The 128,853-nt window shown below is 45.0% G+C and overlaps 5 protein-coding genes across 6 annotated transcripts; 4 read left to right on the forward strand and 1 right to left on the reverse strand.

The window, feature by feature from the left end:
- The first annotated feature begins 2,848 nt into the window (after positions 1–2,848).
- On the forward strand, positions 2,849–19,885 carry Kdelr2 (KDEL endoplasmic reticulum protein retention receptor 2). Its single transcript, XM_090324302.1, has 5 exons — positions 2,849–3,054; positions 11,025–11,125; positions 13,774–13,932; positions 15,502–15,754; positions 17,820–19,885. The coding sequence occupies exons 1-5, from the start codon at positions 2,964–2,966 to the stop codon at positions 17,852–17,854; spliced, it is 639 nt and encodes a 212-aa protein (XP_090180428.1). The 5' UTR covers positions 2,849–2,963; the 3' UTR covers positions 17,855–19,885.
- An 8,707-nt stretch (positions 19,886–28,592) lies between these two features.
- On the forward strand, positions 28,593–48,811 carry Daglb (diacylglycerol lipase beta). The gene is made up of 15 exons (XM_090324073.1): positions 28,593–28,772; positions 30,415–30,566; positions 33,769–33,940; positions 35,240–35,498; positions 36,736–36,858; positions 38,840–38,967; positions 39,860–39,986; positions 41,323–41,406; positions 42,637–42,714; positions 44,947–45,027; positions 45,113–45,240; positions 47,263–47,331; positions 47,670–47,742; positions 48,255–48,505; positions 48,616–48,811. The coding sequence occupies exons 1-15, from the start codon at positions 28,678–28,680 to the stop codon at positions 48,809–48,811; spliced, it is 2,016 nt and encodes a 671-aa protein (XP_090180199.1). The 5' UTR covers positions 28,593–28,677.
- Positions 48,812–52,116: 3,305 nt separating this feature from the next.
- Rac1 (Rac family small GTPase 1) lies at positions 52,117–76,860 on the reverse strand. 2 transcript variants are annotated; one of them, XM_090324304.1, is made up of 7 exons: positions 76,561–76,860; positions 64,567–64,638; positions 62,941–63,058; positions 56,086–56,142; positions 54,711–54,773; positions 54,018–54,177; positions 52,117–53,697 (listed from the first exon to the last, which is right to left on the reverse strand). In XM_090324304.1, exons 1-7 carry the CDS (start codon positions 76,593–76,595, stop codon positions 53,567–53,569), a joined length of 636 nt encoding a protein of 211 aa, XP_090180430.1. In that variant the 5' UTR covers positions 76,596–76,860; the 3' UTR covers positions 52,117–53,566. The 2 variants fall into 2 exon arrangements, with proteins under 2 accessions (XP_090180430.1, XP_090180429.1); XM_090324303.1 differs by lacking the exon at positions 56,086–56,142 and having other exon boundaries at positions 76,561–76,858.
- Positions 76,861–85,244: 8,384 nt separating this feature from the next.
- On the forward strand, positions 85,245–97,870 carry Smim10l3 (small integral membrane protein 10 like 3). Its single transcript, XM_090324308.1, has 2 exons — positions 85,245–85,653; positions 97,783–97,870. The coding sequence occupies exons 1-2, from the start codon at positions 85,468–85,470 to the stop codon at positions 97,801–97,803; spliced, it is 207 nt and encodes a 68-aa protein (XP_090180434.1). The 5' UTR covers positions 85,245–85,467; the 3' UTR covers positions 97,804–97,870.
- Fam220a (family with sequence similarity 220 member A) lies at positions 97,786–99,471 on the forward strand. Its single transcript, XM_090324300.1, has one exon. It carries the CDS (start codon positions 97,868–97,870, stop codon positions 98,588–98,590), a length of 723 nt encoding a protein of 240 aa, XP_090180426.1. The 5' UTR covers positions 97,786–97,867; the 3' UTR covers positions 98,591–99,471.
- The last annotated feature ends 29,382 nt before the right edge of the window (positions 99,472–128,853 follow it).

Here is a 128,853-nt window from a genome sequence, read left to right on the forward strand (position 1 = left end):
TGTGAGGCCCTGAGTTCTCACTGGCCAAAAAAAAAAAAGCATAAAGCTGAAAAGCTAATATTTTACAGAGAAACAATTCTATCAGGTAAGACTTTACCCCCCCCCTTGCATACACATCTATAAGCCTCTACAAGTCTGTCTTTAACCCCACCCCCTACCCAGAGCTATTTTTCCACGTGCCAAGCACCTGCCTCTTCAGTGACTGGTCACTATCCATTGGCTCTTTCCACCTCTCCTCTCTGTCCTTGAAATACCTTTGGGGCTGTTAGCCTCTCCTTCTGCTTCACAGCCAATGCTTTCAGGCCTATTATTGGCATCTAGTACCTCTATGGTGGGCCACTAACCAATGAACACACTGTAGTCTGCTTTCTCTGCCTCGAACTGACAAAAGCCCCAGGATTGGAAGCTAGAAGGAAAGATGATTCTCCTTATATTCTTTGATCTTTTGAGTTGGGACACTATTTACCTTCCCTTAGCAAATTCTCACACACCCAGGGTTCAGCCACTCTCTGTGTATCTGCTGATAACTCCACCTTCTCATTGGTTCTGCTGCTTCCAGCCACTACATGCAAGGGAGCTGTATAACTGACCACTAGATCAAACAAAAAATTGCATCAAGATAGAGTGCTACCAAGTTACTCAAGAATCTGAGCTTTTCCAGGCCAGGTGTGGCAGTACATGCTTGTAATCTAGGCTAGGTTAGAGGTGGAAGTGGTAGAATTGTGGTTTGAGACTGGTTTAGTCCTGTAAAATAAAGCTGGGCCAGGACTTTGGCTTAGTGGTAGAGTGTTTGCCTAGCATGCACAAAGACCCAGGTTTGAGTCCTCTGTACCACATACATTCAAAAGTCAGAAGTAGTGCTGTGGCTCAAGTGGTAGAGCACTAGCCCTGAGGAAAGTGCAAGAACAGTGCTCAGGCCCCGAATTCAAGCCCTAGGACTGGCAAAAACAAAAATAACTAAAATTAAAGAGTGAGAGATGTGCCTTAAGTGATAGAGCCTGTGCTCATGCTTGTATAGCTAATCAGGAGGCTGTGATCTGAGGATTGAGATTTAAAGTCAGCCCAGAAAAGTCTACCAGACTCTAGCTTCAATTCACAAGCAAAAAGCTGAGCTGGTGGTTTGGTACCAGCTGTGAGCAAGCAAACTGAGAAAGTAAGATACCTGGCAGTGGCACAAAGAAAGGAACCAAACAACAACAACAACAACAACAACAAAAAAAAAAACAGTAGATGCTTTGAAATCCTGCAGCTCTTGTAATGGAAGAAATATAATTGAAAGTTTCCCAAATAGGACAACAATCATAAAACTTAGCATGACAGGAGCCGGGAGTTTGGCCTAGTGGCAGAGTGCTTGCCTTGCATGCACGAAGACCGCGGTTCGATTCCTCGGTACCCCACATACATATCAAAAAGCCAGAAGTAGTGCTGAGGCTCAAGTGGTAGAGTGCTAGCCTTGAGAAAGTCCAAGGACAGTGCTCAAGCCCAGGACTGGCAAAAAATAAAAATAAAAAAAAACAGCATGACATTACAAATAATATAATTGAGAAGATGAAAGAAATGTTTCCAAATTATCAACAAAATAGTTGTTTTCTATTCTTTCTGTAAAAATTGTGTTTAAAAAACACAAAACCAATATTACCAGGCATGGGGAGCTCACACCTCTAATTCTAACTACTCAAGAGGCTGAGATCTGAGGATCACAGGTCAAAGCCAGCCTGAGCAGAAAACTATGTGAGACTCTTCTTTCCATTGAACCACTCAAAAACAGGAAGTGGCGCTGTGGATCAAGTAATCTATTGGTAGCCTTGAGCACAAAGAGGCTCAGGGACAGTGCTCAGGCCCTGAGTTCAAGTTCCACAACCGACAAAACAAAACGAAACAAAAAAAGAAAGAAAATCACTGTCATACAAAGAAGAATATCTAGTGACAGCAATGTAGGAGAAAGGATTATAGACCTGTACATGGTCATCAATCAAGTTTCATGTTATTTCCTGGCTTTTTTTTTTCTTTTATAGTAAGAAGCTGTAGCAGGACTGGTTCCACTGGCCAGAAGCCAATGCTGTTTGCTGGAGCTTACTAGGGCCCACATTCAAAAATCTAATGTTCTGCAACTACTGTCTTGAATTTGTGTGTATGCCAGTACTGGGCTTGAACTCAGGTCCTGGATGCTGTCCCTTAGCTTTTTTCACTCAAAGCTTGCAACTCCACCACTTGAGCTACAGCTTCTGCTTCTGGCTTTTAAGATAAGAGTCTCATGGACTTTCTTACCTAGGCTGGCTTTGAAAACGAGATCCTCAGATCTCAACTGATTAGCTAGACTTACAGGTGTGAGTCATCAGTGCCTGGCTCTTTCTTGTGATCTCTTTCCTCACCCTGCAGAAATATTCAATTTCCTACCTAATTTTACACTACCATTCCCCAGCTAGGTGTCAAGCACTCTTAACCACTGAGCTACACTTTAGTCCTGCTTTCTCTTACGAGACTGTCCCCAGAATGGTAAAAGTCGGACTCCCGCTGCTACATCGACCTCCGATGTCGACCTTGAGTGCTGCAACGTTTGCCTACAAGAAGAATGCAGAGCTCTTACGGCCGGTGGGAAGGGGGTGGGAAGAGAACTATCACTAGCGAATGTCACCTCAAAAATAAAAGCGAATCGCTGGCATCGAGAAGAAGCCAATACCCTCGGCGGATGGAAGTTGGCGAGGATTCCGAGGGAAGCTGGAGAGAGTCCCCGCTAAAGGGGCGGGGCCCGGAGGGGGCGGAGCCTGGAGGGGGCGGGGCCTGGAAGCGGCCCGCTCTCCCAGAATGCTCCGCGGGCGCGCGCGAGCGCGCGAGCGCGCGACGGCAGTTCGGCCACGTCCCAGGCCACGTCGCGCCGCTCTCGCCATCTTCGCCGCTTCCTCTCAGCAGCCGCCGCCGCCGCCTCCTTACTCTAAGCCCGAGCTCCGTTGGCCGCCGCCGCCATGAACATCTTCCGGTTGACCGGGGACCTATCCCACCTGGCGGCCATCGTCATCTTGCTGCTGAAGATCTGGAAGACGCGCTCGTGCGCCGGTGAGCGGCCAGGCCGGGCCCTGAGAGAGATCGGGACGCGGGGCCGGGTCGTCCCGAGGACCCCGTCGACCTCGTCCATCCCGGGATACCTCCCCTCACCCCCCCAACCCCACTCTGGGATCGTGGTGGCCCGACACCCCCGCTTCTCTTCCGCGGATCCCGGGACCCGAGAGTAGGGGAGGACCCTGCCGCCCCTCGGGGTGGGCCGGGCCCCCCGGCTTGCGAACCGGTGTGCGGGGGGCGGGGGGGCGCGGACGCTGACCGACCTGCTTGGGGAAATGTGGTGGTGTCTGAAAAGTTTGGGAGGGGAGCGGTGGTCCGGTGGGCGTGTCCCTCGCCTGGGACCTGTCCCGGGGACGCTTCTCTGGGCGAGGTCCGTGGTTGAGGGGCGGGGGGCGGGGGGTGTCTTCGAATCGGTGGGCTTGGCGGGAGAAGGAGGGGCCGGATCGTGACATGACGTGGCAGCCGGACCACTCGGAGCGGGGGTGGGGGGGGCGACAAGGGGAAGAGGTCATCTCGATGACCACCACCCTTGTCACTTCCAGGACCGGGCCCTGGGTTAAGTCCCAGGTTGTGGAATGTGGTATCCGGGCCTGTGTTTGGAGTCGTGTGGTCTGCAACCTCCCCCCACCCCCCCCCCACCACCCCAGTCCTAGGGACCCTGGATCGATCGCAGGCGCCGCAAGGAAGGGCTGGGGGAGGTGCGTAAAGTTAAGTTGGTGCTGCTTCGAGAAGCGAAGTGGTTTTTGCCTCTCTCTAATAAGGGGTTCTGCAGCGCTGGGTACTCCCGAGATCCCCTGTGCTTCCATGCAGTCCCTAGCTCCACGTCACCGGTGAGTTGGCCCAGCCCCTCCCCAGAAGTCCGCACACTCTTCCTGCAAGTCTTGCCGGGAGGCCCGGGAAACAAATCTTTCCCAGATAATAACACCGTAAAGCTTAAGAAATGCACATTTAAAAGTCGCTCTTTCTCCCCCTCCCCCCCTAAAATAGTTTATTTTCTTGGTGCCTATACTGGGGGCATGAATTCAGAGTGAATGTTGTCCCATAGCTGTTTCTGCTCAAAACTGGCGCTCTGATTATTTGGACCACAGTTCCACTTCCAGCTTTTTGGTGACTAATTGGAAATAAGTGTTTCGAAGACTTTCCTGCCCTGCTGGCTTCCCAGCTAATATGGTTTATTAAGATGACAGGATTTCTTTAAATCCTCATTTTAATTGTATGCCTCTCGCATGGAAGGGGAGACAGCTTTTGAAGTACTCAAGAACTTAATTTTTTCAGAAATGGAGAAAGGAATGCTGAAGTAGCGTAGGACAGAGATTCTATTCATCTGGTTAATTTATTAAAAATTTCCACATCTGAAGTAACATCATGTCTTTGATTTTGCTGTGTACAGGCCTTGCCTGCCTCCCTAGAACATAGCTTGAGATCCAGGAAGTAAGCAAAACCAAAAAGACCTTTGAGCAGTCAAAATGAATGTTACAAAGTCCATCTACTGAAACTAGTGTATCTGACTTGGAGATGATGTTTCAGTTTTTACAAAGTTCCAAGAGGCTCAGTTGCAGTGACCATATATTAATAAAATTTCAGTAATTATGATAGCTGACATTTAAACACTACTATCTACTAAGTAGTTAGCTAAGTGCTTTCTATAGCTGATCTCAGACAGTCCTTAAAATAACCTTGTAGGGTAGATGCTATTGTCTTTGTTCTGAGAGGATAGGAAGCTTAGAGCCAGAGTTGAAACACAGTAATTTACAGTTAATGATTTTGAATAAATACAGCTGCTTTGACCTAAGCTATTTTGGCATAAATGTTTGATTAACAATAAACCAGTAGTATAAATGCAATGGTTTAAGTTCTTTAGTTTTGGCTTGGTTGTTACTGTTTAAATCTTTTCTGTTGCTTCATAATCTTTGAATCGATTATTTGCTTCTGTTTTTTTATAATTGCCTTTCTGGTTTAAAGATGAGATAATATGCTATCTTCCAAAGTGAGATGTTTGGGAGAATTGAGTGTAGACTCAGAAACAGAATTCTCAAAGAGAGCCCTTAGGTAACAAGGAGAAAGAGAAGGGCTTTTATGTCTCTTGTCCCCCTCTCTCTTCATTTGGGCGATGTAGAGTGCTAAAGAAAATAATTACTTCAGCTAAAATGCTGAGAGCGATAAGTAAATGGGCTCATTTTGTGGGTGTTCCCCAAGTATTCTGTGGGCATTATTAAACTATTTTCATTGTCACACACGGGATGCTTTTCCTGATGGCATGTATGCTTTTCCTGATGGCATGTGAGCTTTAAAAAATCAGTATTAGTGCTGGGAATTTGGCCTAGTGGTAGAGTGCTTGCCTAGCATGCACAGAGACCCGGGTTCTATTCCTCAGTACCACATACAAAGAAAAAAACCCGGAAGTGATGCTAAGGCCCAAGTGGTAGAGCTCTAGCCTTGAGAAAGTCCAGACTCTAAGCTTAAGCCCAGGATTGGTTAAAAAAAAATCACCAAGGCCGTGTCTTCAGAATTATGTGCTGAATGTGACCAGCTGCATTGTTTTTCCATACTAAATTATAAAAGTTTTGGAGACTTTTGAGAGAGTGAGAATTTGATAAGAGTTTCTCAAATAACTGGAATTAAAGACATGTACATGCAGATTGTGTTTCTCCCTTGAAAATACTGGTATGAGGTTCATTGTAGGATTTCCATAGTTCTCTTGAACATGACTGAAGACTCAAAAAAACAGGTTTCTTTCCTAGGAATGAGGGATGAGATAGATTGGTGAGGAAACAAGAGATTGAGTTACCTGTTAATCTAATTCCAAAATCACTACATTAAGGACTCATTTTAAAGTGGGGTAAGGAGTTAATCTTGTTTGAATCTGCATCCGTTTATGGTTACATCTTCATTGTCATGACAGAGGCATGAACCTAGGTTCTTATTTTTGAACTACTAGGGCAGCTTGATTTTCAAGTGGTCACTTTCTTTTTATTCTAGACCCTGACCTGGAAAACCTTAGGACACTAGGCAGTGGTTTTTAGGGGCAGGGGTTCTATTTATGTTTTCCTTAGGCTGTTAAGTTCTAATAATGCTGTATCTGCTGTGCTTAAATGAGTAGGGTAGTCATTCGAATGTAGACAGGTGCCCAGCCTTCCTCCTCTGCTCACTCTAACTTCCCTCCCACCAAACATGAAAGGCAAAACTGTGTCCTTGCATATCACCTAATTGGATCATTCACATTTTTAAGTAAATTCAAAGCATCCCATCTATTGGAGTTGACTCAGGTTTTTATATCACATCCATCCCCAGCTTCCTCTTCTAGATGTTAAGCACAGGTCTCCTTGAGTAATCATTGCTCTGGAACATTTACTAACCACCCATTGTGTACAGAGCACTGAGACACTCAAAGCAGCAGGAGACAACAAAGTGTCTATTCTCAGGAGATGTTTATCCTTTCAGTTTTTATGGCTAGGCATGCATGGAAAGATAAAAATGGACAGAGCACCTGAGGCACACACCTGTAGTCTTAGCTACTCAGGAGGCTGAGATCTCACGATCGAAGTCCCAAACCAGCCCAGGCAGGAAAGCCCCTGAGATTCTTATCTCCAGCTAACCACCAGAAAACTGGAAGTGGTGCTATGGCTCAAAGTGGTAGAACACTAGCCTTGAGGGAGAAAACTCATGAACAGTGTCCAGGCCCTGAGTTCAAGCCCCATGACCTATCCCTCTCCACTCCACACCCCCCCAAAAAAAAAACTGCAGAGGAGAGTGGTAGTCTTGCTGGCAGACAGAGAGTATGACCTAGTGTACATTCATAGCTTGGGATTGGATGGGACACCGCAGGCTGATCAGGAGGCAAGGTGGCATATTCCTCCACGTGAACTTGATAATTCAGAGTATTGTTAAACAATAAATCTGAGAGGTGTCATCTGTAGTACATGTGACAGAAAATAATAGATAATGAAGTATCTATATAAGCAAGAACAGCTTGACAGAAAAATGGCAAGTTGGCAGTTCACAGAAAATAACAAGAACAGGTAAGGCACTAAATAATGCCCAAGTTGTTCTAGGACTTCAGGATTTGGATGTTAAAATGGTAACACAGACAGTTACTTTCCCAACAGGAAGGAAAAAGCAAAAGGTTTACAAACCTCTAGTGTGTATACAAGGAAAAGGCATTCCCACTGGGGGCAGTGGGTCTGTGGATTGGCAGCATCTTTCTAGGAGGGATTCGACAATGTGTACCTAAGTTTAAAATGTCTTTTGGGAGTGGGAACGTGGCTTAGTGATAGAGTGCTTGTCTAACATGCATGTAGACCTGGGTTTGGTTCCTTGGTACCATATGCACAGAAGAAGCCAAAAGTGGTGCTATGGCCCAAGTGGTAGAGCACTAGCCTTAAGGAATGCCCAAGGAAAGTGCTCAGGCCCTGACCTGAGTTCAAGCTCCAGGACTGGCAAAAAAAATTGTGCCTGTAATTCGAAGGGTTATGAACTATGGCAATAGTTGTGGTGTGAACTAAGTGACATAAAATAAAATGTTCATTGTACCTAAGTAAGCATAAAACACTATCTAGATATATAGAGAGATACTCGTGAAAGAAATTTAACAACAAAACTTAAACCTAAATGAAGCCAGGCACCAGTGGCTCATTCCTGTAATCCTAGCTACTCAGGAGGCTGAGATCTGAGGATCACAGTTCAAAGCCAGCCCTAGGCATGGAAGTTCGTGAGACTTATATCTCCAAATAACCACTAGAAAACTGGAAGTGATGCTGTGGCTCAAAGGTTAGGGCAGTAGCCTTGAGCTGAAGAGCTCAGGGACAGCGCCCATGCCCAGAGTTCAAGCCCCACGACTGACCAAAAAAAGAGAAAGAAATAACCTCAGTGGTTCACATATCTACACTGTGGAACACTCACTATACAGCTATCAAAAAGATTTAAGCTAGAGTTAGGGCTAAAGTGATGACTCTGAGATGGAGATTCAAAGGGCAGTTAGTAAAACAGGCCACACGTTAGGAGGTAAACACATGGAACACACACAAACATGCAGAAAAGGGACAAAATGGATTTGGGAGGGGAGCTGAAAAGTCATTTTCATTGTGGGGAGCAGTACTAAGGGAGGCTGAACTCCTCCTTGCACCTTGCACCTTGCACCTTGCACCTGCTAGGCAGGCACTCTACCCCTTGAGCTATGCTCCCAGCCATTTTTGCTTTCAGACAGGACCTCCCACAACCCTACTCCTGCCTTCTGCACAGCTCACGTTACCCGTAAGAATCACCATGCCTGATGAGGGGCTTTTTACAGAAGTCACCATACCCCTGGGCTAAAAGTGCAACTTTTAAACCACAGCAGAACTTAAAGTAACATGCACTTAAGTATACAGCTGTGGGCTTTTATAAATTCTCCTTGGTTATGTGGAATAACAAGACTGATGTTACATTTAATGAGTGACTTCCAGTTGACAAGTTACTGTGGATGTTTAGGCATTTGGTATTGGATGTTACTGTCTGAGGTGTTTATGAATATTCTGTGAGCACTTGTTACCTGACAGCCTTGGTGTGTGTGTGTATTAAAGCAGATTGGTATCGGTTGGAAGTATAGCTCAGTGGTAGAGAACTTGCTTAGCATGTGTGTTATCCTTTCTACGGTGGGTGGGTGGGTGGGTAGGTAGGTATAGGTAGGCAGATTGATCACTGACTTAGTAGCAGATACCCTCTCCCCTCACCTCCTGCTATCTTGGTTGGGACCCTGCCTTCCTTTGAAGACTGACAATTTCACAGGCTCAAAGAGAAAGGCTGCTCCTTTTAGTCAGTCAGGCTCCAGGCCAGGGAGCTGGTGTAGGACTATTCATTATGTCAGGTTCCAGCATACTGATTTTGTACCAAGAAGCATTTGCTGCCTGAGTTCTCCTCCACTCTGTATTTGCTTAGGGGGAGGGAGGCTTGCCACCCTCTAGCTGATAATGAATTTGGGCTTGAGCCCAGAGCACTTTGTCTCTTCAGAGTTACTGAGACAGTTAAATTCTTCCAAGTGTTGTCTCAAAATACCATGCAAGGAAAATTTGTCTCATGACATGAAGCTAAGTGAATTTCATTTTCTTTTGTTCTTGTGTTACTCATTTGTTCAGCAACCGTCTCTTGGTCCTTGCTGTGGGTGTGAGGCTAGTGCGCTGCATAGAGAATACACAGTGGAGTCGGGCATGACCTTGCCTCTGGGCAGGTTCCAGATTATCACAGTGTGTCTGCACAGTGTGTAAGAGAAGCCAGGGCAGAAGCCAGCATGATGCATGAGTCCACGGCACCAGGAGAAGGTGTGCAGATGTGACCTCCCAGAGGTCAAAGGCATTGATCAGAGATATCATAGTCCTTGGTTTTTAGTAAAGCAAAGCAAAAAAATGAGGACAAAACCCAAAACTCCACTAGAATAAACTCTTCAAGTTTTGTTCATCCATATCCTTTCCATTTTTAATAAATATTGGGAGGAACCATTCAGCAAATGAACTGGAAATCTCCTAAGGTGTCAGCAAGCCTGCAGTGTGAGCCTTCTGCTCCCGCATCTCCCCAGTTTGTGTTCTTCAGCTGTCTGCATCCGCTCCTTGGTCTTCCTTTGGAACGTTGATCCCTCGTAGGAAAATGGTCTCTATTGCTTGGAAGACTAATCTGCTCATGTTGAGTCTTTTGTCTAAACTGCTCCATACTCTTCCTTTGGTCCTCAAATTTGGCTTCTGTTGATGACTTTGGAAAGAGAGAATCAACTTTCTTCCTTTCTGTTTACATGTCTTTATGAATAGACTAGAACTGTCATTCTGCAGACTTAGAAAAATGACATTCTGGGCTGGGAGTTTGGCCTAGTGGTAGAGTGCTTGCCTAGCATGTATGAGTACCGGGTTCAATTCCTCAGTAACACATACATAGAAAAAAGCCGGAAATGGTGCTGAGGCTCAAGTGGTAGAGCTCTAACCTTGAGAAAGTCCAAGGACAGTGCTCAGGCCCTGAGCCAAAGCCCAGGACTGGGGGGAAAAAAAAAAGAAAGAAAGAAAAGAAAAATGGCATTCTTTCATTCAGGCTCTTGATTTCAGCAAGTTGCAAAATGATTGTAAAATGTCATTAAAAAACAATGTCACTTTCATATGCCACCGGGTTGTGAATGACCTCAGTGTAGTGACATTCCTCTTCAATGCACACTAAAATGTGTAATGATGCTACTGAGCATGGTGGTTTGCTCCTGCAATCCCAGGACTAGAGAGATGGAGGCAGGAGGATTAAAAGTTCACATTAGGAGGTCATGCCTTTATTCCAGAGGATGAGGTTCTACTGCTCAGACCCTACCTAAGCCTTGGCTGGTTCCTTGTCCCCATATCAAAGTTACTACCCCATCGTCAAAAATTTGGTCACCTTGGAGATACTGGAATTTGTGTTTTGATGGTGCTGGAAACTGAGCCCAGGGCCGCATGCATGCTAGGCAAGCATTCTACTACTGAGCCATATCCCTAGTTTACAAGATACTGTTTGAACATGGAAAGGAAGAACTGAAGGTAAAGGCAAGTTATAACACGAATGAGCACAGTTACTGAAAAATTGCTACTTAAGATGAAACATTTGAGCTCTAGGGCAGTAGCTGAAGACTTCAGCTCAGGGACAGCACCTAGGCCAAATTCAAGTTCAAGCCCCATGACCCACCCCTCCCAAAAATATGAAACATGAGAAGTATACTGCTCATGGTAGAGTACTGTGTTGGTAAGGTAGAGGCACTGTGATGATGTCACTTTCCTAGTGAATAGTTCCTCCCAGAAGGAACAGTTGCAAATAAATGAAAGAAAACCTGAAACAGCTTATGTTGAATAGAGTTGCCTCCACATCTGGGCCTTGAGCCCTCAAGTACCCATTTTCCCATCTGTATGTCTTACATGCTATGATGTTGGGTGTCAGTCATGCAGCTCTCCAGGCTTTTCTAACACTTTTTTTTTTTTTTTCTGTTTCTTTAGGTATTTCTGGGAAAAGCCAGCTTCTGTTTGCACTGGTCTTCACAACTCGTTACCTGGATCTTTTTACTTCATTTATTTCATTATATAATACATCTATGAAGGTATGGTAATGACAAACAGACATACAAACCTACAGAAACTGCTAATGGATGCAGGCTACATGCTCTTAATAATCTCCAATGACTATTTAAATAAGCTAATCTTAAAAACTCAGGCCTGGGACTGGGAGTGTGGCCTACTGGTAGAGTGCTAGCCTTGAAAAAGCTCAAGGACAGTGCCTAGGCCCTGAGTTCAAGCCCCAGTGGTAAAAAAAACAAAAAAACAAACCTTTTAGGCTCCTTTGTATGCACTACTAGGAATAGTTACTCTGTTTCGAAAATACTTTGAGCTTTAGAGACATTAAGCTTGAAGTTCTTTAAGCATGGTAAGTCTCTTAAAGCTCCTGATAACCCAGTAGGAAAGAGGGGTGACTGGAGCAGCGGGAATTACAGACCTCCCTAGGGAGGTCAGTATATTAACAAGAACTAAAAGGCAGACTCCTGGGTGCAGTGTCTCATTTAGGATGTGTGTAGGTTGCTGCTGGTTCCCTGTTTCCACTTAGTTTTTTAAGACTGTTTTTCAGGGCCTCATCCTTGCCAGTCAGGTGCTCTACTTGAGCCACCATTGCAGCCCTTAGATGTCTGCTGTGTGTCTGCTGTCACTATTCTTTAAGCACAACAACTAGTTACATCCTAAGTTTCTTTCTTTTTTTTTTAAATAAATCACATTTATTGAATTTTTTTTTTTGCCAGTCCTGGGCTTGAGCTCAGGGCCTGAGCACTGTCCTTGGACTTTCTCAAGGCTAGAGCTCTACCACTTGAGCCTCAGCACCACTTCCGGCTTTTTTCTATGTATGTAGTACTGAGGAATTGAACCCGGGTCTTCGTGCATGCTAGGCAAGCACTCTACCACTAGGCCAAACTCCCGGCCCCATCCTAAGTTTCTTAACATACTTTTAAACCTTTTGATTTGACCTAAGCATTAAAGACCCATGGACATCTTTTGATCCACATACTCCTGTGTCTCCTGCATAGCTGGGATTACAGGTGTGCAGTGTCACATGCTATGCTCAGCTGCTTGGTTGTCATTTCTAAGCTTCACATCCTGAAAGTCAGTGGAGTGAGAGCCTAGTTGTTTGTGCTTGTTTTTAATTTGCTGAGCACCTGGGTCAGGAAATAGCTATTCTGCCCCAGTGGTTGATTGAGGCCTTAATGGGCTAGACCTCACTGACCACAGCTACCCAGTGAGGCCCTAGCTGCCCTCATCCTTATCTAGCTTCTTCTTTCTTTTTTTCTTCCTTCCTTTCTTTCTTTTTCTTTTTTTGTTATTGTTGTCAGTGGTGGGGCTGGAACTCTGGGCCTGAGCTGTGTTCCTGAGCTCTTCAGCTCAAGGTTAACACTCTACCACTTGAGCCACAGCACCACTTCCAGTTTTCTGGTGGTTCATTGGAGATAAGAGCCTCACAAACTTTCACGCCTGGGCTGGCTTTGAACCAGTGCCTTATCTAGCTTCTTTGTGGAATTTTTTTTTTTTTTAATGTAAGTGCTTGATGACTGTCCTTATTTACCTAGTAAGTCATTTGCTCAAATGTTTTCCTAATTAAGTTTCACAAGTTGTATATCTGAAGGAGAAGTAACACCAGATGCTGGTGCCAGTAACTCAAGCTTATCATCCTAGTTCCTCAGGAGGTTAAGATCTGAGAATCATGGATAGAAGCCAGCCGAAGCATGAAGGTCCTTGAAACTCTTCATTTCCACTTAACCCCCAGAAAACCAGAACTGGTGCTGTGGCTCAAGTGGTAGAGTGCTAGCCTTGAGCTCAGGGACAGCGACCAGGCCCACAGGTCAAGCCCCACAACTGCCAAAAAAATGTCAAAAGAGGGCTGGGAGTTTGGCCTAGTGGTAGAGTGCTTGCCTAGCATGCACGAAGATCCAGGTTCAATTCCTCGGTACCACATACATAGGAAAAGTTGGAAGTGGTACCATGGCTCAAGTGGTAGAGCTCCAGCCTTGAGAAAGTCCATGGACAATTTTCAGGCCCTAAGTTCAAGCCCCAGGAGTAGTAAAAAAAAAAAGTCAAAAGCGGTATAGTTCCAGCCATGGGGGAAAGCTGACCCAGAGCTTAACGTGCTGAGTTCAAGTCCCCATACTGACATAGAGAAACACAACGGTAGAGTTTAGGAAGGAGTTGGTAGAACTGTTCTATGCCATAAATTGGAGGGTGATACTAAAGTCATAAAATACCTCCCAAGGGTAGAGCAATAGCCTTGAGCTGAAGAGCTCAGGGACAGTGCCCAGGCTGAGTACAAGCTCCATGACCCACAAAAAATAATAACAATAAATAAATAAACTAACTCCCAAAAGAATTTGACCATGGGTCTGGGAATATGGCTTAGTGGTAGAGTGCTTGCTTAGCATGCATGAAGCCTTGGGTTCAATTCCTTAGTACAACATAAACAGAAAAGGCCAGAAATGGCCCTGTGACTCAAGTGGTAGACTGCTAACCTTGAGAAAAAGAAGTTTAGGTACAGTATCCAGGCCCTGAGTTCAAACCCCAGGGCTGCAAAAAAAAAAAAAAAAAGAATTTGACCGTGTTTAAATATTAAATTACAATTCCCTAAAATGCTGAATAGATGGGTGTTGGAGAAAGCTGAGAGAATAATGACTCTTGCTGTGTATTGCTAATCTGGACATTGTTCTCTCGTCTTCAGCTTATCTACATTGCCTGTTCCTATGCCACGGTGTACCTGATCTACATGAAATTCAAGGCAACTTACGATGGCAATCATGACACCTTCCGAGTGGAGTTTCTGGTGGTCCCTGTGGGAGGCCTCTCATTCCTTGTCAATCATGATTTCTCTCCTCTTGAGGTTAGTTAAGAGGTTACGTGGTAGGCCGGGAGTTTGGCCTAGTGGTTAAAGTGCTTGCCTAGCATGCATGAAGACCCAGGTTCGATTCCTCGGTACCACATACATAGAAAAAAGCCGAAGTGGTGCTGAGGCTCAAGTGGTAGAGCTCTAGCCTTGAGAAAATTCCAAGGACAGTGCTCAGGCCCTGAGCTCAAGCCCAGGACTGGCAAATAAAAAAAAAGAGGTTACGTGGTGGTCATATCTGATTTCCTATTTGCAGATAATGTGATTTTTTTTTTTCCAACTTGACAATACTTCCCATGCAGTATATACTCTGGGGTATAAATAGAGACAGCATTTAAAGCACCTAAGTTATTTGGGGGGAAAGTGGCTGCTGGCCACTTATTGCCTGCTACCAATCCTTCAGAATGTAAGCTCAGACCTGTATTGAATCTCCTATTTCTTTCCTTCCTTTTTCTCTTTCTTGATGCTGGGGATTACTTAAGGCCTTGAATGTGCTAGGCAAAGCAAATGCTCCACTGAACGACATTGTGAGCCCTATATTTCTGCGGGCAGACACAGAGCCCTGACTGACCTAGTGTCTGGAGAACTCAATCTTCTCCTCATTCTGACCACCCTTTGTCTTTCTGCCGTGTACGTCATATACGTTGGCAGTCTGGTGCCTCCTCACCTTTGGGGGCAGGGATGCAGAGTTGCTGGCCCTGTACAGTGAGCATCCTGCCGAGTACATCTTCCCCTGTAGAGAGCTTCTTCCTTGTTCACTGGGGCTATGTATATCCTCGGTGCTGGTGGGTATGGGCTACTTGAACTTTACCACTCTTTCTGACCCCTTTGAGTTAACCACACCAAAAAAAAAACAAACCCTTAAAAGAATAAGAAAAATATTGATGCTCCTTGACTTATTGATGGGGTCATGGCCTGGTGGTTGGTTCCATTCAGGGTGGTGTGACTCACAAGTCTGCAGCTCCCTGCTGCCCAGTATCATGTAGTGGGAAGAGTATTATAGCGCATGTCTCCAGACCATGAAGACAGTGAAGCTGCAAGTATGGCTCAAATTGAATGTGTAATATGGATAGTATTTCCAACACCATCATCATGTTGTAAAGTTATAAGTTGAATGAAGACCATCTGCAGTGGAGCATTTAGAGTCCCGAAAGGAGATCAAAAAGATCATCAGATCACCACAGATAAGCTGTGGCGAGGTAGAGGGAACTATTACTCTTGCTGTCAGTCCTGTCTAGCAGAACTGAAGCTGGGTACTAGTGGCTCACTGGGTTGAGATCTGAGGATTGAGGTCTGAGGCTAGTCTGGGCAGGCAGACTTCATCCAAGACTCTTATACCCGTTTAACCACCACAAAACAGGGAGAGAGAGAGATGTGGCTGGCAGTGCTTTGCTTGTGGAATGTTGTTAGTCAGTGGGATAATGCAGTGCCAAGCTGCGCAGTACACACCAAAATACCCACACCCTAGATTCCCTGCTCTTGCTCAGCGCCTGCGCAGTCATCTGGAGGATTTTCCCTGAACTGGTGGACACAGGTCCTTCCTGATGCTTGCTGTTTGTCTTCCAGATTCTATGGACCTTTTCCATCTACCTTGAGTCGGTGGCCATTCTTCCACAGCTCTTCATGATCAGCAAGACTGGGGAGGCGGAGACCATCACCACCCACTACCTGTTCTTCCTGGGCCTCTATAGGGCTTTGTATCTGGTCAACTGGATCTGGCGCTTCTACTTTGAGGGCTTCTTTGACCTTATTGCTGTGGTGGCTGGTGTGGTCCAGACCATTCTGTACTGCGACTTCTTCTACTTGTACATTACAAAAGGTACGTGATGTAATGTGCTTTGTACATTACCAAAGCAGTCACGTGGCTGGGAGTTTGGCCTAGTGGTAGAGTGCCTGCCTAGCATGGACAGAGACTTGGGTTCAATTCCTCGGTACCACATACATAGAAAACCAGAAATGGTGATGTGGCTCAAGTGGTAGAGCTGTAGCCTTGAGAAAGCTCAAGGACAGCATTCTGGCCCTGAGTTCAAGCTCCAGGATTGGCAAAAAAAAGAAAGAAAGAAAGAAAGAAAGAAAGAAAGAAAGAAAGGAAGGAAGGAAGGAAGGATGTTGGTGTAAGATACTGGGTTTTAATAACAGCAAACTAGTTAAGCCACTAACTGGCCAGGTAAGTAAATGATAGTACATAAAACACATAATGTAAAACACAGTGCTAATTTGTCTTGTGCCATATTTTGGATTGTTCACTAAACCCTCACGGTGTTCTTTCTTTTATCGTGAACTCTGGGCCTGGGCACTGTCCCTGAGCTCTTCGACTCAAGGCTACTGTTATACCCCTTGAGCCACAGTGCTACTTCCCGTTTTCTGGTGATTCATTGGAGATAAGAGTTTCATAGACTTTTTTAGTTCCCGGACTGGCTTTGAACCATGATCCTCAGATCTCAGCCTCCTGAGTAGCCAGGATTACAAGTGTGAGCCTTGGCGTCCAGCTATATGCTTTTTTGGGGGGAGGAGGGCATCATGGGGCTTGAACTGTGGGCCTGGGTATGGTCTCTGAGCTCTTCAGCTCAAGCCTAGCACTCTACTATTTTGAACCACAGCACCACTTCCAGTTTTCTGGTGGTTAATTGGAGATTACTGAACTGGGGACTCTATGCCCGGACTGGCTTTGAACCAAAATCCTCAGATCTCAACCTCCTGAGTAGCTAGGATTATAGGCTTGAGCCAACAGCACCTGGCTTTTTTTTTTTTTTTTTTCTTAAGACGAGGGCTATTCCACCTGAGCCACAGTGCCACTTTTGGCTTTTTCTGTGTATGTGGTACTGAGGACTGGAACCCAGGGCTTCATGTATGCTAGGCAAGCACTCTACCACTCGGCTACAGTATCCTGCCCCACTTTTTTTTCTGGGGTTTGAACTCAGAGCCTGGGCACTGTCCTGGGGCTTTCTTAAGACTAGTCACAGCACTGCTTCCAGCTTTTTCTGTGTATGAGGTACTGAAGAAACAGATTCTGGGTTTTGTGCATACTAGGCAAGCATTCTACCACTAGTCCTCACTCCCAGCCTCAGATCTTACCCTCTTGAGTAGCTAGGATTACAGGGGTAAGCTACCAGTACCCGGCCATATGCATATTTTTGCATCTGTTTGAATATAGGATTTAGTTTTTAAAAACATCTGATAAGGGGCCGGGAGTTTGGCCTAGTGGTAGAGTGCTTGCCTAGCATGCACAAAGACCCGGAATCGATTCCTCGGTACCACATACATAGAAAAAAAGCCAGAAGTGGTGCTGAGGCTCAGTGATAGAGCTCTAGTCTTGAGGAAGTCCAAGGACAGTGCTCAAGCCCAGGACTGGCAAAAAAAAAGAACATAAACGTCATCTCTTAATGTCCAAAATGTCAAGAGCCTCCTCCATAAAGTCATATTTTATATATTGATTAGGGGAATGTTTATGACGTTCTCCGTATACAGCACAGCTATAGTTAGGCATAGTAGTGCCCACCTGTAATTCCAGCACTTGGGGGGCCAAGGCAGGATTGAGAGTGCTAGGCCAGCCAACGCCAGTGACCTCGAATCAGAAAAGAAGACCAGCTTTGAATTTGATGTGATTTCTAATTTTTAAAATGCAATTGCTTGGGGTGGGGGGAGAGAATGGGGACAGAAACAGGAGGAGGGGGGTACCAATGTTCAAGAAGTAATGCATCTACTACCTTATAAATGCAACTGTAACCCCTTTATACAGTACCTCGACCATAAAATAAATTAAAATAAAATAATAAATAAATAAAATGCAATTGCTTACTTCCTTATGCTTTATAGCATCTTTATGTGTACAAGACACTAGGAACAGGAAGGAAAAGAGTAACCTTTTGTTTCTGTTCTTGCAGTGCTCAAGGGAAAGAAGCTGAGTTTGCCAGCCTAAGTGCCAATGCGCATCAGCAGCCTCTGTCCTTCAGGGTGCTCGGACAGAATTCGTACCATAGCAAAGGCACGAGGCGCTTGATGCGGAAAAGCAGAAACTTCACTCTTTTGTTGCAGAGTCACCAGTGGCCCTGTGAGGACACAGAGGACAACAAGCAGAGGTTTCTGTTTAATGCATCTTGCCTTATCTTTTTTATTACTATGTACAAAGATTTTTTTTTTACACAAAGAAACTCTGTATTAATAAATTCAATGTGTAGCTTAATTGGGAAAGTTCTAAAGGTGATGATTTTGTGAGGGGGGAAAAAAACTATAAGCTTTTTTTATTTTAAAAAAAAGTCATTGAAATTGTTGATTCTGTGTTTGCAATGAAATTGTACCCCTTGACAGCTGGTAGATTATATATCAAACATCTATCAAATTTGCATTCCACTGTATTTTTTTTTTTTTTTTTTACCAAAATGATGAGGTGAGCTATATTTGTTAGAAATCTGAGATCCTATGTTCAGTCGGGTCCATTAGTCCAAAATTCTTCCCACTTCTTTGGAAATCCTCCCATGGAAGTCACACTACATTTTAGGTTGGTGCAGATGGCTTGCAAATTAGTTTTCATTACCAGGATTTTAAGGTTCTGAATAGAGATGGAGTCGAAAGTCACCAAAGAGGTGTCCATTAGCATGGGACTTCCCAGGACCCCCCCCCCCCCTCAGGCGACATAGTCGAATGTAGGGGAGGGGCTGTGATGATGGATTCTCCTGGGTATGGGACTCTACTCCTCTGAGGAATGGAACACAATGCTTAACCTATTGCTTTTGTGAATGAATCAGATGACTACAACCATGTCTATACCCAGATTTAAATGGGTTTTTTATATCACTTGTGAGTGATAAGAGGATTTGCAATATTTTTAATAGGCAGCACCAGCTACCATTCCTTATATTCTTTTTTTTTTTTTTTTTTTTTTTTTGGTCTTAGGGCTTGGGCTCGGCCTGGGTGCTGTCCCTGAGCTCTTCAGCTCAAGGCTACCACCCTACCCCTTGAGCCTCAGTACCACTTCCACTTTTTTAGTGGTTAATTGGAGATAAGAGTCTCTCAATCTTTAGTGCCCTGGGCTGGCTTTGAACGCGATCCTCAGATCTCAGCCTCTTGAATAGCTAGGCTTACAGGCGTGAGGCCACCATGCCTGACTTCTTTTTCTTCTTTTTTTTTTAACTGAGCTCTTGCATGACTTACATTGTGTTACCATGCTAAATAAACATTTTCTTAAACAAAATAAATCGTCAATTTCATGAATTAGACTTTCAGACAGCCTATGTTGGGATGACTTTTTTCGTTTGTCAGTGAAAGCTCTATAGTGCTGCAAATAAAGTTACACGTTTGTAAAGCTTTTCATGGATATACTAGGAGTTTTCATCCTGATTTTTGGCATCATACTGATTTGCTGCTTATTTAATTTCTGCAAAAGTATGATGATGTGATACACCATAAATAGTAAAGTGTTCAGTACAAACAGGGCTTACTATAAGGAGGATTAATATTCTTTATTTTTATTGTGTGCATTGGTAGCGTAACTGCATGGTGTAACCTCTCTCACTACCATGTTTTACTTTTGCCCTTTTGTTTTAAGTGTGTTGCGTGTCAGAACACTTCATTTCCCCCAGCATCTTAGGGTTGGTTTCATTTCTGTGGTCTGTTTTCATCCTTGGATGAACCTGAGAGGGGAGGCGGGGTGGGAAATGGAGTTGCAGAGGAGCTGGGGCAGTGCCCACACCTGTCGTTGTTCTTGAACATCAGCCAGAAGCTGGCATGGCACCCTGCAGAGCACAATGCACAGAAAAAGGATCTGAACCTCAGAAGCCCAAAGCCTTCCAGAGTCATTCTGCCCCAAGTTTAAAAATTGGGCCCAAATGTCATCTTACTAGAGAGGGGCTAGACAGTGCCCACACAGTGGAAGCGGGCCTGGTCTGAAGAAGCACTGTTTCATGGTTATTTCCACTTGCTCAATAAAGATGGTCAGGTATTTCATAGTTTTCATTGAAGTGTTTTACTGTGTGTTAACCTTTGTGGTGGTGGGGTTGGGGGGCTATAGCCCTAACCCAGGGCCTTACACATGCAAGGTACATTCTTTACCACTGAGCTCTATCAGAGCTTAGCCTGAGTAGCTAGGATTGCAGGTGTGAGCCACTACTACCTAGCTTTTTTTGTTTTTTTCAAGGGTTCTGGAATTTGAACTCCTGGCCTCACCCTTGGTAGACTGCTCTACCAGCTAAGCCACACCTCTGCCCCCTCCTTTCTTTTTTTCCCCCTCCTCCAGTCCCAGGGCTTGAACTCAGAGCCTGAGCACTGTCGGTGGAACTTTTCAAGGCTGGTGCTCTACCACTTGAGCTACAGCACCACTTCCAGCCTTTTCTGTGTATGTGGTACCAAGAAATTGAACCCAGGGCTTCATGCATGTTAGCAAGCACTCTACCACTAGCCGTGCCCCCGGCCCTCCTTTAAAACAAATTATTATAAAGGTGATGTTCAGAGTGGGGTACCGATACACAAGTCAGGTAACAAGTACATTTCATTGTGCACCCTGTCAGATCTTCCCTCCCATCCCCACCCACAGGTTCTGTAGTTCATTTTCATCATGGTTCTGTAGAGTTAGCACTGCTCACCCTTTGTCCACCCTTTATCCCTCCATTTCTTTCTTTTTTGTTTTTGCCTGTCCTCAGGCTTGAACTGAGGGTCTGGGCACTTTGCTCAAGGCTAGTACTCTGCACTTATGCCACAGTGCCACTTCCAGCTTTTTCTATGCATGAGGAATCGAACCCAGGGCTTTGTGCATGCTAGGCAAGCATTCTACCACTAGGCTACACTCCTGGTCCCACTGTCCCTCCATTTCTGTGCCCCCCCCCCACACCTTACCTGCCCAAAGACAGATAAACAAGAAAAGAAGGCCAGGTGCTGGTGGCTCATGGTTTCAATCCTAGCTACTCAGGAGGTTGAGATTTGAAGATCATGGTTCAAAGCCAGCCTGGCCAGGAAAGCCCATTGTTATCTCCAGTTAACCACCAGAAAATTGGAAGTGGCACTGTGGCTCAAAGTGGAAGAGCACTAACCTAGAGCAAAAAAAGCTCAGGGAAGCCAGGCAAGGTAGCTCACACCTGTAATCCTAGCTACTCAGGAGGCTGAGATCTGAGCACCTCAGTTCAAAACCAGCCCGGACACTAAAGTCCATGAGACTCCTATCTCCAATTAACCACCAGAAAACCAGAAGTGACACTGTGGCTCAAGCAGTAGGGCCATAGCCTTGAGCTGAAGAGCTCAGGGACAAAGCCCAGACACAGAGTTCAAGTCCCAAGACAGACAGACAGACAGACACAGAGTTCAAGTACCAAGACAGACAGACAGACACACACACACACACACACACACACAGCTCAGGGACAGGGACAGTGCCCAAGTCCCGAGTTCAAGCCCCATGACCAACTAAAAAAAACCAAAACAGCAACAACAAAATCTGTTTCCATTTCCTGGAGTTCCTTTAGATAAATAATACACAATCAGATGCAAAGAGGCATTGCACCTTTGTGTCCCTCTCCTTTGGTTTCACTGTGAATGCTGAGTCCTGTATAATTTAATATGCTCCCCAGTCTTTTTTTTTTTACACTGTTATTTTATTTATTTATTTGCCAGTTCTGGTGCTTGAATTCAGGGCCTGGGCACTGTCCTTGAGCTTCTTTTGCACAAGGATAGAGCTCTACCACTTGAGCCACAGTGCCATTCCTGAGTTTTTCTGTTATGTGGTACCAAGGAATTGAATCCGGGGCTTCATGCATGCTAGGCAAGCACTCTACCACTAGGCCATGCCCGCAGCCCCAACAGTTATTTTTTATACTGTTCCTTTTTGCCCAGGACTAGCCTGGACTGCAGTCCACCTACTTAAATTTCCTGCTTAGCAAAAATGAACAGCATCCCCCAGTCCCCCCCTCACACACCTAGTTGTTTGTTTACTGTTCGAAATCAGGGTTTTGAAAACTTTCCAAGGGCCTGGAACTGTGATCTCCCAATCTCAGCCTCCTGAATAGCTAGCATTACAGGATGGCTACCTTGCCTAACTGAGAACGTTTTTTAATTTGTAATAGAGCAAATACAAATTTGCCCTTGACCAGCCAAGTTGCTGGTTGACTGTGGCTTAGACACAGTCACTGAGTGAGTGAGTCACTTTCCTGTCCCTTCCCGCTGTCAGGGAGCAATAAAGAGGAAGAGAGCAGATTTGATAGAAGTCAGTGTCCTGGGGTTGGATGTATGGCTTTGTTGGTAGAGCACTAGCCAATAAGCCCAGGTGGCAGGTTCCATGTTTGAGTACTGGTCTCAGACAAAAAACAAGAAAAAAAAGTTTTATGGGAACCCTATTAGAAAAGCTCAAGCTCTGAAGTTTAAATGAACCTCAGTCTAAGCTTCTCAGAGCATTTAGAAAACACTGATACCTAGGGACAGCTGCCTCAAAAGCTGCTAGTGCTTGTACTGGCAGAAGCCCTTTGGGCATTCTTTTTTATTATTATTAAAGAATTTATTAACATTGATTTTTACATATTTCAAATGACGTATTTAACAAGTATTCAAGAAAGGAATCTCTATTATACAATCACTGGCACTTAGATTTTAGAACATAATTAAAATTAGGCTGAGGGTTTGTATGTCATAGATACATAGTAATCTATGTAATAAAACATCTATAGAGTCATAGATTTTTACGTATGTGGTTGTGTTTATATTTCCAGTACCATGTCCATAGCATTGACTATGCAAATATTGAATCCTCGCTCTTGTACTGTTTGGATCTAATAGCCACCCTTTGGGCATTCTTGTCAGAGATACACAAAAATTGATTTAGTGCCATTCTGAGTTATGGGTGAGGCTTGACAATTTGTGATTGTATCAGGGGCTCCATGTGATTTTTTTTTCTGTGTAATTTCGCCTTCTAGTGGTAGCTTGTGGAGTTTCCATTGAATTGAACTCTGTCTAACCCCCACACCTTTTTTTAAAAAAATGCATTTTATTATTATAAAGGTGTTGTACAGGGACTGGGAGTTTGGCCTAGTAGTAGAATACTTGCCTAGCATGCACAAAGATCTAGGTTCAATTTTTCAGTACCACACACATAGAAAAAGCCAGAAGTGGTATATGGCTTAAGTGGTAGGGTTCTAGCCTGGAGATAAGACCCAAGAACAGTGCTCACCCCCTGAGCTCAAGACCAGGTCTGGCAAAAAAAAAAAAAAAAAGTGTTGTACAAAGGGTTACATTTACATAGTTCAAGTAAGGAGCACATCTTTCTCTCTCTCTCTCTCTCTCTCTCTCTTTTTTTTTTGTCAGTCGTGCGGCTTGAACTCTGGGCCTCTGCACTGTCCCTGAGCTCTTCCCCTCAGGGCTACAGCTCTACCACTTTCAGTCACAGCACCACTTCTCACATTTCCCTTTAGACAGTGTTACCCATTCCCTGGCTCTTCCAGATTTTCCCTCCCATCCCCACCAAGTTGTATAGTTCTGGTTAACTGTTGTAGTGTGGCATCTTGTGTGGGTCACATAGGTGCTTCTCAAGGTTTGAAATCATTCCCAGGTTTACCAGTTTTCAAGGAAGTTGGTGTATAACGACACCGATTTTATACAAATGAGGCAGGAACACTTGCAGGGAAGGGACGACTGAGTCCCAGGTTGGTCTCCATTCCCAATCTCAGTCCCTTGAGTGCTAGGACTACAGGTGTTCAGCCATAGGGTACTTTCCTCCTTTCCTTCCTTTTTTCTCTCCTTCTTTCCTTCCTTCCCTCCTCCTTCCTTCCTTCCTTTCTTTTTTGTTTGGGGAGGGGAGAGCTTGAACTCAGGGCCTAGAGTTCTAGCTCAGCTTTTTCACTCAAGATATGCTTTACCGCATGACCCACATCTCCACTTCCGGTTCTTTGCTAAGAATCTTTAGAGTTTGTCTGCCCAAGCTGGCTTCTTACTGCCATCCTCAGATCTCAGCCACCTAGGTAGCTAGGATTATAGCACGAGCCACCAGCACTTTATAGACTATCTTCTTACTTCACTTAGGGGACTGAAGAAGCAAATCAAATATCACACTCATTTTTGGAGTCTGCGACCAAAACGGAAAAATCAACCTACTTACTCATCTAATAAGGTTTCCATGAGAATAAATGGATATGTAATAAGGAAACAGGGAAAGCCTGAGTGATTTATTGAGACAGGTATGCCAGCACCTGTCTGTAGTCCCAGTAATCTAGAAGCTATGGTAGGAAGATTGGGGAGAGCCAGGCCAACCTGTACTACTTAGAGAGACTCTCTCAAAACAAAAAAGTCATTAGGCTCATGCCTATAATCCTGTAATCTAGATATTCAAGAGACTGAAATCTAAGGATTAAGATTTAAAGCCAGCATGGGCAGGAAAGTCCATGAGACTTCTCTCCAATTAACCACAAAGAAGCCAGAGTGGAATTGTCATTCAAGTGGTAGTGAGCTGGCCTTGGGGAGAGGGGAGAGAGGCTGCGGGGACAGGATTGGAGAGGGGGGAGTCACCTCATAGACAGTACCCAGGCCTTGAGTTTAAGCCCAGGACCAGCATTTTTTTTTTAAAGTCGTGGATCATTTACCTTCTCAAGAACTATAATTTGACCTAGATAATTCATACTACAGATATATTGTGTTTTAAAAAGATTTTTGTGATATAATTTAAACTTAGATATTTTTAGTTAACAGCAAATTTAAAAACCTGTCACAGAGGGGGCAAATCTCCAGCTGTTAGGCTGTTTAAGAGTCAGGAAAACATTTGGTACATGGTGGAGACACAACTCTTCTTCACTGCCCGACACCCATCTGCCTGTATGTTTATGATTTGTATGACCATAATGGTGGTATAAATACTCATTGGCTAGTGTGCTACCAACTGAGCCACATGTCCAACCCCTTAGATTTTTTTTAACTTTCTTTTTTTTACTTACTTTTCAGATAGGGCCTCATATTTTGGCCTAGGGCTAGCCTCACATACTGTGGTCCTGCCTAGGGCTTCCCATGTAGCTGGTACAGATTTGCACCATTATATTGGTTTATTCCCTTTTTGTTGTTGCTGGCATGGCCCCCTTGAGCGGCTCTAGCGCTGTTCCTGAGCCTTTTTGCTCTACCACTTTGAGCCATAGCACTAGTTTTTTTCTGGTGCTTAATTAGAGGTAAGAGTTTCAAGGTGTTTCCTACCTGGGTTGACTTTGACCTGTGATCCTCAGATCTCAGCCTCCTGAGTAGCTAGGATTACAGGTGTGAGTAGTTGGGGCCTTGAAATGGGGTCTAACTTTTTTCCTGGACTGGTCTCCAACTGCAACTTTATCCCCTGTGTAGCAAGGATTACAGGTATAAGCCACTATGCCTAACCACAACTTTTAATTTGTACACCAACTATTTCCCCAAAAACATATCTTTGGAAGTTGTTATTCTCTGGAACTTGAAATCGTAATATCTTCTTTATTTTTTGGGGGGTGGGGAGAGAGGAGTAATGGTATTGGGACTTGAATTCAGGGCATGGGCACTTAGCTTTTTTATTTTATTTTATTTATGTATTTATTTATTTTGCTCAAGGTTGATGCTCTACCACTTGAGTCATCATTCCACTTCCTATTTATTTTGAATTAAGCTTTCACTTCGTTGCTCAGACTGGTCTTGAAATCGTGGGCTCAAGTGATACTTCTACCTTAACCTCCCGAGTAGCTGGCATTACAACTGTGTGCCACTATCCTTGGCTTCTTTAAATGATTATTTGTTGAATGTCTTTTCTAAATGAATAAATAGTTAGCTGAGATGAACTTCTGTGTGTAAAGTCATGCTTGCAAACCTTGTCTTAGAAGTACCAACTGTGGTTTTAGTCCCAGCCAGAGGGTGTGTTAAGGTAAATCTGACTTGACAGGCTGGATTCTCAGCAATCTAGTCCAGCGCTGTAAACACAGCAGAAGTCTCATAAATGCTGTGGCTGAGATGGAATTAGCACATATCAGAGAACAAACAGGTCAGAGGCTTAAGAACTACCTGTAGCTCACTGGTGGCAGGAAAAGTTGAAGGAGCTCTTGGGAAGCGGGACTTTGATTTTTGAAAATGCAATGAGACCTTTATGCTCAAGCCTAAAATCCTAATTTCTCAGGAAGCTGAGATCTGAAGATGGTGGTTCAAAGCCAGCTGTGGTCAGAAAAATCTGGGAGACTCTTATCTCCAATTAAAACACCACAAAGCTGGAAGTGGAGCTGTGGCTCAAATGGTAGAGCACTGGCTTTGAGTGGAAAAAGCCCAACAAGGAAGTGGAGCTGTGGCTTAAGAGGTTTAACCCTGGTCTGAGTTCAAGTCCCAGTAATAGCACAAAAGAGAGACGGGGTGGAGGGAGAGGGAGAGAAAGAGGAAAGGAGGGAAGGGGGAAGGAAGGAAGGAAGGAAGGAAGGAAGGAAGGAAGGAAGGGTTAAGGGAGAGTGTGGAGGCCCCGATATCAAGTCTCAGTATGGACACATATGCACATGCATGCGCGCTCACACACATACATACATACACACACACACACACACACACACACACATACAATACATAATGAGGTGGCTGAACACTGAACTTGAGTGCAAAGGAAGCTGGAGTTGGAAGAAGACCCCTGGGAGAGCCATTGAGTCCATGGAAAGCACGTGGAGCAGATGGAAAGTGCCTTCCATCTGCAGAACTCCCTTCCTTCCTTGCTTGCTTCCTTCCTTCCTTTTTTCTTTTCTTTTTTCCAGTCCCTGAGCTTCTTTTGCTCAAGCTTAGCACTCCACCACTTGAGCCTCAGGACCACTTCTGGCTTTTTTCTATGTATATGGTACTGAGGAATCGAACCCAGGTCTTCATGCATGCCAGGCAAGCACTCAACTGCTAGGCCAAACTCCTGGCCCCCCATTTCTGTTTTTTTTTTCCTGCTTATATGGTACTGAGGAATTGAACCCAGAGCTTCATGAATGATAGACAAGCACTCTTCCACTAAGTCACATTCCTAGCTGCCTTCCCTCTATCACACTGTGTAACTTCCAACTTCGGCCTCTCAGTCTCTCCCCCAGCTCCTCAGTGTGTATGCGTAAGTTCACCTGTAGTAGGGCTTGAACTCATGGCCTCATGCTCTTGTTGGGCTTTTTGCTCAAGGCTGACACTCTACCACACCTCCACTTCCAGATTTTTGCAGATAAGAGTCTCAGATTTGTCTGTCTGCTTTGAACTGTGATCCTCAGATCTCAGCCTCCTGAGAAGGATTACAGGTGTGAGCCACGGCGCCCTCTCTAGCCATAGGTTTAATAAGATTATTAATTCACTATTCTATTATGGGAAAAGCAGGGGCCAGATAAGCAGTGTGCCTCCGCTCTTGAAGTTTCCACTCAGAAAAGTACTGTTAGAACACCGAAACTGAGCACTAAAGGCAACTCCCTAATTAACCTCATCTGGCCCTTGTCTCCTGTAACAACCATGTTAAGTATATGGTGCTGTTTTTTTTAATCAGTTGTGGGGCTTAAACTTGGGGCTTTGGCATTGTCCTTGAGCTCTGTTGCTCAAGGCTAACACCTTGAGCTATAGCTCCACTTCCAGTTTTTGAGTGGTTAATTGGAGATAAATTTCTTGAGACTTTTCTGCCCTGGCTGGCTTTGAACTGCAATTCTCAGATCTCAGCTTCCTGAGTAGCTAGGATTTACAGGTGTGAGCCACTAATGCCTGGAAAGTATAGATTTAAAAAAATTATCATAAATTTGCCATCAGCAAAGGGGCTTGAGGCAGTTACCTCTTCTAGCCTGTCCTGCCTATAGCAAGTCAGAAACTACATTATGAGCAAGCTAATTGTAACGAGAAAGGATCCAAGAAACCACGATGTTTGTTCTTGAGATTTGCAGAACTGAAAAACAACTCCTTGGTAGCGTAGGCCCACTCACTGTGCAAAGATGTTCACTGGAAAACACTCAGAGCCACCTACACAAACCACTCCTAGGTCAGCTTCCCTAAAAGATAGGACTTTGTGACCAGAGTTTTCCATCTTCTCAAACAACCCACTTATCTCTGAACTTAGGCGGCCTGCCTTATGGTTAGTAGCTGAACTTTGGTCCAGCAACATTGAGGAGTGGTTCTGTATAATAAAGGAAACCAAAGTAGGGTAAAGAGGAGAAACTGGAGCCTGTACTGTTTTGGGTAAGATGATCATGGCAGGCCTTTTTGAGGCAGTGACATTAGCAGAGGCTTGAATGAAAAGGTATAGGAATTCCCCTTTGGTAGAGGAATTAGGTATGGCTGCACACACCTGTAACCTCAGCACTTAAGAAGCTGAGGTAGGATGATTCTGAGTTTGAGGACCCTCTGAGCTATGCAGTAAGACCCTGTCCACACCCACACACACCCCACATTTCTGAGTAATATTTCTGGCAGAGGAAGAAGGAAATGTAAAAATCTTGGAGAAAAGCTCAGGGACAGCAGACAGCAATAAAGAGAAACCTCGTTTCCATTTCTTGGAGTTCCCTGTGTGTGAATGCCTGGAGTCTTGTGTAACTTATCTGTCTGCAGAAGGACCAGAGCGACTTTCCTAGCGCGCACGCGCAGAAGGTGATAGCGTAGGCGGGGCCGGCGTGCGTATAGACGCGCGCGTCCTGACCGGCCCGCAGTGAGCATGCGCAGAGCTTCACCCTCTCCTGCGCGCGTGCGCGAGACTCGGGCCCGGGGTTTGCCGGCCAAGTCTGAGAGAGACGCTCGGCGGCTCCCGGTTGCCAGTGGTGTCCGCGCCTATAATTCGGGCCGTGCGCGGGCGGGAGCGGCACCATGCCGGGGATGGTGCTCTTCGGCCGTCGCTGGGCCATCGCCAGCGACGACTTGGTCTTCCCTGGGTCCTTCGAGCTGTTGGTGAGAGTGCTGTGGTAAGCGATGAGGGGTGGCTTGTGCGCGCGGTCCCCACCGAAGGCGACAAGTTCCCCAAGGGAGCGCCCACCCTCGTCCCGGGTGGGGGGGGTCTCCCCAGTTTTGTCGGACGGAGTTCCGAGAGTGGGAAAATGGTGCCCTGCTCGCCTCGGCCGGCCGCCGGGGCGCTCGGACTGCGGGGCGGCGGCAGGAGCTTCGCCGCGGGGTGCGGCGCCCCGGGGTGCGGCGCGGAGTCCTGGCACCGGGAGCCGCCGCGCGTCATCGCCGTCCAAAAGCTATGGCCTGGAGCTCTCTCCTCTCTCCCTCCTGCCAGTTGCCTCGTGCCGTCGCTGTGGTAGATCATACTTTCCACCTGGGGCTTTGTCTTTCAGGGTTGATGGGGGTTATTATTTAGTGGTGTTCCATGCTTCCTTTCACCGTTGGGCAATGAAGTAATTGCAAAATGTGGTTGTGAAGAAAGAAACTCTTGCTTTATAGAGTTTTATCACTGTGTCCCACGACACACCTTTGCATAATTCTCTTCCCCACTGCTGGTTTTTAGTTACACACAGCAGATTACCACCTGTGTTTTTTTTTTTTTTATCAATGTACTAATAACCCACATATGTCGACATTTGCTTGTGATGACTTCCACAAGCATATCGTTTGTGTGGCTTATGTTTTTCTGAGCCACCGTGGGCTATTTTCCTTATATTTGCTTGCTTTGGCTTTAAGTGGATTTAGGAGGCATGAAATAAAAAGCATGGAAAGGAAACAACATAAAACACAACAACAAAAACAATAGAATAGGCAAGCCAAGCCAGGTGCCAGTGGCTCATGGCTGTAATCCCAGCTATTCATGAAGCAGAGAGCCAGAGGATTGCTGTTCAAAGCTAGTCCAGTTAGAAGAGTGTAGGAGACTCCATCTCCAGTCTGCAGATGCGATGCAGAGTAGTAGAGGAAGCAAGAGCTTGAGGTTCTGAGTTGAAGTCTCAATACTAGCATAAACAAGTGGGAGGGGGGCTGATGTTGGTAGCTCATACCTGTAATTCTAAACTCAAGGGATTGAGCTATGAGGATCACATTCAAAGCCAGACCTGGCAGAAGAATCTGTGAGATTTGTATTTCCGGTTAATCACCGAAAACCAGAAGTGGAATTGTGACTCAACGTGGTAGAACACCAGCATGGAAGTGGGAAAAGCTCAGGGACAGCACGCAGGTCCTGAGTTCAAGCCCCATGATCAAGAAAAAAATAAAGGAAAATTATACTTTGTAGTTGCTTATTAGATTTCGCTCTTTTCTTTCTCTCTCCCTCTTTCACTTTGTGCCAGTCCTGGGACTTGAACTCAGGGCTTTAAGCATTGTGCTTAAGTGCTCATGGCTAGTGCTCTACCACTTGAGCCACAGCGCCACTTGGAGATAAGAATGCATGGACTTTCCTGCCTACTCTGGTTTTGATCAGGATCCTTAGGTCTTAGCCTTCTGACTAGAACTATAGGTGTAAGCCACCGGCACCTGGCTACTAGATGTTTTTGTTAATGAGAAGTCTCTTTCATGGTGACCCATAACCTTGGCTTGGGAAGTATTCACTGCATTGTTTTCATTTATGTTTTACAATTGCCCTTCCTGGATTCCCTTTCTGAGCATTCCTGTGTCCCACAGGTGGATTGGCAGCCTCACTCTCTATCTCCTGCACCGAAGGAAGCTGGGTTGTGCTGGCGGGGTCCAGCTCAGTACCTACCTCATCGTCCTCCTCCTCCTCCTGGCGGTCATTATCAGTGTGGTGTCGGCCATCGTGTATGTCAGCATGAAAGGTAACTAATACGTCAGCAAAGGCCATTTACTCACCACACCCCATCACCCAGCTTATTCCTTCTTTCTGTATCTAGAGAGTGCTATAGCTAGTAACACTTTAGAACATGTTTTGGAATCCCAAGAGAAATCCTGTGTACCTATTAGCAGTCACTCCTTCAATCACCTCCCTCCCCCCCCACCCCTCAGCATTCACTGATCTGCCCTCAGTGTCTCTGTAGACGTGGAGATTCTAGACAGAATACCACTGCAGCTACCCTGTAGGTGGCCTCTGGCGAGGTGTTTAAACTTAGCATCAAATGTTTCAAGGTCATCTGTGATATATACTGGGGGCTTGGTTTCTACAGGAAACTGCTGCATCCCTTGGCATCCTAGCTCCTCAGAAGGCAGGGATCTGGAGGCTGGAGGTTGAAAGTTAGCCCAGGCAGATGGTCTTCAAGTCTCTTACTCTAATTCACCAGCAAAAAGCTGGAAGTGGAGGTGTGGCTCAAGTGGTAGAGTGCAAAGCATGAGTGCAAAAGGTAAACACCCCCCCCCCCCCCGCCCCAAATACACTAAGTGGACATCTTATCCATTTACTGGAGAGTGAGCAGTTGGATTATTTCTACTTTTTGGCTATTGTATTTGCTTAAAAGGTTTTGTATTCTCCATCAGTCTCTCTCCCCCCCCCCCTCTTTCTGGAAGGATCTTTCTGTGTAGCCCAGGTTGGTTTCACCACTCTCTTGTCTCACCTCCCACTTCAGGACTGGATCGTAGGAATAGGCCTCTCTACCTAGCTTTACATGCAGACTTTCTATACTGTGATCCTTTCTCAGAGAATGTCCCCAAAAGTATTGCAGACTTTCCCTTTTTGGCTGCTCTTACTCATAGACTCATTCTGATGACTAATAAAGAAAAGTGTTTCAGAATGAAAATCCATCTGTCGTAGGCTTGACTGTGACAGGTCATCCTTATTGTGTGTTTCAGGCTGTGGAAAAGTGCTTGTCAGATTGTCAGTGAGAAAGATAAGGGGAGGGTAGCCCGGGCACAGTGAGAGGATCAAAATGTTCTATTTGTTTGTTTTTATTTGTATTCTTTTGCTTGTCCTGACCTCTTCCTGTGGAACTGGATTACAAGCAGAAGCACACCCACTAGAATCAAGGTCTTGGTTGTTTGGAATGATGATCTGAAACAGATGTAAGCTAATCTGTTAGCAGAAATGTAGAGATGGAAGGTGTTAATGGCAAAATATTTCACAAGAGAAACTTCTGGTTTTGGACTTAGATGTGTCATCTGTACTTCCTTCTTGCAGCAATATGTAGAAAGCAAAACTATGCTATTTTCTTGTTTGTTTTTTTAGTGGCAGTGTCAGGATTTTTTTTTTTTTTTTTTTTTTTGCCAGTCCTGTGGCTTGAACTCAGGGCCTGAGTGCTGTCCTTGGTTTTTCTCAAGACTAGAGCTTGCCCAAGGTTGGCACTCTACCACTTGAACCATACCTCCAGCCCCACTTTTTGCTGGTTGTTTTGGAAACAGAGACTCAAGGACTTTTTGGCTCAGGTTAACTCTGAACAGTGATCTCATTCTCCTAAGTAGCTAAGATTGTAGACATGAGCTACTGGCATATGGCTGAGCTCTGTTTTTAAATGTTCCTCTCAATCATGGGTGGGTAGGGTCTAGATTGAAAACAAAGAAATTCCATTTCTATAGGTTCTATTGATCCCCTAGGACCAGATTGTCATTGGTGCTACTTCTAGAAGTAAAGAAGAAACTGCACAATGTGACTCCGCAGTATAAACATCTTTTTTTCTCCCCTGCTGTACTAGGGATTGAACTCAGGTACTCTTACTGTGTAAACCAGGCTCCAAGACCTTTTGTTTGCAGGTTTGGGTTTGGTTTTTTTTTCCCCCCCTAAGATTCTCACACTGTCCCCAGTCTTGAACTGAGATCTTCCTACCTCTGTCTCCCAAGGAGCTGGAATTATAAATGTGTACCACCATACCCAACCCAGTGAAGCTTCTTGGTCTCTTCTGAAAGAGAAAACATTTAGGCTGCTGTTGTTTCAGATACAGTATTTATCTGATTAATTTGCCCTTTTATTGGCTCCTGACCTGCCCTTTTTTTTTTTTTTTTGGCCTGGGCATGGGCTCAGTCCCTGAGCTCCTTTTGCTCAAGACTAGCACTCTACCACTTGATCCACAGTGCCCCTTCCAGCATTTTCAGAGTAGTTGATTGGAGATAAGAGTCTCACAACCTTTCCTACCCTGGCCAGCTTCAATCCTCAAATCTCAACCTCCTAAGTAGCTAGGATTACAGGCTTGACCTGGTGCCCTGCTGACCCCTGTGTTTATATCTGCATGACAGTCAGCTTTGAAATAGGATGTGTAAACTAGGTCCCCTGCAGTGCTGAAGTGTCTGCTGTCCTGCAGCGGGTGGTGGTGGTGTGGGGCGGGCATGTTCTGTGTTGGCTACTCATAGGTGTTATCTGGGTGGTGCCAGTGGCACAGCCTTCTTATCCCGCCCCCACCACACAGCCTGGTCTGTTTCCATACTTTTCCCCCATGTCACTCACACCAGCTAGTGTCAGCTCTGGAATGGTCCTTGCCTAGGAGGTGAGGGTGATAGGTTCACAAGTGGACACAGGACCCAGTGTCTGTCAGTGCAACTCAAGAGAGTTTCTGGAAACTTCTGGGGAAGTGCTTCTCCTTGCTCCTCAAAGATCCAGCAGCCATGTTGCACTTTGCTTCTGGATGAGGCTGTGTCTCCACGCACAGCTATTAGGGAAGCCTGAGGTCCATCCCGTTTCCCATAAGTCCTTCCTGTTTTGAGTTTGCTTTGGGCTTTCTGTTACTTGTGCTAGAACTGTACCAAGTGAACTGCAAAAGGGTAGTTTACTAGAAGCATGGTAGCATATGCCTGTAACCCCAGCACTTGGAAAGCTCAGGTAAGAAGATTGAGAGTTCAGGGCAAACCTGAGCTACATCATAGCTCAAAAGACAAGCAAAAGCCAGGTACAGTGGCTCATGCCTGTAATCCTAGCTACTCAGGAGGCTGGAATCTGAGGATCATGGTTCACAGCCAGTACAGGCTGGAAAGTGCATGCGTACACACACACAAATAGGCAGAAGATGTGGGAACTGCACATTTGCATGTCCCGTCTGTGGTTGGTGTGGTTTTGTGGGAAGGCCGTTCTGCACCTCTGGCAGCGGTATATCTTCTATGCTTCAGGAACCATCTGCAACCCTGGCCCTCGGAAGTCCATGTCTAAGCTGCTTTACATCCGCCTGGCACTCTTCCTGCCGGAGATGGTGTGGGCTTCCCTGGGGGCCACGTGGGTGGCACAGGGGATCCAGTGCGACAGGACAGTTGTGAACGGCATCATCGCCACTGTCATTGTCAGGTGAGATTTCACATCTCTCTTCATTCTTGTCACAAATGTTCTGGTGATGTGGGTGGAGAATGTGGTTGAGGGACCCTACAGCTAGACACCCCCAAAACTCCCCAACACGGTCAGGAAACAAGGAGACTTGGAGACGCTTGTTCTTTAAGGAGAAATGATTCCTTTTCCTTTAGGCATCTCACCAGTTCTGTTTTTGTTTTATTTTGTTTTTTCCTTTTTTTGTGTTAAGGAACTGGGTCTTGAACTCAGGGCTTTGTACTCTCACTTGGCCTTTTGCTCTAGGCTGGCACTCTGCCATTTGAACCATAGCTCTACTTCTGGCTTCTTGATGGCTTGTTGGAGATAAAAGTCTCATGGACTTTTCTGCCTAGGCTGGCTTTGCTATCTCAGCCTCCTGAATAATTAGGATTGCAGGCATGAGCCAATCACGCCTCGCTGCATTTTTCTTTTCTTTTTCTTGTGCTAGCATGGGGCTTGCACTCAGGGTCTTCCATTCTCATTTGGCTTTATAGCTCAGGGCTGGTACTCCAATCAGTCGCACCATAGCTCTATTTTACTGATTCTGATTTTTCTACATTTCCTCATTTCTCTCATCAGAAAGACAAAACCCAAAGCACAAAATAAAGCAGAGGCAAAAGCTGAAGGCAGGGCTAGAAAAGAGTGCCAGGAATAGCCCAGAAGATGTTCTAGTGACATGTTTGTATCTGCTAGACTTCGAATCTCTGAGATGACTGAGTTCTTAATTCTGTCCACCGAAGCTACAAAGAAAACTGCAGCTGGTGCTTTGACTGCATTTCCTAAGTTACAGGGCCGAGGGGCACCATGTCCTCTCTGGAGGGGCTTCTTCCAACATGAGCTTAGTCTAGAAGCAGTGAACTCCCATAGTGTGCATTTTTTTGGGGGGAGGGGGTGGGGGGACTGGTTGTAAGGCTTGAAAGACCTGCACACTTTCTCTGAGCCCTTTCACTCAAGGTTAGTGCTTTATCACTTTTGAGCCACAGCTCTACTTCCAATTTTCTGGTGGTTAATTGGAGATGAGTTCCACGCCTGTAATCCTAGCTACTCTGGAGGCTGAGATCTGAGGATCATGGTTCACAGCCAGCCCCAGGCAAGAAAGTCCATCAGACAGCTCCATGTTTTCCCTGGTGATCTTCGCTTTTAGCAGCCAAGTTCTGGGATGGCAGCGGCTTCCTGAGCACCACAGTATAGATGCAGGAGCAGGGGCTAAAGGAGGTGCCTTGAGCTTTGTCTCTGAAGGTGGGGCTCACAGTCTTACCCTGCCTTGTCCTTGTTTTGCAGTTGGATCATCATCGCTGCCACCATGGTTACCATTGTCATCGTCTTTGACCCCCTTGGGGGAAACATGGCTCCATATCGGATGGCTGGATCTGATCACCTAGACAGCAATGACTCCAGCCAGTTCTTTAAAGGCCTCAAGACTGCAGCCAAGAGCGTGTGGGAGACAAGAATCAAGTTCTTGTGCTGTTGCATTGGCAAAGATGACCACACTCGAGTGGCGTTTTCGAGTACGGCAGAGCTTTTCTCAACCTACTTTTCAGTAAGCTCAGGGGGCCTGGTGTGATCTCGTTCTTCTTTTTCAGTATGTGCCTCCTATGGAAATTCCACACCCTAGTCTGGGGGCAGAAGGCAGGGGCTGGGCACCCTGGAGAGTTGGCTAAGTGCAGGGCTATATATTTGTGGTCCTCTCTAGTTCATCCTTTCTCCATCCCCTGTTCAGTATTTTATGAAGTCTCTGTCTCACTCTACTTTTCCCCTCCCTTCCTCCCTCCCGTGCTCCCTTCTTTCCTTCTTCCTTCATTCCTTTCTCTTTTTTTATGCTGGTACTGGAGATTGAACTCAAAGCTTCACACTCTATCTTAGCCTTATGACATGGCTGGCAACTTGAGCCACAGCTGTACTTCCAACATTTTTTGGTCTTTTCTTTTTTTGGTACAAGGGATCAAACAGGACATTGCACTTGCTAGACAAGTGCCTTGCCATTGAGCTACATCCCAGCTCTGTCTATTTCCAGCTTTTCTTTGGTAGTTAACGGGGATAAGAGTCTGATAGACTTTTCTGCCCAGGCTGGCTTTGAAACATGATCCTCAGATCTCAGCCTCCTGAGTCCCTAGAATGATGGGTGCACTTGCTTGGGTTTTCATTTTTAAGGAGCTGCATGGACTCTTGTATTTGGGGGTCATTTGCCACCTGGCCCAATGACTAGGCACATCCCACTTACAGACAGTGTCACACATCCTCCTCAGGTGGCATCACACAGTGGGTTGAGTCTCGGTGCTAGAGGGAAGAGGCGGCTCCCGATCCACTTCGAAAGGCAGGTTTGGATGAGGGTCTCGCCTTTCCTGAGTGTTCCTGATTTAGTGATTTTGGAAGTATTTGGAAATCCTGTGCTTTTCATCACAATGGTGTGTTGATAAATCACTATCATCCGAGCCACACAAGAATCCTAAGTTGGAGGATCAAAGTCTGAGGCAGACCCTGAGCAAAACTACCAGACCCTACCTGAAAAATCACTAGGTGCAAAAAAAAAAAAAAGAGGCCATGAAGGCATGGCTCAAGTGGTAGAGTGCCTAGCGTGTGTGAGGCCCTGGCTTCAAACCCCAGTCCTCCTAAAACCAAAAGGAATCCTGCCAAGAAAATGATTTTTAAAACACCCGTGTGTGAAATGGGTATACATGTGTGTGTGTATGTGTATGTTGGTATTGAACCCTATGTGAAATGGAACTTTCTGTTCTTCCTGCCTGGTGACATGACTGACACTGTGGTTCCCACCCAAGGACACTGACCTGGTGCCCAGCGACATCGCAGCAGGCCTCGCCCTTCTCCATCAGCAGCAGGATAACATTAGCAGCCTCCAGGAGTCGTCCGAGGTGACCGGCCCCACCCTGGGGCTCCCCCAGGTAATTGCAAGCCTCTGGGGGGATTGTCCTATCCTTACCATTTAGCCTCTGTGTAAATGTGGGAGAAATACAGGGCTCAAGCTGAGCATAGAGGCGCATATCTGTAATCCTAGCTTCCAGGAGGCTAAAGCTGCAGGGTGAAGAGTTCAAGGCCAGTCTGGGCTACATAGTGAGATCAGCAAGCCGGACCAGGTGCTGGTGGATCATGCCTGTCGTCCTAGCTACTCAGTAGGCTGAGATGAGGATTGCAATTCGAAGCCAGCCTGAGCAGGAAAGTCTGTGAGACTCTTACCTTCATTGAGCCACCAAAATGTCAGTGGAGCTGTGGCTCAGATGGGAGAATACTAGGAGACAGTGCCTGGGCCCTACATTTAAGCACTAGACTGGCACCAAAACAAAAACACCTAGCAACAGCAGTTTGGGTAGCTGTTGTGCTGGAATCCAGTTTCTTGCTTCTACTTGTACTTTCATCATCTGTTAGGTGAGGCTGCACCTCATCTTCAGAGTCCAGCTGGTGGGAACCCGTTTGGGCAGCTCACTGGCTATGGTGTTGCTAAGCCTTCTATTTTAGAAAGTCCACTGCTAGAATCTATTAAAGTCCTGGGACCTGAGTCTTCTCAGGTATGTTTTCTTCCTTCTCTTGGTCTGGGGAGCAGAAATAGTTCAGCTTTGCTGGATGATCTAGATTTGTGTGGTTTCGAAAGAGAAAATCATGCTGGATGCAGTGATTGCTGCCTGTAATCCTGCCTACTCAGGAGGCTCAAAATGGGAGGATCATGGTCCAAAGCCAAGCAGGGGGAAAACGTCAATGAAAAGACCTCCTCTCAACCACTAAAAAAAAGCTGGATGTGCCAAGTGCTGTTGGCTTTGTAATCTTTGCCTCTCAGAAACCTGAAACCTGATGACCATGATTTGAAACCCGCCCAGCAGCCCAGGCAGCAAAGTCCATGAGATTCTTTTTTTCTTTTTTTTTTTTTGCTAGTCCTGGGGCTTGAACTCAAGGCCTGAGCACTGTCCTTGGATTTTTTTTCTCAAGGCTAGAACCTTACCATTTGAGCCACAGCACCACTTTCTGGCTTTTTCTATGTATGTAAGACTGAGGAATCGAACCCGGATCTTCATGCTTGCTAGGCAAGCACTCTACCACTAGGCCAAACTCCCAGCTCTCCATGAGATTCTTATCTTCAGTGAACCAGGAAAAAGCCAAGCAAAAACATAAGGCTCTGAATTTCAGTTCCAATCTGGCACCAAAAAAAAAAAAAAAAAAAAACCAGGTGCAGTGGCTCACACCTATAATCCTAGCTACTCAGGAGGCTGAGGTTTGAGGATCATGGTTCAAAGCCAGCCTGGGCATGGAAGTCTATAAGACTCTTATCATCAATTACCACTAGAAAACCAGAAGTACTGCTGTGGCTCAAGGGGTAGGGCGGTAGCCTTGAGCTGAAGAGCTCAGGGACAGCACCCAGGCCCAAAGTCGAATTCCATGACTGACAAAAAAAAAAAAAGGAAAAAAAAATAAAAATTAAAAATGGGTGATGTACACCTGTCATCCCAGCTATGCCAAGAAGCCATAAATAGGATCTAAGTCCAGGTGGACCAGGGTTAAAAGCAAGACCTTATTTGAAAAATAAGGAAATAAAAAAGTGTTAGAGGCATGTCTCAACCAATAGAGCACCTTCCTGGCAAGCTTAATTCAATGGAACCCCAGTATCCCAATAAGAAAGTAAAAAGGAAGAAGTTACATCTAAGACTCCCCCTGTTTCTCTGCCCTTGGCTAAAGCATCCAGGTCCTGTCAGATCTTGTGTTCGTGCAGGCTAGAGTTAAAGACCAGTTTTTCCTGTAGGAGTTCCCAGAGCATTCTAGCTAGTGTGAAAGGTGCAGGAAGAATCAGGAATGAGTGTGTTCAGGTTAAAGACGTTAGCACATTCATGTCCTTGTGTGCAGAGTTCCTACACAGAAAGCATTTCCCCTCTCTTTCAGGAAGCGGATTTGGATGCAGAGCTAGAAAACTGCCAGCACTATATGCGATTTGCGGCCGCTGCCTACGGCTGGCCTCTCTACATCTATAGAAATCCGTTCACGGGGCTCTGCACAATTGGCGGGGACTGGTAGGTTGGCATGGGGCAAGGCCCCACATTTGTCTTCCAAAAGAGAAAAAGTTGGGCACCGGTGCACACGCCTATAATCCCAGTACAGGAGAGGCAGACACTTGAGGATCATGGATTGCAGCCAGACTAGACAAAACCTCACCTCAGCCAGGCACTGGAAACACATGCCTATCATCCACTAACTGCTCAAAAGACTGATTTCTGAGGATTGAGACTTGAAGCCAGCCTGAATTCATGAGACTCTTATTTCCTTTTTTTTTTTTTTTTTTTTTGCCAGTCCTGGGCTTTGGCTCAGGGCCTGAGCACTATCCTTGGACTTTCTCAAGGCTAGAGCTCTACCACTTGAGCCTCAGCACCACTTCCGGCTTTTTTCTATGTATGTGGTACCAAGGAATCGAACCTGGGTCTTTGTGCATGCTAGGCAAGCACTTTAACTACTAGGCCAAACTCCCAGCCCTCTTATTTCCTCTTAACAAGCAAAAATCCACAAGTGGAGCTATGGCTCAAGTGGAAGAGTGCCAGCTGTGAGCAAAAAAGCTAAGGGAGAGCATCCTGGTCCTGAGTTAAACTTCAGTATTGGCATCCCCTCTCCCACAAAAGGTGTATATATGTATATAGAGAAGCCATTTTTCTCTTATTTTTTTCTCATGGACTTTCTTTTCCTGGCTGACTTCAGAGTGCGATCCTCAGATCTCAGCCTCCTGAGTAGCTGGGATTTACAAGCGTGTGCACCAGAACCCAGTAAACAATGTTTAAGGGCCATTGTATGTTGGCTGGAGGTCCTAGAAATGACCTATGCTGCCAGCTGTGGGGTGGAGAACAGGACAGTGAGGGTAGGTTTTCTCGCTGTGGACTGAGGCTTGCATGTTCCCCTATGGCTGTCTTTTTTAAGTTACAGAAGCAGAACGGCAGAGTACGACTTGGTTGGAGGAGACCAGCTCAATTGCCATTTTGGTTCCATCCTGAAGACCACAGGGCTACAGTACCGAGACTTCATTCATGTCAGCTTCCACGACAAGGTGTGGCACCGCGTGGTTTCTGGGGTCCTTTGAGATCCCCATGGGAGCTTGGGGTTATGTTTTATATAATTCACACATGCACTTCTAGATCTGTGTACTGTTCCAGCGAGCTCACAGACCCCCCCCAACACCTCCACCACATACTTAGAGCCCACACAGGCCTGTGAATCCTAATTAGATGCCCTCGTGGGTAGTGAGCCACCCACACAGCTTTCTGGGGTCAGCAGGCCTTGTTTTGCTTCCTAAGCTTCAACAGCATTAGTGGGGTCCTCCTGTGGTCCTCCTACTCTGGCGGTATTGTAGGTACTTGGGCAGCCAGATCAATCCGTTTCGACGGCTGGCCATTCTCCACACCAAACTCCAAGAGCTGCTGACCCAGTGTAGCGATTTTCAGATTCACCCGGCATCCTTATTTATTTATTTAATGTGTGTATGTGTTGGTCCTGGGGCTTGAATTCATGGCCTGAATCTGTCCACAGCCTCACTTCTGGGTTGGGATTTTTATTTATTTATTGCTAGTCCTAGGCTTGAACTCAGGGCCTGAGCACTGTCCTTGGGCTTTCTCAAGGTTAGAGCTCTACCACTTGAGCCACAGCACCATTTCTGGCTTTTTCTATGTTTGTGGTACCGAGGAATTCCAACCTGGGTCTTCATGCATGCTAGGCAAGCACTCTACCACTCTGCCAAACTCCCGACCCCTTTTTGTTTTTGCTAGTCTTGGGGCTTGAATTCAGGGCCTGGGCACTGTCCATGGACACTTCTTCTCAAGGCTAGTGCTCTACCACTTGAGTCACAGCTCCACTTTTGGCTTTTTCTGTGTATGTGGTACTAAGGAATCGAACCCAGGGCCTCATGCATGCTAGGCAAGCATCTACCATTAAGCCATGCTCACAGCATACACTAGTTGGATTGAGGGCCCTGAGTGGCTGTGTTGGGCCTGCTGGGTGACAATGAGTCCTGGTCAGCATCTGCACTGTGCTGGTACTTCAAGGCCACATGAGAAGGATCTGGGTGTCATGAGATGGCTTCCCCAGAAGGCCAGAGGCTGTCCACAGAGCTCTTCAGCCTACCTGGGCCCACTCTGTGACAGCCAGCAGGCCACATCTGCAGTCTAACTGGGAGAGGCAAGAGAGCCTAAGAAGGTTCATGCACAAGTGCAGGTTTTCTGGAAATCTTTTGGGTCTCCCCGGCTGGTGAGGATGAGGAGGAAGCGGCTGGACTCCTGATTTCCTTCTTCCGGATCACAGGGATCCAGGTTTTGGGAAGGAGGATAATGGTGTTATGCAGTGCTGGGGTGTGGAGCTTGGTGACAGGACAGTCGTCTCTTGTCCTTCAGGTGTACGAGCTGCCCTTCCTGGTGGCTCTGGATCACAGGAAGGAGTGCATCGTGGTGGCCGTGCGAGGGACCATGTCTCTCCAGGTAACCTGGGAAGCGGGTGGGAGCAGGAGGTGGGGCGTGGAAGGCCATGGGTGCGTGGGATCAAGACAGGCATTGTTGGGCAACGGGGAAATCCCGAGGCAGTGAAGGAGGAAGCGAGTCCACGTGAAACGCCTCTTCACCAGCCGTGGGGGATGGGACCCTCTTCCCTGCCAGCCCTTCTGACTCATCTCTAAGGTCCTGGTCCTCCCCACATGTCTGGATACAGTGAGACCTCTTTAATCCTGCCCACGACCCCATCCTGCCTTCCCTAGGCCTGAGCTCTCTCCCTGGTCAACTTCCTTCCCTCTTGAGCAATCCTCAATCTAGCTTCCTCATTCTCTGCTGACCCAGGAAGTGCGTGCAACAAGACTCCAGAGCCTGTTTACCCGTCCCCCTCTTTTGGCTTCTGACCAGTGCTGAGGAATTCTCCCCCACCCCCCAGATCTTGAGGTTTTCTCCATACCTGCATCTCCCAGGACGGCTGTTTGTATTCACCTCACCAGCACTGCCAGGAAACCCTTGAAGACAGTGCAGTTGACCTTGTTTGCTCTGCCCCTGCCTGCCCAGCCCAGATCCTGGCTCTCAGTTCCCAGCCAGGCAGGCCTCTTCCTGGACCAGCGGAACGAGTTTCTACCTCAGTGCCTCCTCCCTGGGTGTTCATCCTCGCATTCTGTCCTCCAGTGCTTGCACCACACTCCTGGCCTGGGCCTGCCATTCCCATGGGATGGGTCACTGCCCTGCTTTCTGGGTCTGTCTGTTCCTTCAGGCAGTGCCCCCACCCTCTGCTCCCAGCCAGCCATTGATTGTGGGCCTCTCAGAGCAGGAATACTGCTTTGTTCAAAACCACAGCACAGCCTGGCACCAGTGCCTCATGCCTGTAATCATAGCTACACTGGAGGCAGAGATTCTGAGCATCCCAGCTGAAAGCCAGTAGAAAATCCATGACATCTCCAATTAACCACTGGAGAGCTAAAAGTGAAGCTGTGGCTCAAGTGGTAGAGCATTTGCCTTGAGTGGGGAAAAAAAAAAAGCAAGGAATAGTGCTCACACACACACACAGTCAATGGGAGAAGGCAGAGATGTGTCCTGAGCTCCAGCATTGGTCCATAACTCAGCTGAGGTCAGTGTCATAGGTTCCCTTCAAAGCAGTGTGCCCTGGAAACTGCGAACCCACTGTCTCAGAGCGAGCCGTCTGAGAGCGGGACCCTTCAGTCAATGCCTTCTTCATAGGACGTCCTCACCGATCTGTCTGCGGAGAGTGAGAGCCTGGACCTGGAGCTGGACCTTCAGGATTGTGTGGCCCACAAGGTAAGCAGGTGGTGGGCACTGGGAGTTCTCTGCTAAGGGAGGAAGAGCTACTGATTTCCGAAGCTCCACAAGCTGCGAGGGGTCCCCACGGTCCCTGGAAACTTTTAATATCCCTATAGCCTCAACACTGAAGTCAAAAATCCATGTTTGCTAAGCTATTAGTAATAATCTTTTTCTTGATAGTACTAAGGCTTGAACCCAGGGCTTCATATTTAGGTAGGTACTCTACCACTTGAGCCATGCATGCCTACAGCCCTTGTTTTGCACTGTCGTGAGGACATCATCCTAGTGGATCTAAAGTGGGTCTCACATGATTTCCCTTTGCATTCCCCAGTGAACCATCTATTACAGAACAGAAAGGGTTTTGTCTGCTTTCCTAGCACTGGGGCTTGAACTCAGGGCATGAATGCTTGGTCTCTGGCACTTTACTACTTGAGCCATAGCTCCACTCCCAGCTTTTTATACTTAATTGAAGGTGAAAGTCTCATGGACTTCCCAGGCTGGCTTTGGCCCAGGATCCTCAAATCTCAGACTCCTGAATGTAGCAGGGGTTGCAGGCACCCAGTGAGAGGAAGTTTTTTTTTTGTTGTTGTTGTTTTTTTTGCCAGTCCTGGGCTTGAGCTCAGGGCCTGAGCACTGTCCTTGGACTTTCTCAAGGTTAGAGCGCTACCACTTGAGCCTCAGCACCACTTCCGGCTTTTTTCTATGTATGTGGTACCGAGGAATCGAACCCGGGTCTTCATGCATGCTAGGCAAGCACTTTAACCACTAGGCCAAACTCCCAGCCCCGTGAGAGGAAGTTTTTAAACATTTAGAGTGAGGGTGCAGTGGTTCCTGAGCAGCAGCAGGCCTAGCGCTTCCAGTCGGCTCTGCCTTTATACATTTGCCATACTAGACCCAGCCTACCGGGTGCATCTGGGTCTGGGAGAGGAAGCCAGAAGTATTTGTCCTGAGACTGTCTGTCCTCCATGGGGACTACTGGCTCTTCAGGAAGCCTGTTCTGTAGAACAGCTAGATTTGTTCAGACAGTTCCCTTTTTATTTGGGGAAACAAATCCCAAATTTGTTTTCTCTAAAACTCACTTCTGGACTTTTTTTTTTTTTTGGTCTGGATAATGGATGCCAGGTTTAGTGTTTAGTTAAAAGTGAGTGTTTTCATTGTAGTGGGTTAAATGTTGGTCCACACTTGTAATCGCAGCCATTTGGGAGATCTGAGAGAATTGAGATCTGAGACTGGTCCAGTAGCAGCGGGGCACCATTAGTACCATGTCTGTGACCCTAGCTACTCGGGAGGCTGAGATCTGAAGATTGGGGTTGGAAGCCAACCCAGGCAGAAAAGTCCGTGAAACTCCTTATTTCCAATTAACCACGCAAAACAAAAAAGCTGCAAGTAGAGCTGTGGCTCAAGCAAGTAGAGCTCTGGCCTTCAACATAAGAGCTCAGGGATAACACCCAGGCCCAGAGTTCAAGCCCCAGGAGTGGCAAGAAAAAAAAAAAAAAAAAGAGGGGGGCCGGGAGTTTGGCCTAGTGGTAGAGTGCTTGCTTAGCATGCATGAAGACCCGGGTTCAATTCCTCGGTACCACATACATAGAAAAAAGCCAGAAGTGGTGCTGAGGCTCAAGTGGTAGAGCTCTAGCCTTGAGAAAGCCCAGGACTGGCAAAAAAAAAAAAGGAAAGAAAAAAATGGAAGCCAAGGGCCGGGAGTTTGGCCTAGTGGTTAAAGTGCTTGCCTAGCATGCACAAAGACCCAGGTTCGATTCCTTGGTACCACATACATAGAAAAAAGCCGGAAATGGTGCTGAGGCTCAAGTGGTAGAGCTCTAGCCTTGAGAAAGTCCAAGGACAGCGCTCAGGCCCTGAGCTCAAGCCCAGGACTGGCAAAAAAAAAAATTGAAGCCAAAAGGGCTCAGGTGGAAAGGGCGTGGTTCAAAGGGCACAACACCTGCCTGGCAAGTACAAGTGCCTGAATTCAATCCCCGGGAACTTTACATACATACACACACACACACACCCCAGAAAGCAGCCATTTATCACCTTAAATCTCTCCATTGGTGCAGTCTTGCTTGTGATACAGGCTCAGAGAGGCTGCCATGGGGTTTTGTGGGTACACAGAGCCCTTGTGGCATCCAGGTCATACAGAATGCCATCAGCGCTGCAGCCAGGGGCCAGGAGCCCAGCAGAGGCCAGGGAGGCTGGTGACGTGACCCTATGTGCATGTGTTTTGTGTTGCAGGGGATTTCACAGGCTGCCAGGTACATTTACCGACGGCTGGTCCATGATGGAATTCTGAGCCAGGCATTCGGCGTTGCTCCTGTAAGATGAGACTTTTTATTCTCTTCTGTTTCGTTGGCCCTTTGTTCCTTGTGGCCGTTCTGTGAGTATGGCCATTCTCCTCTAGGAATACCGGTTGGTCATCGTGGGACACAGCCTGGGGGCAGGGGCTGCTGCTCTGCTGGCCATCATGCTGAGAGGCTCCTATCCCCAAGTCCGGGCCTATGCCTTCTCACCCCCCAGGGGCCTGCTGAGGTAAGACTCCCCAGCTCCTCACCACAGCCTGTCCACTGTGACCTCACTTCCTTCCTAACCCCAGGAAGAGTGGATTGGGAAGAGCTGTTTAGTTGAAGAAAGACTTGTTAGCCTGGGGGCCGATGGCCCACGCCTGTCATCCTAGCTACTCAGGAGGCTGAGACCTGAGGATGGTGGTTCAAAGCCAGCCTGGGCAGGAAAGTCCATGAGACTATCACCAATAAACTTACCAAAAGAGCTAGAAGTGGAGCTGTGGCTAAAGTGTTTAAGAGTGCTAGCCTTGAGCAAGAAATAAGCTCAGAGATAGCACCCAGGCCCTGAGTGCAAACTCTAGAACCAGCCCCCCCAAAAAAGACAGTGTGTAGACTTTTTTAGCTCTGTGACCACAGCTCCAAATTCCTAAATGGTATCATTCTCAGATTGGTTTTCAGAGATTTATTTTGTATCGGATCATGGTAGAACTGAGCCAGAAGATACAAATTTCCACCTATACACCCCTCCACACACACGCGTGCATGCATGCCTGGCTTCTGCACCCACCAACACCCCCAACTAGAACTGGGTGTTTGTGGTCACCAATGGACCTGGGTCACCATTTGGGTTTTAGAGTGATGTATACTGATTTTTTATGAGATTGAAAAGCGTGTTTGTCTTTATTCACTCACTGTGCTGACCAGACCAGTTCTGTGTGACTTTGTCTTGAGCAAAAGAGCTCAGGGAGGCCAGGAGCATAGCCTAGAGTTAGAGTGCTTGCCTAGCATGCACAAACCCGAGTTCGATTCCTCAGTACCACATACACTGAAGCAAAACAAAAAGCCTGAAGTGGTGCTGTGAATCAAGTGGTAGAGCACTAGCCTTGTGAAAGCCCAAGGACAGTGCCCAGGCCCTGAATTCAAACCCTAGGACTGGCACAAAAAAAAAGTTCAGGGACAGCACCCAGGACCTGCGTTTAAGCCCCATCACCTACCCCCCCCCCAAAAAAAATGAATGAATGAAACCGAAAAATAAAAGATGGGGGGAAAGAGAGATACTATACCTATCACAGAAAACTTAGAAAAATCCAGAAAAGCAAAGAGGTCCAAAATTTTAAGTGATGCTGGGGACTCAGCCTAATACATACTAGGGCTCTACTACTAGGCCACACTCATGGTCCCCCAAAACTTTTAACTTCTTTAGAAACATCCAAACAGAAAACTCAAAAGCAGAGTAAGCTGGGCACTGGTGGCTCATGCCTATAATCCTAACTACTCAGGAGGCTGAGATCTGAGGATCATGGTTCAAGGCCAGTCCGGACAGGAAAATCCATGAGACCCTTATCTTCAATTAACCACCAGAAAACCGGAAGTGGCGCTTAGCTCAAAGTAGCCAAGTAAAAGAGCTCAGGGACAATGCCCAGACTCTCAAGTTCAAACCCGACAACCAACAAAACAAAACAAAAGCAGAGAATATACCTGAATAAGGCTACATGACTGAATCCCAGCTACTCAGAAGGCTGAGACAGGTGAATCATTTGAGCATAGGTATTTGAGACCAACCTGGACAACAGAGACCTGTCTCAACACAGAAAACAGAACCTGTTTTAAACAGCTTTGTCATTATGTACATACATCACTCAGGGCCTGAGCACTGTCCTTGGACTTTCTCAAGGCTAGAGCTCTACCACTTGAGCCTCAGCACCACTTCTGGCTTTTTTCTATGTATGTGGTACCAAGGAATCGAACCCAGGGCTCCATGCATGCTAGGCAAGCACTTTAACCACTAGGCCAAACTCCTGGCCCACCACTCATTGTTCTGTGTGTGGCTGGACCACAGCTCTTTTCCTCTCTGCCTACTTACGGTGCGCTAGGCCAATCCTACCAGGAGGGGTCGCTGCACCAAAGGCTCAGTGCAGGTACTCATGCAGGTACTCTGTTAAGTCAGTGTTGAATGTGTGAGGATGTCCTTGGTGCCCGGTCATCTCTACTGGAGTCTCCTATGACCACAGAACCAGGCTGATTTGGCTTCTCTCGTTTGAACTTTCAGCAAGTCCCTCTACGAGTACTCCCAGGACTTCATTGTGTCACTCATCCTTGGAAAGGATGTGATCCCCAGGTTTGTGTGTGGGATGGTCAGTCTTGGGTTGGGGGAGGGTGTTTGAAAGAAGACACCAAGCTGGGCACCAGGGTCTCGTACCTGTAATCCTAGCTATTCAGAAAGCTGAAATTTGAGGATCATGGTTCAGAGCCAGCCTGGGCAGGGAAGTCTATGAGACTTAGAATTAGCATTGGAATTGGAATTGGAATCAGCATTGCCAATTTACTACAAAAGCCAGAAGGGGAGCTGTGGTTCAAGTGGTAAAGCACTAGGTTTGAGCAAGAAATGTCAGGGACTGGCATAAAACAAAACCCCACCAAGTTTTGTGCCTCAGTGTCTGATCTTTTGCTAAACAGGCTTAGTGTGTCCAACATGGAAGATCTGAAGAAGAGAATCTTGCGAGTGATCGCTCACTGTAATAAGCCAAAGGTAATCTGAACGCCAGAGTTGAGGGCATCTACAGGAATGGAGCGTGGAGGTGGGAGGAGCTGGCTACTCCACTGCCTCTGAGACCTGGTGCTTGTTGTACTGTTGTTTGACATTCTCCTTCTGAACAGATTTCTGTCTAGGATTGTGTATTGCCTAAGAAAGCAAATGGCTACACCAGATACAACACATGCACAGTTAGGAAGAGCTAGATATTGTTCCTAGGCATAGGAAATAAGGCCATCACATATTGAGATTAGGAGATATATACGGGTGTCAGTGGCTCACATCTATAATCCTTGCTATTCTGGAGGATAGTAGTTTGGAGGCCAGCCTGGGCAAAAAAGTCACCAAGATTTAACTAGGGGAGGAGGAGCAAGTTTCCCCCTATATACATAAGGTTTAAAATAGGGTTTCATAACCCAATAACCCCACATGGTGCCTCAGGGGGCTGCGCCTAGCACTCAGTGTGAGGCAGAGAAACCACGTTTTGTCCTCTCCGCTCCCACCCGCAGTACAAGATCCTGCTGCAGGGCTGCTGGTATGAGCTGTTTGGAGGGAGAGCTTCTAACTGTGCAACCGAGCTGGACAGCGAAAGCCAGGGTGCCCTCACACAGCCCCTTCTGGGGGAGCAGAGCCTGTTGACACACTCTTCCCCAGCCTACAGCTTCTCCAGTGACTCCCCCCTGGACTCCTCCCCCAAGTACCCACCTCTGTACCCTCCGGGCAGGATCATCCACCTGGAGGAAGAGGGCACCACGGGGAGGTGAGTGTCCCCAGTCCCAAGGGCCAGCCTGTGCGCACTCATGTACACACTGTGATGACAGAGGCTCCGGGTTGCCATTGTGCTAGCTGGCCTGTTGTTTTCTGTTGAAGGTTTGGCTGCTGTTCCACAGCTCAGTACAGGGCGAGGTGGGCCCACGAATCAACATTCGGCAAAATTCTCATCGGCCCGAAGATGCTGACGGACCACATGCCCGACGTCCTGATGAAAGCCCTGGCCGGCGTGGTGGCTGACAGGGAGGCCTGTCTCTCCTGTCCCAGCCAAGGCGGCTCAGACCAGGCGGTGTGACCAGGCCGACAGTACAGGGCTGACCTTTCTCAGACTGACTTAAGGTGTAAGGGACTCCTGTGAGACCAGGGCTTTGCAATGCCCGAGCAATGGACAGGAACTAAGTTTCCACAGTATTAACAGGCTCAGGAGTTGGGAGTGCACAGGCAGCTCCTGAGCCTGCACCTTGCAGGAAGCCCCTCCCAACCTCCCCCGCCACCTGAGAACTGCCTCAGAAGAAGGGGGGGGGGTGTCTAACAGCATTTGAAGACCCTCCAGGATCTATTGCCTCCCAAACTCAGGGTCTTGTCCTGCATCTACTTGGACAAGTCTGAACATGGATGAGAGATATGCACTATTTTTTTAACTGGGTCCCCTGATTGGGGTGTTAAGGGAAGCTCTGAGCTCAAATCTAGAATGAACAGAGGTCAAGGAAGAGCTCAGCTCTGCCCGCCCGCACCCCCCCCCCCCAGGCAGAGTCAGCCAGAGTTGATCAAATCCTCCGGAATTATTCTGGGTTGAAGGCCAGCCTGGCTCAGGGGCAGCTACAGACTTTAAAAAAAAAAAAACTAGATCTGGGCTGGGAATGTGGTAGAGTGCTTGTCTAGCATGCATGAAGCCCTGGGTTTGATTCCTGGGTACCACATACATAGAAAATGCCAGAAGTGGTGCTGTGAGGCAAGTGGTAGAAAAAAGAAAGTGGTAGCAAAAGCAGCTCAGACAGCACCCAGGACCTGAGTTCAAGCCCCAGAACTGCCCCACCCCCAAAAAGGCACTAAATCTATCCAGTGTTTTCCAGCAGGCCCACTGGGTAGTTTTCACAGCATTCATGTTTGAAATAGTCTGTCTACTATAAACAAAAATGAAATCAAGTTCTCTTGGTGTTCTGGCTTAGAGACTACCTAGTTACTGGATTTCACCCACCAAAAGTACAATGGCAGAGATGGAAAAGAAAGAGCAGAAGCATGGCAGGAATGGCACAAGAAGGACTTCCACAGGGGTGGGGATGGGGACAAGAGGTCTGGAGCCTTGAGTGTAGCTGAAGAAAGGGGAAGGCTCTTGGGGCCTCCCTCAGGGCCCTCAGACTTCCACACAGCTCTGAGAAACCTTCAAAAGAAACTGGTATCACATGTCTATAGTCCCAGTTCTCAGGAGGCAGAAGCAGAAACATGGCAAGTTCTAGTCAGCCTGGGTTACAAGAAAAACCAAAATAAACCTTAAAGATGTAAAAACCAACAGGAGGCTCTTTTCAAAGCTCTGTTGGAATGCTCCCAGCAGAATGCCACTAGAACCCTTCCAGTTCTTGCACTGATGGGGGTCCTGTATCACTGAGACCACTCAATGTGCTCTACCTTCACGAGACAGACAAAATAGTGACCGGAAGCTTCAAGTGATCACAGCTGCACTGGGGATAGAGAAAGTGATGGAACCACAAGCTGGCCCCAGGAGACAAAGCCATGAGGTCAGAGCAAACATCACAGGAAGTCAGGAAACAGAGACGATCCATTTCCACGAGAGGCCAGAGCACGCATCAACCTGAGGGCATGGAAGATAAAGGGAGGTGTCGCAGGAACCAGCAAACTCATCCCAACGTCATGGAAATGGCTAAGCAAGACAGTGGAAGAACTGGCTTCAGAAATCCGAAGATGGAGGAACATAGTTCAGAGCCAGTCAAGGTGAAATTAGATACTGCTATCTCAAACTAGCTGGGCACACCTGTGATCTTAGCCAGCAGATGTGTGGTTACAAGGATGATTGTGGTCTGAAGCTAAATCTAGCAAAAAAGCACAAAGCCCAGAACTGGCAGAAAAAAAAAAAAATCCCAGAACCCGGGCCAGGAGGTTGACCTAGTGGTGGAGCGCTTGCCTAGCATGCACGAAGACCTGGGTTCAATTCCCTGGTACCACATTCATAGCAAACGCTGGAAGTGGTCCTATGGCTCAGGTGTTAGAAGTCTAGCCTTAAGAAAGCCCAAGCTCGGTGCTGAGGCCCTGAGTTCAAGCCCCAGGACTGGCACACACACACAATGCTTCCATTGTGCTTTTCTGAAAGCTGCTCATTGGCAAGAGTAAAACAGGGAAGTCTTGGGCCGGGAGTTTGGCCTAGTGGTAGAGTGCTTGCCTAGCATGCACGAAGACCCGGGTTCAATTCCTCGGTACCACATACATAGAAAAAGCCAGAAGTGGTGCTAAGGCTCAAGTGGTAGAGCTCTAGCCTGGAGAAAGTCCAGGGACAGTGCTCAGGCCCTGAGCTTAAGCCCAAGACTGCCAAAAAAAAATTACATTAAAAAACATAGGGAAGTCTGGATGCAAGGAACAGAAGGTTAAACATGAGATGTGGTCACATGATTGAGACTTAAGGAGGATAAAAAGATCTAGAATATAGTAGATCTTAAGATTTCTACAAAGCCAGCTGGGCTCGGTGGCTCACACCTGTAATCCTAACTACTCAGGATGCTGAGATCTGAGGATCAAGGTTCAAAGCCAGCCCTGCCACTAAAGTCCAAGAGACTCATCTCCAGTCAATCACTAGAAAAGTGGAAGTGGCGCTATGGCTCAGTGGTAGGGCAGTAGCCTTGAGCTGAAGAGCTCAAGGACAGCGCCTAGGCCTAGAGTTCAAGCCCCACGAACGACCCCCCACACACACACACCAAGATTTAGACAAAGCCAGGCATTAGTGGTTCCCACCTGTAATGCTAGCTATTCAGGAGCCTGAGATCTGAACATTGCAGTTTGAAGGCAGCCCAGGCAGGGCTGTAGAAGGTAGGAAGGGAAACACTGCTCCTTTGTAACAAAATCCAACTGTGGATTTGGCCTGGGGTATGGCCCACCTGGTAAAGTTCAATTCCCAGTTCCATGCAAAATAGGAAACTTTAAACTTTGCTTGCTTTCAGTAAAAATTAAAGTCTTAAAAATGCAAGAAACCTGAAAGAAAACAGATTCTAGTGTGATTTTTATAGAGTCCAAGTCCAGGTTCCACAAGGAATGTTATGGTACGGTGTGTGCAGCCTCTGCCCTGCCAGGGCTCTTGGAATCCAGTTCAGGTTGGAGGTGTGCAGGCACACGCATACGTGCAAACACATACACGCCCCAGCACGAGCATCTTCCTGTGAGCATCCCACAACCAGTCAGCAGACCTACACACAAGTCCTTCAGCCCTCCCCCAACTATACCTGGTGGCCTCTCCCATTATCCCATCTCCATGTCCCTCCGGTGTGAAAACGACCATGAACCCAGGATTTAAAGCCAAATAAAACACACACATCAGGAGCTTATTCAAGTACTCAAAAAAAAAAAAAAAAAAACAAAAACAAGTATCACCACTGATATGATTCAATGATTTATTAAGTCATACATGCAAAACATACCGCTAACTGCATTAGCAAAAGATCAATGTAAAAACACTCCACAATTCTGCAACTGTCAATTAAAAAAACTTTTGTTCTAGTGGTTGAAAGGTCCAACACTGTGCTCCTGCCAGTGCGTTAAGGTGTACAGAACCGGGTCAGCACTAGCGGGTCACACAACGGCGGAGCGCGATGGGAAGGGCCCGCCTGGGGAGGGAGGGTTGGGATTAGTCACATGACAGTGCTGGCAATCTGGCAAGACAGTGAGTGATGTTAAGGTTCATAGTTTTAAGAATATCTAAAATATTTTAAAAACTGTAAAGCTGCAACACATGATTTTTACACCTAAGTTACTAGAAAACTAAGGAGAGCACTTCATAGCTTTGAGTAAAGTAATGCGAAAACAGGAATGCACTTTTGCTAATCTACGAAGGAAAAAAATTTCTAATGCATTATTTGAAAGATTTTATAGTACAAGTAGGAGGCATATTGCTCATTAAGGGGATCTATAAGAAAAGCACTTCCTAAGTTAGTAAGGAGGGAGTGACGAGTTCAAAGGTGAGTGCAATGCCCGTGTGGGGAGGGGCAGCAGGGAGGAGGAAAGGAACCGCTTAAGACAAGACACTGGCAACGCTGATCCTGCTCCTCTGCTGCGGGGCAGAAGTGAGCCGTGAACAACCTTTCCCGGCATGCTCTTTTCAGCGGGATTACTCAGAGTCAGTGTAGTGTAAATGAACCTCCACTTCACACTTTGTCAAATACTGTCTTCATCCTGCCATCACGTCGTGTGTCACCACTGCCCGCACTCTCGACTAGAACAGAACACGTCATTAGAGGAAACACCGCACGAGTCCTGTTCCGGTTCGCCACGGAAGTGAGGCAATTGATTTTTGTTGTTTTTCAGCTCACTACAAAATCAAAGACTGCTCTAAAGAGCTGAGTGTCACACTCGCTCCTCCACGAGGACGTACAGTACAAGGTTAGGATGTGTTAATGGCAACATGGCGCAGAAGAGGCGCAGTGGCTCATGGTTGGCCAGGCGTGGCCTTCAGGAGAGCCAGGCGCCTCCGCCACCAGGACCCCCGGTCTCCTCCAGGACCCGGCTGGGCCTTTTGACAGTTTAGTGCTTAGTGTTCTCAGCACAACACAACTTAGTTTGGAAGGTATTTTGGCAACTGTTAATCTGAGCAAGAATAGGGGCTCTTGAAAAATAAGGCTTTTAGAAGGTTTGTCATTTTAGGGCTAAATTTTAATAGAATGTGAGTTTGAACCCTTACATTAAAAAGAAAACTTTAAAATTACTGATTGGTTCAAAACGGTTTTATGGAAAATTAATCGGTAACAAAAACTTGGCATTGAGTGCGAAGGCTCCACTGTTTTGAGCAAAGCGTACAAAGGGTCCCAGGGGCAGGAGTGGGGAGGAGCGCGGTTTACAAAAGCAGGCATTTTCTCTTCCGCTTCTTGACGGGGGGCGGGCAGAGCACAGCGCGGATGGCTTCATCGAACACTGTCTTGAGGCCTCGCTGGGTGAGGGCAGAGCACTCCAGGTACTTTACGGCACCTGTGGGAAATGCCGCATGCGGTGGACACTCACCTGACTCTTCTGGACCTTAACGGAACACGTGGCAGGCAGCAAACCCCAGCCGGCTTTCTAGGACCTTCTGCATGTGTAGCATGGCACAGCCAACCCACCTCTGCTTCTGCCTCCCGCCAACACTTACACAGAGGCCTACGGGGCAGCCTAAAGCCCGTCTGGCCTTGAGGCGCTACTGCACCACTAGAACAACATGCATTTCTAGCGCACCTGAGGTTCATGGGTTCAATCCCCACCACACCAAAAACAAACGAAAACAACACCCAATTGGATGGGACTGTTCATACCAATCTCCTTCGCCATGGCTAACCCCTGTGGGTAGGTGATGGGCGTCAGCTTCTTCTCCTTCAGCTTCTCAATCGTGTCTTTATCATCCCTAAGGTCGAGTTTTGTTCCCACTAGGATGATGGGGGTGTTGGGACAGTGGTGTCGCACTTCTGGATACCACTACAGGTTAAAGAAAGAACAAGGCTGTAACCTTCCTCTGGTAGACTTCAATCACCTCCACTCCAACACCCGGCCACGGCACCCAGCCCACATGCCACCTTCCACACAGCAAACAGCCCCCCCAAGATGAAGAATGCACAGAACAGGCTCCCAGGTCACAGGAGAAAAGGTGGGGAGAGAGGTACCCCAAAAGAAAGATCACTTTATTTGATGAAAACAAGTCCCGACCCTTAGGACATCTCAGAAAATCCACCTCCTAGGGTGTCTGTCTCTGTCCCTCCCCTTCCCACGCCCCTCTTCTAGTCCTGGGCTTAACTCAGGGCCTGGGCACTGATCTTGGAAACTTTTTGCTCAAGGTTAGCCCTCTTCCACTCAATCCGCAGCACCATTTCTGGCTTTTTCTGAGTATGTGGTACTGAGGAATTGAATCCAGGGTTTCATGCATGTCCCAAGCATCTCACTTAGAAAAAGTCTTTCTTTCCGACACTATGCAGCAATCTGTACTTTTCAAACCCTCCCCCCACCACACTTACCTTTGCACGGACATTTTCAAATGATGCAGGACTCACAAGGGAAAAGCAAATTAAGAAGACATCCTGTAAAAAGGAAACATAGGAATCATTCAGGAAACAATCTCATTGTGAAGAATGCGCTTCTTTCTAACTGCTGACAGGCTGCACTGCATGCCTGTTGCCACCTGCAGCACTTAGCCCTCGGCTTGCCAGGACTGCATGGGGCAGTTCGTCACTTGTGGAAAAGGAGGGAGAGGAAGCTGACTGAGGCACCAGACCGGAGCCTCTTTCCTTCCATCATGCCCAATTTGCAGCTGGAAACCCAATTATTTGTTAGGAGCAAGCAAAAGTGGTACTCTGTAAAACTGTGGTCTGAAGTCCCTGCTAATTAAGCTTCTTTGCAGGTTAAATTCAATCTGCTCACTGGTTATCACTAGTACAAAATGAATACTTGTCACTCCCTGGTACAAAGTGGGGACTCAACTGGTGGACTACCCAGACCCTTCCCTCTCCTCCAGGGAGTTTAGCTGACGAGGGCCCTACCCTGGCACTGCTGTCACTCCTCAAACACAGCCAGGCTTGCAAACTGGCCCGAGGGCAGCCATCCCTGAAGTAATTACAGAGGAAAAGCACACAGACTACCCATTGGGAGAGCATTTTTAGCTACATATAAAGACTTCTTCCCATCTGTTAAAAGTAAAATTCAAGTCTTTTCCTGTATTTAAAAAAATGCCCAACAGTTTCTAACCTGCTAGGCTGATAAAACACATCCCCAGAGAAAGGCAGGTATGCTACTTTGTGAAAGGCACACACTTCCCAACCTAGTGCTTTAAACCATGCAGCTGGGATCTTGTAGCTGAAAAGGAAACGTCCCACATAACAGCTTTGTATAAACGGCATTGTTTATATGCTGGCGCATGCACAAGCTTGACCACGAATCACCACAGCATCCAGGCTGATTCCAACCCCTCTATAGCATGGCTGGGTTAGCTCACCAATACCGCCCCGCCGCCCCGGACAGCCCACCACACAGGACACCACAGCGGAGAGAGGCGGCCTGGCAGCAAGGTTAGTCCTGCCCCCGTTCAGCACATAGCCACCCATGTGAGCCCCACGTGTGTTCTCCGCACTACTGCACCGCACGAGCTGGCCCTTGGCTACTCCCTCTGGTCACTCGGAAGAGGGAGCAGCAGTTCGGGACTTGCTTCAATCAAGCTGGTGAGTACACTGGCACGCTCCAACGACCGTTCATTTAGTCAAGCAAAACCGCACCTTGAGTGAGTTACATGTAAGACACTCAAGGAAGCTGAGGCTCAGTAAGAATTCCTGGGGAAACTAAGTGAAATGAGAGAACAGATAAAGCTTGAGGCTGAAGTCGATTGAAAGTGTTACATACGGCAATCGGCTTGTCTTTGCCCCTGGAGGGAATATCTTTACCATACGTGTCTCCAACCTAGTAATGCATGAGAACTTTAAGGTCAGTACAAAGTGAGGAAGATGTTAAAAGATGTCATTTATTCCTTATCACAACCCAAGCCCTGTAATTATAGAGCATCTTCACTGCCAAACTCCACCAACTCACTGGTGAGAGGGAATGTCCTCCCGCACAGTTTACCAGTAAGTTAAGTCAGGCAAACACTGGACATACGACAGCAGTGCCCCTGTGAGCTGAGGCAGCAAGGCCAGAACATGAACACATTCCACAGAGATGTCCTGACCCCATGTGCTGCCGCTGGCATCACAGCCACAGGCACATCTTCAAAGCACTCCTGACGGACTACGAACAAGCAGAGGCCAAACACTTCAAAACCACAAAGGTATGTTTGTGACACTTCCTACAAGCCAGACTGAGGGCTCTCCAACTTTGGTCCCTTTGAAGATCTGGGTGAGCCTACCCCTAGGGGCAAGGTTGAGAAGTGATCATATTTTTGTATTTTATATATATTTTTTGGGGGGGGGTCAGTTCTGGGGCTTGAACTCAGGGCCTGAAAACTATCTTTGGGCTTTCCTCAAGGCCAACACTGTACAACTTGAACCATAGCATCTGGCTTTTCTATGTATGTGGTACCCAGGAATTGAACCCAGGTCTTCGTGCATACTAGGCAACCATTCTACAGTAGGCCAAATGCCCAGCTCCGGCCCCACATTTTCACTTTTTTTTTGATGAGTCGTGGGGTTTGAACTCGGCCTAGGCATGTCCAGGAGCTCTTCAGCTCAAGGTTACCACTCTACCCTTGAGCCAAGCCCCACTTCCCAGTTTTCAGGGGTGAACTAGAGATAAGAGTCTCAGGTTCTTGGGCCAGGAGTTTGGCCTAGTGGTAGAGTGCTTGCCTAGCATGCACAAAGACCTGGGTTTGATTCCTCAGTACCATATACATAGGAAAAAGCCAGAAGTAGTACTGTAGCTCAAGTGGTAGAGCTGTAGCCTTGAGAAAGCTCCAAGGACAGTGCTCAGGCCCTGAGTTCAAGGCCCAGGACTGGCAAAAAAAAAAAAAAGTCACAGGTCTTTTTGTGGCCAGGCTTGCTTTGAACCTTGTTCCTCGGATCTCAGCCTCCTGAGTAGCTAGGATTAGGTGTGAGCCATTGCGCCCAGCTCATTTTATTCTTATTAAAGAATTTATTAACACTGATTTTTACAATTGATTTAACATTGATTTGTGCCTGGGCTGGCTTTGAACCATGAACCTCAGGTCTCAGCCTCCTGAGTAGCTAGGATTACAGGCATGAGCCAACACGCCTGGCTTGTGAAAGGGTGGTTTTTTTTTTGGGGGGGTGGTGGGGGGCACTCCTGTGAGCTGTTATGACTTTTGTGGTCATCTGGTGCTAGCAATTGGGCATAGCAGGATGGTTCTGTGTTAAATCCATGTAAGTCATCTATTTCTTCTCCAAAAGATAGCTAGCAGGGTAGTCATTTCCTATTGAAATTTCCCTGGAGGGTTTTAGTTTTTCAAGTCAAGTAATGCAGAGAGCTTTCCTATCCTTCAATAAATTGTGTTCATTTTCTCTTAAGAAGGTATGTTCAGTTGGCTGCTGAAAATCAAGGGTAGGTCAGTGTACAGCTCAAAACCAGCATGTCATTAATGTCACAAAGCCTGTACTTGGTGCTACCCCTGGGTTACAGTCTCCTGCTGGGGTGCTGGTCTCTGTTGGGGGTCAGCCAGAATCCCAGAGTGCTGTGTGCTAGTGTTTTCATCTTCCTTGTGTGCTGACTTGAAGGTTCATAAATATTATACAGGGCTAGATGATTGGATAAAAGGAAATCCCACATTGTTTACATTCAGATTTTCAGGAGGCCTTAGCTTTTTTGTAAGTTGGTTACTAGAAGCAACCACAGGTAGGAATACATCTGTAGTTAAATAGATTTTTGGGTTTGTTGTTCTCTGCCAAGAGAGAGACACCCCTGGGGGGCTCTGCTGTATGATTGTGAGGAGCAGGGCTCTAAATAATTTAAGTTTGCTCTGGATGAGTGCCACCAGGAAGCAGAGTAGTTGTGTGATTGTGTGGTTTAAAAAAATCTTATCTGGAGGGTAGGAGAGCAAAACCAGGCTGAGGCAGGCTGTTAATTGTTAAAAGTGGTTACCCATGCTGGCTGGGGGCACGAAGACAATGACGTGCTCTTTTACTTTTCATTTTCTTTCAGCCTCCTTGAACATGGTCACATTGGGGCCTTATTTGGTAATGATGCTCTGGGAGATTTTGTTCAACAAGAACACCCTGGCCCTGGTGACAGTAGGCGCCAGGCTAGGTTCCAGAAATCAGGAACTGCTTTTCTTTCTCCTGAGCATGTTTATTGAAAATGCCTTGCTCATAACGCACGTGCACCCTTTTTTTAGTTTTGTATTTTCTTCACCGTGGGTGTATCCTTTTCCTGTACATTAAGATGCCTATGTCAAAAAGTAAAGTAAAATGCTGGGTGCTGGTGGCTCACACCTATAATCCTGGCTACTCAGGAAGCTAAGATCTGCAGATTGCTGTTCAAAGTCAGCCCTGGCAGGTAAGTTTATATGACTCAGCATCAAGAAAGCTGCAAGTGGCTTGAAGTAGAACTGGGTGGCTCAAGTGATAGAGTGCTAGCCTAGCATGCTCAAAGCCATGGGTTCAAATGAAGTCCAGGTACAAAGAGCTTTGTATGGAGTTGAGGCTTCAATCGTGCAGACCTCTTTGCCCAGTCTCCACTGAGAGTCAAGTGGCTTATTTTGCAGATGGCCAGCTGACAGGCAGAGGCAGGTAGATCTGCTCTGGCTGCACTCTTGAGCTTGCCAGGCAGAGGTATTCTACCGCCTGAGCCCTGCCCTCTCAGTCCCCCGGGGCCTACTTTTTGACTAATGAGAAGGAAGTATCATAAAGTCATTGAAGACTGATATAGTTAGAAATGGTGTAGTCTACAGGAAGAAAGGGCCAGTGACAAGAGGCACACTGTAAAGGAAAGAGGAAAGACCCCAGACAGGAGACGGGCTCCAGAAGAGGGCTGAATGTGACAAGGACAGCCTTAGCCAGGGTTCATCACCATAACTTGTGAGCCTCTCCTCTCTCTGTGTCTGAGGACTTGATGGGAAGCACACATGCTTGGGGAAAGCTACATTTAGAGCAGGGGAAGATGAGGGAAGAAGGAAGGAGCAGGCAAATGGCACAGTGCATGTGTAGGACAGGAAGTGGAGCCGAAGCTCCCGTGGTGCATACCTTCTCATCCAAAACAACGCTCTCAGCACTAGGGAGGGCACCATGAATGTCCTGCAGGTTATGTGTTTGGAGTGGTCTCACTGAGTCTGTGTGGCACTGTAGACTTAGCTCAGTATTAAGCCCTTTAAAGATAGCCACAATTCAAACCCTGGTAGTGAAAGAAACAAATACTGTCTTTGAATTGTCAATCAGAGAAGCTGAGTTAATGGAGTTAAATTCATCATCTGCCCTTTTCTTAGAATTCTTTGGTTGGAAGAGTGTTGATAGGAATTTATTGATGGTGCTGGGGACTGAACTCAGAGCCTTTCTCTTGCTAAACAGGCACTATAGCCACTTGAGCCACTTTTCCAGACCCTTTTTGCATTGTTTATTTTTGAAAGGTCTCAGTTAATCCTTGGCTAGTTTAGGCTTCTCCTGTTTGTGATTCCCTTTGGCAGTGAAGGAGCAGAAGACATAGCCATTAGTTGAGCTGGAGTTTTGGAACCTACCTACAACTGCTAGAAGCTTGAGCCCCCGTGCCTGGCAAAGTCTGTTTTTTTATTTTTTGGTACTGGTACCAGGGTATGAACTCAGGGCCAAGGCTCCACCCCTTAGTCTTTGTCACTCAAGGCTTTGTCCCTTACCCAAGCTACAGCTCCACTTCATGTTTTTGGAGGTTAACTGGAGCTAAGAGTGTCATGGACTTTTGCCGCTGCTGACTTGAAACCTGGATCCTCAGGTCTAAGCCTCCTGATTAGGTAGGATTACAGGCATGAGCCACGTGTGCCAGGCTAGTGTGTTGATTTTTACTGGAACAAAGAAATAAATAGGAAGTGGGGGGATAAAAGATGAAAATGAGACTCATCTCCAATTAACCACTTGAAAAACCGGAAGTGGTGCTGTGGCTCCAAATGAGAGGCTGGTAGCCTTGAGCTGAGAGCTCAAGGGCAGTGCCCAGACCCAGAGTTCAAGTCCCATGACCTACCAAAAAGCAAGCAAGCAAGCAAACAAACCATTTCACCTGCCCCTTCAAGAGTGAGGCTGACTAGTCCTGGTCAGGCCACATAAACAGGACTGCAGCCCCAAAAGTTCAAATTACAGCACACTTTATGGGTTTTCCTTTGTCAACTCTGTGCTGGTCTTCCAACTAAGGCACCTACATGTAACTCACAGATGAAAAAAAGAGGCCAACACAACATGGACTAGCAGGCCCACTCCTCTGGTAGGATTGTGTGGCCCAAAGAAATGAAACTTTCTAGGTCCTGGTCTTTGAGCATTTGGGGCCTGCCCTTTAGTTGCCACAATACTTACATACTTAAATCTAATTATATACTAATATACTTTTAGCTAAAGAGTCCAGCTGAGTGCTTCCCCCTCCCCTTCACTTCCTCTCCAGTACTGGCACTTGGTGTATGACCATAATCGGTTATAGGACCTGTCTACTGGCTACTTGGAAGCAAGAATCATGTCTTACTCCTTTCTTGTTTCTCAAGTATTTTACAGAAAACAAGTCCACTACCACATACAGATAAGACATAAAGTTTAGGTTTAACCTGCATCAGGAAAACACCCACTTTGATTTCCGGCCTTATAGAAAATACCTCCAGCCAATCTGAGAATAGTCCTACGTGCTATCAGAGTTCATTTACACACACTGGGACTGCTGCCCAGTCACCTTTGACTTGCCAAGTGACCACTCCCTTAGAGAAAAGGGCCTCACCCTACCAGGCACTTCTTGAGTCACCAGAAGGTGGCTCTGATTTCTCCGAAGGGATGCCACACCCTTCTAAGTACTCCAGGAGCTGAATACTCCTATTCTACCAACCACTGCTGTTAAGTCCACTTAAAATCAGACGGATTCAGTACTCACTGGGGAGAGAAGAGCTACCCAAGATAGCGACGAAAGTGACGCACTTGGAGATTATGGGCAGGTTTTTAATTTTTAACTGTAGATTAACTGAGAAATCACTCAATTCAGACCTGCCATGTTGAATAGTTTTGTGTTTATTTAGCACTGTTTACTGAAGTTCAATTAAAGGGATGAGCAAAACTCTTCAAGACAGACTTCACTAGGCAACACTTCCAACCAGGAAATAAAAGGTATGCCCAAAAAATTCCAAACAATAAACAGGAAGTTCATTAAAAAATGTATTTAAAAAGGCTGGAGAGATGGCTCATGTAAAATGACTATTTAGCAAGCTCAAGGCCCTGAGTGTTCAAAACCTACTACAGTTTAAAAAAAAAGTATCAGGAAAGACGGGAACATCAGCTCTCAGTAACAGTACATTATGTGTCAAGGTGCGCTGCGTGTTGCATGTATTAACTCACCTTATCCTAGGAGCAAATAGCCAAAGGCTAGAGATATGAAAACTACCTAAGACCACACAGATAGAAGTGTGTGAGGACAGGACCTTGGTCTGCTGCCCCTCATGCAGACTTAAGTCTAGCTTCAGTCATTCTGTCGTTTAAATTGTTTTTAGAAAGCTGGGAACATGAAGCCCTGGGTTTGATTCTTCAGCACCACATAAACAGATCGGGCTGGAAGTGGTGTTGTGACTGATGTGGTAGTGCTAGCCTAGCCTTGAGCATAGAGAGTCAGGAACAGAGCCCAGGCCCTGAGTTCAAGCCACAGGAAGTTCTTAAATACCATTTCATCCCCCCCCCCCCCCAGTTATAGAGATTGACCTTAGGACCTCATGCATACTAAGAAGTACCCAGTCACTTAGACACTTCCTGGCTCTAAAATGTACTTTTTAAAATGAAGAGCAAGGGGGCCAGGAGTTTGGCCTAGAGGTTAAAGTGCTTGCCTAGCATGCACGAAGACCCGGGTTCGAAAAAAAAAAAAAAAGACCCGGGTTCGATTCCTTGGTACCACATACATAGAAAAAAGCCGGAAGTGGTGCTGAGGCTCAAGTGGTAGAGCTCTAGCCTTGAGAAAGCCCAAGGACAGTGCTCAAGCCCTGAGCTCAAGCCCAGGACTGGCAAAAAATAAATAAATAATAAAAAAAAATAAAATGAAGAGCAAGGTCAGGCACCTGTAACTCATACCTATAAATCAGAGCTACTCAGAAGGCTGAGATCTGAGAATCCAGACTCAATGCCAGCTTGGGCAGATAAATCTGAAACATTTATCTCAAATTAACTAGGAAAAAGCCAAAATTGACACACAGCAAATGGCAAAGCACCAGCCTTAAGCAAAAAAGCTAATAAGCAGGCCCCAATTCTATAGTATGAATGCTTCTAAAAGCAAACCATCTTCAAACTGTTGCCCTGAGTTCAAGACCTAAAACCTACATGCACACACACCCCAAAGAAGACTGGTTTTCAAAAAGAAAAAGTAGACAGTGGCTGTTTCATACAGTTGTCCTAAAACTAAATAATGTAAAATAAAGCTGAGTAACTGGTAACAGTCAAAAGATAAAAATCTGGCTTACATCTACAGAGGTATTTCTTTCTGCCCTTAACTTTATTTTCTTTTACTCAACAAACCCAAATCAAGGTAACGTAAGGAAATCTGTAAATGATGTTTATTAGCAAGACATTCATAAACTGCAAACTAAGAGACACATCAAAAATCTGTTGTGATCCTTACTGTTTGCGGATACGAGAGGGGACGTAATCTGTCATAATCTTCTTGTCCAGCTGTATCCCATAAGCCCAGATTCACTGGTTTTCCATCTACCATAACATTGGCAGAATAGTTGTCAAAGCTGTAGGATGGGATGAAAATGGTTAGTCACAGACACAGGCCCAAAGCCACTGTTCCTGTGGTCAAAATCAAACTGGAATGGAGAGGTGGCATTGTTTACAGCAAACAAAGACAAATGAGAAGAAGCTAGTCTTGTTCATTCATAAGAAGCTCCATCACTGGCCTAGAGTGTGGCCTAATGGTAGTATGCTTGCCAAACATGAACAAAGCACTGGGTTCATTTCCTTGGTACCATATACACAGAAAAAGCCGGAAGTAATACTGTGGCTCAAGTGGTAAGAATGCTAGTCTTGAGCAAAAGAAGCTCAGGGACAGTGTCCAGACCCTGAGTTGAAGCCCTAGGACCAGCAAAAAAAAAAAAAAAAAAAAAAAAGTTGCATCAGTATGAAAATGTTAGCCAGCCAGTAGCTCACGCCTGTAATCCTAGCTACTCAGGAGGCTGAGATCTGAAGATCTCTGTTCACCTGTTCACTCCCACTCTCCTATCCCCAATTAACTACCAGAAAACCAGAAGTGGCACTGTGGCTCAAAGGGTAGGGTCGTAGCCTTGAGCTGGGATAGCGCCCAGACCCAGAGTTCAAGCTCCACAACTGACAAAAAAAAGTTTCAGTAGGAAAATAAGAGATTTTGATAGATAATTCATAGGAAACAAATAGTAACATCTAAAGATTTTCACCTAATGCAAATGATGAGGTTACTTTATCAACCCACACTAACCACACTATATACCAAAGGATTACTTCGATCACCAGCAGCAAGATGTGATAGCCAAAGGAATATTTCCTATTCAAAACACCCAAAACAAAAAGTGTTTCACCATATACACAATCTGCAGATCATTTTGTACATTATTTCTAATCATTTTTTGCATCAGTTTCAAAGTATGGGATTATTTCCCCTGTGATAGGCATCATGTCAGCACTCAAAGTTTCATTGTGAAACACTTTGAATCATGGATGTTCTACCTTTACCTACCAAAATTCACAACCCTATTCTCTTTTGCCTAGGCACAATTCTTCTTTTAACAATCCTCCAGGTACAGGCAAAACCATGCACAATTATGTTTAACGCAGCACTGCTTGTAATGCCAAAAGAAGAAAAAAGAAAAACAAGATCCAAGTGACAAGGGGCACAATTAGTTCCTTAAAAATCAATAACCACTCATGATTAAGTTCTGCCTATACATGCAGATGTTGGTTCCACAATATGAGAAAACTACATTAAATTGGTGGCTACTTTTTGCCCAAGACTGGGACTCAAATCCAGTATCTGATGCTTTCACTCACTGGCTGGCACTCTATCACCTGAGCTATGCCTCCAATCCCACAGCTAGGTATTTTCTTTTTAAGCACAATATGCCTTTACAATTAGATTCCAATCACTGTTTAAGAGGAATGAAAAACAGCATCAGTTCATATAAGGATTAGCTTTATAGTAAATCATATAGCCAAACCAATTGGAAGGACATACAAGAGCCAGGGTAATTTCAATCTAACTGAAGATACTTACACAGTAGGGATGTACTCTCCAGGAAATGCATTGGTGGTGTAACTGATCAGCAGACAAGTTTTACCTACAGCTCTAAAGGGAGAGAAAGAAAAGACTGCTTAGTCAACACAAAGTAATTCCAGATTTCATTAATCATGACTTTCAATGGAAAAATCCAGAAATATACATACCGTATCTTAGGAGTAATCAGTTTCCACAAGCTGTATTTTAACAATACATGCACCACTTTATCCTAAAATCCAAAATAATCAACCTACAATTTTTCAGAAAAGTAGATTCAAGAGCTATCTGATTTTACTAAGGTACACGGGTGTCATTAGCACCAAAGTAAAAAAGTACAATGCTTGGGGCCGGGAGTTTGGCCTAGTGGTTAAAGTGCTTGCCTAGTATGCATGAAGACCCGGGTTCGATACCTCGGTACCACATACATAGAAAAAAAGCCAGAAGTGGTGCTGAGGCTCAAGTGGTAGAGCTCTAGCCTTGAGAAAGTCCAAGGACAGTGCTCAGGCCCTGAGCTCAAGCCCAGGACTGGCAAAAAAAAAAAAAAAAAAAAAAAAGTACAATGCTTAAGAGGAACATTTCCAGATGAACAAACACTGGTACCCACTTGACACTATATTGAAAACGAATTATACAACCTGTGGGTGAGGATGGGAGGAAAAAACTGGGAGAGGGAAGGAAGAGGTGACATTGTCCCAAAAGAAATGTACTCATTATCCAACTTACAAAACTGCAAACCCCTCTGCCCATCACCTTTATAATAGGAAAAATTAAAAAAAAAAAAAAAAAAGGCCCGGCACATTGTGATGGCTCATGCCTGCAATCCTAGCTAGAGATCTGCGGGAAGGCAGTTCAGAGGTACTCCAGGCAGGAAAGTCCATGAAACTCTAATCTCCAATTAACCAGAAAATTGGAAGTGGTGGTGTGGCTCAAAGTGGTAGAGCACTAGTCTTGAGCAAAAGAGCTCAGGAACAGTGCCAAGGCCCTGAGTTCAAAGCCCCACAACTGACTCCCCCGCTCTCCCTGAAAAAAGAGGACCATTTCCAAACTTACAGCCTCTTCTCTGAACATCTTTCATTTGAGAATTGTAGCTGTCTCTTCAAAATATAGTAATACATAGATGGCCTCTGCAACTTATACTTGGGTGGTTCTCTAAGCGCCTTCCCATGCTGGCTCCCAAGCTGAGTAGCTCAAATCCCATCACCTTCCTAAAGCTCCTCCCCTTTCTTCTTGTCAATCAGTAATGACTGATCTCCTAATAGAGCACTCCATGGATACATCACCACACACAACTCCTCTCATACCAATTCAGCTGTATGAAACATATGCTTTTAAAACAGGGGCTACACAATACATTCTAAACAAACTAATTCATGACAAAGGGGTTGTCAAATTTCCTAACACCATGCAAAGGCATGGTCTGCACAGCTGGAAATGGGTGCAGACTGTACTGCCAGTCACCATCGGAGCTGAAATTATCCCAGCCACATGAAAAATTTTCAAACGAATACTCCTAAAAATTAAGATGGTTATACCACTTGTAAGAGTATCTATATTGGCCTGGAGGTGTAGCTCTGTAACTGCACACTTGTCTACCATGAATACAGCTCGCCTAGCACCACAGCAGAAACCAAAACAAGTCTCCATACTGTACAGATTCATAGGTCAACTTCAAAAACTTCTGAGTCCTTGGCATCCTGAGGGCTCATCTTACCAAATGCTCTCTGTAATGAGCCCAACTCCCTGCTGTCTTTTCTTTAGTCACCATTGTCAAAATTGTTGATCAGTCTCAACAACTGTTGTCAGTATTCATCCCCAAAAAGGCAAAGTGCTTTTCTACTTTCATCCACACTCATAAACCTTAAAGAAAAAAATGTGTCAAGAGGGATGGGCAGGCTGGGAGGCCTAGTGGTAGAGGGCTTTCCGACCATACATGAAGCTCTGGGTTCAATTCCTCAGTACCACATACACAGAAATAGCTAGAAGTGGTGCTGTGGCTCAAATGGTAGAGTGCTGGCCTTGAGAAAGCCCAACAATAGTGCCCTGAGTTCGAGCCCCAGGAATGGCAAAAAAAATTTTTTTTAATACAAAATAAATAAAAAGGAGCCGGGAATTAGGCCTACTGGTAGGGTGCTTGCCTAGCTTGCATGAAGACCTGGGTTCGATTCCTTGGTAACACATACATAGAAAAGCCAGAAGTGGTGCTATGGCTCAAGTGGTAGATGGACTGTTAGCCTTGAGAAAGCCTAAGAACAGTGCTCAGGCCCTGAGTTCAAGCCCCACGACTGGCAAATTTAAAAAAAAAAAAAAAAAAAAAAAGGGCTACGGCTAGGTACAGGCTCAATTCGTCTTGCCAATACTTGTTTTACTCATAGCATTATGAAGGACTTAACAGAAGCTGGAACTACCACCTGAGACCTCACAGTCAAGTATTACCTCACCATCACCAGGAGGGAACTTCCAATTCCCAAAAGCTTTCTAAACAAAAATGACTCACTGAACATACATTTGTGAAAGGCTTAGAATGTCAAAATAAAACCTGTATGAGCAAGAACTTAAGATTCACAGTCAGAAGCCCAGATCTGGGACCCAAGGCCAACTCTTTTTGTAACTTATCGGCAATCTCAACATCCTTATATGCTTCAGTTTTCTCAGTCATAAAATGGATGCAAAAGTACAAACTCCTTCACCAAACAATAGTGAGCATTAGTTCAATTTCAAGTTTGCCAAATGTGTGCTATGCCAGAAAGCATACTAGCTGCTGAAGATACTGAGATGTGATCATTAACTGAAATTATAGGTGTGAAAAGTGTTATTGAAGATGCTCTTGCAATGTGTAACAAAAGACCTAAGCTGATGTTGTGAAAAGAAGCGGCAATGTATGAAGACTTAAAAGGGGACAGGAGGAACAAAAGCAAGACCACATGGGGAGACCCAGAGCTCAGAGAAGCCCAGAAGAGCCTAGGCAGCAAGGACTACAGAGGCAGTGAGTGGCAGGAAAGATCTGAAAAGAGTGTCATCTCTTCTTTAAGGGTGTGTGGGACTGGTTCTATTTGGGAAGCCACAAAAGATTTTAAGTTGTCTGGAATATATCATGTTTTAGAAGTGGCCTCTGAACGCACTGTGGAGGACAACAGGGAGCTGTTACTGTGTTCTAGAAATCACCCACTGTGGTCAGAAGGACAGTTTCATGAGCTCTTAGACATGAGGCCAAACAAGCATGGCCTGGCTACAGGCCGGATGAGGTAGCTGAGAATGGGAATAGAGGCTAAGCCCATGTCAAGTGAACTCGGTTCCAAAATGATAAACATTGTGTGAACACATAAACAATTCTTGCTACATAATGTTAACCGTGACACATAAATTTTTAATCAGGTATCTTAAACAACTGGTTTATGGGGCCAGGCATTTGGCCTAGTGGTATAGTGCTTGCCTGGCATGCACAAAGACTGAAGTTCGATTTCTTGGTACCACATCCAGAGATAAAGCCAGAAGTGGTACTGTGGCTCAAGTGGCAAAGCTCTAACCTTGAGAAAGCCCAAACAGTGCTCAGACCCTGAGTTCTAGCCTCAAAACTGGCAAAAAAACAACAACAACAAAACAATTGGCTTACAAAGTCATTACTATAGAAATAACTGTGTCTAAAATGTTTATATTTCCTTTTCTCCATTAATACTCGGCTGAGACATCTTGTGAAAAGCTTAACTGCTGAAGAATTCAAGGTACTGGCACAATCCTGGTTTATAAGCAATAATGTTCTACCTTTCATTAAAATTTTACTTAATTGGGGCTGGGAGTTTGGCCTAGTGGTAAAGTGCTTGCCTAGCATACACGAAGACCAGGGTTCAATTCCTCAGTATCACATATATAGAAAAAAGCCAGAAGTGGTGCTGAGGCTCAAGTGGTAGAGCTCTAGCCTTGAGAAAATCCAAGGACACTGCTTAGGCCCTGAGCTCAAGCCCAGAACTGGCAAAAAAAAAAAAAAAAAAAAGAAGTTTTACTTAAATTTTAAATGGATTAATGAGCCAGGTGCTGGTGGCTCATGCCTATAATCCTTAAACTACTTAGGAGGCTAAGATCTAAGGAACGCAATTTGAAGCCAGTATGGACAGGAAAGTCAGTGAGACTCTTTATCTCCAATTAACTACCAAAAAGCTGCAAGTGGAGCTGTGCCCAAATGACAGAGTGCTAGCCTTATGCCAAAAAAAACCCTACACAAAACACAAACAAAACCCTCAAGGACAGTTTTCAGGTCCTGAGTTCAAGTGCCAGCACAAAAAAAAAGGTTCAATGAAAATAGAAGGGTCACTTCCCTTCCATTACCGAAATTTATTCACTCTCTGTAAACAAACACATCAACCAACAATAAGGCAGAGTCAACATCTTACACTAAGCCATGTAACATGGAGTCTGCACATGTGGAGAATGGAAGCCAGACTCCATCAGGGCCATGACTGGTGCTGCTGAATTCCTGGAAGTTACTATTGGCTTTGAAATTTCCAATTTTATACACTTAACTGCTCAGTCATTTAGCTCTTGAAAAATATTTTAACTCTAGAAAATAGCAAACGTCTACTGGAAGACAGCCCATGTCAGAGTGTCATTTCAACACTGGATTTCCCCTCCTTTATGACACGACAATTTCTTTAACCTATCAGGCTTCCCTTGCTCTGGCCTGTAGAAATACCAAAGATAGAGAAAGGAATTTATACTATATTTTCCACTTTTCCATTAAGAGCGGGCAACTTTAACATTATTTCCTGTACAAACCAATTTTGGGGAGAGGCATACTGGGTTTGAATTCAGAGCCTTACCTGAACCACTTGATCCTCAGTCCCCTTTGCTTTTAGGTTATAATACATATGGGGTTTTTTGGCCAGTCCTGGGGCTTGCACTCAGTGCCTGGGCACTGTCATTGAGCTTGAGCCACAGCACCACTTCTGGCTATTTTTTAATGTACTTCTTTTATAAAAAGGGAGTGAGGACCTAAAAAGCTTAAAGAACTTTTTACATAAAGTAAAAAGCCTTTTAAGGTAAAGGATAGAAAAGCCAGAATCTTTATTTTGATTAATGATTATCATTGGAAGAGTATGTCGTGTCATCTAAAAGTATACAATTTTTTTTTTTTTGGAGGGGGGGAACCAGTTGTGGGGCCTGAATTCTGGGCCTGGGTACTGTCCCTGAGCTCTTCAGCTCAAGGCTAGCGTAGACTCTTACCACTTTGAGCCACAGTGCCACTTCTGGTTCTGGTTTATTGGTAGTTCATTGGAAATAGGAGATTCACGGACTTACGTGTCCGGGCTGGCTTTGAACCATGATCCTCAGATCTGAGCCTCCTGAATAGCTAGAATTACAAGCATGAGCCACCAACACCCACCTAAGTATACAGATCTTGAAGGCAAGTCAGTAGGTGCCTGGCACTGGTGGCTCCTGCCTGTAATCCTATCTAGCCAGGGCAGGAAGGTCTGTAAGACTATTTCCAATTAACCAGCAAAAAGCTGGAAAGAGCTGTGATACAGCACTCGTTTTGAACACAAAAGCTGAGCCCTGAGTTCAAGTTCCAGAGCTTGCACCAATGTACACATGTGTGCGTGACACAAAACTAATAGAATTAGTGGAACTATTAGGCATATAATATACACACAATCACTCATATTTACTGAACAAGCAAAAAAAAACTTTGAATACAGGTTCTCAATTTACACTGAGAAAGCAAAGAAATTCAACAGCAGGCCTTAAATACATTATGTATACAGCATGTTACAAAAAAAAAATCAACAAGAGCAGTTTAGAATTATAAAAATACAAATTCGATTTGAAATTCTGAAGTTCCACTACAGCCCAGCACAACATCTATATAGAAGTTATAGAAGTTAACTGTGATCATCATTAGATGCTTCAAAAAATTAAGATTTTGGGGCTGGGAGTTTAACCTAGTGGTACAGTGTTTTGCCTAGAATGATCAAAGACCCAGGTTTGATTCCTTGGTACCACATACAAAGAAAAAGCCAGAAGTGGTACTGTGGCTGAAGTGGTAGAGCTCTAGCCTTGAGAAAGCCCAAGGTCAGTGCTCAGGACTGGCCAAAGAAATTTTTAATAAAAAAAATTAAGATTCTGCACCAAGTTTCTTAACCATTTAAGGCTAAAGACACTATATATAGTAGAGTTGAAGTCAACACAGGCTTTCTTCTACTCTTCTAATCATCAAAGGTGAAGACAGTTCATAAGAATCTAACTATACTCCAGCCTATTCTCCCTCCAAATAAACTCTATTAAGCCTTTGCATAATGGGAAATCATGTGGTAATGTATAAAGAGACCAAAAGTTGGATTATATAGCCTAAGGGGTAGGTATTAGGGGACAGATTTCACAGTTCTTTCAAGCTTACTATGCCTGAATTTTTTTCATATTAAGACGTTGATGGAACGAAGAATTTTTTTCTGATGTCAATGTGCTAATAAATGCACTGTACTGTAATATCATTCCTGCTAAGGCAACAATTAAAAAGAGAAAGCTACCTGGTGAGAAAGAAATGGAAGCAGGAAGTACTTAAACATCAAGTGACTAATGCGGAAAGAGAACATTATAAAACATTAACTGAAGATGTCTAAAAATGGTTTCCCAGTACTCATCTATTTAACCCAGTTCTCAAGTTCTACTGAAAATGCCATTCAAAATGTGGCGTTAGGGATCACACTCCAGACCTTAAGCATTTAAAGCAAGCATTCCATCAACCTGGGCACCATCTTTAAGTATTCTTTTTTTCAAGGTTAGCACAGTAAACAATTTGACCACAGGTCCACTTCAAGCTTTTTGGTAGTTAATTTGAGATAAGAATCTCACAGACTTTCCTGCCTGGGGCTGCTTGGAACCACAATCCTCAGATTTCAGCCTCTTGAGTAATCTAGGACTACAGATGTGAGCCACCTGCAGCCAGTTTAATACATACATATAGAAACACACACGCTTTTTTTTTTTTTTTGGTCAGGCATGGGGCATGAACTCAGGGCCTGAGCACTGTCCTTGGGTTTGCTTTTCTCAAGGCTAGAGCTCTATCATGTGAGCCACAGCACCACTTCCAGCTTTTTCTGTGTATGTGGTACCTAGGAATCGGACCCAGTCTTCATGCGTGCTAGGCAAGCACTCTGCCACTAGGCCAAACTCCTGGCCCCATGCTTAATATTTAAAAAAAAAAAAAAAAGAAAAGAAATTAGGAATAATTTTAACAACCTATCAGTGCAGAATTCAGGTATCTTTCCAACAGGTACAAAACCAGAACGCAAGCCAGCACGGTGGCTCACACCTCTAATCCTAGCTACTCAGGAGGCTGAGATCTGAGGATTGAGGTTCGAAGCACTAAAGACCGTGAGACTCTTATGTCCAATTAACCACTAGAAAATTAGAAGTGGCACTATGGCTCAATGGGTAGGGCAGTAGCCTTGAGCTGAACAGCTCAAGGACAGCACTCAGGCCCAGAGTTCAAGCCCCTCGATCAACAAAATAAATAACCCGGGCCAGGGACGTGGCCTAGTGGTAGAGTGCTTGCCTAGCATGCCTGATGACCGAGGTTAGATTCCTCGGTACCACATACATATCCCATGCCACAACACATACACACATACACACACAATTCAGGAAGAGCACGCCATCATGTATATTCCTATAAGGATGATGCCACAAGAGGTATTTATCAGGCTCAATTGAAAAACTCCTGGAGAGCAGTATCCAAGTTAAGCCACAGTGGCGGACAGCTTACCAGTCCAGTGTGGACACCATTCTGTATAATGAATAAAACAGTGAAACTGTCTAGTGATTCACTTTCAGACAACCAAAGCTATACACCACTATTAAAAACCCTTTGCAGAATGTGGAGAGGCACACCTGTAATCTCAAAAGCTTCACCTCAAGTTTAACACCAGCCTAGGCTACACAGTGAGAGCCTCCTCTCAAGAAAATAAAAAATAAAGCACTGATGGCTAAGGCTGTAGCTCGGTATCACACATGCTACAGTTCAAGCATCTTGTTTTTAACAAGACTTTTGGCATTTTTTTTTTTTAATCTGACCTTAGGCCAGGAGTTTGACCTAGTGGTAGAGTGCTTGCCTAGCATGCACGAAGACCAGGGTTCGATTCCTCAGAACCACATACATAGAAAAAAGCTGGAAATGGTGCTATGGCTCAAGTGGTAGAGCTCTAGCCTTTAGAAAGCCCAAGGACAGCAGTCAGGCCCTGAATTCAAACCCCAGGACTGGCAAAAACAAAAACAATAAAATCTTATCTCACGTTATACCCAATGCCAGTTAATCTGCTATATTCACCAGAAGAAAACAGGCTAATTGACCTCAGCTGAAACGAAGTTATGACATTGTTTACAACTATAATTCTTTAGAATATATTTTAACTAAGAAAGCTTACAATTTGTGGAACCTCAGTTTGTTTTCATTGCTTAAGTATAACGGTTCTTAACTATTTGAAAATTCCACTACATTAATCAGCTTTTAGCCCATAATTTGTGTACGTGGGTGTGCACACCACGTCCATGCATGCACCAGTAATGGAGCTTGAACTCAGGGCCTGGGCACTGTCCTTGGACACTTTTGCTCAAGGCAAGTGCTCTGCCACTTGAACCACAGCGCTGCCACTTTCAGCCTTTTCTGTGTATGTAGTACCGAGGAATCAAGCAGAGGACTTTGTGCACATTAGGCGAGCACTTTATCACTAGACTAGGCACCTGGCCCACTAGGCTTTTCTTTTTCTTTTTCTTTGGTTGGTCATGATGCTTGAACTCTGGGCCTGGGTGCTGTCCCAGAGCTTAAGGCTACTGCCTTAGCTCTTAAGCCACAGTGCCACTTTCGGTTTTCTGGTGGTTAACTGGAGATAAGACTCATGGACTTTAGTACCTGGGCTGGCTTTGAACCTTGATCCTAAGATCTCAGCCTCCTGAGTGGCTAGAATTACCCCACCTGGCTGCACTAGGCTTTTTTGATCATAGTTGGTGCTCCATCCTTGAGTCATGCATCTCAAGTCCAGCTTTTGGCTAATTAGTAGGAGATGAGAATCTCTCAAGATTTGTCAGGTTGGGCTGGGAATGTGGGAATAGAGAACTTGTCTAGCATGCATGAAGCCCTACGTTCAATTCTCCAGTATTACATACACTGAAAAAGCCAGAAGTGGTGCTGTGGCTCAAGTGGTAGAGAGCTAGACTTGAGAAAGCCCAAGGACAGTGCTTAGGCTCTGAGTTCAAGCCCCACATCTGGTCAAAAAAAAAAAAAAAAAACTTGTCAGCTCAGTATGCTGGCTTCAAACCTCAACTCTCAATCTCAACCATCTAAGTGTCAGTAGCCAGGACTATAGACATAGCCACAATTCAGCTAGCCTCCCCAAATCTAGGCCCATGTTATAGCTTTAACCATTTCTAAGTAAGCTAACAATTCCAATTACAAGGTGAGGAACGTAGTTCATTTTACTGAAAACAGAAGATTCTGGTATAAAAAAGTACATATCTGGACATGCTGAAATAAGGTTCACCACAGCTTACCCTGCTAACTCAGAAGGCTGAGATGTGAGGATCAAAGTTCAAAGCCTGCCCTGGCAGAAAAGTCAGAGAAACTCTAATCTCCAATTAACCTACAGCAAACCATAAATGGTGCTGTGGCCCAAAGTAGCAAAGGATAGCCTTGAGCAAAAAGCTTAGAGACTGGGCTCAGACCAAGTTCAAGCCCCACAACCAGGGGGGAAAAAAGTACATTTCACCTCACTTAATCTTTCTCAATATTAATGTCAAATACTGAAAAACAAAACTATTAAAACAGACTGATACTAAGGAAACAGTCAGAAAAACACAAAGCCAGTAACAGTTTATGGCTGGGAATATGACTTGGAGAGTGCTTGCTTAGCATGCATGAAATCCTGGACTTGATTCCTCAGTACCACATAAACAGAAAAAGCCGGAAGTAGCACTGTGACTCAAGTAGTAGTAGCCCTGAGCAAAAGAAGCTCAAGAACAGTGACCAAGACCTGAGCTCAAACCACGAGACTGGCAAAAAAACCCAGTTTTTATATCTAATGCTTTTGCCTATAACCCTATAGTAGCAGGAACAGCAATAATAATCCAAGCCAGGGTTGCAGCTGGATAGCAGAACTTTGCCTATCATACATGAAGCCATGGTCAATCTTCAGAACAAAATAAATAAAATAAAATAACCCACACTGAGCAAGAGGCTTCTTATTAGTCATCACTTATTGTGCTTTAACTTCCACTTGAGAGGCACTTCTCAGAGATGAGTGATATCTTCAGGGTACCACAGAAGATCTAGATCCCACAGTAGGTACACAAAGTATCTGACCACACAAGAAAACCCACATAAAGAGGCCCTGAGTTCCATCACTAGTACTTAGAAAAATAAAATACAAATTTAGCAGTTCACGATCTGCCAGTATAAATGTACCAAAACTACATATATCTGTTGTGCTTAGTAAGTTAATCAGGAATTTTCAATTGCACACTATAATTTGGTATGAAATGAGCAACAATTTAATTTTTGAAATATAGTATTCCATTTTCCAAGCAAGTTAGAAAACATTCCTAATGCAAGGGATGAGTTTAGTTCATTGAACAATGTGAAATGATCAGAACTAAACTGAAATTAACACGTGGATTTACCAAACCACATTAACTACCAGACCTCTTCCCCTCCAAGTAAAGCTTTGGCTTTTAAAAAAAGCGAAAGAAAGACGTATATCTAGTCCTAAGAAAAGGAAACTTCCGAATTCTCGGCTACACATACGGAACCATATTCATAATCCTTCCAATTTAACAGATAAATCCTAGACTGGATGGAATCTTACCATGCCTGCCCCCGTCCTCCCCCCCTCCCCCGCCCCCCAAAATAAAAATCAGCCTTGCTTTTCCTTCTGAACTAGTTATTATGGAAACAATTCTAAATGTCTAATGTGGAAATCACTTAAATTAAAAATCATCTACGATGCACTGGAGAAGCATGAAGAAACCAGTCCTGAGGACTGAGCCTGGAGGACAATTCACCCGAAGTTAACAGTGTGATTGATTCCCAAACTCTTTCTTCCCCGGCTCGACTTGAAAACGTACCAGTTGCGATCTGAGTCTCAAGAACCCGAGCATGAGTGCTCCCCGCTTCCTGGATAACACTAACCTACACACACACACACACACACACACGACGCTCAGACACACAATTTTGCTCGGATCACACTAAGATTCTTGTTCCTATGGGAGGAGGAGGAGGAGGAGAAGAAAAATGGCATAAGACAAGTCTTGTTTTCCCCGCAGGACCAGTAACCGCCAAGGACAGTAATGAAAAGAAATGCCTTGAGTCAGAGGGAGCCAGTTCTGCTACATCCAAACCTAATGTATCAAACGAAAACTAATTATTAAAAAAAAACAAAACAAAACAAAACAAAACACACCAAGTTCAAAAAAAAAAAAAAAGGACATTTCTCCATCACATCCACCTAACACTTTCATTAACTTTCCCCAGGCAGAGGGCCCAGATGGATCCTTTTTAATAGATCCTAAGTTTCGGGTTCCCCCCCTTTAATAAATATATATATAATATATATATATATATATTATATATATATAGGGAAGGACACGCAAAAAAAAAAAAATCCCCAAAGCCGCCGCTTCGTCTACACTGGCTTTCGAGGGCGGTGTCCAGCCCGGGAAGAAAGCGGAGAGGGTGGAGTTCACTTTTCCCTCCGGCCGCTCGGGAGGCCCTCTCCCCACCCCACCCCCCACCAAAAAGCCGGAACCAGGCCCGCACCAGCGGTCTGGAGCGTGGGGAGGCCCGCGCGACCCCTGGAGGAGACCCGGCCCCGCGGCCTACGAGAGCCCGCGGCGTCTCGGGCCTAGGTAGGCCGCAGTCCCTCCAGCCTCGGTCCCGACCCCCCCCCAGACCCGGCCCAGCCCGCCCGCCCCTGGCCGGACCCGGCCGCGCACTGGAGTTGATTCACTCACCCGTCTCCCACCACCACACACTTGATGGCCTGCATCGGGGCCGCTCGCTGGGCCGCAGCGGCGGCGGCCGGGGTGGTCAAGATGGAAACGGCAGGAAGGTAGACGCGCGGTGGGTAGGCGGCGAAGCGCGAGGTGCCGGGGGGCCGCTGTCCACGCCGACTACACCTCGGTGGACTGGAAGCCCAAGCCCCACAGCAGCCACCACCCAAAGCTGAGGAAAACTGCAGAGAAACAGGAAATGGCCGCTCCACTCACATCCGGCCTCGCCTCCCCACCTCACCCTGCGTCGGCGCCGTCGCCGCCGCTGCTCCCAGGCTCGGGGGCGGGGCTTGCGTCGCCCGCGCGCGTGCGTGCGCGCGCGCGTCCCCCCCCACGGCAGTTCCTGTGGGCCTCGGGCACGCGCTCGGGTACGCGCTCCTCTGCGCCGGGCTGGCGGCCGCGGGGCGGGGAGGGCGCCATGTTGGCGCGTTAAAGCGGCCTAGGAGCGGCCCCGGTGTTTGGATTCCCGGAGCCGCGCTTGGGATGTATTGACAGCTCCTGTCAAGAACCTTGTTCCCGCTTATTTCCCCCCCGCACCCCGTTTTTATGTGTTTTGTGTGTGTGTGATGGCGATAGTTCATCAAGTCCTTCTAGAAACTGTCATTTTAGAACTAAAACCAAAAGGGAGAATGATAACTATATATGTTAAAATATATCATGACGGGGGGCGGTCCGGGAGTTTGGCCTAGCGGTTAAAGTGCTTGCCTAGCATGCACGAAGACCCGGGTTCGATTCCTCGTGTAACCCACATACATAGCAAAAAGCCGGAAGTGGTGCTGTGGCTCAAGTGGTAGAGCGCTAGCCTTGAGAAAACCCAGGGACAGTGCTCAGGCCTTGAGTTCAAGCCCAGGACTGAAAAAAAAATATATATATATATATATATATATAATTACGACTATAAGGAAAAAAAAATAAGACCCCATTCCATTAAAATAATCAAATTTGGGAGAGAAGGACGAGAAGAACATGGTTTTTTTACACAGTGATTTTCGGAAAAGAGAATACAATACACCCCTGAATGAGGAGCCTCTCTTGGAAGAGGAGGAGCTGGTCCAAAGATTTTGTTTTTATGGTGCTGACATCCAATCCAGGGCCCTTCTTTTCTCTTGTGCCAGTCCTGGGCCTTGAACTCAGGGCCTGAGCAGCTGTCCTTGGGTTTTTCTCAAGGCTAGCGTGCTACCACGTGAGCCACAGCACCCTTTCTGGCTTTTTTTTCTGTGAATGTGGTACTGAGGAATCGAACCCAGGGCTTCGTGCAATGCTAGGCGAGCACTCTGCCACTAGGCCACTCTCCCAGCCCAACTAATCCTAATTCTTTAAAATGCAAAATGACAACTAACACTAATTTTTAAAAAAATGTAAAAAGATCAATGAAACATGCAAAGGAGAAAGTATGATAATACTAAAGAGCAGGAGCCCCTCCTTTTAAACTGAAGGGCCATGAAACTGGAGGGCCATCAAAAAGAAAAAGAAAAAAAAAAAACTTGCAGGAATTTTTCCCAGAGTACAGGAGTTTGCTTACTGAAGGGAAGTTTCAGGCCAGCCCCCACCCCACAGGTTTCACATCCTTCAGAAACACCAAACAATGTGAACAAATAAGCTCCTATCACTTCCACAGAGAAAACACAAGTGGAGGAAATAGGAAATAGGACGGCTTTCTTTGGGTTTCTCAGCACTGAACACGAGTTAAGTGACAAGGTCATCAAAATTCAGAAGGAAAATGATGTTCAGACAAGAATTCTACCCAGAGCCAAAACTATCGATCAAGTAGGCGAGTAAAATAACAAGAACATTTCAGACAAATCGAGTTCTCAAGAAATTTTTACCTCCCACATTACATGTCCCAGAAAACTACTGGAACATATGTTTCTCCAGCCGGTGAACAAGTAAACCAAAAGAAGCTATGAGAGGCAAAACCTGAGCCTTGAACAGAGCAGACTGGAACAGGAGCCCCCACCCCAGATCGTGGTGATATACAACCAGCCCACATTGGAAATTTTGTGGGCTTCAACCCATGCATGCTCTGTTGTCCAGGGCTACAGGACCTGGAAATGACAGCACACAATAGAGAATTATGATCTCCATTTTACAGACACTAGCCTAAATTGGGACTGTTCAACAGATTGGTAACTTTGCATTCATCCTAGCTGCTTAAAAACTGTACATAGAAGATCCAAGTTTGAAAGGTTAATGAGACCCCCCTCTCTACAACCTCCGCATCTCAATTAACAGTCAGAGAAACCCAGTTACTCAAAGGGCATAAGTTGGCAGGTGTCAGTGGCTCATGCCAGTATTCCTACCTATGCAGGAAGCTGAGATGTGGGGAGCCTAGTTCAAAGCCAGCCAGAGCAGGAAAGTCTATGAGACCTATAAATTAACCACCAGAAAACTGGAGGCTCAAAGTGGTAGAATGCTAGGTTTGAGTGAAAAAGCTCAGGGACCGCTCCCATACCCTGAGTTCAAGCCCCAGCACTGGAAAAGGAAGTCTCTCAAGAGATGGGAAGTTGTGGCTAGGCAGATGAAACCAAAAGATAGCTCTTCTATCACAAGGATTAAATTCAGTGCAAATGACAGAGCCCCTAAGGGACAATGGCTTCAACAAGATCAGAGTGGTTGTTTCTCTTGGGTTAAAATTCAGAGGTAAGAAATTCGAGCTGTTACCTGGTTCCTCCAGAGGGTCTCAGGACCCACCCAGCTCCTTACTTCTGAGTCAATATAAGGTTTAGTTAGGTAATGTATATCACAAGCAGGGGATGGAGAAAGAGGAAAGTGGCCAGAGAGTGGGCTAAATGTCTCTTCAACTCCTTACATCTCACTGGCCAGGTTTTTGGTCACATGACCATACTGAGTTGCAGGGTATGCAGGGAAATGGACTCCTGATCCCCTCTTCCAATTCTAATACCCTAAACAAATATGCCAAAATAAAGTCAAAGAACAATTCCTTCCATATCCGTTATGCACCCTCTGGCTACATTTTTCTTGTTTTATTAATATTCCATATTTATGGTATAAAATGATAGATTGCCTTGTAACTTTTTTTGGAGTTAGTCCTAGGGCTTGAACTCAGGGCCTGGGTGCTGTCTGAGGGGTTTTTGTTGCTGTTTGTTGAAGACTAGCATTCTACTACTTGAGCCACAGTTCCAATTCTGGCTTTTTTTTTTTTTTTTTTGGTGCTTAGAGATAAGAGTCTCACGGACTTTCTTGCCCTGCCTTGCTTAGAATTGCAACTCTCAGATCTCAGCCTTCTGAGTGGATGATAGGTATGAGCCTGGCCCAAAGTAGTTTTGATTTGCATCTCTCTGATGGTCAAGGATATTAAACACTTTTTCTTTTTTTGCCTGTCCTGGGGCATGAACTCAGGGCCTGAGCACTATCTTTGGGCTTTCTCAAGGCTACAGCTCTATTACTTGAGCCAGAGCACCACTTCTAGCTTTTTCTATGTAGGTGGTACCAAGGAATTGAACTGGGTCTTTGTGCATTCTAGGCAAGCACTCTACCATTAAGCCAAACTCCTGACCCTATTAAACACTTTTTAATGCATTTATTGGCCATTTGCTTTTTTTTTTTTTTTTTGGTCTTATTGTCATGGGGCTTGAACTCCGTACCTGGGCTCTCCAGCTCAAGGCTAGTGCTCTACCACTCTGAGCTGCAGCACCATTTCTGGTTTTCTGATGGTTAATTGGAGATAAGAATCTCATGGACTTTTGTGCCCAGGCTGGCTTTAAACTATGATCCTCAGATCTCAGCCTCCTGAGTAGCTATGATTACAGGCGCAAGCCACAGGCTCAGGCTGCTGCTGCTATGACTGCTACCTACTTTCTGTTGATTCTGTGCCCTCCTCTTACTTTCCTTCAGATATGCCATGTTTGTACCATGTTTGCAAATACAGGGTCATCTAAAAACAGAACAAATTAAGAAGAGGTCCTTTGTTCCCTTATCTTTATTTTACTTTATATTTTACTTTATGTTCATATGAAGGGGTGCTTGAGTATTATAATTTGATATTTTTCTCCTGAGACTGTCTGTGGATGGGTGTCTTGAGTCCTGTTTATAGTGTCTTGTTACGCTTCACATCAGGGAGCCCATGTCCTAGTTGCCTCTCTGATCCTGGCTTACCTCTCTCAATATGATTTGTTCAAGTTCCATTTTCCTGTGAATGCCATTATTTTATTGTTTCTGATGGCTGTGTAGAATTTCATTGTATATAGGGACCATATATTTTGGATCTATTCATATGTAGTGGGGTATCTGTGTTTTTTTCCCCATATTTTGGCAGTTGTAAATAGTGCAGTGATGAACATGCATGGGTAGGTGTTTTTGTCATATCTTGGTTCATGTTGCTGGGGATAGATGCCCAGGAGTGGTACGGCTGAGTCATCGGCAAGGTGTATGTTTAGTTTTTTGAGAAATCTCCAGACTGCTTTCCAGAGTGGTTATACTAGTTTACATTCCCACCAGCAGTGACAGTAGGATTCCTCTTTCTCCACATCACAGCTAGCATTTGCTGTTGTCTGAATTCAGAATACCTGCCATTCTGACTGGAGTGAGCTGGTATCTCAGGGTTGTTTTTATTTGCATTTCCATTATAGCCAGGGATAATGTGCATTTCCTCATGTGTTTCTTTGCCATTTTTATCTCTTCCTCTGAGAAAAGTCTCTCTTTAGCTCCCTTGCCCATGTAGTGATTGGTTTATTAGTTTTGGGGGGAGGGTTCGTTTTTGAGCTTCTTGTAACTAATGGATATTAGGCCTTTGTTTGATGTATTGCAGCTGGTAAACGCCCGGCTTCCTTTGACCTCTTGTCAACATGGTACCCAAACACATATCCTTCAAACTTATTTCATCTCCAAATAAAGACAAGAGCAATATAGTAATTAGTCTGACATGATGTAATTATCTTGAGTACATCTGAGTACAAAACTTCCAGTCTTGCTCAGAAGTTCAAGTTCAGAGTTCCTTCCGAGCCTCAGTGTGAGCTCTGACCTGTGAACCCCCATAACAATCAAACACTACAGACTTCCAAGGTACAATGTACAGACAGAGAGATGAGATCAAGCATGTTTGGAACTAAAGGCCTTGCCTTCCGTTTAGCATTTTTTTTTGGGGGGGGGGGGGTTTGGCCGTGGGGCCTGAACTCAGGGCCACTTCTGACTTTTTTTGTGTGTTATGTGGGTACTGAGGAATTGAACCTATGTTTTATGCATGTGAGGCAAGCACTCTACCACTAGGCTATGCTCCTGGCCCTGTCTTCCATCTTTTTCTATGCATGTGGTACCAAGGAATCAAATCTGGATCTTCGTGCATGCTAGGCAAGCACTCTACCACTAGGCCAAACTCCCGGCCCCCAATTCTGGCTTTTTGAGGTTAATTGGAGATAAAAGTTTCAGATTTTCCTGCCTGGGCTGGCTTTGAATCACAATCCTCACATGTCAGTATCTTGAGCCACAAGTGTCTAGCTGACACCTCAGATTTTGTTAGCTTTCTGTTGTATGCCCTTTGACCTCTCTCATTACGTGTCATTACAACAGGCTTCTGACGTAATTTGGTTGAATTTCATGCTAAATTTGTGGGCTACTTTATATGTGAATGGGTTGATATGCTTCTTTGCACTTAGAAACACCAAAGAAGATAGGTGATGAGGCTCACAGATGTCAGCTTAGCTTCTTAGGAGGCAGAGAATCATGGCTCGAGGCCATCCTAGGCAAAAAAAGAAAAAAGGCTTGAGACCTCTTCTCAACGAATAGCTCTGCTGGATATCACGTGTCTGGTATCCTAGTTACTATTGGAAGCCTAAAATAGAGGGTGGATAGAGGCTCTGATGCATTTTCAGACAGACGGTGAAGGCTCTACAGTCAACAGTAACCAGCACAAATGGACTGGAAGTATGGCTCACAGAGTGTTTGCCTTGCAAGCACAAGGCCATGGGTTCAATCCCTAGGGAGGACAAAATGCAGATATAGATATCTGACAACGCCATGGCCCATCTGGTCTTTCAACTTCATTTACATAAACAAGACTGGCAATTCTCACTCGTGAAAAATCTTGACAAGCCTGCGAATGATTTCGGCTCATCTCCAAACCTGTTGACACGTCGCCAAACTGATTTTTATGTCTCCTAGCAAATTTCGCCTTGAAGACGTTCGCCTAGAAAATCTCAAGCTATTTCCCCCCACATACTGCATTAGACAGCTTCATTTTGTTTCATCCGAAGGGAGTAGCTTGAAAAACAATGATAAGTTAGCCCATGTGTTGTGTTCTGGAGGATCTAACATAGCAACCAATGTGCACTGAAAAGAAAAAAAATAGCTTGCTAAAAAAAGAAAAGGAAGTGAGCTTTTTAATGTCAAGCATAAATGTGGCAAAACACAATGCTACAAGAATAAAAGAAAGGAAAAGTTGGGAAAATATCTTTTTTTCTTTTTGTCAGTCCTGGGGCTTGAACTCAGGGCTTGGGCGCTGTCCTTGAGCACATTTGCTCAAGGCTACTACTCTTCCACTTGATCCACAGCACAGTACCACTTCTGGCTTTTTCTGTGTAGGTGGTACTGAGGAATTGAACCCAGGACTTTATGCAGGCTAGGCAAGCACTCTAAAATTCTTTGAAAAAGATTTTTTTTTGGTCTGTCCTGGGGACTGAACTCAGGGCCTCGACACTGTGCTTGACTTTCACAAGACTAGATAGAGCTCTACCACTTGAGCCACAGCACCACTTCCAGCTTTTTTTGTGTATGTGGTACTGAGGAATTGAACCTAGGGTTTTGTGCATGCTAGGCAAGAACTCTACCGTTAGGACACACTCCTCACCCTGAAAAAGAATTTTTTAATGGTAGTCCTATAGTTTGAAGTCAAGACCTCTAAGTCTGTTTGGCTAGTACTCTATCACTTGAACCATATTTCCAGCTTACTTTTCTTCAAGATCGAATCTAACAAGCTTTTCTGTCTAGAGTAGCTTCAAACCATCATCTTCCAGATTAGTTAAAATTACAAGCATGAGCCATCCAGCATTAGGCTAACAGATATGATTCTTGGGCTGTGTCTAGGGATGTAGCTTAGCAGTAGAGCACCCACCTAGTCTGTGTTTGATCGTCAGGGTTTCAAAAACCAAATAACTATGTTTCTCTCTTTTTTTGTAGACAGTAGACATTTAAAGAAAATGGTAACATTTAATAATTCTAGAAATGCTAATACTAGACACATTCTTTATGATTTATTATCTTCTTTGAAATAGAGACGCGCACGTGTGTGTGTGTGTGTGTACTAGAATATGAACTCTAGGTCTGAGCATAGTCCCTGAGCATTTTTTGTTCAAGGCTGGTCCTCTACAACTTGTGCCACAACTCCACTTCTGACTTTTGTTTTGGTGATTAATTGGCTACCAGTCTTACAGACTTTTCTGCTTAGATTGGCATCAAGCCATGATCCTCAGATCTGAGTCTCTTGAGTAAGTAACAAGGATTACAGGAGTGAGCTACTGGTGCCTGGTTGTATATGAAATACTTTGTGTGTGTATCTGTAAGAAAGATATGCAGCTGGGTGTTGGTGGCTCACACTTGTAATCCTAGCTTCTTAGGAGGCTGAGATCTGAGAATCTCGGTTCAAAGTCAGCCCACGCAGTAAAGTTGGTGAGACTTATCTCCAATTAACCACCAGAAAATGAAAGTGATGCTGTAGCACGCTAAATGGCAGAGTGCTACCCTTGTGCTGAAGAGCTTGGGAACCGGGACCGGGGATTATGACCTAGTGGTAGAGTGCTTACCTAGCACGTATGAAGCCTTGAGTCGGAGTCTTCAGTACCAAAAGTGGTGCTGTGGCTCATGTGGTGGAGCGCTAGCCTTGAGGAAAGCCAAAGGACAGTGCTCAGGCCTTGAGTTCAAGTCCCAGGACTTGAAAAAAAAAAAAGAAAAAATTAAAAAAAGTTCGGAGACAACGTCTAGGCCTCGAGTTCAACCTCCAGGAAAGGTATACATACACACAAATGGCAAACCAAAAAAACAACAAAAAAGAAAACCACACCATCCACATTGCCTTGCCCCAATTCCCTATCACTAGAAGTTTTGGAAGCTTAAATATTTTATTTTTTTATTTTTTTATTGTAATTAATAAAAGGGTTACATGATATTTGCCATATAGAAGGTGCATTAATTCACATACATTGATACCCTTTCACATGTCTTGGTACCCTTTACCCTCCCCCCAGCTTAAATATTTTAACATTGGGAGATCTGCTGTCCTAAAATGAACAATTATTATTATTATTATTAAGTTCAAAAATCAATATATTTGATACTGAGCCAATCTCCATAGACGACTACCTGTTGTTACACACACACACACACACACACACACACACTGGCTCCTAGGCTGTTTTTCTCTTAATCGTGGTAAATGACACATAATATAACATTTAGGGCTTTTCCATTGTCCGATGTTTACCTTCTCCCTGCGTTTTATTTTCAGATTCACCAGCAGGGAGCAGCCTGAGAGAGCTTAACCAACCCGGCCCCCTTCACGCCTCGACTCTTTACGCATGCGCGCCTACACCTGCAGGAAGAGGGCGGGGCGAAGGGTGGTAAGGGCGGGGCCTAGAGGGCAGCGCATGCGCGGGCGGGCTTTGTGACGTCAGGCGGCTCGGCGGGGGGCGGGGACTCAGCCCGCGGCTCGCTGAGGCGCTGCCGGAAGGAAGCGTGACGCGCCAACTCCGCTCCCCGGCGGCCCATTACCCCCCTCCCCGCCGCCGGCCTCGCCGCCTTGCTCCCTCGCTCGCGGAGCGCGGCCCCAGCGGCCGGGACGGAGGCCTGGGGCGACGCGGCGTGGAGAGCGAGGGAGAGCTGACGGGCGGGCGGGCGGGCCTCGGGAGCGCCGGTTCCTATATGGCGGCGGCTCTGTCGGGCCTGGCTGTCCGGCTGTCGCGCTCGGCCGCCGCCCGCTCCTATGGGGTCTTCTGCAAGGGGTTGACCCGCACGCTGCTCATCTTCTTCGACCTGGCGTGGCGGCTGCGCATCAACTTCCCTTACCTCTACATCGTGGCTTCCATGATGCTCAACGTGCGCCTGCAGGTGAGCGAGCCGCGCCCTCTCTGGACCGCGAACCCCAAGCGCCCCAGTTGTTGGCCCGGTCTGGCCCCCGCCACCCCCACCAAAGAAAGAAAGAAAGGCCTAGCGCGGCCCTCACCGGGGAACCCACACCCCTCGCCCACCCTGGAAACCGCGTGGCGGGCCAAGCATGGTGCATTTTTCTCATTGCAACCCCCCTCCTGGAGAAACAAAAACAACCAACACCTTGAGGTGGGGGGAGAGGGGGTGAAAGGATGTTGGGGGTCGGAGGAAGGATGCTTTGGGGCTTAGAAAACTCCCTAAGGAGAGATTTGGGGTTGTTTTGTTTTCGGAAAGGGGGGGGGTCATGAAAAATGATGGGTTGTTGAGATCTAAGGGTGGGATGGTAGGTGGATTCGGGGGCCCTTCAACTTTTAAGAGGGCCTTTTTAAAAAAAAAAAAAAAGTGTATTTTTTTTCCTTCACTTAGATCAGAGGTTATTGGTGTTTTGAGCAAGGTATCTTTAATAGATTGCGAGCCCAGGGTAAAAGTGAGGAGGGGGGAGGGATGAAAGTGAGGGGATATGAGGTGAAGGAAAAAGAGACAGGTCGTTTCTGAACCTTTCCCCCCAAATAAAAAAAACAAAACAAAAAAACAACTACAATAAAACAGCTCAGATGTGACGACACAACCACTAGTACTCTTCAGGACTGCCACTTTGGCTGACCAGACATTTCTCCATCTCTTGAGTTACAAATACCTTTCTCTAGTGGAAGGGGAAGTGGTCAATTTAGAAATTCTTTCTCAAAGGAATACGGCCAGGTACAGAGCCGCTTTTCACGTTTTGTGCACAGGTCTACGAATATCACAGGTTCTGCAACAGAGGAAGGACTTGTCCATGGGGGAGCTTACAATCAGTCTGATGTACTTTTGTTCCCTGGTGTGCAAAATGAACCAGGCTTCAGCTGTATCACCTGATTTTTTTTTTCCCCCTCCAGATTTGATTATTTCAGAATGTAATTGCCCTGAAATTCTGAGCATGCGTCTTCATTTTATTCCCTGACCCAGGTGAGGGTAGATCATGTGAAGCCATCTGTTAGAATTGTGTCGAGTTGAGAAGAACTGGGTAATTTTGTGTTGCTGGTCCTGGGGTTTGAACTCAGTGCCTCATACTTTTTTGACTTGTTTGTTTGGCTGGTGCTCTACCACTTAAGCCTTTTGCTGGTTATTTTGGAGGTAGAGTATTACTGAATTTTCCTCTGAGGCTGGCTTCAAACCACAATCCTCCTGGTCTCAGCCTCCAGAGTAGCAAGAATTACAAGTGTAAGCATTGGCACTCAGGAAAACTAGTCTGTTTTAAAGTCAGTTGAGCTGTTTTGTGTGACCAAGGGCTGTGGCACCCTTAAGTGCTACTAGGCCAGAGGAGTAGAAAACTCAAATCTTTGCAGAAGGTGTTATAAATGAGTAAAGGCTGAGCTAAACCAGAAAACCTGCTCTCTAGCAGACTGGAACACTGGAAACATGGGTCCAGAGTTTGCTAGGTGAAGGTACCTCAAAGAAAGATTTTTAGGTATCAACTTAATTCAGACCTGAAAAAGGAACATTTGCTTGCAAAACCAAGTGTCTGGAGGCTTTATTTGACCCTCAATCTCTCACTTTGGAACCTTACGTAATTGGTAGTCCTTCATAAAATCATTTGAAGAAGACCAGCCAGGTAGTTTATGAGCTGGAGATATAGGGAGTTTGGGTTTGAGGTCAAAAGTTTGAAAGACTTCTCAATCAATAACTAGGGGGGGAGGGTGCACAGCTGTCATCCTAGCTATAATAAGCATAATACTTGAGGATTATGGTTCATATTGGGTCTGGACAAAAAGACCTATCTTTCAAAATAACCTTTGCAAAAAAAGGGTAGAGGTGTAACTTGGTAAGTAGAATTCCTGTCTAGTAAGTTCAAGGCCTTCATTTCAAATCCCAGTAAACACATGTGCCTGCTTATGACTACCTCTTTAGCCAAGCCATTATAACCACTGCCTAGACTATTTTAAACACATTTATCAGTATATTGTTGTTGTTTTTTTTTTAATTGCCAGTTCCGGGGACTGAACTCATGGACTGAGCACTGTCCTTGGGCTTTCCTCAAGTCTAGTACTCTACCACTTGAGTGACAGTACCACTTTCAGCTTTTCTGCGTATGTGGTACCAGTGAATCAAACCCAGATCTTCTCGAATGCTTGGCAAGCACTCTACCACTAGGCCACACTCCCAGCCCCAGTATATTGTTTTTAAAGTTAGTTTCACTAAGTAGACCATGCAGATCTCAAAACTAGATCCATCTCCCTCGGTACTACCTGATAGGTAATTACAGGCATTCTCCACCATGCTGGGCTATAAGTCACAGGTCACAGTCCCCCTTTTTTTTTTTGCACCAGTTTTGGGACTTGAACTCGGGGTCTGGGTAGTGTGCCTGAGCTTCTTTGGCTCAAGGCTAGTACTCTATCACTTGAGCCACAGCTCCACTTCAGGCTTTTTCTGTGTATGTAGTACTGAGGAATGGAACCCAGGGCTTCATGCATGCTAGGCAAGCACTCTACCAATAAGCCACATTCCTAGCCTCATTCCATTCTAAATCAGTACCCCTGCAGATCTAGCTTCCATCCTTCTGTCACTTTTCACCTTGGTTGCCCCTTGCTTACTTGGCTAGCTCTGGATTTCCTTCCTCTTCTGCTTGTATCTAGCCTTTTTCTGTCTTGGACATTTGTACAGGCTGTTCTTTCTATCTTGAATGCTTTTCCTACATGCTTTGAATGTGGATACTTCTCACACGTGCATTCTTCCTTCAGGAAGGACTTTTGTGGTCATCTTCATGATCATGCACCTGCTTTCTCCTTTACAGGAAGGTTGAATGCTTGTTTATAGTAGTCAGAGGCTCCATTTCCAGGGTGATGCTAAGGGTTTCCACATTGTTGGAGACTGAGATCTCTAGCAAGGTTCTTTGAATCCAAGTTTCATAATGTAGAGTGTGCATGTAATGATTATTGGAGGACAGAAGTTAGATCGATAATGAGAGTAATGTGGGCAGTTGGAGTGCAGACATATCAATCTCAAAAGCCCATAATGGGTGACTTGAAGGGCTGGATATCAGAGCTTTCAGACTGTGGAAACTGAATGGTAGCTTTTAGTTCAGGGACAAGGGGCACAGGTAAAGGGTGGCTTGGAGATAAGCTTATCCTCTATCTTAGAGAGGGGCTCTGTTAAGAGCTCTGCCAGGGTTTTAGGCCTGATCTTGGGCGTGACTGAGTACAGCAGCCAACCTTTCACATCCCTGGGATTAGTGAGGTATCTAAGCACACCCATAATACTTTCATCTGCTTCTGTCAGTTTCGCAGGTTTGTGTTCATTTATGAAGCAGCACTAGCTTTACCTGACTAGCTTATCCTTAACACACATGTAGTTTTAGTTACTCTGGAGGCTGAGGCAGGAGGAGTATTTGAGCCCAGGAGTTGGAGGCCAGCCAGCATAACACGACCCTGTCTGAAATGGAAGGAAGGAAGGAAGGGTAAAAAAGGCATTATTACAAGTCTTAATCATCCTTGGAGTAGTTAATACTGCATTTATTCATATGAAATATGAAGTGCAGATAGTAAAAGAGATTCTATACTAACCAGTGATATAAAGCAAGATTTTCTTTTTCCACTCCTGGGGCTTGAACTCAGGACTGGGAACTGTCCTTGAACACATTTTGCTCAAGGCTAGCATTCTACCACTCGAGCCACAGCACCACTTCCAGCTTTTTCTGTGTATGTGGTACTAAGGAATTGAACCTAGGGCTCAGTGCATGTTAGGGGAGCACTCTGCAACCACTAGGCTACATTCCTGGCCCAAGCAAGAGTTTTTTGTTTTTTTTTTTTAAAAAGACTACCATGAACTTGTATACTCAAAAAAGCTATTATGCCTTAGAATTTTTCAGTTTTCTGGCCTATGGGATATATCATGTACCTTAGCCTTTGGTCACTTGGATTCATGGACTTTTCCTCCCTATGCTGGTGCAGAACCATGATCTTCAAGTCTTAGGTACCTGAGTAGCTTGGTTACAGGCATGAGCCAGCATCATTTGATTTTTATGGGTTCAGATGAACATTTCTGACTTTGGGCCTTGTTAATCAGTAGAAGGGCCCTCTGACTTCAAGGAGGTGAAGAATTCTCCTGTATCCTGGCACCGTCTGTGAACTTATTTCGCCAAAGGCGAGTGTTCTGCTACGGAGCCAGGCTCTACTTCTAGTTATTTGGTAGTTGAGTGAAGATAAAATCTCACAGACTTCCCTGCCCAGGCTTTTGATTCATGATCCTCATATATCAGCCTCCTGAGGTAGGATTATAGGCATGTGCCACCAGTGTCTGGCCCTATCTTTTTCATACATGCATACGTACATACGTGCATATGTACGTACATACATACATATATACATTGATTGATTGATTGATTAATTATTGGTATTATTGGTCATGGGGCTTGAACTTGACCTGGGCACTGACCCTAAGCCTCTTTCTGCTCAAGGCTAGCACTCTACCACTTTGAGCCATAGTGCTGCTTGCAGTTTTTTTTTTTTTTTTTTTTTTTGCCAGTCCTGGGCTTGAGCTCATGATCTGAGCACTATCCTTGGGCTTTCTCAAGGCCAGAGCTCTACCACTTGAGCCTCAGCACCACTTCTGGCTTTTTTCTATGTATGTGGTACTGAGGAATCGAACCCGGGTCTTCGTGCATGCTAGGCAAGCACTCTACCACTAGGCCAATCTCCCGGCCCCTGCTTGCAGTTTTTGAGGGGTTAATTGAAGATGAGAGTCTCACAGGGACTTTTCTGCCCAGATTGGCTCAAACTGAGATCCTCAGATCTCAACTTCCTTCAGCTAGGATTATAGGCATGAGCCATAGCGCCCCGCCGGCTTCATCTTTTTACAGTGCATTTGGAGTTTTTCCTGATATGTGGTGGGCAGCATTGAGGGGACATTGATCTTTCTGCATGCAGTATGGAGTAAGCCTTCCACATGTGGCATTTCTGTGCTTTGAGATTGGCCCAGTAGAGAGATGGCTTTGTTTTGTCTGCTTGTTATTCTGTGCTGATGCCAGCTGCCGTAACAGCCTAGGTTAGAGTGGAGAACATTTGCGGATTGAATCTATAGTGGAAATCTTTTTAGAGTAGAATCCTCAGTCAAAGATAATAAGCATTTGGGGCCGGGAGTTTGGCCTAGTGGTAGAATGCTTGCCTAGCATGCAAGAAGACCTGGTACCACATACATAGAAAAAAGCTGGAAATGGTGCTGAGGCTCAAATGGTAGAGCTCTAGCCTTGAGAGAGTCCAAGGAGAGTGTTCAGGCCTTGAGCTCAAGCCCAGGTCTGGCAAAAATAAATAAGTAAATAAATAAAATTAGTAGTTTTGTGAAATCATTGTCATCTTGCTGTTCCAGGGGCCTTGATGAGCTCCATCCTCTCCTGGAAGTCACTTCATGTCACTTTCAGCAGCCTTTTGTCTTGGTATTGGCATTTGACCTTAGAACCTCATACTTGTTAGGCAAAGTACTCTACCACTTGAGCCACACACAGTCCTTTTCTTTTAGGTTATTTTTCTGGTAGAGTCTTGCATTTTGGCCCACAGTTAACCCTTGGTTCATGATCCTCCTACATAGCTGAGACCTACCCTGCATGACCATGGCTGACTTATTTTTGATTGGGGGCTTACACTAATTTTTTGGTTAGTCTAGCCTCAAGACTAGGATCCTCCCAGTTGTCACCACCTGAATAAGCTGTGATTTACAGGCATATGAGGCGCAATGTTCAGCTACCACTGGTGTTTTAGGACGCGTATGTTTAAGATGTTTTGTGTGATCAGTAGCAGAAACTCAGTGATGAGAGTGTTTCTGTTCTGACTCAGCTGATTTAGAAACGATGGAATCACTCTATTTCTTATCCTCTAAGCTGTGTAGAAGTTTAGGTAGAAAGATACCAGGTGAGGCCTAAGCTCTTTTCCGCTGGAAACATCTCCCATCAATACACAGCATCCTACTTAAGACCCATTGTTGCCTGGCACCCTTTAGTTCCCTTTGGGACTAGCCTTGCTTGCTTGCTTTGGGAATAATAGGCCAGGATATTTTTAGTTTACAGAACAGTGGTAGTCTGAGCTGTCAGGTGCTGAAGGCCATTAATAGCCTGGGTTGGGAAAGGCAAGGAGACAGTGTCCAAGAGGGCAGCAGCTGCTTAATTGGGTCAGGCCTGCTGTCATCCAGCAGGTTGACATGTCACACAGGTCAGGGATTTGTGTGGAAGACATACCTGGGCAGACTCGCATCTTCGAACATCACCTCCTCTCATTTCTGTGATTCCATTCCTTTATTATCTCTCTGTGGGTACAGGGAGCATAGACCAGGAATTTACTCCCATTTGTGTCCCTTATTTTTCTCTTGGACTTCACAGTGGCCTCTTCCCCTCACTGTGGTAGTCAAGTTTGGTACTCAGGTTTGTTTGCCAGGTGGTAGAGTTAGCCAAGGGGTGGGAGTGATAAAGCCTGTCACATAATATAACATGTACTATCATGTACATAGAAGAATTATGTGTGCTTATATATGTACTGAGCAAAATAACTTACATGCATTTTCTAGCTCTCAGCATTTAGATAGTATGCCTAACAGTCCAGATCAAAGGGGTTAGTTGAGGGCTTTGGACCAACATGTTTAAGGGACCATTAAGATATTTTTGTCATGAGAATTAAGTACATAACTTATTACTGAAGTTACCAAGAAGCTAGAAGGTGGTAAGGGAAGGGTTCGTTATGTCATGATTAAGAGCATGATGACTCGTCATTAAAAATAAATGGTTATTGTAATGGTACTTTATTGTAGTATTTTAAAACAGTTTTGTAAACACTTTACCTTTCTGTGCAGTAAATATGAAATCCTTGTCCAAGGACATAATAAAATACTTAAGAAACTTTCTTGAGAGTTGTCCCATATTAAATGACCTGTTTTTCTTAAGAATTAAAAAAAGAAAACCCTCTGATATGTATTAAAAATATATTTAGTAATTCTTTCGTTTCAGGAGTGCTCATTTCTGGTGCATGTCATCAGAAAAACAGTGTCACGTTTGAAATGATGTGCTCTGGAAAGTTAACTTGAGAGAAGTTAATTAGATTTGGCTTGATGAACTTTAGAAGTGCTTATTTTGAAATGTAGTTGTACCCTAGACTTGTAATAATTATATCTTACATTCCTATGCTGCTTTATACTATTCAAATATATTCTTTTAAAAATTTTTTTGTGGGCCAGGAATATGGCCTAGTGGTAGAGTGCTTGCCTGTCATGCATGAAGCCCTGGATTTGATTGCTCGGTACCACATACACAGCTGGGAAGTGGTGCTATGGCTGAAGTCCTTGAAAAAGCTCAAGGACAGTGCCCAGATCCTGAGTTCAAGCCGCAGGACTGGCAAAAAAAAATTTTTTTTTGAAACAGCTTTTCTGTGTAGCCTTGCCTGGCCTCAGATTCTCAAATTCTGAGATTATAGAGTATGCAACACTACAGCTAGCTCTAAATATGTTCTTTTTTTTTTTGCCAGTCATGGGCTTAGGCTCAGGGTCTGAGCACTGTCCTTGGATTTTTCTCAAGGCTACAACTCTACCACTTGAGCCTCAGCACCACATCTGGCTTTTTCTAAGTATGTGGCACCATGGAATTGAACCCGAGTCTTCATGCATGTAGGCAAGCACTCTACCACTAGACCTAACTTCCAGCCTTCCAAATGTGTTATATCAGCACATAAGTTCTGTTAGTAAAAGTTCGGTGCATGCTCCCAAAGTATTAGTATTCATAAACTAGTTTTAAAATTTATTATTATTTGTGTGGGTCATGGAGTTTGAACTTGGCCTGGGCGCTATCCCTGAGCTCTTCAGCTCAAGGCCACCATCCTACTTTTGAGCCAAACTCCACTTCCCATTTGTTCTGAGTCTCAGGTTCTTTTTTTGCCAGTCATGGGGCTTGAACTCAGGGCCTGAGCACTGTCCTTGGCCTATCTCTAGGCTAGAGCTGTACCATTTGAGCACATCATTACTTCTGGCTTTTTCTACGTATGTGGTACCAAGGAATCGAACCCAGGGCTTTGTGTATGCTAAGCAAGCCCTCTACCAGTAGGCCAAACTCCTAGCCCAAAGGATATTTCTTTTACCCACTTAGACTACCCCGTACTGGAACATGGTAGTAGAAAGTCTGTTTTTCTAATGTGGTAGATCATGGAGAATTTCTAATCAAGTTCTTGTTGAGGCCCACACTCTTCAGGTCCACAAACGTGTGCTTTTGTGTTCTGGTTAACCGTTTCGTAAACTCCCATGTAACATTCTGGGTCAAACATATCCTGAATCATGCAGCAAAGCTTTACAAAACTATTAGGTTTCACATGATGAAGGGGACTTCATCCAATGATGGTACCTATTTGGGAACATTGTTTTCCTTCAGTTTTTCCTTAAAGTATTCAACAACTTTCCTTTCCTAGTCAGGATTAACTCCATTTGGGCAAAGAAGCCCTGTGCCATCCTGAGTGGATGTCTGAGCCAGTCCTCTCAGCAGGCTGTGTTGCTCAGGAGCCTCTGCACAGGCCTTGTGTAAGCCCTCTGGCTTGGGGCAGGGCCTCGGCCCCGGTGCTCCAGCCCTCTAAAGACTCTTACCTCTAATTAATCACAGAAAAAGCCTGAAGTGGAGGTGGTGCTGTGGCTCAGGTGGTAGAGCTCGAGCCTTGAGGAAAAAGGTCAAGGGGCAGAGCTCTAGCCCAGAGTTGGAGCTCTAGGATTAGCGTCCCTCCTTCCCCCCAAAAAATAAAAACAAAAACACAAGGAGCCTGGGTATGATGGCTCAAACCTAATTCTAGCTACTTGAGAGACCATCATCTGGAAGGTTGTGGTTCAGGACCACCTCAGGCAAAAAAGTGTATGACTCCCATCTCAAGCAGTGGCTGGTGACAGTTGGTCTCCTGTTACCCCAGCTACTCAGGACACACAATGGCTGGGCACAGTGGCACCTGCCTACCTGCCTGTCATCCCTAGCAACATAGGAAAGCACAAGTAAGATCACTGCCTAGACTGGCTTTGGGCATAAAGTGAGACTCTACCTCAAACATAACCAACATAAGCCTGGCATCAGTGGCTAATGTCTGTCATCTAGCTACTCAGGAGGCTGAAATCTGAAGTTTGTGGTTTCTGAAGGCAGTCTGGGCAGGTGAATGAGATTCTTACCTCCAATTAATCACAGAAAAAGCCATAATTGAAGCTGTGGTTCAAGTGGTAGAACATTAACCTTGAGCAAAACTGTCCAGGGACAATGCCAAGGCCTAGAGTTCAAGTCCCAGGACTGATAGAAAACAAAATGGGACTGGAGGTGTGGTTCAGGTGTTAAGCCCTGGGTTCAATACTGTAAACAACAGGAAGCAGTGTATCTCAGTGGTAGAACATGTGCTCAGCCTGCGTGAAACTTCAGGTTTCAGACCCAACACCTAAAGGGGGTAGTGGGGGAAATGTTACATCCTATTACAAAACACAGAAGAAATTCAGAGGAAGAAAGAGACAAGAGCATGCTTGTATTTTCTGCCATATTTGAGTATGGGTTAGCCCTGCAAGAGTTTTGAGAACTTGCTGGTAGTTAAGAATTTGCTGGTGTTAGAAGCACACCAATCACTCTTCACTCTTTAGTTGGCTTCTTCCTGGGGGCCTTCGCTCCTTCCTCTTTATTGGATTCCTCCCTCACTAGTCGGATTCTTACTGTTCATGCCTGCTTTACCTGCTTAATGCCTTCCCTCTTGCTGTGCTACACCAGGGTCTAGACTTTCTTGCCGCTCAGAGGTCAGCCAGAATCAATCTGTCCTGATTGGAATCCTTCTGTTTTCAGTCAGTGATACTGTCACCACTCTCCTCCCTGTGCTGGCCTCTATTTCTCCATCTCTTCCCCCATGTTGGGAGTCTGGGAAGAGCCTCCTAGCAGCCCTTCTAGTCAGTGCTGCTTTCCAGGCTGTCCGGGTAATTAATTCACTCTTTCCTTGCTGAAGAGTCTTCCCTGTCCCCTGGTACTCCCACTCTCTCTCCTGTGGCCCTGTCCATAGCTACCTTTGCTCTCTGCTGCAACCTTCTAGCATGTTCTATCTTTTGTCCTGTGTGCTCTTAAAAGTACAAAAGGAGATTCTTAGAGCCCCTCATGAGCCTCCCAAGTTCCCTGAGACATCAGCTCAGAGAAATGCAGCTTCTTGCATCCAGTTTCTCTGTGCTTGCAGCTAGCCACCTTGCTGCTTTTGCATCTTAGCTCCAAATGGCTTGCTTCTATTGTGTTGCTGCCTCTTCCTCCTCCTGTGTTGTGGGGCTTGAACTCAGCTTGGGCACTGTTTGTGTTGCTTTTTAAATTTCTTTATTTTCTAGGCTTGACCTTTTGTCTTTTCTCAGGGCAGATGAGGCACTCCCCTCCTTTCACCCCTTGCCAACTCATGTACCCATATTTCCAGCCCTTCTTTCTGGTAGTAGTTGCATTTTTTAATTGGTGTTTCTGTGCCTAGCCTCTTGGGAAAATTACTGCATACAATTCATGTTTGTAACTTCTATCTGCTGGTTGGGAGAGGTGGTATACCTGTTTCATAAACAAAAACAGCACTATCAAAGATCTTACATAGTTCAAATACTGAGGAAAAGTGAAGGAACTAGGGGACTAGCAGAAAGATACCACCCCTCCTCCCCATGTTATTAATGTCAACACAGGGCCTGTCTGCAGTTCTAGCTACTTGGAGTCCAGACAGGAGGATCACTTGAATGCAGGAGTTCAGCCAGCTTGTGCAACATGAGGAACCTTGTCTCAAAAACAAAAACAAGTCAGGCACTGGTGGCTTAGGCCTATAATCCTAGCTATTTAGAAGGCTGTGATCTGAAGATCACAATTCAAAACCAGCCCTGGCAGAGAAGTCCTTGTGAGACTTTTTATCTCCAAAAAAGTAGAAAGTGACCAGGCATAATGACTCACACCTATAATCCTAGCTACTCAAAAGGCTGAGATCTGAGGATCTTGGTCCAGAGCCAACCCGGGCACTAAAGTCTGTGAGATTTTCATCTCCAATTAACCACCAGAAAACCTGAAGTTGCATTGTGGCTCAAGGGGTAGGGCGGTAGCCTTGAGCTGAAGAGCTCAGGGACAGTGCCCAGGCTCAGGATTCAAGTCCCACAACCGACAAAAAAAAAAAAGTGAAAAAAGTGGGGCCAAGAGTTGGCCTAGTGTTAGTGTTTGCCTGGCATACATGAAGACCTGGCTTTGATTCCTAGGTACCACATACATAGAAAAGCCAGAAGTGGTGCTGTGGCTCAAGTGATAGAGCTCTAGCCTTGAGGAAGCGCTAGCTGAAGGACAGTGCTCAGGCCCTGAATTCAAGCCCTGGAACTGGCAAAACAAAACAAAAAACAGACGCGAAACTATACATTATTAATAGGGCAAAGGTAGACATTGACTTCTGCCCACAAGATACAATGAATTCACACTTTTTCTTCTTTTGTTTGTCGGTTGTGGAGCTTGGACTCTGGGCCTGGGCACTGTCCCTGAGCTCTTCAGCTGAAGGCTACCACTGTACCCCTTGAGTCTCAGCCCCACTTCCTGTTTTCTAGTGGTTAATTGGAGATAAGAGTCTCAGGTTCTGTATTGCCCGGGCTGGCTTTGAACTGGGATCCTCAGATCTCAGCCTCCTGAGTAGGATTACAGGCGTGAGCCACTGCACCCAGCATGAATGCACACTTCTTTGGACAGGAATTACCTTATCCTTGGAGTTTTTAACAACTTAATATAAAGTAGCTCCAGAGACAAGGAAAAATGCAGGCCTTGAACTTAGGATCCTCTTGCTTTACCTTCCTGAATGTTGGTGTTACAGCTAGGTGCTACCACACCAGGCTTCCAGCCCACCTTGGTTAATTTTAAGTGTTTTTAGGGAACACTGCATTCTGGGGTTGTAGTTGCAGGCTGTCATCCTGTTCCCTGTCACAGCGTAGGGACCAACAGAACTTGTGTGTTAAGAGTGTAGTGTTTGTTGGGTGCCTCTGGGCTGGGTGCTCTGAAGACCTTCTGTCTTCACCTCGGAAACCTAATTTGATTGTCTTTTCCAGGTTCATATTGAGATCCACTGAAACCCCCTCCCCCCCAACACTCAGACACCCCTTCCCCAGGCTCATTACATCAGAGAAAACAAAGATGAAGGATGGAACAGGGATTCTGAACACCTGCCTCGCAGAAGCTCAGCAGCTGGGAGGGATTGACTTGGACACACTGTGGTGTAGTGTTAAGAACCGGACACAGAAGGGGAGTTCCTGCTCAGCACAGGTGGGGCTTGATGGGAATGGAAATTTCCATGATGAGGTGACAGACATGAAACATCCTTGGAGCCAGGCTGGCCCCTTGCTTCACTGGAACAACAAAGTGTCCCTGGGTCTGAAGGAGCTGATGGGAAGAAGTTCAACCCCAGCACCTGTGCTGAGCCAGGCTATGAGGCTGTGTGCCCCTGCCACTGCCGCTATTCCTGCAGAAGAATGGCCTGCTGGGGAAGCTTTCTGGTGGGACTGGCGAAAAAGATGGCCTAGAGCCCCCGAAGGCCACAGAGGACAACGCTGCAAGGGAGAGCCCTGCATGTCAGGAAGGCCCACCATGTGCGAAGCCAGAGGTTTTAAAGGGGAACCACCAAGTGCTTTCTCCAGGGGACTGGGCCTACCTGGCCTCTGGTCCCAGCTCTCTGTCGGGCCACCTGCCTGGCCTGAAGGTCTCCCAGAGGATGAAACCAGATGTGCTTTCCCTGTTTCCAGAGTGAACGGTTGGCCACAAGAAAATTCTTCCAAGTGGCAAAAGTACCTCAAGTGGTCTGCAGACAGCATTGGGGATATTGGCACTGCAGTTTTCAAATTAGCTTTATGCCATAGTTAAGGTACACTCAGAACAATAAAAATAACAGATTAATTTCACATATTGTCTTCAAATGAATTCTTTTGCATCCAGTCTGTTTATGCAGCCCATTTCTGCAGGAAGAGGATTTGGAATATGTTTTAAATTGCACCTGACAGGCACTCAGACTTGGGGAACTCTTTCAGAAGAGGATTATTCTATGTGATAGCCTGTCTGATGCCAGCGTAAAGTACTGAATTTCTGGATCTCTAGTGTCACCCTGAAGGCTGCGATCCCAGGCTCCATCCGCTGTTACTTCAGCTTGTCCTGATCATCTGATGGAATTGGAAATGTATCACATTGGCCCCTTTGTTCTGATGAAGGCTTGCTGAATCCACGGTGAACTGTTTCTGTATTTTGGAGAATCATTTTGATCTGCAGCAAAATTTGATTGCCTTCCTCACACACTCTTCCTTCTTCCAACTGCAGTTTGAACAGAGGCCTGATGGTGAAAGTTGCAATATTAAATTTAGAATGATCTTCTGAAATTAGGAACCTGAGCAGTGTTACCCTATGTAAAAATGGAGCTTGAGATACTTCGCTGGTGTCCAGATAGAGGCACATTAAATGCTTTCCTTCAGGAAGTCCCCAGGTCCTAGGAATCGGGTCTTCTACACAGAGACTTTTCTTAAGTAATACCCTCTGTTGTTTATTGATAACTTTAATAAAGGTCATTTAAGAGTGTACGTTTTTAAGGACTCCCAAACTGAGACTTAAAACAGCCCTTTTGGGGACAAGTGATTGCATATATCAATTTATATTGTGTGCTCAATTATGATGTGTGCTATCTTGATGTTTTGGGAAAATGGAGATGACATAGTTTGTTCTTTAGCCTAATAAATATGTCCTATTTTCTGTGTGCACTCTTGGCTTGCCTTGGTTTTTTCCCCCACACTGTCTGATACTGATATACATCATGTGTGTGTGTGTGTGTGTGTGTGTGTGTGTGTACTGGTATTAGAGCTTAAACTCAGGGCCTTGGGTTATCCCTTAGAGGTCTGAGCCACCAGCGCCCAACTTAACTTAAATATCAGCCAACTAGACAAAGTAGGATGCTGACACCAAATATGAGAAGGAAGCACTGAAAGTAGGGATGAATTGGAACCCTGCTTCTGTGTTCCCAGGTACGTTGTAATCCTTGGGGGTGGGGTGGAGTTGTTATAAAATAAGCCCGTATTATCTCCGTTAAGCCGTTGAAGCCCTGGTGAGTAGATTCCTTTTCCTTTTTTTTCTGTGTTGGTCTTAGGTCTTGAACTCAGGGCCTGAGTGATTTTGTTTTTCCTTACTCTACCACATGTGTTCCACCTCCACTAACTGGAAATAAGAGTCACCTGGACTTTCCTACTCAGGCTGGCTTTGAATTGTGATCTTCTGAGTAGCTAGGAGTACAGGTGTGAGTTACTAGTGCCCGTGTGGCCCCCCCTCCCTGCACTTTCTTTTCTTTTCTTTTTTTTTTTTTTTCCCCTAGTTCTGGGCCTTAAACTCAGGGTCTGGGCACTGTTCCTAAGCCTCTTTTGCTTTTAGCAGTCTACCATTTGAACCACAGCACCACTTCCAATTTTTCTGTTTTTGCATGCTAGGCAAACACTATACCATTAAGCCACATTCTCAGTGACCTCTCCCATTCCCTGCCCTTTTAAGCTAAGCTTACTCTTTGGGGATGGAACTTTCCATGACTATTGCATTTCTTTTGTAAATTGGAAACATACAGATACCCAACCAGTTGTCAAGGAAAAGTACAGAATTCCCTACTCAGCGTCAAATATTAAATTAAGAAAATTTAAAGCTAAGCACTGATGGCTCCTATAATCCCAATTGCTCAGGAGGCAGAGGTCTGGAGGATCACACTTTGAGGTTAGCCTTTTTTTGGGGGGGGAGGAGGGCCCAGGCCTGGGCTTGAGCTCAGGGTCTTGAGCACAGTCCTTGGACTCTTTCTTAAGGCTAGAGCTCTGCCACTTGAGCCTCAGCGCCATTTCCAGCTTTTTTTCCTATGTATGTGGTACCAAGGAATCGAACCTGGTTCTTCGCACATGCTAGACAAGCACTCTACCACTAGGCCAAACACTTGGCCCCAGCCTGGTTTTTAGGGAAAAAAAATTGTGACTGGGTGCTGGTGGCTCGTGCCTATAATCCTAGCTACTCAAGAGGCAGAGTTCTAAAGATCACAATTTAAAACCAGTCTAGGCAAGAAGCTACTCTACAAAAGCTCGGAGTGGTATTGTGGTAGAGTGCTTGTCTTGAGCACAAGGGCTCAGGGAAAGCTTCCAAGCCCTGAGTTCAAACCCCAGGACTGGGGAAGAGGAGGAATGAAACCTCATCTCAGCCACTAATTGGATGTGGTGGCATGTAACCTGTTAACACCAGCTGTTTAGGAGGCTGAGATTTAAGAGGATCATGATTCTAGCCCAGCCTGGGCAAAGTTTCACAAGCTCCCCAACTCAACAGAAAAAGCTGTGTATTGTGATATACATCTCAGTTATTTAGGAAGCATTCATAAGAGAATCCAGGCTGCCTGGCATAGGCAATGAGACCTTATTTGAGAAAGTGAAGGGACTGGTGGCATGACTTAGTGATAGAGTACTTATCTAGCCAGGGGGAGACCTTCTTGAATTCAAACTTCAGTTCCCCCCCCCCAAAAAATGCATGTCTTGAGTTTATATCTTGTACCCTGACTACATTCTCTGAAGGGTTAAACAGTGCAACCATTTTAAATTTAGATACAAAGCAAAGCAGAAAATCTTGGACTTGTTATTCACATTTGGACACTATTTTTTTTTTAATATTGGAATGAATTGAATGAATGGAAGTCATTACAAAGTTGTAAGCCTATGGAGAATAAAAAGTAAATCAAGATCGATCAAACATGAATGTTGGCTTTATAAGAAGTCTTATAGAGGTTAGTGCAAATCCCTGAATTCTAAATTTCAGATTGGTTGTGTGTGTGGGGGGGGGGGGGGGGTCATAGGCTTGAACTCTGAGCCCGAGCTCTTCAGCTCAAGGCTACCACCCTATCTCTTGAGCCACAGCCCTATCCCCCATCTTTTTTTGTGTGGGTTATGGGGCTAGAATTTGGCCTGGGTGCTGTCACTGAGCTCTTCAGCTCAAGGCTACCACCCTACCCTTAAGCCAAGCCCTACTTCTGTTTTCTAGAACTTAATTGGAGATAAGAGTCTCAGGTCCTTTTGTGCCTGGGCTGGCTTTGAACCTTGATCCTGAGATCTCAGCCTCCTGAGTAGCTAGGATTATAGGCATGAGCCACCGAGCCCAGCTGCACTTCCACTTTCCTAGTGATTAACTGGAGATTAGAGTCTCTTGGTCTTTAGTGCTCGGGTTGGCTTTGAACCCCGATCTGCAGATCTCAGCCTCCTGAGTAGCTAGGGTTACAGATGTGAACCACCAGGCCCAACTTCCCCTCCCCCCCCAGCTTGTCCTGCTTCACTGCTTATGCCACATCTCTAGCTTTTTGCTGATTATTTTGGGGGAGTAGAGTCTCAGGGAATTTTCTGCTAAGGCTGGATCTCAGCCTGAGTAGCTAGAATTACAGGCATAAGACACTGGTGCCTGGCCATTTGTTTTGTGTGTGTGTGTGTGTGTGTGTGTGTGTGTGTGTGTGTGGTTTTTGTTTTTTTGCCAGTCCTGGGCTTGAGCTCTGAGTCTGAGTCCTGTCCTTGGACTTTCTCAGCTAGAGCTCTACCACTTGAGCCTCAGCACCTCTTCTGGCTTTTTTCTATGTATGTGGTACTGAGGAATTGAACTCAGGTCTTCGTGTATGCTAGGTAAGCACTTTACCACTACGCCAAACTCCTGGCCCTGGCCATTGGTTTTAATTTAGCACAACATTTCAGGAATGTGCTAAATAGTCCTGTACATTTTTTCATTAAGTTCTTTAAAAATACTTGGAACAAATAAGGAATTCTCTAAACAGAATTAATTAATCAATTTATACATTTGACAGTACTGAGATTTGAACTCAGGGCCTTGTACTGGCTAGACAGACACACTACCAATTGAGCTAGTGCAGCCCCCACCCTGCTTTTTAAAATTTTTTTAAAAGTTTTTTTAGGTAGGGTCTCATGTCTTTGCTGAGGCAGCTTCAGATAAAGTTCCTGTGACCTGTGGCCTCTGGCATAGTGAGATGAGAAGCACTATTGCTACCACATCTGCTTATTGGTTGCAATAGGGTTCTGTGAACTTTTACCCAGGTTGGTCTCAAACTAATCTTTTCCTTCCTGACAGTATGGCACAGAGCTGGACACTGCTCTTTGGAGTTGGTGAGTCTTGGAGGTGTAGAAATTCCAAGTAGTATATATACTGTAAAGACACTCCAGTTGGGCATGGTGGCTCACGCCTGTAATACTCCAATTAGCCTCTAGAAAACGAAGTGGTGCTGTGGCTCAGGGGGTAGGGCGGTAGCCTCGAGCTGAAGAGCTCAGAGACAGTGCCCAGGCCCCCGTGGCCGACAAAAAAAAAAAAGCCTTAACACTGGACACTTAAGTCTTAATGGTTGCTTAACTAGGTTCCACTTTGCTTCCAAAGGAGAAGACTGGAGGCATGGCTCAAGTGGTAGAACACAAGCCATCAATGAAAATCCCATCTCAAGCCAAGAGCCCAAGACACTGAGTTAAAGTCCCAGCTTTGACATTTAAGGCAGCTAGGTGTGTAGTTCAAATGGTAGAATGCATGTCTAGTAATAGGTACTTCTTAAATTGATCTGATTAGTTGAGTTCATCACAAATATTTTTTTACCAAAACTCAGTTGATAGGGCCAGGAGTTTGGCCTAGTGGTAGAGTACTTGCCTAGCATGCACAAAGACCCAAGTTTTATTCCTCAGTACCATATACATAGAAAAAGCTGGAAGTGATACTGTGGCTCAAGTGGTAGAGTGCTAGCCTTGAGGAAAGCCCAACAACAGTTCCTAATCCCTGAGTTCAAGCCCCAGGACCAGCAAAAAAATGAAAAGGAAAAAGAGCTTAGCAGGCACCAGTGGCTCACACCTGTAATCCTAGCTACTCAGGAGGCTGAGATCTGAGGATTGAGGTGCAAAGACATCCAGGGCACGAAGGTCCTAGAGATTCTTACCTCCATTAACCACCAGAAAACTGGAAGTGATGTGGCTCAAAGTAATGGAGTACTAGCCTTGAGCTGAAGAGGTCAGGGACAGCGCCCAGGCCCAGAGTTCAAGCCCCAGGACCAACAACAAAAAAAATTTTTTTAGGACCAGCTCTTTCTCCCCCTTTTTTTGGCCCGAGGCTAAACTCAGGGCCTAGGCACTGTCCCTGAGCTTCTTTTACTCAAGTCTGGCACTTCACCACTTGAGCCATTTCTGGCTTTTTCTGTTTATGTGGTACTAAGGAATCAAACCCAGGACTTCATGGATGCTAGGCAAGTACTCTACCACTAAGTCATGTTCCCAGCTCTTTCCTTTTTATTTTTAGTTGAAGTAGTTATGCACTCAGCATGTTAGTTTATAAGCAAAATACTTATATGATCTATCCTTTTCATCATCCTCCCTTGTCCCTCCCAATTTCATCCTTCCCTTCAATTTTCCTAGTTTTTTTAGGATATGCATTGAATCTCATGACTGCATTAAGACCAGCATGTCATATTCCTGAAATAAGTGTCTTTTTTGCAGCTTTATTATTATTATTATTATTATTATTATTATTATTTTTGCCAGTCCTGGACTTAAGCTCAAGGCCCGAGGACTCTCCTTGGATTTTTCTCAAGGCTAGAACTCTACCACTTGAGCCTCAGCACCACTTCTGGCATTTTTCTAAGTATGTGGTACCAAGGAATCGAACCCAGGTCTTTGTGCATGCTAGGCAAGCACTCTACCACTAGGCCAAACTCCCAGCCCATGCTTTATTATTTTTAAACTTTCAAAATTGTTATTATAAAGGTGATCTACAGAGGAGTTGCAGTTATATAAGTCAGGTAACAAGTATATTTCTTTTTGACCATGTTACCCCTTCTCTTCCTTATTTTTATATTTTGAGACAGGGCTTTTCTGTGCAGCCCAGACTGGCTTCAAACTAGTGATCCTTCGCTTCCTGAGTGCTGGGATTATAGGTGTGCACCTCCATACATTGCAATGGAAAATTCTCACCTCCATTCTGTAAAAGTGAGGTGATGGATGCCTCAGAAGAGGCATCCCTCCTGCTAGCTGCAGGAAGGGATATTCAAAGTGAATCTGAGTCAAGTGTGTCAAAGCAAGCCCCCTGCATCTGTGCCCACGAGGCTTGCTTTTGCCTCTAGAGGGAGCCACATGTTTGCTTAGTGTGCCTCTTTACAAAGGCCTTAGCTTTTCTGGGTATTTTGCTTATCCAGATTCTTAATTCCCTTTGATGTGGTTTGTAAACTTCAGTGGGTGTACTTCATTCACGACCTGTGGATGGTACATTGAGCAAAAGAGGTACAAATGTGGGGCCGGGAGTTTGGCCTAGTGGTAGAGTGCTTGCCTAGCATGCACAAAGACCCAGGTTCGATTCCTCGGCACTACATACATAGAAAAAGGCCGAAAGTGGTGCTGAGGCTCAAGTGGTAGAGCTCTAGCCTTGAGAAAGTCCAAGGACAGTGCTCAGGCCCTGAGCTCAAACCCATGACTGGCACCAAAAAAAAAGGTACAAATGTTAGAACAATTAGAATGTTGGGTGATACACATACATATGCAAACACATGTATGTATAGAATATATGTGTTTTATATGTATACTTTTTCTTTGTAAAATACTTCCGTTTAGTCTGTAGTGCTGAAAATGAAACATGCTAGGCAAGTACTCTACCACTGAGCTACATTCCTAGCCCTTCATATTTTATATATTGACATTTTTTTTATTTTACAGTTCTAGAGATCCAACTCTATGGGCCTTGCCCATGCTTGGCAAGCATCCTACCAAGGAGCCACATGTACTATTATTTTTTTAATGTGGTTTTCAGTAATAAATCATGGTTTTTCAGTACTTAGATGAGAATAGTATGTCCACACTGACCTGATTAGCATTTTCACATCTGCTTAAGCATCTTTCTAGCTCCTGTGTTGTGAGCTTCAACTTGTTCAGGCCCCTTGAGAATAGGATGAGCTGTGTGGATTTGGGCATTACTGTTGAGTTCTTTCTGACTCCATTCTCCCCGTAACAATTCTTGGAATTCTCCATAAAGGAAATTTGCTGCCCAGAGCAAGTTGATTTCTCATTACAGAAATTACAGCTTTAAATTTCTTTTGTGGCATGTAATGAAGCCCCCTCCCCTAGCCAGTCCTGGGGCTCAAACTCTTGGATGCTGTCCCTGAGCTCCTTTGTACTCAAAGCTAGAGCTATACCATTTGAGCCTCAGCTCCATTTCCTGCTTTTTCTGTGATTAATTGAAGCCTCATGGACTCTTCTGCCCAGGCTGGCTTTGAGCCAGGATCCTAAGACCTCAGCCTCCTGAGTAGGTAGGATTATAGGCATTGGCCACTAGTACCTGGCATAAAGCATTCTTAAAAGTATAGGATCCTATTAAAAGGTTGAGAAAACTGGGCACAGGTAGCCTATGCCTGTATTTCTAGATACTCAGGAGGCTAAGATCTGAGGGTTGTGGTTCAAAGCCAGCCTGGGAAGAAAATTCCAGGAGACTTTTATCTCCAATTAACTTCAAGAAAACCAGAAGTGGAGAGTGGAGCTCAAAGTGTTAGAGCAGTAGCCTTGAGCAAAAAAAGCTCAGGGACAGTGCCCAGGCCTGAGTTAAAGCCCCATGACCACTACCAACCAAAATAAAATTGAGGGCCAAGAACGTGGCTTAGAGAGAGTGCTTGCCTAGCATGAATGAAGTCCTGGATTCCATTCCTCATCACATAAATAGAAAAAGCTGGAAGTGGTGCTGTGGCCTAAGTGGTAGAGTGGTAGCCTTGAGCAAAAAGCAGTTCAGGGACAATGCCCAGGCCCTGAGTTCAAGGCCCAGGTTGATAAACAACAAGAAGATTGGGACGTGCTATTCAGGAGGCAGAAACTGGAGTACCTTGTTGGAGGCCAGTATGGGTGAAAGCACAAGACCCTACCTGAAACAAACCAAAGGCTGGGTGCTGCTGATCATGCTGATGCCGAGATCTGAGGATCACTGCTTGAAGCCAGCCCAGGCACACAAGTCCATGAGACCGATGTTCAGTTTAACAAAAAGTATCCGAAATTGAGCTGTGGCTCAAGTGGTATTAGTCTTGAGCATAAAATTTCAGGGACAGTACCCAGGCTTCAAGCTCAGGCACCAGGGCCAATCCAAAAGAACAAACAAACCAAAACCCAATAAAATAAAAAGGACTGGAGGTCTCAAGTGGTAGAGCGCTTACCTAGCATCTGAGAGGCTACATGCAGAGCTCTAGTTTTAGAAGAAAAAGAAAAAAAAGATTGGGAACTGCTATTGTTTTATCACATCAATGAATTATTGCCCTTCCTGGTCATTGTTGTAAAAGATCTATCAGGAAATTTTTTAAATGATAAATTAGAATAATAGAGCATGTATAAATAGCCTGCTTCCTATTTAATATCTCAGAGATGTTTTGAGTACGACTTAGAACTTGTTGAAATAAGGCAATTTGTCAGAATAAGCATCAGGTTTTTTTTTCTTTGTAAAATGTTTTTACTTTAGTCTGTGGGAGGAAAATTACCAGGCTGATAGTCCCTAAATTCTGTTGGGATCTGATATATAATTTTCAAGGGTCCTCCAATATGTTTTACAATACCACAAAGCTTGATTTGTGCTTATAGAAGTTATCAGATAGCTTGGGCTAGGGACATGGCTCAAGTGGTAGAGCTCTTGCTTAACAAGTTCAGATTATAGTACATGAACAACAAACTTGGATTTATGCTATAAAACACATATATCTTTAAAATATTAAGTCAAGCTGGGAACAGTGGCTCATGCCTGTAATCCTAGTTACTCAGGAGACAGATCTGAGGATTGTGGTTCAAAGCCAGCCCAAATACTAAAGACCGTGAGAGTTATCTCCAATTAACCACTAGAAAAACAGAAAGTGGGGCTGTGGCTCAGGGGTAGGGTGGTAGGCTTGGGCTGAAAAGCTCAGGGATAGTGCCTAGGCCCAGAGTTCAAGCCCTGTGACCCACAAAAATAAATAAGTAAATAAAATATTAAGTCAAAATCTTCCTATGTAGCCCAGGATGACCTGAACTTGTGATCCTTCTTTCTCAGTCTTTTTTTTTTCCTCTCAGTTATGGGGCTTGAACTCTGGGCCTGGGTGCTGTCCCTGAGCTCTTCATCTCGATGCTAGTGTTCTACCATTTTGAGCCACAGTGCCACTTCCAACCTCAGCGTTTTTTTTTTGTTTGTTTGTTTTGTTTTGTTTTGTTTTTTGGCCAGTCCTGGGGCTTGATCCCAGGGCCTGGGCACTGTCCTTGGACCCTTTTTACTCAAGGATAGCAGTACACTGCCACTTGAGCCAACAGTGCTACTTATGGCCTTTTCTGTGTATATGGTACTGAGGAATCAAACTCAGGACTTCATGCATGCTATGCAAGCACTCTGCCACTATGCTACATTCCCAGCCAAGTCTTTCAGCTTGGGCTAGGAGTGTGACCTAGTGGTAGAATACTTGTCTAACATGCACGAAGACCCAGGATTCAGTACCACATGCATAGAAAAAGCCAGAAGTGGTGCTGTGGCTCAAGTGGTAGAGCACTAGCCTTGAGAAAGCCCAAGGACATTGCTCAGGCCCTAAGTTCAAACCCCAGAACTAGAGAGAGAGAGAAAAAAAGAACCAGCTTTATGCCTCACTTTTTTTCTTCCCCCCTTTCTTTTTATGGATACTCAAGTATCACTTGAGTCCTATCCTCAGTCCTTTTGAGGTGGTTATTTTTGAGATAGGGTCTCACTTTTTGTCTAAACCAGCCTGGACTATGATCTTTCCTATTTACATGTCCTGCCATAGCTGGGATAACAAGTGCACATTACCATACCCAGCTTTTTCTGTTGAGACAGGGTATTGAGAGCTTTTACCCTTAGCCTGACCTAGCATAGCAGTCCCTCTCTCAGCCTCCTCAATTCTGAGGATTACAGGTGTGAGCCAGTGGGCCCTGCCTACCTTATATCTTCACAGAGTTTTGATTCTTGGGGTCAAACATGGGAAAGGTTAACAGCATTTCACCCATAGGTCTCCGCTGACTCACAGCCTCTCTGCCTTGGTTTTTGTGTTATTTTATATATTTCAAAATGTTTACTTTTGAATTCTAAGCAGTTTGTTTTGCAATATCAGCAATATCCTCCTTTTTTCTCTTTCCTTTTTTTCCCTTCCTTTTTCCTTCTTTCTGTTCTGGGTAGGACCCAGGACCTATCAAGTGCCCTAGTAACTGAGCTACATCCCCAGCTCTGAGTTATTTTGACAGAAGGTCTCACTATGTAGCCTAGGCTGTCCTAGAACCAGAGATCTTTCTGCCTCTGTTACAGGCGTGTACCACTACATCCTACATTCAAAGTCTCTTCAAATTTTTTTGGTGATACTGGCCCAGGTGTGCTCAGTGCTTCTCACATGCTAGAGGAGCATTGGGCACTAAACCACACCTGAGCCTTTTTTATTTTGTGCCAGTTTTGGGCTTGGACTCAGGGCCTGAGCACTGTCCTTGGTATTTCTCAAGTCTAGAACTCTATCACTTGAGCTATAGCACCACTTCTGGCTTTTTCTGTGTATGTGGTACCAAGGAATCGAACCTGGGTCTTCGGGCATGCTAGGAAAGCCCTCTACCACTAGGCCAAACTCCTGGCCAACACACATACCTGGGCTTTTGAAACACTGAAACATCAACTTGCAGCAGAGGAGAACAGGCTATCCCTCAGCAAATTCCAGAGGAAATACAAACTCAAGTTTAAAGCTTGACTTTCTTTGGCTGTGGGACTGGGACAGTTCATTGAGCCTGGGATGATTCATGAGAACATCCTGTACTGTTCCCCCGCCCCCTAACCACTGGGGGGCCTGCAAATGTGAGAGCTAATGCCCAAGGCAGGGAAGCAGGCCTTCAAAGAATTTGTCCCTTTGTGGAGGGGGCCCTTGAGCTCCTTCCAGCTCTAGGCTGCATTGGCTCCCCCCCCTCACAGCCTCCCACATTACTTCTTTCCCCTAAAATAAGATTTGGAACTCATTCTCCATGTGACATAATCCATCTTCCACTCAGAGGCAGGAAGTGGGTCGTTTCCGGCCAAGCCCTTGGAGATGAGCTGGGCAGGGAATTCCTTCTCTTTCTCACTGCCCTGTAGGACATCAGGGTACATTTTAGAAAGTGAAGGCAGGTCGTGAATGTTTTGTTTTTGTTTTTGTTTTTTTTTGCCAATCCTGAGGCTTGAACTCAGGGCCTGGGCACTGTCCTTGGGCTTTCTCAAGGCTAGCACTCTACCACTTGAGTCACAGCACATTGTGGCTGAGATTTGAGAATCACAGTTTCAAGTCTGTGAGATTCATCTTCAGTTATCCACCAATAGGCTACATGTGGAGCTATTGCCATTGGTAGAGTTTCTAGCCTTGGGTGAAAGAGCTCAGGGACAGCACCCAGATGCTGAGTTAAATCACACAAAAAAAGAAAGATAATTATCCTAAGTTTAAAAGCACAGTATGAAGTTCCAAATTCTGAAGCAGCTAAGATGCACTGGATGCAGATGGGCGGCCACTTTATAAATAAGTACAGACAGATATTAGTAACAATACTTCCTGTCCATTCAGACACCAGGCTTATGTAAATAATGAGATTGTCTCATTAAGAAAAGATACTTATTTCCTTGCAATGATCAGTGCAGGCAACAGGCTGGTGGACCTCATGTTTTGTGCATGTGTGCTTGTGTGCATGTTTAAGAATCATGCACCCAAAGCAGGCAGATCAAAGCGGCTGGCCAGAACTGGAAATATGCTGTCCTGGTCAATTTGTCTTTGCAGAGAATATATTTTGTTAGCCAGTGTGCCAGGCTCTGAAGATAAACAGAGGAGGAAGTTGGACATTGAACTTATGCATCTACAAGTCAGGGAAGAAAATGGGTTATTAGCATGCAGCTGTTCATTGGAAATACTGAGAAAGTTCTTGAGGTCTGGGAGGCATCCTGGAGGCTCTGGAAGTGGCTCTCAAATACCTGCTAACTATTCTTCGAGTTGCTTTGGGGAATCCTGTAGCACAGACACCCCATTTCAGACCCAGCTAACTGATGAGTTCGCTAAGGCCCATATGAGGAGTTGTGTGTGATTATTCTGAGACAGGCATTCCAGATCAAGAAGTGCCAGGCAGAGTGCTGGTGGCTTATGCCCGTAATCCTAATACTCAAGAAACTGAGATCAGGGTTCAGCCAAACTAGGCAAGAAAGTCCATGAGACTCTTAGCTCTGATTAATCACCAATAAGCTAGAAGTGGAGCAGTGGCTCAAGTGGTAGATTGGTAGCCTTGAGCAAAAGAAAAAAAAAAAAAAAAAAAAAAAAGCTCAGGGACAGGCCCTGAGTTCAAGCTCCAGGACTAGCAATAAATAAATAAGGTGAGACATGAGGCAGTCCCTTCTTTGTGGAGTAAAAAACTTAACAGGGACAAGGAGTTTGGTAGAAGGCTTGCCTAGATGCATGAAGACCTGAGTTCGATTTCTCAGTACTACATACATGGAAAAAGCCAGAGGTAGTGCTGTGGCTCAAGTGGTAGAGCTCTTGCCTTGAGAAAGCCCAAGAACAGTGTGCAGGACCTGATTCAAGTCCCAGGACTGGCAAAAATATACTTAACAGAGAACCCTGTGCAAACTCAGGATTTTTCTCCTATGGTGTGTTTCTTATAGTTGCTGGGGGAGAGGAAATTAAGAGTTAAAAAAAATTGGGGGTTTTCCTGCCTCTGCCTTCTAAATGCTGGGATTACAGCTGTGTGCTACCATGCCTTGTCATAATTTCCAATGTAAGGAAACCCTGGTTACCTAATCAGAAAGTCCACATTAATTAGATTTGCTATTAAGTGGGTGTTTTCACACCAAATGGAACAACAAATTACTGGGAGGACAGCTTGAAATGATAATATTGTAGGGAGTGGTGACGAGACCATTCAACGCCTCCACTCTGGCTGCCCTGGGAAACCACAGCCCTGTTTTTCCAGAGGCTTTTGAGGTTCTGCAGCTGATAGGGCTCCATGGAGTCCCCAGACTTCTCCAGGGGCAGAGTGCCCCATTTTTCCACCTGGCTTTCCCAGTTACTTAGGATCTGGAATCTTTTCTTTCGGGGGGGGCTTCATGCTCTTACTCAGTTTTCTTGTTCACAGCTGGCACTGGCAATTAACACTTGAGTCATATCTCAGCCTGGCTTTTTGCTGGTTAATTAGAAATAGAGCCTTGAATTTTTTTTCTATCTGGGCTGGCTTCAAACCCTGATCCTCTGGATCTCAGCCTCCTGAGTAGTTAGAACTACAGGTATGAGATACTGCCCAGCGTTGATCTCCATTCTTTTCCATTCAAGTTGCTAGCACTAACCCTTATGTCATTGGGTTCATTTCTACAGCAAGTGAAGTTTCCCCAGATTCTTGTGAAACCCCTTCCCCCAGTAATGCTTCAGTGATTATCCTACTAAAGATTTCATTGGAGCAATAAGGAAGAGATCAAAGAACAAGAAATGGAAAAGAAGGAGGATAAGAGTTAATGCTTAATGTGGACCAGCGGTGAATATAAAGGGTACTGGTTGTTGCCTAGCAGCGTGTATGTGTGTGTGTGTGTGTGTGTGTGTGTGATGTGCGCACCACATGGACACATATTTACTGCCACCAAGCTGGATACATACTTAAAAATGGTAGCTTTTGTATGTTTTAGTCAGCTTCAGTTACTATGATGAAATCACTGATGAAGAAGAGATTTGTGTAGTTCCCAGACTTGGAGGCTCAAGAACACAATTCAAGCATCAGCTCCACTCTGGGGCTGGCCCTCCTGGTTTTACCATGGTAAGGGGGACTGCAGTCACTGGAGCAGCAGGTCACATCTTGATATGGGCTGCCAGAAGAAAAAGAGAGCTGGACAGAGCTGGTTTCAGACTTTTATTTATTTATTTATTTTTTTGCCAGTCCTGGGCTTGAGCTCAGGGCCTGAGCACTGTCCTTGGACTTTCTCAAGGCTAGAGCTCTACCACTTGAGCCTCAGCACCACTTCCGGCTTTTTTCTATGTATGTGGTACCGAGGAATCGAACCCGGGTCTTCATGCATGCTAGGCAAGCACTTTAACCACTAGGCCAAACTCCCGGCCCTGGTTTCAGAGTTTTATAACAACCCTCTGACAAGACCTGTCTTTTTTTGGGGGAGAGTGGGGAGATGGGGAGGCTGGTCTAATAACTCAAGCCTGTAATCCAAGCTACTTGGAAAATGAAGACCAGGGTATTGTTTGAATCCAATTTTCAAGACTGTGTATCGACCAATGGCTGGGTACAGTGGTATATGCTTATCATCTTATCTACAGGGAAAGCACAAATGGAAGGATCATACTCCAGAGAAAGCAAGACCCTATCTTGAAAATATGCAATGCAAAAAGGTCTAACACAATGACTCACATGGCAGAACACCTACCTAGCAAGCACAAGTCCTTGAGTTCCATCCCTGGTACTTCCAAAAGACTTATTTTCTGGGCCCGGGAGTTTGGCCTAGCGGTTAAAGTGCTTGCCTAGCATGCACAAAGACCCGGGTTCGATTCCTCGGTATCCCACATACACAACCAAGCCGGAAGTGGCAGAGACGAGACTGCAACAAGCGACAGAGAGCGAAAGCAAGCAAGCGGAGCCCAACCGAGTGGTGGCCGGAGCGAGCGGGGCCAGAGCGAGCGAGCGGGGCCAGAGCGAGCAGGGCCGGAGCGTGCGGGAGCGAGCCGAGCCAGAGCCAGCGAGGCCGGAGCGTGCGGGGCCGGAGCGAGCGGGGCCAGAAAGAGAAGGGGGCCAAAAAAAAAAAAAAAGACTTATTTTCTGTATATGGTGCTTGGGTTTGAATTGAGGTCTTCACCTAAGCAGGTACTCAGCCACTTAAGGCATGCCTCCAGCCCAGCCTTTTTTTTTTTTTTTTTGTATTAAGTTTTCAGGCAGAGCTTCACATTTTTCTATCTATCTCAGCCTCTCATGTAGCTGGTATTGCAGACATGAACCAGCATACATGAACCAGCTTGCTTTTTAAGAAAGTATCTCACTTTTTTTTTCTTTTTTTGCTTTAGGCTAGCCTGTCTCAGACTGTGATCTTCTCATTGCAATCTCATGCATAGCTGGGATTACAGACATGCACCATGTGATCAGACTTGATACGAGTGTGTGTGTGTGTGTGTGTGTGTGTGTGTGTGTGTGTGTGTATGTGGTGGTTGTGGTGGTGCTGTGGTTTAAAGTCAGAGTCTCTCATCTTGCTTGGCTTTTTTGTGCTCAAAGTTGTCACTCTATCACTTGGGTCACAGCTCTACATCCCACTGTTTGGTGGCTAATTGGAATTAAGAGTCTCACAAACTTTATTGCCTCGGCTGACTTTGAACTGTGATCCTCAGATCTCAGCTTCCTGAGTAGCTAGGATTATGCTCACCTATCTTTTTTTTTTTCCCTTAAGGACTCACTGTATATCCCATGTGGGCATCAAACTGGGAATCCTGCCTCAGCCTCTTGAGTAATAGGATTACAAGCATATGTAAATAGACCTGGCTCTTGACCTTACTTTTCTCCTATGCAAACTCTAGATGGTACCATTTCATTCCCAGACTTTAGATCAGGTGACAAGCATACAAATGGATGCCAGGCTTATTTCAGTTCTTATCCTTCTCTAATCTTGACAGACAAGAAAACATTCTCTCCGTTTATGTAAATGCCCAGGAACTTTGGAAGAGGAAATGTGCACTGCTAAACTCAGCCGCCCTTTCGGTAAGAATAGGGAACAACAAATGAGTCAAATCAGTAACCAGCTCACGTGAAAATGACACTCGTTTCCATCATTAGCCACGAGGGAAATGCAAACGACATCTCCGAGGCCAGCTGTAATGAGAAAGACATAATAAATGTTGGAGAGGATGTGGGGGACTTGGAAGCCTCAGATACTGTTGATAGGAATGCAAAAGAGTACAGCTGCTTTGGAAAATGCTTTGTCAGTTTCTCAAATAGTCAAATCTAAGACTTAAACCATATGACCCAGAAATTGCTCTCCTAGATGAATTCTTAAGAGAATTAAAAAATATAAGCCAAGAAGTGTGGAACACCAACCTGTAAGCCCAACTACTTAGGAGGAAGAAGCAGGAAGACTGAAAGTTCAAGACTAGCTTGGACTACATAGCAGAAACCCTATCTTAAAACCAACCAAACAAAAATATGTCCATACAAAAAACGTAAGTGAGGCTGGTGGCGCATGCCTGTGTAATCCTACTGAGGATGCTGAACTCTGAGAATCATAGTTCAAAACCAGCCAGTCTTATCTCCAACTAATTAGTTAAAAGCTAGAAGTAGTACTGTGGATCAAGTGATAAAGTGCTTTCCTTGAGCAAAAAAAAAGCTCAGGAACACTGCTCAGGTACTGAGTTCAAGCCCGGTACTGGCACAAAAACAAAATATGGCACTAAGTGATTGTGCATAGTCATATTACTTGCTTTGGAAGGGGGCCTTGAACTCATGGTCTGAGCACTGTCCTTGACTTTCTCAAGGCTAGAGCTCTACCATTGGAGCCACAGCATCACTTCTGCCTTTTTGTTTATACATGGTACCAAGGACTTGGACCTTGGTCTTCGTGCATGCTAGGCAAGCACTCTACTACTAGGCCAAACTCCTGGCACTCTTCCAGCTTTTTCTATGTATCCCATTACTCTTAATAGCCAAAAAGAAATTATTTTCTCTCTCCTTCCCCCCTCTCTGCCAGTTGTGGGGGCTTCATTGTTCTGTTTTCTTATAAAAGACTATTTTCAAGCTGGGAGTGGTGGCTCATGCCTGTAATCCCAGCTACTCAGGAGGCTGAGATCTGAGGATATCGGTTCAAAGCCAGCCCAGGCGCTAAAGTCTGTGAGACTCATCTCCAATTAACCACCAGAAAAAACCAGAAGTGTTGCTGTGGCTCAAGGGTTAGGGTGGTAACCTTGAGCTGAAGAGCTCAGGGACAATGCCCAGGCCCAGAGTTCAAGCCCCACGACCGACAGAAACAAAAGACTTATTTTCATGCCAATAACTTAGGTGGATCCTATTGATGCTCACTCACCCCTCCCTTAGTCTTCTAACACCCCCTTCACCCAACTGGTGCCCACCGCTTCAACAGAGCATGTTTTCCTTTCCTGTCATTATTCTTAGTGTGCATTAAGTAAACCAAGGAGTTTCACTGTAGTATGTCAGATGTGCATATATTACACTTTCCTCAGACTGTTTCTCTGGCTTCTTCTTTCCCTGCCCCTCCCATTGATCAGCAAGTTTTCATTAGTTTCTTTATGCCATCTTTATGCATAATTGTACTGTATTGCAAAACTATTCACCTTCTACCTTTCTTTTTCCTCTCTCTTTCTCTTCATTTTCCTATATAGTCCCTTGGTTAGAATTATGTTCTCTATGTGTGTGGATAATAGATGTTTACATGTGCATGAATATATATATATATAAATGTATATATGTATTATATGTATTCATTTCTTTTTTTTTTTGCCAATTCTGGGACTTGAACTCAGGGCCTGGGCACTGTCCCTGAGCTGCTTTTGCTCAAGGCTAGCACTCTATCAATTGAGCTACAGCTTCACTTCTGGTTCTTTTGGTGGTTAAGTGGAGATGAGTCTCACAGATTTTTTTCTACCCAAGCTGGCTTTGAACCATGATCCTCAGATCTCAAGCTCTGTGTAGCTTGAGCCACTGGCACCTGCCTTTATTTTTCCTTATGCTTGTGTATTATTCATATATCTGTGAATATATATGTATATATATAGTGCTGTATTAAACACAGGTATGAAGGTATCTTTCTGGCATATTGATCTACACCCCTTTAGACATGTGCCTTATAGTGATGGCAGGGTTAAAAAGGTCTATTTTAGTCTTTTGAGGAACTTTCATACTGATTTCCATAGTGCTTGTACTAGTTTACATTCCCACCATCAGCATGTGACAGTTCCTTTTCCCCTGAATTCTCTTTAGTATTTGCTGTTGTAAGTTTTCTTGATGACTGCTATTATGTCTGGGATGAGCTTTTTATTTTGTGTTGGTATGCAGACTTAGAGGCTGGGTGCTGTTCTCAGTTAGATGCTATTGTTTTTACTGAAGGCTGACACTCTACCACTTGGAGTACACCTCAACTTCGGGCCTTCTGGTGGTTGATTGGAAGTAAAATTCTCACAGGCTTTCCTGCCTAGACTGGCTTCAAAACAGGATCCTCAGATCTCAGCCTCCTGAGTAGCTAGGATTACAGGTGTGGCAACCTGCCTGAATTCTTTGTACATGCTAGATATACATCTTTATCAATTGAATAGCTGGCAAAGATTTTCTGCCATGTCCTGGACTGACCCTTGTTTCTGGTAATTTCTTTTTTTTTCCATATATTTTTTATTTTAATTAATAGAAGGGTTACATTATATTCACCAGATAGAAGGCGCATTTCTTCACAAACATTGATACCCTTTCTCATGTCTTGGTCCCCATTTCACTCCCTCCCTCTCCCCCTACCCCAGTAATTTGTTTCTTTTGCTGTGGAAAATCTTTTGTCCAATCTTGTTCTTTTTTGCTGGGCAATCTGAGTTCTATTTAGAAATTAATTACCTGGACCCATAACTTTCACAGTTTACCCTGTTTTCCTGTATTCAATTAAAAATTTCAGGTCTTGCTGGGCACTGGTGGTTCATGTAAGCCTAGCTACTTAGGAAGCTGAGATCTGAAGATTGTGGTTCAAAGCCAGCCCAGACTGAAAAGTCCATGAGACTCATCTCTAGTTAGCCACAAAAAGCCAGAAGTGGCTTAAGTGGTAGACCACTGGCCTTGAACACATAAGCTCAGAGACAGTACCTAGGCCCAGAGTTCAAGCCGTAGGCCTGGCAAAAAATAAATAAATAGATAAATTAATAAATAAAAATTAAGGTCTTAACTGTGGGTTCTTTGATCCATTTGGAGTTGATCTTTGTGCAGATCAGAGACAGAGGTCAAGTTTCCATCTCCTGCTAGTGGGGAATTTTTTTTTTTTTGCTTTACCCAGTGGTTGGGAATGAGGTCACCATTTAGGGGATGTTGCTGAAGGAGCTTAAACATCCTGGAGGTGCAACCCAGTCCCACACAAGAATTGCTGTGGCTAATAGAGTCTCACTCCTTAACTCCTCCAGTCCCAACTGAAAACAGCCCGGGATACTTCCTGATGTTAACAAGGCTTGGTTTGGTTTAGTTCAAGGTGCTGAGAATCTCACATGTGCTAGGCACAGGCTCTACTCCTTAAGCTATGCTCCCCTGTATTTTGTTTGCGAGATGGAGTCTTTTTTCTTTTTTTTAAATATGCTAGGGATGAAGCCCAAGAGCTTATACCTGCTATACTACACAAGTGCTAGACTATTGAGCTTTGTCTCAGCTCTACCCAAAGCTTAAAAAAATTTCTGGGAGTGTGGCCTAGTGGTAAGAGTGCTTGCCTAGCTTGCACAAAGCCCTGGGTTTGATTCCTTGGTACCACATACACAGAAAAAACCAGAAGTGGTAGTGTTGTTCAAGTGGTAGAGTGCTAGCCTGAGAATGCCCAGTGACAGTGGTGAGGCTCTGAGTTCAAGACCCAGGACTGGCAAAATTTTTTTTTCTGTTACATTTTCTTGGCAATTGGGATACATCTCAGCATTTGCTTTGATTTATTGATTGATTGTACCATGCTAGGGATGGAACCCTATGCCTCATGCATGCTAATTAAGAAGTGCTCTGAGCCTCAGGTTTGGCAGTACTGGGGCTTGAACTCCAGGCCTCACACCTGTTAATCAGGTATCCTATCACTTGAGTCAACCCCCAACCATTTGTGTTTTAGTTATTATTCAGAAGGATCTTGCTACTTCCTTACCCCACCCCTCTACCTTAAACTATCCTTGGACCTGGATCCTCCTACTTAGACCTCTGGAGCAGCTGGGATTACAGACATGTTTTTATCATACCCATTACTGTTTGTCATGAAAGAAGATCTTGCTATATTTTTACCTAGCAGGTCTTGAACTGTGATTCTTCTATCTCTGCCTCCCAAGTAGCTGAGATTACAGGCATGAGCACTGCATCAGGCTCATGTATTCTCTTTCAGCTGGCATACAATATTGAACATATTTGTGGGAGTACAGAATGATATGTCAGACAGTCCCTACACATGTCTCACTTTGCTTTAGCTCCTGTACCAGTTGAAAAACTAAAGCAGGGTAGATATGCACCTCAGAATCTGCCTCTGGGAGACAGAGGAACTCTTGGCTCTGGGTTGCTACATTGGCTCTGGTTTAGCTTTTGTGTGTTGAGTTATTTTTAGCCTTTGAGACTAGTTTTGGGGTAAGCCATTTGAGTACTTATGCAGCATTTAAAAAAAACTGATCACAACTATTTTCAACTGGATAGAAGTTCTAAGAAGAAACATTTCCTTTTTAAGTCTGAGTTTCTCTGGCAGTTCTAAAGACTAATCCAAAAAGATTAGAAAAAATAGCTAGAGTTTAGTAGCTTGAGTCTGGAAAATGCAAGTGACAGACTTCTTGGATCAATCTTTTCAAGGTGAGAAGAAAAGAAGGTAAAACATAAGGGTCACCATGAGTAGTAGCAAATTCCCCATTGGAACCAAACACACTTTCTATTTTTATTAAGAAAGCTAACTTTCAGCAATGATACATATAATATACCTGACTAAAACCCCTCAAATTTAAAGTTACATTAAGAACTAGTTGCTGGGCATGGTGGCTCATGCCTGTAATCGTAGCTGCTTGGGAAACAAAGAATGGAAACATTCTTTGTCTAGGCCAAGCCCAGGCAAAAAGTTAGTAATACCCCATGTCAAGAAAAAGCCAAGGTGAGATATATGTTAGGTAGGAGAATCACTGTCTAGGCTGGCCTAGACAAAAATTGGTGGCTCAAGGGGTAAAGTAACTGCCTAAGTTTTATGTCCAGATCAGCCTGGGGTCAGTCTTCCTACACCCTTCTCCTGAATTATAAGTCCATGCCTGGCTCTAGTCCTCTAAATTCTTTGGGATCAATCTTGTATATTAGCTGGTTTAACTTAGTGGGTTTGATTCAGTTCTGTATCTTTGGGCATTCCCTGCTCCCAGGGATCTCCCTGCATCTTCAGCCCAGCAGTGGCAGTCCCAAAGTCTGGTTTTGTCTTTTAAAGGCTACAGAGAAGCACAATATTTCCTTTTGGGAAATGTGTGAAACTGCTTTCCAACTTAGAAAACAAACGTACCCTTGAAAACCCAATGCCAAGAGAAATAAACCAAAACAGAGAAGAACAAACTTTGTGTAATTCCATGTACACAAGGTCTCTAGAGTAGTCATCTTCAAAGAGACAGGAACAGAATGGGGGGGTACCAGGGACTGGGGGATGAGGATAGATGGTAATTTAAGTGGTTTTTTACTAGCTTGAGCTTTTTTTTTTGTCTTCATTGTTACTGGAGTTTGAACTCAGAGCTTGTACTTGCTCTACTGGAGCTCTACTATTTGAGGCATGCCTCCAACCTAGATTTTTGCTGTATATTTTGGAGATGGGCTCTCTCAGACATTTGTGGGAGGGCCCAGACTGACCTCAAACCAGAATCCTCTAGATCTTAGCCTCCTGAATAGCTAGGATTACAGATATGATTCTTGCAGGAGTTAATGTTTAATGGTGACCAAATTTCAGTTGGAGAACATTGTTCAACACCTATGAAGGTAAAGTGTGTGTGTGTGTGTGTGTGTGTGTGTGTGTGTGTATTAGATTAGAGTTTATGTGCTCAATTTGGCTTGTTTTGAATTTTCTTTTTTTAATTTGGTGGTATGGAGTTTGCACTCAGGGCCTTGCTTTTGCTAGGCAGGTGCTCTTCTACTTGAGCCTTACCTTCAGCCAGTTTTGTTTTAGTTATTTTTCAGGTGAGGTCTGCACAGAGCCAGCATACACTTTCATACATGGCTTGTTTGTTGCAAAGGGGGCCTTGTTAACTTTTTTCCTGAGCTGGGCTTGAACCATGATTCTTTCAATCTCTTCCTGTAGAGCAGCTGGAAATATAGGCATGAGGGCACAGCTTCTATATTTGTTTGTTGATTTGTTTTTGTGTTTTGTTCCAGTGGTACTGGGGTTTGAACTCAGGACTTTATATTTACTTGGCTGGCATAATTACACTGAGACATACCTCTAGACCTTACAATTAAGATATAAGAGATATTTATGTGTAATAGATTCTCTATTAAAAGGAAATCTCAGGGCTGGGAGTTTGGCCTAGTGGTAGAGTGCTTGCCTACCATGCACGAAGACTCGAGCTCACTTCCTCTGTACCACATATATAGAAAAGGCCAGAAGTGGTGTTGTGGCTCTGGTTCTAGCCTTGGGAAAACCCAAGGACAGTGCTCAGACTCTGAGCTCAAGCCCAGGACTGGCAAAAAAAAAAGTCTTGAGGATCTGAAGCTGGTGGCTATATATATACCTATCATACCCAGCTATAATCCTAGCTAATCAGGAGATTGAGATCTGAGGATTATAGTCATAGTTCAAAGCCAGCTAAGGTAGGAAAGTCCATGCGAATGTTATCTCCAATTAACCAGCAAAAAGCAGGGAGTGGAACTGTGGCTCAAGGCGTAGAGTGCCAACCTTGAGAGGAAAAGCTAAGGAAGAGTACCCAGATCCTGAGTTCAAAGCCCCAGTACTAACACACAAATTCTGAAGTGTTTTGGATGAGTCTTTACTTGGGATTGAAATCTGTCTCATGCATATAGTCTCTGGCCATACTATTATGCAGTTATACGGAGGAGTCTTTCCAGCCATGATGACAACATTTACTTGAAAAGGATTTTATTTTTTTTAATTTTTATTTTTTTATTGTAATTAATAAAAAGGTTACATGATATTTGCCAGATAGAAGGTGCATTAATTCACATACATTGATACCCTTTCACATGTCTTGGTACTCATTACCCTCCACCCCACCCCCCTCAAACTTCATTTTTATCTGGTGTTAATCTTCCTCAAGTATAAAGTTCAGGCTCTCAGAAGCCAAGAAAACTCCCAAATTCAACATGGCTCCAACTTTTTTTTTCTTTCTTCCCAGTCCTGGGTTTGAGCTCAGGGCCTGAGCACTGTCCTTGGACTTTCTCAAGGCTAGAGCTCTACCACTTGAGCCTCAGCACCACTTCTGGCTTTTTTCTATGTATGTGGTACTGAGGAATCAAATCCGGGTCTTTGTGCATGCTAGGCAAGCACTCTACCACTAGGCCACACTTCCTTCCCCAATGGCTCCAGCTTTTAGCTGAGCAATTAGTCACCTGGCCTAATGATCTATTAAGCTCTTACAAAGTCTCCTTAATATCTTATGACCTCCCCTCTCTTCTTCCCGGCAGCCTGGGTTTCAAAGCTTCTATCATTCCTAGGAACAGGAGTTTTTCTTTGCTGCTGTTCTTCACAAAGCTCCTGACTGCCCTTGTGACTCAGATCAAAACCCCAAATCCTTGCCAATGCCTCTGGGGCCCTATGTCACCCACTGGCCATGCCCAGATCTCTCTGGCCTTCTGCCCCAGTGCAGTTATACCAGCTCTCAGGACTTTCAAACACCCAGCAGAGCTGTTCTTCTGGGGGCTTCCATTTCCAGTTCCTAAGATCACACTAAAAGCCCCTTCACATCTTTGCTCCTGGTTAGCCTCTTTTTTTTTTCTTGCCAGTCCTGGGGCTTGAACTCAGGGCCTGAGCACTTGGGCTTTCTCAAGGATAGAGCTCTACCACTTGAGCCATGACACCTATGTATGTGGTATCAAGGAATCGAACCCTGGTCTCTGTGCATGCTAGGAAAGTACTCTACCACTAGGCCAAACCCCCAGCCCTACATTTACTTTTTTTTTTCTTGCTAGTCCTAGGGCTTGATCTCATGGCCTGAGCACTGTCCTTGGACTTTCCTTAAGGCTAGCGCTCTACCATTTGAGCCACAGCACTACTTCTGACTTTTCTATGTATGTGGTACTGAGGAAGTAACTTGGGTCTTTGGGCAAGCTAGGCAAGCACTGTACCACTAGGTCAAACTTCTGGCCCCTACATTTACTTTTAATGAGGTCTGAGATATCAGCTTTTTCCCTTTATGAATTATATGATCAAACTTTTCTTTCTTTACCAAACACCTATGATGTAATGTGGCACATTTGTGACAGGGTACAACCATCACTACTATCTGCTTCCAGAACCTTTCCATCAGCTCCTAAGGAACTTGTATCCATTAAGCAGACACTCCCCACTGCCTCCTTCTATCTCTATGGCTTTACCAGTTCCGGATATTTCCTGTAAATGCAATCATAAGACATATGGACTTTATGTCTGGCTTCTTTCATTTGGGATGATGTGTTCAGATAATAGGGGGTTTGGGATCAGACTTGTAGCTCTGTGATGACAGTTTGCATCCTGCCTGGTCCTCCATCCAGTGTAACTTCTACATCTCACTGGATTCTTGTCCCTGCTTGCCTCCAGCCCACTTATGCAGGACCTCATTGTCCAGCCAACTTTTACCATTCACCCAGTGCTCTCTGCATCTCAGGGATGGACTACTTCCTCCCCCTACTATACATGGCCTGTTCTGGCTTTCTGGGCCTTCCCTTCCAGTGCCTCGGCCCAGAGTTCAAGCCCTGGGACCACCAAAAAAAAATAATAATAAAGCTTAGAGCACTTGATATATTTGGAAACAGAAAGTGGAGTCTTTATCGGGCAATAGAATTCACACATCTATGAAAAAAATTAGTTTGGGAACACCGGGTTTGAACTCAGGGCCTCACATAAGCACTCTGTCACTTAGGACACATTCTAGTCTTTCAGCTTATAATGGCTTTTCCAGATAGAGTCTCATGCTTTTGTCCTGGGTTAGCCTGGGACCATAGTCCTCTAACTCTTAAAATAGCTAAGATTTCAAACATAAGCTGTTGGTGCTGACTCCAAAGATTTTGTTTAATTAATTACTTGGAAGACAAATTTATTCTTTGTTCCTTACACAGTGTGAGTCTACCATTCCTTTGGAAAACATAGTACAAACTTCTATTAAAATGAACAAGCAAAAATGGCCTTTGTAGAGGTGGGAAATGGAAAATGATACCTTTAAAAAATGACCTTTAACCAGTAAGTTTTGCTTATAATATGGCTGTTTGCCACTGCCTTGTAGAGCTCAGACCTCCTGCATTAAGCTGAAAATTCTTCTGTTGAAAGGCACTTCCTTTCGTTACTTGACTGCCTTCCTGGGTTTGTCTAATCTCACCCAGATTACAGTCATATTTCTTGGTCTTTTAAATGTGAGTATTAAAATATCAAGCACAGAGCATTTGTTTTGTGGTCTTGACTTTTCTGTGCACTCTGAGGCGTATTTTGGGAGTCTGATAAAGGAGAATGTTTACTTTAAATATTTTTTAATGTCTCAAAGACCACATGGTCCTGTTCAACTTCTAAAATGTTCATGCATTCTTATGAATCCTTTTATTTAAAGAGTATTTTGTTTTAATTAAGCATGTTGAAGAGCCCATCAGTTTTTGAAAGAATGTGCTTTTTTCCTCCTTTACAAGTCAGTTATATTTATAACATCATAAACTGAATTATTAGCAAGGGCAAGATTTTAGCCATAGTCTATCTAGTTAGGTCTTCTCAGTTCACAGAAATTAAAGAGAATAAGGTTAGGCTTTGCAAAGTATGACAAATCAAAGTACTTTTTTTTTTTTTACTAGTACTGGGACTTGAACTCAGTACTTCACATTCTCATTCAGTTTTTTTCTCTCAAGGTTGATGCTCTAGCACTTGAATCACAGCTTCATTTCTGACTTTTTACTAGTTAATTGAAGATAACAGTTTTGTAGATTTGTCTGCCCAGGCTGCAATCCTCAGATCTCAGCCTCCTGAGTAGGTAGGATTACAGATATAACCCACCAGTGCCTGGAATATTTTCATTGTTTTATTTTATTTATTTACTTTTTACACTATAAGAGTTTGTACTTAGGCCTTAAGCTTGCTAGTCAGGTCTTCTTACCTATGAGCCTTGTTGCCAACTCCATGTTTTTCTTGTTGGTTTTCTATATATGTGATATTGAGGAATCAAACCCAGGTCTTTGTGCATGCTAGGCAAGCACTCTACCACTAGGACAAACTCCTAGTCCCAGATTTCAGCCTTCTGAGTAACCAGGATCACAAGAGTGAATCACCCATGCCTATTTATTGTTTTATAGAACAGCTTCTCATCTCTGACAAAAATCTAAGAGCGATTGCTATAACTGAGTATCCATTTTTTTTCTTTTTCTTTTTGCCAGTTCTGGACCTTGAACTCAGCGCCTGAGCACTCTCCTTGGGCTTTTTCAAGGCTAAAGCTCTACCACTTGAGTCACAGCACCACTTCCAGCTTTTTTTCTAGGTATGTGGTACTGAGGAATCATGCATGCTAAGCAAGCACTCTACCACTAGGCCAAACTCCTGGCCCTCATTTTTTTCTCAAGTAGTGGGTTGAACACAAAGGCTCACCCATGTGAGGCAACTATTCTACTACCAAGCTACATCACCAGACTTTTTAAAATTTTATTTTAGGGCTGGAAGCGTAGCCTAGTGGTAGAGTGCTTGCCTAGTATGCATGAAGCCCTGGGTCTGATTCTTCAGTACCATTTACTCAGAAAAGGCTGGAAGTGGTGCTGTGGCTCAAGTGGCAGAGTGTAAGCCTTGAGCAAAAAGTGTCCAAGGACAGTGCCTAAGCCCTGAATTCAAGGCCCAGGACTGGCAAAACATTATTTTAGTTAATAAATTATTGATATAGGGACTGGAAGCTAGTACCTCCTATGTATACTTCCTGCATACATAGCTGGAATTACAGGTCAAGAGCATTTTTAAGGTTGGGCACGAACACATTAAGAGATAAGATCAGTTTGCTTTTCCCAGAGGGTTTTTTTCAATTCACCCGCCAGGATATCACGTAGCATCTCCTGTGGCTGGTTTCTTTGTGGTTCATTCCTTTGGTGATAAACATATAGTGAAGACCAGTGTACGCAAATGTAGCATCACATAAGAAAATCTTGCAGTTGAGCTTTTCTTCCTGGCATTTTGGTCAGATTTTAACTTGTCTACATTGCAAGTCTGTCTCATGTGATCTCAAATCTTATGTAAGGTTTTCATGATTCTTTTTGCCTTGTGGGATAGAAAGGGATCCTGAGGGGACTCACAACTTAAGCTCTGTGAGCTCAGGCAGCTGACTCCCTTTCTTGTGCCTCAACAACTGAGGGCTGGCCTGGTTATAAAACCCTCAGGAGAAACAACACACACTTAAAAGTCTCAAGGATCACTTGAGCTCTGATAAGGCAAGTATTTGGTACACAAGAGGTATGCAATAAATGCTAAATTCAAAGCCAGCGATTAATAGTTCTTTGTGTGTGTGTGTGTGTGTGTGTGTGTGTGTGTGTGTGTGTGTGTGTGTGTGTGTGGTGGTACTAGGGATTGGGCTCAGTACCACAGGATTGCTAGGCACTACCACTTCAGCCACACTGCTAGGCTTTTTTGCTTTTAGATTGTTTTTTAGAGCTTTGTGCTTTTGCCCTGGCTGTCCTCACATTGAGATCCTCCTACCTCCTCTTCCCAAGTAACTTGGATTACAGGCATGCACCACCACTACTAACTAGTGATTGTTTCTTTCTTTCTATTTTTGCTGGTCCTGGGTCTTGAACCCTGGGTCTGGGTGCTCCCTAACCTCCTTTTGCTCAAGGGTAGCACTGGACCACTTCTAGCTTTTTCAGTGACTGAGTTGAGATAAGAGCCTTACAAATGTTCCTGCCAGGGCTGGCTTTGAACCATGGTCCTCCATTCTCAGGCTCATGAATAGCTAGGATTATAGGCTTGAGCCACCAGCACCCAGTTTGACTAGCGATTTCTTATTTATATTTTGTGCCAGTACTGGGGCTTGTTCTTTCGCTTGGCTCTTTCATTCTTGGCTGGCACTCTACCACACAGATAATCACACAGATAAATGTTTATTCTGCTCCTACGATGTGGTTGCTCCTGGGCTAGATATGAACATGGTGGTGAGCATAATTGGATCCAGCCTATGTAATTGTGGGATCAAATTAGGGCCGCAGACATTAGTAGATAATCACCCCGACTTCTTGTTCAAGAGAGCTTTGGTGGAGCTGTTCTTTAAGCCTTTCCCTTTACGCTTTTGTTTTTCATTTGTGCTTAAAACTAGGGCTTGAATTCAGGATCTTGTGCTCTTCTTTTGGCTCATAACTGGTGCTGGACATAACCAGCCAGTTCCTGGATTTTTAAAATGTTTATCTATCATTTATTTTATTTTATTTTATTTGGGTGCTGTTAGGGTTTAAATGCAGTTCCTCACACTTGCTAGGCAGGCAATCTACCACTTGAGCTATTTTCCCAGCCTCCTCTTTCTTCTCCTCCTCCTCCTTCTTTTGTGCTGGACCTGGGACTTGATTTCAGGGCCTGGGTACTGTCCTTGTGCTTTTGTGCTCAAGGCTAGTGATCTATCACTTGAGCCACAGCTCCACCTGGTTTTTGGTGGTTAATTGGAGATAAATCTTTCATGGACTTGCTTATCCAGGCTGGCTTTGATCTATGATCTTCCAATCTAAGTATCCTGAATAACTTATCTAATTTTGTTTAAAACTAATTTTTTTTTGCCAGTCCTGGGCTTGAGCTCAGGGCCTGAACACTTTCCTTGGACTTTCTCAAGGCTAGAGCTCTACCACTTGAGTCACAGCACCACTTTCGTCTTTTTTCTATGTATGTGGTGCAGAGGAATCGAACCCATGTCCTAAACTCCCGGCCCTAAAAACTAATTTTTAATATTTTTTCATTTTCCATCTTTTATTTATTTTTACTTTATGTGGTACCAAGGAATCAAATCCAGGGCCTCATGCATGCCAGGGAAGCACTCTACCACTAAGCCACATTTCCAGTCCACTATCTACATTTTTTTTTTTGCTATCTACATTTTATGGCCAAGAAAATAGCTCATTGTTTGTATTGCATATAATAGTTTATTCACTCATTTGTTAACATATTTGGGATATTCCTATCATTTTGACATTTTAAAACCTGCTTCTCATCTCTGAAAAAATCTAAGAGAGATTGCTATAACTGAGTATCCATTTTTTTTCTTTTTCTTTTTGCCAGTGCCGGGGCTTAAATTCAGGCCTGAGCACTATCCTTGGGCTTTCTCAAGGCTAGAGCTCTACCACTTGAGCCACAGCACTGCTTCCAGTTTTTTTTTTCTATGTATGGGGTACAAAGGAATCCAACCTGGGTCATTGTGCATGCTAGGCAAGCATTCTTACCACCAGGCCAAACTCCCAGCCCTTGTATCCATTTTAGGTGTTTTATGTATATATGTATAGATATATGGATATGCTTGTTTGCATATATTTGAAGTGTTTTTTGGTGCTGTCACTTTTTGTTAGTTTGCTTTTTTTTTGAGAGTATTAGGGCTTGAACTCAGGGCTTTGAGTTTGCTTGGCTTTCTCTTTCGTAACTGGTATTCTACACAACTGAGTCATACCTCTAGTCCAGCTTTTTGCTGGTTATTTTGGAGATGTAGTCTTATGGACTTCTCTGCCTAAGCAAGTGCTACTCTACCACTGAGCTACATCCCCTCAGCCCTGGCCGGGGAAGCATATTTCTTTAAAAAGTGAAAAAAAATCGTCCATGTGCCAGTCCTGAATTCTGTCCTTGAGCTTTTCTTTTTTTCTTCACTCAAGGCAAGCAAACCACAACTCGATTACTGACTCTTTAGAAAGTCTCACCACTTCCCAACCCAGGCTGGCCTCACACTATATTCTCAGATCTCAGCCTCCTGAGTAGGCAGGATTGCAAGCCATTGGGTCCCAACCTGAAGCATATTTCCTATAGAGAAAAAGCCCCACGCCACAATTTCCCAGTTGCTTAACATGTGCCACGACACTGTATTCATCAGGGAATGGCTGGGACTTGTTCAGTGGATAATACCTGGAGAGAATTGTGGCCATAGCATGCAGTCCCCTTCCTTCTTCCTCAACTGTCCATTGTTGCAATATGTAGTGGTGGCTCTGTCTCCTAGGCAGGGAGGCACAGTCTTCCCATTCCCATCTCATCCGGGCTTTGTGCTCGTTTTTGTTCTCAGCTCCTCCAAGACAGGCAAATCTGACATCTATAATTAA

This window comes from Megascapheus bottae, chromosome 34, assembly GCF_031878675.1.
Source record: "Megascapheus bottae isolate mThoBot1 chromosome 34, mThoBot2.hap1, whole genome shotgun sequence".
Taxonomy (NCBI): domain Eukaryota; kingdom Metazoa; phylum Chordata; class Mammalia; order Rodentia; family Geomyidae; genus Megascapheus; species Megascapheus bottae.

Excerpts from the sequence above, each read along its gene's own strand:
- Kdelr2 (XM_090324302.1), top strand. The coding sequence starts at position 2,964 with ATGAACATCTTCCGGTTGACCGGGGACCTATCCCACCTGGCGGCCATC. Across the intron at positions 11,126-13,773 it reads TATATAATACATCTATGAAG|CTTATCTACATTGCCTGTTC; the intron begins GTATGGTAATGA and ends TCTCGTCTTCAG. Across the intron at positions 15,755-17,819 it reads CTACTTGTACATTACAAAAG|TGCTCAAGGGAAAGAAGCTG; the intron begins GTACGTGATGTA and ends CTGTTCTTGCAG.
- Daglb (XM_090324073.1), top strand. The coding sequence starts at position 28,678 with ATGCCGGGGATGGTGCTCTTCGGCCGTCGCTGGGCCATCGCCAGCGAC. Across the intron at positions 36,859-38,839 it reads CCACCCTGGGGCTCCCCCAG|GAAGCGGATTTGGATGCAGA; the intron begins GTAATTGCAAGC and ends CCTCTCTTTCAG. Across the intron at positions 41,407-42,636 it reads GAGGGACCATGTCTCTCCAG|GACGTCCTCACCGATCTGTC; the intron begins GTAACCTGGGAA and ends CCTTCTTCATAG.
- Rac1 (XM_090324304.1), bottom strand. The coding sequence starts at position 76,595 with ATGCAGGCCATCAAGTGTGTGGTGGTGGGAGACGG. Across the intron at positions 63,059-64,566 it reads GGAGAGTACATCCCTACTGT|CTTTGACAACTATTCTGCCA; the intron begins GTAAGTATCTTC and ends CCCATCCTACAG. Across the intron at positions 56,143-62,940 it reads CCCTCTCGTATCCGCAAACA|GTTGGAGACACGTATGGTAA; the intron begins GTAAGGATCACA and ends ATGCATTACTAG.
- Smim10l3 (XM_090324308.1), top strand. The coding sequence starts at position 85,468 with ATGGCGGCGGCTCTGTCGGGCCTGGCTGTCCGGCTGTCGCGCTCGGCC. Across the intron at positions 85,654-97,782 it reads TGCTCAACGTGCGCCTGCAG|GTTCATATTGAGATCCACTG; the intron begins GTGAGCGAGCCG and ends TGTCTTTTCCAG.
- Fam220a (XM_090324300.1), top strand. The coding sequence starts at position 97,868 with ATGAAGGATGGAACAGGGATTCTGAACACCTGCCTCGCAGAAGCTCAG.